The 111,327-nt window shown below is 45.2% G+C and overlaps 2 protein-coding genes across 3 annotated transcripts; both read left to right on the forward strand.

Annotated features, from left to right (window-relative positions):
- Positions 1 to 4,725: 4,725 nt before the first annotated feature.
- PIK3C2B (phosphatidylinositol-4-phosphate 3-kinase catalytic subunit type 2 beta) lies at positions 4,726 to 92,443 on the forward strand. 2 transcript variants are annotated; one of them, XM_083445438.1, is made up of 33 exons: positions 4,726 to 5,088; positions 29,783 to 30,806; positions 35,428 to 35,528; positions 37,470 to 37,624; positions 38,264 to 38,384; positions 47,162 to 47,273; positions 48,119 to 48,198; positions 48,858 to 48,921; positions 52,470 to 52,616; positions 53,599 to 53,632; positions 55,458 to 55,653; positions 59,015 to 59,137; positions 64,122 to 64,289; positions 65,203 to 65,314; positions 68,741 to 68,883; positions 73,537 to 73,725; positions 73,961 to 74,054; positions 75,277 to 75,371; positions 76,011 to 76,191; positions 77,897 to 78,004; positions 79,189 to 79,281; positions 80,024 to 80,153; positions 81,379 to 81,515; positions 82,351 to 82,520; positions 84,355 to 84,511; positions 85,654 to 85,763; positions 85,962 to 86,163; positions 86,341 to 86,465; positions 87,117 to 87,234; positions 88,022 to 88,103; positions 88,609 to 88,715; positions 88,832 to 88,960; positions 90,291 to 92,443. In XM_083445438.1, exons 2-33 carry the CDS (start codon positions 29,883 to 29,885, stop codon positions 90,477 to 90,479), a joined length of 4,896 nt encoding a protein of 1,631 aa, XP_083301564.1. In that variant the 5' UTR covers positions 4,726 to 5,088; positions 29,783 to 29,882; the 3' UTR covers positions 90,480 to 92,443. The 2 variants fall into 2 exon arrangements, with proteins under 2 accessions (XP_083301564.1, XP_083301565.1); XM_083445439.1 differs by having other exon boundaries at positions 4,757 to 5,165.
- A 3,743-nt stretch (positions 92,444 to 96,186) lies between these two features.
- PPP1R15B (protein phosphatase 1 regulatory subunit 15B) lies at positions 96,187 to 104,778 on the forward strand. The gene is made up of 2 exons (XM_083445567.1): positions 96,187 to 97,917; positions 101,981 to 104,778. Exons 1-2 carry the CDS (start codon positions 96,643 to 96,645, stop codon positions 102,170 to 102,172), a joined length of 1,467 nt encoding a protein of 488 aa, XP_083301693.1. The 5' UTR covers positions 96,187 to 96,642; the 3' UTR covers positions 102,173 to 104,778.
- The last annotated feature ends 6,549 nt before the right edge of the window (positions 104,779 to 111,327 follow it).

The following is a 111,327-nucleotide window of genomic DNA, read 5'->3' on the forward strand; positions in this document are numbered from 1 at the left end:
TATTATATTGTAGAGTTTTGATTTTTCCTTGCTGTAAACTGACACTAGGGATGTTAACTGCAGACAACCAGGTATAAATAAATTGGTTTTGTTGTTGTTAGGATTGTAGGAGGCTGCCTTATGTCGAATCACGCCATTGGTCCATTTAGCTCAGTATTACCTACACTGATTGGCTGCAGCTGTCCAGGGTTTGGGGCAAGGGTCTCTTCCAGCCCTACTTGGCCAGGAATTGAACAGAGGATGATGATAGTTGTTACACTGATAAAAAATCTAAGATGACTTCTTCATTATTCATTTTCCAGTGCCCTTAACATTCTTAGAGCAACTCCAGTCATTCATTACAAATTGTCGAAATGTGATATTTAAGCCATTAGTCAGAATAACCTTCACAATGTCCATATGCCGTTTACACTCTTCCATACTGGATTGGATCAGGAACGGCAACCAACCCCCATCATTTAGCCCAGACACCGAGGTCCAGGACCTTATGATGATTCCCTCACTGGGAGAAGTGAGGTTGCAGGGAACCAGACAGAGGGCCTTCTCGGTAGCTGCGCCCGCCCTGTAGAATGCCCCCCCATCAGATGTCAAGGAAATTAAAAACTATCTGACTTTTAGAAGACATCTGAAGGCAGCCCTGTTTAGGGAAGTTTTTAATATTTGAAGTTTTATTCTGTTTTTAGTCCTCTGTTGGGAGCCGCCCAATGGGCTCCCAGATTGGTGGGGTATAATAATAATAATAATAATAATATCAGTGATCCTCAAAGACCATCCCTACCCTACCACCCCAGAATGTATCTTGACTGTGACCCAGATCAAAGTACAAATTCCTCTCATGATGATCAAGGGTTAGATATTGATGGAACTATTCCTTTGCCCCATACGCCCCATACACACTCCAATCTTTTGCTCTGAGATTAATATTGTGGGGCTCAAAAATCCTGCTTTTTCATTTTCCTGACGATCTGCTTACCCTTAAGCTTTGGATGAGGATACAAGTGAAGACTGCAAATGTAATCCTCTCAGTCAGGCTTGTTGAGAAATACGTCTTACAGAGTTCAGCAGAGGTGACCTCCCTAGGAAATATCCATAGGATTGCAATCTTGGTAATTTTCCACACTAACCCTTTTTTCTGGTATCGACAGCATCATTTGCTCACACATGAACCAGAAACATCTATCCCAGTCCAATGCACTCCCGTGTTTCGCCCGTTCTTCTCCTGTTCTGGTGGTGGTGGTGTTTGGTGAAGGGTTTTCCTCCCTTCCAAGTGCTAGACCATCACCGTTTATCAAACAAACAACACAAGAACAGTACAAGGCTTTCAGGTGTGAACTGACTGATGCTGTTGACTCAGCTGGTTCACAGGCCTTACTTGTGATGCAGCTGGCGACAGTGTGGAACCCCGCCTGCCTCCCTTGTTTGGCAGCCTCACCACCAGAGCCATCTTTCCTATTGGTCTTAGTGGTTTGTTGCGCCAGGGTGCCGGCCTCTCAGGGGCGCCCTAGCAAGTGGGGGGGCTGTGTGGCTTTGCCGGCAGCCTCCCCTCTCCCTGCACGCCTGCCAGATGCGCCCAGCCAACTACAGTGGTACCTCGGGTTAAGTACTTAATTCGTTCTGGAGGTCCGTTCTTAACCTGAAACTGTTCTTAACCCGAAGCACCACTTTAGCTAATGGGGCCTCCCGCTGCCGCTGCGCCGCCAGAGCACGATTTCTGTTCTCATCCTGAAGCAAAGTTCTTAACCCGAGGTACTATTTCTGGGTTAGTGGAGTCTGTAACCTGAATGGTATGTAACCTGAAGCGTATGTAACCCGAGATACCAATGTATATGGCTGGCAGGTGTGCAGCTTCCTTCCCAAGCCTCCGCAGGAGGAGAGCGATCCCCACAGAGGCTTAGGATGGGAGCTTCCCTCTCAAGCCTCTGCATCTGCTAAAGACGGGGTCATTGTCCTCCTCCTGCTTCCTGGTGGGCAGCCTTCCTGGGCTGCCTTCTCAGGCGCCCCTGATGCCAGAGAACATGTCCGCCAGCACGTTTTCCTGCTTGATCGCCAAGGCGGGGATCGGGGCAGTAGGCAAGGCAGAGGACATTTCCCACCGCCCTCTCCCTTGTTTTGGAGTTGCCGTGGGGGGGGGGGGCGCCGGAGGGATCTTTGCACCATGGTGCTGGATATGCTTAAGACGGCCCTGCTCACCACTGTCCCTTCCTCTGCTCTTCAGTGACATTGACAGGATGGGGGTGTGACGTTACCATATGAGAGTGCTGGAGGTGAAATAGTTAAACAGGTTACCCTATCAGAACCCAGGGGGGTGGAGTCAGAGGGACTATAAAACCAGCTCTGGGAGGGGCAAAGGGGTGTGTTCGTTGGGGAGTTCGTTGGGTGGTTGGGTGGTTGGTTGGAGTGGGAGATATAGTTGAGATACAGTTTGTGGATAGGTTGAGTTAGTGTAGTGAAATAGGCTGAGTCAGGAACAGTTAGGGGCTAGGCAGACAAGTAAATATCTGAGAGGTGGTTTAGTGAGTGAGAGCAGGTAGCAAACGTTATAGGTCTGGATAGGCACCCCATGAATGTAATTGACTGATACTGTTTATGAAACCACACACTTGTTAAACTGTAATAAATAAACAAAAGTTTACGTTTCAATTTAATCCTGACTGGACTCAGTATTGCCCGAGGTAGGGCCTGGGTTGTGGCAGCGAGAAATAAAGTGGTGACACAGGGATCAATAGACAGTGAAACGTCCAGGAACCCTGTGTGATTGCCACAGGGCGGGGAGCCTTTCCTGTTCTTTACCTCAAAAAAAGAAAGAAAAAACTCTGATTGAGAACACACATGCACTTTGATGCAAATATAACCTAAAAGACCCCTATCCTTACAGCGATAAGGCAGGGAAAGGATGTGAATTATCAGAAAGGATGTGCCATGGGCAGAAGCAGGCAGAGATAGGCAAGTTAGTTCCCACCAAGGTTCTGCAAAGTAACGCCGCTCTCCGCTGCACTGCCTATCTGGGGTTGCAGCATTGCCTGCTTCTGTCCCTTTGCCCTTCCTTGACTTGAAAATATTCATTTTTGTTAATGCGTGGGGTTATGTTCTGCTGTTGTGCACAATCACCAAACAAAGTTAATGCTACTTTAGGGTTAGTTTCACATCAATAACCTTTCGTTAATGCAAAACTAGCACTAACTCTGTTCCGTTCAGCGTGGCAGCTGCTGTCCTCTGGATGCACCCCTAAATTTATCTGAAGGCCAGTTGCCAGAGAGCATGAGCTGGAGAGAGTGATGTTGCAGATGTGTCCTGATTGTGGGCTTCCCATGGGTATTTGGTTGGCCACCGCCAGAACAGAATGCTAGTTTAGATAGGCATTTGGACACATCCAGCAGAGCTCTTCACATTCTTACCTCTTGTTTTGAGGAGCCTTGGCCATTTCAGGACCAAAGGTCAACTCCTTTTATCCATTTAAAGCCTGTGATTGAAAGAAGAGAAGTCAATGAATCTCAGCAGCAATATTTTTATTTATTAAATTTGGCTGCTGAAATTAATAGGGTTATGGAACCAGAAGCAGATTTCTGTGTGTAATAGTAGGGCTTTTAAACTCGGGTACCAAAGAACATCATAAACCATTTGATGATGTCTGTTGCAGAGAGTAGGCTTATTATTGTATTATTTACTAGGTTTTGTTTGAAAATGTCAGTGTTGATAGTGCTCTAGCGCAAGTCACTCCCGTATCTGGGAAATGGCCAGCTTCATTCAACTCGGGTCTTGATGCAAACTAAAAAATCATCACCATTCTGATGAAGTGGGCTCAGGCCCACAAAAGCTTATGTCACAGTAAATATGTTTGTCTTCAGAGTACAATAGGGCTACCCCAACTACCTTCCAGAATTGTCATTTGGGGCCTCTCAATGTCTGTAAACATCTACCAGAAGCCTGTTTTGGAATCTTACTCTTCATACTATTATAGGAAAAGCAAAATCTTCCATCCAACTTCTCGTTAACTAGGACCAATCATGTAATTACGGTCAGCAAAAGGAAATACAACAGCCCAGTAATGAGAGGACTTGTTTAATGAGAATTGATTTGGATGTGTTGGCGAGGTTAGGCAACGCTGTGTTAAACAAATGTTACCTCTGACTTTCCAATCATTTTCCTTACTGCAAAATGTCCAAAGGTTTTTTGGTGGGTGGAGAAGTGGGTTTGTTGTGCAAGAGCACCAAATCGACTTAAACTGTGCAACCTGAATTGACTAGTATTATATGACTGAATCCCACCCCAAAACAGTGACATTTTGAAGAAATGAGATGAAGTTGCCGTTTCCTTTTTAAATATTTCGAACTGTTGCTGGTTTCTTAATTATTTCAAGGGGCCTTCCACAAAACTCCTTGAATCGTGTTCCCAGCAGGAAACAGAAACATCTTAACCGTAATTATTTTTGCATGCATGTATGCAAGAACTGCAGATATGGTGAGTCTTTGCGCCGCTGCCTGGGGCCTGGCACCTTCCTTGGACCCGGAGACAAGCAGAGGCGCAAAGAACTTTGTCGTGTGAAATGCAAGGGGGCCTGTCGGTTCCCCCGCGCGCAATGCAGCATCAAACTCCAGCGGATGAGCTTCTGCAGAAAGGCGGACACGATCATATGCCTTCGGCTCCTTCACAAAAGTCAAGAAAGCAGCCGGAGCCCTTTTTAAAGCGCCAGGGTTCACGGCGGCCGTGCGCGAGGTCTCCAGGAGATGGCGCGCGCCTTTGCGGCGCCTCTCGTCTCCATTGTCTCGCTCGCTCGCTCCCATCGCCCGCCTCGCTTGGCTGTGCTGGGAATCTGCAGCTCGCCGCTTTCGCTCGCCAGCTCCCCTCCGAAGAAGAGACCCGTTCCCGGAGCTGCTGCTTGGATTTTAATGCCAGATGCACGAGGATTAGCAGATCGCCCCGAGGAGCTATCCTGGAATTACCACAGGAGGAGGCGGAGGAGGAGGAGGAAAGGGGGGAAAGGAAAAGGCATTGTGGAAGAGAGAGAGGAGAGGGAGGGAGGCGCGCAGGGAAAAGACGATCGCTTGGAAACGGCAGCAACAGACCAGGAAATCGCTGGGCAGAGACCAGGTAAGCTGGGAGCAGGAGGGAGGCGTTTGCGAAATGGACTTAGGGAGGCACCGGCAGAGAAGATGTGCGAGACCCAGGTTTGGAAACCAACCAGTTCTCCCTTTCGCAACATGGAAATCGGGGAGGGAGCTTGTGCAGGGAAGCCGCTTCCACTGCAGTCCCAGCCTTGGATGCAGTGCAGCAGGCGCAGCAAGCCTTGGATATAGCAGGTTGCGCGCATGGAGGCTGAGCCTAGCTTGCAGAGGAATGCTTCGTGAGCGGGAATCCTGCTCAGTTCCTCCAATAATCTCTTCCCCAGTTGCAGCGATCTCTCTCTCTTAAAAGCTAAAGCTGGCTTTACTTTAATCTTTCCCTTGGGGTTGGCCTTTCTCTCCCCACCCGGATAGCTTGAACCACATGTGCTCGGATCTCCTTGCAAATGCCTGCTCGCTTTGCGTTCCTCCCTCTTAGAAAGCGACGAGCTTTGGGGGAGAACGGACCGCAAAAGGGGCGCGGTGCCGGAGGGTTGGTGGGGCGGGGGTCGCGTAAGAGGGATAAATCCAGTACCTCGGACATGGGCAGCAGAATCTCTCTTTCTGGGCAAACTTCCCCAAGCTGACGGGGCACGATGGATTTCTGACTTTTCTGAAAGTTGTAATACTACAATTCCTCTTCTTTCTCTTCCCCGCCCCCTAATAACTCTCCGAGGAATGGACAAGAATTGCCCAAGCTTGAGCGAGAATACAAGCTTGGGCCTCTGTTCCGTTTATGTTGGTTGGTTTCTGCAAAATTCCTGGGATCAATAATAATAATAATAGTAATAATAATAATATATCCCTTGGGATAATCGATTCCAGGAGCCAGCAGCAATGTTAGCACCATTATTCCTTTGTCTAGTATTATAATTATGACTACTATCTGTGTCATGAATATGTATTTTTAAAGCCTGGCTCTTGCATTTAGGAAAACGTAAGGAGCTTACGATTCCCATGTGTAGACTGCTTTATATGTAATTTATAGGGTTCTTACTATAATCCTTGTTAAAGTGATGAGTGGGGGAGCAGAATCCTTAATTAGAGGGTCATCCCTGTTTTTCTTTTCAGGAATGCATGGAGGGGGGAAGAGCCATTGACCTACTAAGAAAAATAGTGTTGTGGGGATTTTTTGTAATCAGGCTTTGGGTTGTTTTTCCTTTGTGCCAACTGTGCTGTCAATGTCCCTCCTCCGCCCAAGCAACATAAATGCTAAACATAAAATAAAAAGCAAATGATAAAACTGGATTTGGAAAAGTGGATGTGTTCAACTGGTTGGTGGGAAAGACCATAACCTTTCACTGAAATGGGCAATAGTAGAAAGCCATTTCCTTTACTTGCAATAAAAAGGAATCCACAAGTTATAAAATTGCACACCAGTTGTAACTTTAGAAACCTTGAACAGTGAGACATGCTGCCTTCTCAGGTGCCAAACTGGAGCAATGTTTACATATGTGCTTCTTAGACTCTCCCTCCTTGTAGTGGCGATAGACAGAGATATGATCCCTTCACAGCAAAACAAGTTTACTATGTGTTGATTTTATATTGGCTTAAAATGAATCAATGGCTATACCGTGATTGTGTTATAGTATGCCATATAGTTTCCTGCTTCGTAGGCCTTTTATGTCACAGGTATGCTTTCCTTTAAGCATAGATGTAATCCCACCAAATGCAATGAGTCTGTTCCTGACAGGGCTGTTGGAATAACTGGAAGCTTTGCTGTTGATTTTCAGCAACCTTTAGAGAAAGCCAGTAGCACTAGCATCCATGCGCACGCGCGCGCGCGCGCGCGCACACACACACACACACACATATATATATATATATACACACACACACACACATATTCCATTTTAATGCCCACCAGCGGAGATTTATCTGCACTGAAATCTGATTGGCAAGGGAGGATGTCTAGCCCAGCTAGCAAGGCTGTCCTGGTCAGGGCTCATTAGCTGCATTACCATGGATTTGTGTGAAACAAAATACAGAGTGTGGTTGGGATCAGGCTGAACGTTTGCATGCGTTGTTCCCAGGAGGAAAGCTGAAATGCATTCCAAGGCCAGGATAGCAATCATTAAAGCTCCATGCCTTTGCGGATTGAGGTGGAAAGACGTACAAAGTATACATTGCTAGCTCCCTAGAATAAAAACTGCTGCCAGTGCGTACAATAGTGAGCAAAAGGAACCAGTGGCCTGACGGTGATGGAAGTTAGTTTTCTAAGTTCTTAAGTTCTTAAGCAGATCCAGAGTGCAGGGGGGGGGGCACAGACCAGAGGAACAGACTCTTGCACCGGGGTGTTGTTTCAGGGGTTTTGTTGGGAGAGGGGTTGTTGTTGATATAAAAATAAAGATACAAAAAAATCAATATCTTTTTAGATTTCTGTGGAAAATGTTCAATTTGGTTGTTTACTTTTTGATGAGTTTTATTTATTGTTTATGACTACTTTCGTTATGTTTGTCATTATGCACATTTTTTTCATGTTGTAAGCTGCCTTGAGCATTTTAACTAGGGAAAGGTGGCATACGAATAAAATGATGAATTAATAGAATGTTGATAAACCACTTATATTCTGCATGGTGCACTGTAGGTAGCTGCTTTATATCAAGTAAGAATATTGATCCATCGCATGCAGTGTCGTCTGCACTAACTGGTAGCTGTTCGCCAGGGTTTCAGGTAGAAGTCCTTTTGTGGCGTAGCATGGGGGATGCAGGGGGGGCCAGCCGCACCGGGCGCAACATCTGGGGGCGCTCGCTCGCACTCGCAGTGCTAAAATCAGTGCTAAAATCCACGGGTTAGGGGGCTCAAATTACTTGCCTTGCCCCGGGTGCTGACAACCCATGCTACGCCACTGCCGGCAATTGAATCTGGGACCTCCTGCCTTCAAAGCTCTTCCACTGAGTTGTAGTTCTGCTCATATTGCATTCACGCTTTGTGTACTTTGAGCGAGGGTTGTACCTCGATGGTGGAGCACATGCAAAAGGTTCCAGGTTGAAACCCCATCCTCTCCTGATTGGGCTGGGAAAGCTTGTCTGGAGCCCATGGAGAACCCCTGCCAGTCAGCAGATAATACTGAGTTATACAGACTGGTGGTCTGTCTCTTTATGAGACAGATTCCCATGTGCTTAATCTGATGGCAGTGAAGGAGGTCCACAGCTGCTGCAGCTATAATTTGCCAAATAAGACCTACTTTAGATAATGTACGCAAGCAAATGCCATCCTTTCTTCCCCAGAGGAAAAGTGTCTGCTTGTGGTGTTTCTAGTACCTGCTCTAGCAGCCTGTGAATCAAAGTGGGGTGCTCAGCATGACACAAGGAATGGCAGAAATGGAACATGAGTGAAAGAATGAAGCTAAGGATTTCTTAGTAGGGTGGGGTGCGCTGGAACCTATGACCTAATTTTCCTAATGTAGGGTATTTCCTCAGAAATACAGTCATACCTCGTGTTACGTCTGTTTTATGTTACGTTCTTTCAGGTTACGTCCCGTGGCAACTCGGAAGTACCGGAAAGGGTTACTTCTGGGTTTTGCCACATGCGCAGAAGCGCAAAATGACATCACGCACATGCGCAGAAGTAGCGAATCGCAACCTGCGTATGCACAGACGTGCTGCTGCAGGTTGCGCTCCTTTCATGTTGCGAACAGGCCTCTGGAATGGATCCCGTTCGCAACCAGAGGTACCACTGTATTACCCAGAAATGAATCCGTCATTGGACTCTGGGAGGGACTGCCTGAGGGACGTTGCAAAGATTTACAATTCCCTCATTTATAAAAAGTCAGAGGGAAGAGAAGGCATATGAAAGAGTAAAGCCCTGCTTCTCATGTGATGGCTGATATTCCACCTACTCTCTCTCCCACCCCCCGGCCTTGGGTGTCCTTATTTTCACTAGGCCTTATTTCCTGCAGCCTGAAAGTATGTTTATGGCTGAATCAGGACCTGTGTATGCAAAACACAGGAGTGTGTCACTTTAGAGCAGGACATGACAACCCAGCCTTCTAGTGATTCAGAAAGTGAGTTGAGAGAGACTATGTGCAAGGTGAATAACCTCCTGTCGTCTTGCTGCATTACCTCTCAAGGAAACTTACTTCGGCTCCATCCTGCTGCCTGTTATGAATGCCATTCGTTTAGGTCAGCCTTTGCCCTAACCTGTGGTGTCTCCGGATGTTCCAGGCCACAACTCCCATAATCCCCAACCACTGACCAAGCTGGATGTGATTGATGGGAGCTGTAGTCCAAAACATCTAGAGGGCACCCGATTGGGGAAGGCAGGTTTAGGTGATGGTTGGAAGGATACGGCTGCGCTGATGCAGCCAAGGAAGGCTACGCCAAGGAATGATGGGCATTCCAGTTAGGATGTTGCCTTGGATTTGGAGCCAACTCACACAACTGTGACTTTGCACACAGGGACGCGGGTGGCGCTGTGGTCCAAACCACTGAGCCTCTTGGGCTTGCCGATCGGTAGGTCAGCAATTCGAAACTCCGCTACGGGGTGAGCTCCCGTTGCTCGGTCCCAGCTCCTGCCAACCTACCGGTTCAAAAGCACGCCAAAGTGCAAGTAGATAAGTAGGTACCGCTCCGGCGGGAAGGTAAACGGTGTTTCCGTGTGCTGCTCTGGTTTCGCCAGAAGCAGCTTAGTCATGCTGACCACATGACCCAGAAAAACTGTCTGCAGACAAACGTTGGCTCCCTTGGCCAGTAAAGCCACAACCCCAGAGTCGTTTGCGACTGGACTTAACTATCAGGGATCCTTTACCTTTGCCTTTTACTACAGCTCAGCACAATCTTAAACTTCCCATGAGGTCAGGGACAATCTGGTTAGATGCTGGCCATGATCATATACCGAAATCCAGTGACTCAGTATCCAGAGAGAGACTTGGGAATGGGAACCGTAACACTGAAGCACCGAAATCCCTTAATTTCTGCAGGAAGGTAATGTCTTAAATATCTGAAGTGTTTGAACATCTTAATGCAAAAGGCCTCCAGCAGTTATCAGAGAAACTGGGATACAGTGCTGCTGATAGCCATGCCCTGATACAGTCACACCTCCTCTAGGTTATAACAGGTAATATTTACATGTATTCAAATGCGCCTGTTCTTTTGCCTCCTGATAGTTAAAGAACCAGATTTTCAGGATTGCGCAGAAGGTGGAACATATGTACTCAGCTGGGGAAAATGCTTGTTATTTAAGTGTGTATAATTTTGTACAAAACCAGAGTTTGGTGGTCATTACCAAGCAGCTGGGTGCCTAATCTTGGACTCCTCTGCAAACCTGCCCCCTTTTCTGTCTTTGTCCCAGAGATGCAGCTGCATGCGTCTGCTGCGTGTGCATTGATATGCACAGCTGGTCAGTTCTGCAGAACTGAAACTTCTGCATCGGAAACAAAAGGTTGTGCTGAATTTGACTGTTAGGCGTGGCTTCAGGAAGTGCTGCACCAGGTAGCATAGTTGCAGAGAGATAGCTGTGCAGAGCAGCAAACCTTGCAGGGATATTTGCTTAGCTCAACACTACTGACATAGATGAGTCAACGTCCGTCACACCTCAGAACTTCCAGGCCTGGTGGCGATACTTGCCAGTTGCACAGAGCAAGCAGGTTTCAAAGCAAATGGAAACTGCACAGTATGTGGGAAATTATGCAGTAGATGCTGGCAAGATGTGTACCTTTGTTAGGTATCTGTTCTGTTTTTTTCTACAGGCATGTAAGACTGAAAGGGTGCAACGGAGGGGTGGGAGCGAGCTGTCTAGAGCCATCCCCGTCATGCTAATGAAACTGAGCATGAGGCTTAGCCAGGCCTCGCTCCTCAAATATAGTATAACTTTACCCTGATAGATGTGCAAAACCAACCTCGTCAGAATGACAGTTCTATCAATGACCCCTCACTTTCCCTTTTTAATGGTTCGGTGTGCTCACTTTGAAGCCCTTTCAAGGTAGAAATCAGGCATTCCGTTGATGTCACATAATAATAATAATAATAATAATAATAATAATTTCTACCCCGCCCATCTGGCTGGGTTTCCCCAGCCACTCTGGGCAGCTTCCAACAAAATATTAAAAATACATTAAAACATCAGTCATAAAAAATTTCCCTAAACATGGCTGCCTTCAGATGTCTTCTGAACATCAGATAGTTGTTTATTTCTTTGACATCTGATGGGCGGGCATTCCACAGGTTGGGCGCCACTACCGAGAAGGCCCTCTGCCTGGTTCCCTGAAACTTTGCTTCCCACAGTGAGGGAACCGCTAGAAGGCCCTCGGAGCTGGACCTCAGTGTCTGGGCTGAACGATGGGGGTGGAGATGCTCCTTCAGGTTTACTGGGCCGAGGCCGTTTAGGGCTTTAAAGGTCAGCACCAACACTTTGAATTGTGCTCGGAAACGTACTGGGAGCCAATGTAGGTCTTTCAAGACCGGTGTTACGTGGTCTCGGTGGCTGCTTCCCATCACCAGTCTAGTTGCCGCATTCGGGATTAGTTGCAGTTTCTGGTTCACCTTCAAAGTTAGCCCCACGTAGAGCGCATTGCAGTAGTTCAAGTGGGAGATAACTAGAGCATGCACAACTCTATCGAGACAGTCCACGGGCAGGTAGGGTCTCAGCCTGTGTACATGTAAACAGATGGCATAATATTTTGTTGGGACTGTGGCTGGGGCAACTCAGTCAGATGGGTGGCATATAAATATAAATAATAATAAAATTATGGAGTCAGACTGTAGGGCACCGCACCATAGTAAGAAAAGAAAACTATATATTTCACAACTATGACCAGTTCTGTTCAATTAAGGGAAAGATCACTGAATCACAGCACCAAGATGGGGTTGAAATGACATTTCTCCTCCTTTTAGTAAATGGCACCTGTTCATCTGACAGGTATATACTGGGGGATGACGTGTTCAGAGAATTCAGGCAGGACTGTGGGCTGCATAGGATCATCTGGTTATAAAGTGAAGAGGAAAGACCAGGGATATAAACCTCCATTTGTGCTATTAAACATGATCAATCTACTGCCTTAGTTACATGCCAGTTTTGGCCTTTGTGGAGATAAAGGAGCACAATAGTTCAGTTTAAGGACTAGCAAATCGGTGACCATATATGATGATGCCAATAGTTCATGATATCCTTCCTCCTGATTGCCTCCTGGCAATGCTGGTGATCCATTTATTTATTTATTGCATTTACATCCTACCTTTTCCTCCAAGGAGTTCAAAGTGGCATACGTGCTTCTCCCACTTCTCATTTGATCCCTACATCAACCTTGTCAGGTTGGTTGGGCTGAGAGGCCATGATTGGCCCAAGGTCACACAGTGAGTTTCATCATGGCTGAATGGAAATTTGAACCCTGTTCTCCCAGGTCCTAGCCTGACACTCTAGCCACTACACCATGCTGGTTCTCAAGGAGGAAAAGAAGAGCATATACTATACAACACACAAGCTCTACTTCTTTGGTTTGCATGCCATATTCACAGGGCCGTCTTAAGCATACCTGGTGCCGTGGTGCAAAGATCCCTCCACCCCCGCCCCGTTTCCCAGAGTTGTTGACCTTTTTTAAGGGGGGAACCCCCAAAGTTGTTAACCTTTTTTTTAGGGAGCCGACACCACGCTTACACATTATCTCTAACAAGTAAAATGAATAACAATAAAATGAAAAGGCAGAAGAAAATCTAATGAAGTCCTCAGTTCCAAAGCAAGACTCATTCAAGACTCAGCAGTTCTTCTAATTTTCATCCTCATGATTCAAATAACCACATATCAAAAAGTTAAAGCAATCACCAGTCTGTTCTTTCTTAATTAAATTGATAAAGACACAGAGAATGAAGTTCCTGGCTAATTTGTGTTTAAGTACAAAGCTGATGTTTTCAAATATTGTGGGTGGGTGGGTGTAAAGCAGTGACATCCTGAACCTAAAAAGGACCCAAAGCTTGGGCCACAAAGGCTGCAGCCCTAACTGCACTTACCTGAGAGTAAGCCCTGCTGAATCTAATAGGACCTTAAAACCAGCCCCTATCTTTAAAGGACTTTTTGTTGGTGTGTGTTTGTTTTTAACCACTAACTGCATGGAGAGCACACTCTCGAATCCATACTTACCTCTGAACTGAGTCCTAATGGTAGTGCGCCCCCCCCCCAGCTTTCCCCTCCCACGCCCGCAAATCTGAATGAATCCCTCCTCTACCTTTTTCCTCGACAGAAGGGGCGGGGTGGGTGATGTTCTTGGCGCTCCTCCTTCTCCTTCCCACCCCCTGATCTGGGCAGCTCGAGGCTCGCTTGCCACACTGGCTTCCTCAGCAGTCCCGCTACTGCCGCGGGGAGGACAGGAGGAAAAGGGGTGCCACGTAGCTTTGCGCACCACTGATGCTGCCTCCTCTTCCAGGCAGGAAGTGAGAGAGCGCGGCTGGCCCGTAGGAAGATCTGCTGCCACTGCCACCCAGCATGCCCTCGCAGCTGTTACTGGTCTGTCCCGGACCCCCGCTGCTAGGCGCCCCTCATTGGTGGGCGCCGTGGCGCAGGGCGCCACTAACCCTAATGGGTAAGACGGCCCTGCATATTCAGATACCCTGTGCATGCATATTCTTTCCTGGCAGCTTATTCCTTAGCATAGCAGCAAATGCTGCCCCTGGGAAGAATTCCTCATAACACCTACACACCCTCCAACTGTTGTTCTGGTACAAGTGAAAACACACACAATGTTTTACACAGTACCCAGAAGGGCAGCCATGGGGAGGCTTGCAGTAGCGAATGGGCAAACAGTGCCAATTCGTGCTGGAGACTTGCTGGTGCATTGTGGCAAGAGCAGATTTGGTGGGCAGCAGCCTGCATCAGGTCCATGAAGGAGATGTATTGTTTTACACAAATCTTAGTAATGGAGTAGAAAGCAAAAAAAGGTATGACCTAATCATGGAGGGGGGAACTCTTTGGGGATTGGATGTGGCCCAGATTGGATGTAGCTGAACATCTCTATCCAAACGGTAAAGTAATGATAGGTTGGCCACTTAGGCATTGCCCAAAAGGAGGAATTGCCTTACCAAAAACAGGGCAAAAGATGGCACAGAGTTGCACAGAATGCACTAAGGCAGTGTTCTCCAAACTTGGGTCTCCAAGCTGCTTTTGCACTACAATTCCCATCAGCCCTGACCACTGGTCCTGCTAGCTAGGGATGATGGGAGTTGTAGTGCAGAACAGCTGGAAACCCTGCACTGAGGTATGAGCATAGGCATGCATATTTATGCATGAAATAATTGCTATTATTTAAATATATCTTACCATAGTGAGGAGGAGGATGACCTGCAGGCCTGCTCAGTCAGCTGACTAGGTGCTCCCTGTTGATGGGCAACTGCTCTGCCTTCATATGGTACTTTTTATTTGAAGTGGATGTGAGCTAGATATCCCATCAAACAGAGGCAGGCTTTGAGTGGAGAATTGTTCTTTTTACAGTAGGACATGTGGCCACTCTGGGCTGAGAGCTAATACTCTTGATTAGCTTTATCCATGACTCACATATGGAAAACAGCAGGCAAGAGATGTTAAGTGGCCTTGTCCAAATCTATTGTGGAATAAGGGAACTCAAAGCTGCAGTGGAGCTTGAACCCAGGACCTGTGGAGTTCAGCCTGTGTGTTACTAGTGAGTCTCCTGTGCTGCCAGTAGACCAGAGAAAAGCTTGTGAAAAGGCTTGACCTTTATAAACACCAGGAAGAACTTGCTGATGGTAAGAGCTGTTTGACAGTGGACTCTCCTTCCTTGGAGGTTTTTAAGCAGAGGTTGGATGGCTATCTGTCATGTACGATCTAGTTCAGATTCCTGCATTTCAGGGGGTTGGACTAGATGACCCTAGGGTATCTTCCAGTTCTACAGTTCTGTGATTCTAGGAGCTTTTTTGAGAGAGGGTTTTGCCTCTTTGGCCTGAGCAGCAGAGGGACACGTCCCAGATCTGTGCAGCCTCATTTGCATATTATGTAAATTGCTTGCTAATTATGCAAATCAAGCATCTTAATTGGGTACGTTCTACCAATTGCTTTGTGTTTGCTCCTGGCTCGAAACTTCCACAAAATTTGGGGGGAAGAGATCGGGCCGCTTGCTCATGCCAGGAGAGAAGAGTGGCCTTTCTCATCTGTTCCGCCCGCCTTTCTTCTCTGAGTCTAAGAGTGCAGCAAAGGCAAATTCTTCTGAATGGGCCGCAGCTTAAAAGCTCTGCACATGCCAATGAGGACCAGAATAATGCGGTATTTCTGCAGTGAAACGCTGCACTGAAACTGCAGCAGGTACATCCGGAAGGGGCATGAAGTAACCGCCCCATTGGACGGTATGGCTGCTGGAAACAAATGCCCATGAGAAACAAGCCAAATTTATCAAGACAATTCAGCCGCCTCATTTCACTTCCTGGGCGGGAATGAACCTGACTTAGTTAAGCTCTTGATATAGTTGGAATTAAGTCATATCATGACTGACGCGTCCAATTGATTTCAACTTACTCAGCCTAGATGTAGTGTTTATCTGGAGCTGTGAGAGACTGGAAATTTACCCTCGCAAGGCGAGGAGCTAGGTTTTGCCTCACCAGGGTGGTCTGGGGAACCATGCCAACCCTGGTCTGAAATCAGTGAGTTATTTCAGAATCGGGCCAAACTGTAGGTCTCAGCTGCAGGTGAGCAAATTAACAAGAAAGCAGGGAAGGTCAGAGGTCAAAACTAGCCTATCTTGCAATTAATTCCAGGACTTTGGTAGGCCCAGAGCATTTTGGGGGCAGGGTTCTTGTGCCTGGAGCATGAGGAAGGGGTTGGTTCACAGATTGGTGAGCCAGGATTTTTGAGATGCTGCTTCTGACCTTGCTGTCTCACATCGTCATTTGAATCGGAAGCCCGATGGTGGTTTTGCCAAGGTGATGTGCTTTCATCTACAACAAGGGTGAGTTGTAGCCAGATCACAAGCGCCTGGTTGGACCTCTGACCTTGTTGGGCCAAGCCTGCCTGACTTTCTCATTGCTTAGCAAGTAGCTACCCTACAAGAGAAGGAGTGACATGTACTGTCTCCCAGTCTTGTTTCTGGACCCAGTTCAAGATGTCCAGATTAACCCACAAAGCCCTTAGCGACTTGAGGCCAGTATTGCTGAAAAATCAGTGTCTCTCTCTCCCCCCCCCCCCAATTGTACCTTTCCACATCTTGAGATATTCTTCAGGGGACCTCCTCTAAATGCCTCTGCCAAATAAAGTTAGGCAGATGTTTATCATAGGGTGGGTATTCTTGGTGGTAGCACCCCAGGGAAGCTGGCTGGGCACCTTCTTTAAGCTCGTTTTGGCCCCAGGTGAAAGCTTGACTTCATTCTCCCAAACTCTGTAAAATGGCAATTTTAATGTTTGGAAACACTTTATATGCTAGGTATATTCCTTTCCCTGCTTGAAAATATCTGTGCTGCAGAATGTTAATTTATGAGAGTCTGTTTTATCATTATATTTCTGACAATGCTAGTGAGTAGCCTTATAAATATGTAAGTGGAAATAAAATTGAATGGAGGACTGAAGTTGAACAATGGTAGGAATGGAGAAAGGGCTCCATTAGGGTTAAAAAAAAAAGGTGGGGGATGTAGGAATGAGAAGATTTCACAATTATGTTGAAGTTAGAAACAGCCATGGAGTTTTGATTGGAACAGTGCTTACCCACCAAATTTTTTTCCAATGAAAATAGGGACATTTATAATTATAATCATAATATAATAATTTTTACCTCGCCCATCTGACTGAGTTGCCCCACCTACTCTGGGTGGCTTCCAACATATATAAAAACATAATAAAACATTAAAAATTAAAAATGTCCCTATACAATGGGGAGAGAATTAATTCTTTCACCTGTGCCATTTCCCCCAAAGTAAATTGTGTTCTTGGCTCTACTTGGGGTTGGGGGAAGGTACCTGTTTCATACCTTACAAGGGACTCCTGTGTTCAGATGGGTGCTAAAAATGCATCACATTCTTTCCTTGGAACTTCTTAAGCAAAAGTTGGATGGTCATTTGTCATGGATACTTTAGTAGAGATTCCTGCATTGCAGGGGGTTGGACTGGATGACCCTCAGTCTCTTCCAGCTGAACAGTTTTATGATTCTATGATTCTGGCCAATTAGAAAAAAACGAACAAACCACACGATAGCTCTTCTTCATTTGCAGTTACACATTATTCTTAATAGTGAGTTCCCACCTTGGCAGGAATGCTGAAAAGTAAGAAGATGACTTATTCCCTATGAGTCGGGAAAAAGCATGCAGCCTGCGCGTTTCCCTTAACATCTCTGTCACTGTTTTCTTCTACTTTTTAAAAATGAAAATTAAGAATTGGGGCCAACCAGTGTCCTCAGTGAGTGGGACAGGCTTATTTAGGCACACGAGGTCTTCCCATTTGGCCCACAAAGCTGTTTCTGCCAAGCCACACCCACCTCCCCTACAGCTGACCTCTCATGATGTCGGGTGAGGATCAGGTAGCAGTGGGGCTTGCACAAAAGGGGCTTTGCAGCCCTTATAAACCATCTGATTGGTGGTGCCTGCAAAGCCCCTTGGAGGCTTTAAGCACAAGGCATTTTGCAGGCGCCTACAAGGCACGCTTAGAACCTGGGCAAAATCTGCCTATCAGCAGGGTAACTCTCTTTAACTTGCTTCTCCCCCAACCATTTCTTGCCTTTCTTCCCCATCCCACCAGACCTTCCTTTGCTCTGCTCAGCCTTTCTTCATCCCATGAACCATCAGCAGCCACTAAGACAGATCCTGAGTTCCCTGTAGAGGGGGGCTTTCGCCTGTGTGGTGATCTGGGAAGTGAGGGAAGAGTTAATGGAAGAATTGCATAGAAGCTGCAAAAGCTAGCGCTTTTTACCTTCCAATTCCCTCTTCTCCCCATTATTGGAGGAAGCAAAACTACAGCTGTCTCCTCTTTGCAGGCATAACCTTCATCTCTCCTGTTTGGATAACCTTGGGTGTGCTCTGTTTCGATGACCTTGGGAGCATGATGCCCTACCAGACAGGTCAAACATTAGCAACTGCCTCTGAATTACTGTTTTTCTGCACATCATACTGGGAACCTCAGTGCACCCCTCTCTTCAGGGCGAGGAATCTCTGCTACATCCCCCCACCCCGTCCCCCGCTCCCCAGCTCAGCTGCCAGCAAAGCCATCTTCACACACTGCAGTTCTTGCTGCCTAATTTGGGGGTGGGGGGTGGGGAGGGTGGCGGGCTCTGCTCTGAATTCCCACGGACTTTAGCACAATCTTTCTGCTTGACTTCCCTTGTCTGTCCCCAGAGCTGAGCAGGTGGTGCTCAGCTGCTGCAAACACAAGAGCACGGGCCGCAGGCTGTTCGCATTTGGGCTGGCGCGAGCCCTAAAGTGTGCAGACGCACATGTCCCTCATACCAGATGGGTTGCCTTCCCCACCCCTCCAGCTCTCCTTTCATGTTCCGCCTCTTTGCGCGAGGTTTCCTGCAGTTGTAAGCAGAAAACTGGGAGGGCAAGGTTAGCTGGGATGCTCCCCTTTCTGATTTTGCTGCATTTCTGGGTGTGCTAGTCCTTTTTCTGCACCTGTCCAGTACCCTCCTATAATCCAAAGCAAAATATGTGATTAATGCATTGCTTGTAACAGAGCAGATGGAGCGAGTAAGGTTTTTAATCAAGACCTGATGGAAAAGAGAAGGTGGCAAATCGACTGTTTTCTCTGTTGCGGGACTAACGCTCTATATAGCCTGGGGTTGAGGTTTTTCATATGAGGGCTGCATTCCTTTTTGTGTAACCTGCCAAGGGCAGTATGGTGCAAACGAGGGCAGAGCAGCAAATGCAAATTTTCCCTTTGGACAACAGTTCAGTTTCTGCACACCCACCCATACCCACCTCTCTGTGGCATATTTGAGAAATTTCTAAAAGAGAGTCTAGTACAGCGGTTGGTAATTTTCTTAAGCTGCGGGCCAGTCCACTGTCCCTCAGACCTTGTGGCTGTCTGGAGAAGCAGCACTGTGGGGGGGGGGGGCTGGAAGAAGAGGAGAGGGGGGCAAGTAGTCCTCCTCCCCACTCCCCAGCCCCAGCCGCTGTGCTTACCTTCCCAGGGGCTGCTGCCGCTGCTGCTTCTCATGGGTAGGCAGAGCAAGCTCATCCGCTTTTCTCTCTGACCCACAGGAGCACCAGGGCGGTGGAGGGAAGATAAGCGGCACAGAGGGGCAGGCTCCGGAGAGGGGCTGCTTAAAATGGCGCTCAGCCAGCTCAGCCCAGCCCTCTTCCTTCTCTAGGCAGGGCAGGGAGAAGCCAGAGGGAGGGAGGAGGCACCGCTTGTGTGTGAGGGAGGGGGGGAATGGAATGGCGCAGGGGGGGAAATGGCGCAGCCCGAATGAACAGAATCCCCACGCCAATCCACGGACCAGATCCTGAAGGCAATTGGACCTGATCCGGCTCGCAGGCTTTAGTTTGCCGACCCCTGATCTAGTACATCTGGAGGTGGCCTAAAAAACTTTTGAAATGGACGTGTAATCGAGAGGAAGGCGTGGCTTTTGATTTGGCAGTGTCTCCTGATTCAGGGGGCCTGGCATTTTGAACGGTACTAAGAATGTGGGCATCTGCATAATGCCAGGCCACAAATCTAGAGGTTTTCCTAAACTTTGAAAAAACGGTCAGCCACCTGCATGGAGGATGGCACACTGATGCACTGTCATAGGAAGTGGCCTTATATAGAGTCAGACCATTGGTCCACTCAACTTGGTATTGTGCATCTTGCTGGCAGGAGCTGGTGGGAATAGTTGAAAACAACTGGAGGGCAGCAGGTTGGCCAAAGGTGGTCTACTTGAACAGAGTCTCAGGTAGAAGTCTTTCCACTTACCTGCTACTGAATCCTTTAAACTGGCAATGCAGAATTGCATACAATTGATGTGTTGTACCACTGAGTTGCCATTGCTCCCTGAAAGTTTACAGGGGATAATCTACGGCCTTTGTTCATATAGGGATCTTGACATCTGCAGACTACTGTGCACAAGCTCTAAAGGGATTGCTTGTGTCTCATATCATTGACTGTCCACTGTATGGGCACCTTGAAGCAGTACAGCAAATGGCTTCCAACTTCCAGCTTTTGGCCATTGTCCCAGCCCACTTTCTTTCTTGTTTCCATTTTCCCCTGTTAGGTTGATTCTGTAACTCACTCATTACAGAGGGCAAATCCAGGTCTGCCAGCGACTCTGCCAAATCTGACTCCCCAACCAAGGCGTACAAGGCTTGCGTTTGTTGCTGCAACTGCCTGTGACACATAGAATTGTAGAGTTGGAAGGGACCCTGAGGATCATCTACTCCCATACAGAGATTGAACCTACAACCTTGGTGTTATCAGCACCATGCTAACCGACTGAGCTATCACATGATCTGCTATGGAGAGGCATATCTCAGCAATGAATTACCATTACTGTATGTGTATTTCAACTATACCAAGTGTGATTGGCAAATTGACAAACTCTACTCCAAGGTTTGTTTGTGTTTATTGTTCTTCTGCAGGAAAACCAATAAAACGCATTTCAAAACAACAGCAGCAGCAACTTGGGAGAATCCCTAAAAAGGTTTCCTGCAAAAGATCCGCAGTCACAAGGGCAGCAGCTCTAATTTGTTTTGCTTTGGAAGGACCTTCAAAGTCTTGTCTGTTCCTTTGTAGCTCTGTTCAACAGGCTGTAAACAAAGATACTAGCCCAAACCAGACACTGCGGTTGCTTGTAATATGCTTTCCCCCTCCATGAGAAGTGTTGTGTTGCACTTTGCTATCATACCACATTGACAGGTACCATAACTGGGAATCCAGTTAAGCATAAGTTGAAAGAATTTGAATAAGTTGTACTAATGCACACGCACATGCAGAAATACAAATTTCTTTGTTAACCTTTGGCATACTTCTTCCCAGCTTCAGCATCAAATAACTAGATTTTTATTCTAAGCAATGAAGCTGCTTAGTTACTGAGAGTGTGCTAAGGCATCAGTATTACCTACTCAGCTTGCCTCGTGCACTCTAGGTCAACAAACACTCTGAGATTTAAGATATGTTCCCGCCTGCCCAGTGATCAGTTGGAGCCCTGCTCAGTCTTTCCTAACTAAATTTTCTGATGTTTCCTGGCCATCTTCAATTTCACAACAACGTAGATTGGAAACATTTTTAGGTTGAAATTTGGATTCTCAGGAAACAAGTCTTCAGCATATTCTATATATAATATTGAGTGGAATGAGATCACTCAAATGTCAGGCAGTTTTAAAAGAAATAAAATACGAAGGTCTGGTAATCTTGTGCCCATTCTTTGGAGAATGGGGTCTTCTCAGAAAAGGGGCATTCCTTGCCTTTTTTGTGAAAGACAGATCTGTGAAATGCTGTAAAACAGAAGACCAGCCCAGTGCAATCCTTTAAAAGAAGCACATCACCAGTTCATTTCTTGGCACAAGGCAAGCAGGTCTAGAAGATGTTGGGGGGATAATAATACTGTTAATTTGTAAGGAAGCAAAACGTGTTTGTCTTGGCTCTTCATTTTTTAAGGATTGAATCTGCCTTCTTTATAAATAGTATCCTATGAGGGTTTCCAGCTGGAATATCCAGCAGGATCCGTATCTAACTCACTTCAATTGGAAGGGAAATGAGTCTTATTAGCGAGGGAAGAACAGACAACAACGAGAGAAGTCCTTAAAAAGAAAAGTCTTCTGAACTCTCCTCTTATTTACCAGCAAAGGCCTGTGGCTGGCTGTTCTCAGAGACTGTAGGTACAATTGTATATACTGTTTAATTTCAAACATTTCTAAGCTGTGTGCAATCATCTCTAGGTGGTGCAAGGTAAGAAAATACTTTAGTTTCTGGGTCGTTTCGCACGATGCTTGTAGAAGCTGCATCTCTTCCTATAGGGAGACCCACCACAGAGAACAGGAGTCAGTTGGCACCCAGGAGCAGCTGGCAACTTGCCACAGCTTTATCAAGCAGATAAGCACAAGAGTTAGAATGCTAGGCCTATGCAGGGAGAGTCATCAGATAAACCCATAATAAGAGGCTGCTGCAATTGAAGGCTGAAGGGCAGCCAAAAAGCCACCACACTGGCCTTTCATGTGGTTTCTCATTCGCCTTTGATCCTCCTCGATTGCTCCCCCACACACAATGCTTACTCCCTTCCTCAGGACTCAAATCTCTGTTCTCTTAAAGAGAGCAGATATTTCTCCCACCACATACTGTCAGATTGGGCTGCAGTTCTTGTCTTCCTTGTGTTTCTCAGGAGATGCATGAATGAGATTTGTTCCTTTCCACCTGGTCCCTGTACTGATTGGCAGTGGCCCTGTGAGGTCTCAGGCCTGAACCGGAGGTGCCCAAGGACTGAACTTGGGACTATGCTCATACAAACCATATGCTCTGCTACTTCAAAGGTGAAGATTTGGTACCGATTTGCATGTGCAGAAATTTAGAATCATAGAATTGTAGAGCTGGAAGGAACCCCAAGGGTCATCTAGTCATCTAGTCCAACCGCCTGCACAGGCAGGAAAAAAGGCAATTCTTCAGATATTCCAGCTTCAAGCCATAAAGGGCTTTAAAGGTCAAATACAGCACTAATAGTTGTTGTGGTTTGTTACTTTATTTATAGCCCATGCTGGGTGGCTTACAATGAGAGGTGGAGGCTCACTGCTAATATAGGCACAAGTAGCTTTGCTGATAACATGTCAGAAAGTGTGCTTTTTAGTGACATGGTAGCTCTATGCATGTTAGAAAATAACTGGGAATTATCCCTTTGGACATGCACCTATATAGGCCTGGGTTGAAGTGCTGCAGATACATCTATGGCTGTTCCAGATCCAGATGGTCACCTTACTTGAGTCGGTATTAATCTGCCTACTGAAAGTTTGCCTGGATCAGGGACAGGGAACCCTCCTTATCAATGGCACAGATGACATTCCAAGATGAGCCGGGAAGATGAGCAGCTATTGTTGCTGGCATTTGTCTGTCTCAGGAGACAATGGAGGAGTGCGACTTTGGGGGTGAAGTCAAACTGTTGGGAGGTTGCAGCCCTGGCTGTGTCTGTAGAGACATGTTTTGTTGCAGCTGGGGCAGATGAAGGTGTCCAGATATAATGCTGCAGATGCGCCATAGTATCTTCCATTTAGCATCTTCCATTTAGCATCTGCTCTGTAAGCTTCTGTTTATTTTAAGAAGAGTAGAAAAGGGTGAGTTAACTCATAGCAGACATGCTGTGTGTCATGCCTCTTCCTCGCTAGGAGCCATAGGAGCCGAAAGGGGACCCAATGCATAGAACACAATCATGTTGTGCGGATGCCTGATTATCATCTTCCAAAGCAACTACTCTATTCCGAACTTAAAAATGGAAAGCGTAATGCTGGTGGTCAACAGAGAGACTTGTCTCAAGGCAAATTTTTAAAAATGTAGTATAAACACCAACAATTGGGAAACACTTGCCTGTGAGCGCTCCAGTTGGAGAACAGCCTTTACCAAAGGTGTCACGGGCTTTGAAAACACTTGAACTCAGGACGCAAGGGAGAAATGTGCTAGGAGGAAGGCGCGCTTGGCAAATCCACACCGTGATCAACTCTCGCCTGGAAACCAATGTCCCCACTGTGAAAGTATGTGTGGATCCAGAATTGGCCTCCACAATCACTTACGGACTCAATTGTTAAAACTGTGTTTATGGAAGACAATCTTACTCGGCTACAAGTGATTGCCGAAGAAGAAGAAGAGGAGCCAATAAAACATTTGAGGGGGCTGGGACACACACACTCCCAAAGTTGACGAGCATTGCCATTCAAATGGTGTGCATGCACCATGTCTTGTGATCGATTATGTAGGGTGGTGCTTACCTGCCCCCCCCCCTTGTTAATCATGTTGGCATCCCTGCTAGGAACAAACAGAGCTGCCTTATACCACGTCAGACCATTGGTTTGTCTATCTCACTATTATCTTCCACTGACTGCCAGCAGCTCTCCATGCTTTCGGATGATGAGGTTTCCCCAGCCTTACCTGGAGATTCCAGGGATTGAACCTGGGACCTTTTGCCTGCAAAGGATGTGCCTTACCACTGGGCTACAGCCCCCACTCTGCTTCCACGCTCTGTTTGTTTCAGCATTCACATAAGTTCAGAACTCAGACACACCCAGTAACAGCTCTCTCTTCACATGCTCTGTTGGAGAGGGCAACCCGAGTGAGTGAAGCAGTCAGGGTCAGGCTCAGCAGACCCTCTGCAGCGACAAAAGCACAAGAGCAGAATGCTGCCGAATCATCAGGACAGAAGCCGTTAAGCAGGAAGTGCTGCGTCTTGCCTTCTTTTGTCTTTCCTTTTGCAGATGGTGCTCACATGCACATCATGGCTCACGGGATTTCTTCTCTCAGTCCTACTGATTACTGCAGTGACATTGATTAAGCCTCTTTCTGCTGTTCTAGTGACATCCAGTAGCTGTTAGGAGAAATGGCTGCAGCTTCATGGATGGATTTGAGCATGGGAAATAGCTGGAGTTAAGGGCTGATTTGTGTACAGCCTTAAAAAGGTGGTGGTGGGGGGACCTAATGCAAGCACAATAGCTTTCTGCATTGAAGGTGCAGCCCAGATGATCAGGACTGGGATAAGGATCTGTGTTCAAATCCCAGCTAAGTCATGGAGCTTCTGGGGTCACTGTGCTTGACCCAGTTGCTTTCTTTTAGCTTAACGTAACACAGGGTTGTGATGAAGGAAATGACCTTATTTCATTTCTCTCTTCAGCCCAATATTGTCTCTGCTGATTTCCAGGTCTTATTAAAACTGGGAGACAGTGGTTTACTACAGCCCAAAGTTGCAAATCATGGTTTGATTCTGGTTGCAAACTGCTAGGATTGTGGCCAGAGCTTAAATGTTTGGACACAACAGGTAAGTATGGCTTAGCAAGTCTTGGAAGTATTGCATTAAGTCAAGAGATTGGGGGTGAGGAGCCACGACCAATAACCATGGTTATTATGGAATGAAGGTTATTACATCCGAACTGATTCTAAAAGTACTATCTGCAGATATTTTAATGTCTTGTTCACTGGTTTTCACAGCAGAGTTGTAATAGTAGTAGCTATAAATTTTTACCCTCCAATCAAAATGTTTGATGAAGATGTGTGCAGCGAGGTTGATGATTATTAAGTATTCATAATACAGAGTTACAATGGTACCTAAACTTAAATGGTGCATGAACAATGGTACTTAAACCCAAGAGAGAGGGATGAAGGATTGAATGGGCCTCATATGCACAACTCCCTTTTTAAGTATCCGACACGGGGCTGGAACATAATGGACAGGATATGCCCTTATTGAAATCATTTCTTGCCTCTGCTGTGCCCATTTTCTACACAAACAACATTTTTGGTCCACAATGATTTGGCATCCCTCAGTAAAATCAGATTGTCCTGTGGGTGGAAGCAACCTGCCAAGAGTTGCTTGCAAGTTGCCACTATTGGGAGGGAAAATGCACTCAGGAAAACATCACCCTGTACTAATTTTTCTTCTTTGGTGCTTTTCACTTGAATACTTGCTGCTGCTGTTTATTTTCTTGCTGTTGCTGCTTATTTAACCCTAAGCAGGTTCTTAAAACCTATCAGTTTTACTGCTTTGAAATTGGCATGCGATTGCACAGCTTTGCTGTTAGTATCGTAATATTTGGAAGCAACATCTTAAATTTGGTGCCATATATTTCTATGGGCGTAGTGCTGCTGGTGTGACTACCTTAGGTCAGGCTGCAACACAGTCATGAGTTCTGAGTCCAGCCCACCAGCTGAAGACCAGTGGTTTAGAGCAGAGGGGAGGAAACCTGTCCAGAAGTTGCTGACTTACATCTCCCATAATCCTTGGCCAAGCTGAATGGGCAGATGGAGTCCCACAATATATGGAGGGCCACAGGTTCCCCACCTCTGGTCTAAAGCAACCCATTTGATAGTCTCTGAAGATGTGAGGTTTGGTATTGGTCGGACATTGAGAAACGAATCATTCCAAACCCATTGTATCATGGACTCCTGACTGACTTTTATAGAGAGAGGGTTCCTGATCTCACTCTTCCTTGCTGACCAGGCCATATAGTTTATTGAGGACGTAAAGACGCTTCGTATCTGGCTTTGCCATGTTTCCCACTAGTTTTATTATCTGTTGCTATTATTTTGCGCCACATTGCTTGTTGTGGTGAATCATGAGCTGCTAGTCTGCGGCCGTTTTGCTGCCTAAGAACAGTGTTCACATCATGTCGAGTGCTTCCATGCAAATTGCAGCAAGCTGCTTTGATCAGCCAGAGTATTATTAATTAAGGGCCTGGAGCGCCACAGATTGATGGGATGCAGTGAGGAGACGAAGGAGGTTGCTGTCTCACTGATGCCAGTAAAAATAGGGCACCTCTTCAGATCCCCTGCTGGGTTTCCAGTGAAGTGCTTTAAAGTTGTGCTTCAACATATTTGCCTTGGTGTAAAGTAGGAAGAATGCCAGCAGATCCTCATGGAATAATACTTTTCCTCACTTTCAGACACATTCATTTATGTATTCTTTATTGCAGTTTTAACATGCCTTTTCTCCAGAGACTTAACAATCCCCTCCACTTTGCCCTGATGACAGTCCTGTTTGCAGTGTGCAGGATTAGCCCAAGACAGCTTGCTGCCTGTTGTAAACGTTGTGTTGTGCCTCTCACTGTCCCATTTCACATTCAGAAGCCAGCTGAGCTGGCAGTTGCATCTTACTTCAGCTCTGGTGATGAGAGGTCAGCGCAGCTCTGTCCTCGCCACCACTTCCTGCTCTCCAGCTTCTGCTGCTGAGGCAGCTGCTCACTCTGTCTGACGGTAGGACTGGTCCTAGGTAACTGAAGTTAAGAGAAGCTGACTGGTCACTTTGTTTGATTTCTGCAAGGAAGCATTTGACATAAAGATCTTTATTTTATAATGGAAGTGATCTCTCTGATACATAGTTCTGATTATAGATGTTCAGAAGCAGGTTATGGAGTGGAGTGACTTTGAAAAAGTTGTGTTGACCTGCTTTGTTTGCTAGCAGCAAAATTCATAACCATACCCCTCTTTTTAGTGATGGAGCTAAATTAAACAGCAAAAAGCAGTTGCTAGGGGTTTTTTTTCTGAGCTCCTAGCAGATCCACAGGTGTTGGGTTAAAAATAATAATCCAGTCAAGGAATAGAATAGTGTGGTGAAGTGGTTAGAGTGGTGAATTGGGATCTGGGAGGTCTAGGTACAAATCCACATGCAGACATGAAGCTCACTGAGTATTCTTGGGAAGTCACTATCTCCTGGACAGGGGCAACCTTCTGAATGTTGCTGGACTACAGCTCCCTGACCACTGGTCATGTTGGCTAGGGCTGATGGGAGTTCAAGAGCATCTGGAGGCCAACACATTGGCTACACCTATCTGAGACTGACCTACTTCATAGGATTGTTGCGAAGATTAAAATGGTAGGATCTACTACTAAAATAGTAGGATCTTTGAATTTGTTCATCAGCCTGAGACCAGTTGTGCTGGTAGATGAGATTAAAGTTGCTAATGACCCACTCTTGTGGTCTATATAAACACAGAGCCAAGCATGCTCCATTGTACAGTGGTACCTCGAGTTACAAACACCGCAGGTTACAAATGCTTCAGGTTACAAACTCCGCTAACCTGGAAGAATTACCTCAAGCTGAGAACTTTGCCCCAGGATGAGAACCGAAATGGTGTGCTGGCGGCGCAGCAACAGCAAGAGGTCCCATTGGCGAAAGCATGCCTCTAGTTAAGAACCGTTTCAGGTTAAGAACGGACCTCCGGAACGAATTAAGTTTGTAACAAGAGGCACCACTGTATTGCAAAACTGTTGGGCAGGCCCCCTTTTATAGGAATGCAGAGCCTCTGCAGTGCTGCATGAACCTCCTGAGGCTGTTCTGCTCTTTGTGATCTTTTTCTGCACCCAAGACAGAGATTATTCTTCCTCTGAGCAGCCTTACGTGGCCTAGCCGGAGCAGATCTCAGGACCTCTACTTCAGGAAGTGGAATTCCAGGGTAGGTGATCAGCTGGCTGAGTGAGATCTGGCTGCCACTGAGAACTCTGTGGTCGCTGTGGTTTGCATGGTTTTGGGCTGGGGCCAGTAAGACAAGGGGTGTGTTTATTTGATTTTTCTCCTCTTCTTTCTACACTTGAGTCATGAGAGGAAGAGAATCGAAAGGACTATGTTGTGCATGTCCCAACAGCTCATTGTTTGATCTACTCTTTTCAGGTAGCAGGCTGCTTTGACCTCTGATAAAGGTTATGCGTAGTCCAGTCACTTGCATATTTACTTAGAAGTGATTAAAATTGAGTTCAGTAGGGCTAGGTGACAAAAGAGGACAAAAGTGGACATGGATTTGAATGAAATTTGCCTAGGGTAATTTATTTGTATGGATACAAATTCAGAAATAATTACTGTACTTTTAAATATCTCGCCATGGTGAGGAAGACTGTGACCAGGTGACCTCTGCATTTGCTCAGTCTTTGCTCTCTAGGTGCTAGCTGTTGATGGATAATAGTCTTCTGCTATCACTACTTTATCCTCCGTAAACCAGATTTGGATCTGTCTGAACTGTAGTGTCCTATGGGCTTTCACTGTCTGAGAACATCTTGCAACAACTATGGCCTAATTCAAGGAGGCATCAGGACAACAACTTCAGTTATCCTATTTACTGGTGCAAAATACTTCAACACTCAGCAGGGCAGCTAGGACTTGCTAGGCAGGTGAGACTAAGGTTCCCACTGAACTATGGAGGGAACCACATTGAGAAAGGGAAGGGGAGTTTCTAGGACAAGCCACACTCGCTATGCAGATGGCCCTTCAAGTGTAGGATGTCTTCAAATAGAAGACTGCCCTGTGCCCTCTGTGAGGTAGGACACATGGCCTACCTCGCAAGTAAGTATGTATAGGAGCACACCCTTAGCTTGTCTTTACTTACAGCATCCAAGTGTGTCAAGAATATAATGGAAAACTAATGGAGTGTAACAGCAGGCATACTGCATACTCATGAAGCCCTTTAAGATCCAAAATAATGGAGTTTTAGCTGATTTAAGCTCTGCAGATGTGGCATGGCATGCATCCCCTTTGCCATCGAGCTCTCCCCTTTTCCATCCTTCTGTCAATCTTTAACTTCTTCTCTTGCCTCCAAACAACGCTGCATTGTTCAATTACGGAAGAGGCGCTATACTTTTTGCATAGTATCTGGCTCTAAATGAGTCACATCTGCAGAATATGGTCTAAAGAAAATAAGGGTATTCTTGACAATATGAGGAAATTGATCAGAAGGCTTCTGGGCTTCCTTATCCTCGATAGAAAACAACTATCTTATTCTGGTCTCATCACCAATCCCACAGTTGGCTTCAAGAAAGTCACGTGAATGCTCTGAAGTAAATTTCAGCCGGAATTTTCTGGAACTCGGTTCCCGCACCTCTCAGGTGGGTGCCATTGTCATTATGAGAGAACGAGCGGGTGTTCATGGTGAGTTCAGGCACCTGTTTCTCTAGAAAATAGTAAATTTAGTTACTCTTATTGAGTGTACCTCATATACTTTTCATCAGAAACTGGCAGAAGACATGTCCTCCTGAGGGGCAGATAAGCACTAAGAGACCCAGCTTCACTTGAGGACTCCCGTCCCCCCAAAAGTGCATGTCAACCAAAACTCTCACTAAAGCTGATAATTGTTCATGAGAACTGGCCTGTTTACACTTCCTTTTGGTTTCTTCACTTGTAGGTGACTGGTGGCACAGCATGACTTTCTTCCTAAGCCCTGAACTGAGCACCCAATAGTCACTGGATTCAGTGGCTTCCCCCCTGCCCCCCCCTTACAAGAGATGTCTGGAACTAGAGGCAATGGAGAGCACTGGAAGTCCTTGGAGTCCGTGGGGATCAGCCACAAGGAGCTGGCTCTTGCGGAAGCCCTGCAGATGGAGTATGATGCTTTGTCCCGCCTGAGGCAGGATAAGGAGGAGAGCCAGGCGAAGCAGAATACTGACCAACCTCTCATTTCCTGGGATGATCCAATTCTGGATTACAACAAGCCTGCTGTAAGGAATGACTGCCACAATATCAAGGTCATGAGAGGCCTCTCTGGCTCTGACTCTACCCTGAACTACAATGCCCTCTCTGGCCAGGAGGTTTCGAGAGCTTTTGGGACCAACAACTCTACCTCATCCAGCCTGCTGCCTGAGCCAGAGAGCCAGCCTTGGTTGAAGGGACCTCTCTCCAGCGACTACTTGTACATCTTCGACAGCACGGGGGGTGACTTCCTCACTGACCCCCCCAATAGTACACCCCACCAGAACAGCAGTAGCGGCAGCTCCCCTAAGAAGCTTTCTCCTCCCCCGTTGCCCCCTCGCATTGCCATCTGGAATGCCTCTGAAGTGAACCAAGCTTCCTTGAAAGGCTCCCAACCCAATGATATTAACATGTTCTCCTCAACCCACGAGAGGGCTGATGGAAAATTGCTAGGCCGTAGAATCTCGGAAGAGGACCCGTACAGCACAGTGGACTACGATGGCATCAACGACGCCATCACCCGGCTCAACCTCAAGTCCACTTACGACACCGACCTTCTGAGGGATGCCCCGTGGAGCTGGAAGGAAGGCAGAAGCATTTTTGAGAAAGAAAGCAGCGGGAAGCCGGTTGCTCGCAGCAAGACTATGCCTCCTCAGGTACCTCCCAGGACCTATGTCTCCAGGTCTGGTGGAAGGAAGAATTCTGGACCCAACAAGAACCGGAGGATATCAGCAGATCCGGTAAGGCCATTTTTATGTAAGCGGAATGATGTATGCCTAAGGAGCCTAAGTCCCTCTGCTGTGGAGGGATGCACTTAATGTTCACTGCCTTTGTTTTCAGATGAAGTGTATATCATTACAGGAGTCAAATTATTTGGTACCTTTCCTAGCATTCACCAAAACCAGACTCTTAATCCTTAGTAGACGTTTTTTATTCCTCCAAAGATTATTTGTAGCTACATCTCAGAAAATGTGGCATCTCAATGGATGTTTTCTATGCTAAATTAAGCCATCAGAAAATGGTTAGGGAATGCCTGCCATAAGGCCAGCTACTCTGCTTTCCCCTCTCCTTTTTTCCACACATATTATGATACAATTGTTGAAGGATATCGTGGAAGCTTTTGTATATACAACTATAGGTGCAAAGGCCACCACCCAAGGATGTATGCGTTCTTCAGTGTGGACATTTGGGTGGAGGGTCAACTGAAATGTTGTTTAAGCCCAACTAAGTACAACCAAGTGTTATAAAAGGAATCAAAAAGGGACAGAGACAAAGTTTGCATGTTTTGAGTGACGGTTTGTGAACCTATCCATGGTACAGTGAAAATCAGCTTTTGATTTCTAGGCATTTGAATTTGACAGCATTAGAAATGTATGAATCCTTACTAAAATATCAAGGGTCTTTAATATTGCTGTGGGATGCTTAAAATGTTTCTGTCCACCAATAGCAGCTCTTTTCTGTGGGGGGCAAGGGGTTAATTCTTGCTCCTTGTGTGCTACACTTCCGATTCTGATCGCCCCCGACTGCTTCCTTTTTTAAAAGAGCAACAACCTCAAGCCCTCCCAAACATACTGAATAGATTTAACATAGTTTGGTTGCTTAGATTTCAAGTTCTCGTGCAGCTGTATCCTGTGTGGCTCATAGGCATGCAGTTTCACAGTAATCCAGTCCCACCAGTCCTCATACTCCTGGTTCTCTACCCTTAGTATCCTCTTAACATATGGAAACAACAGATCATTTCTCCATTTCCCCAGTTTATGAAGACAGGACCTTGGAGGACAGCTATTGCTTCATCAGCGAGGCAGCTCAGACTGGGAGCTTACATAGGCGCTGGAAGCTCCACCCCTTCCTGGCTCTCTGCCAGGCCCCGATTCAAGCAGTTGCTTCCATATGCTTCTGAGTCTTTCTGAGTAGCTTTAAGTATAGCGAGATGGACACTTCAGCAGCAGTTGGTACTGAAGGTCCTGCTTTTCTAAGCCATTTCTTCTGTTTATAGGAAGTAGGGGTGCTCTGGGAGACAGAAGGAGAGCTAGTCAGTTTGTGAGTTTTGTTTTTTCTCCATTTCTCAGTTTTCCAATCTTAAGTTCAGTTTGCATCAGTTTGCATTTTTTAAAGTCCTCGTGAAAAAATGTTGTTGTGTTGGTAGGCTCTTGACCTACCATGCAAACTTTTGCAAGCAATTTCCCCTAATATAATTCATTTTATACTATTTTCAGTAATATGTGTGCTTTTATGCATACACCCTCTAAAATACACTGACTTTTCAGGATCCCTGGCAGCATGGAGGTCTGCTGAAGGGCCCTGCTCCCCATTCTCCTCCTCTAGGAAGACCATGGGTTGCGCTCATCACCCAGTCCCACAACGTTAGGTCTCTTCTCTGTGGGAGACCCACTCTCCGTTGTCCATTTGACACGAAAATGCTGAACTGAAAGGCAAAGCTCTTGTGGAAGTGCACAGAAACAGCTGCCTAGGATGCTTCTGGAATAACAGATTCTGAACTTGTTTCCTGTTCCTCATCCTGACTTAAATGTCACCATGGGAATTCATTGTCCCACTTGTATGTTGCCTCTACTGAAGCTTGCTGGCACACACCAGCTGCCTTGAAAGGGTTGTCTACATCTGTTATGCTATTTATATGATCCACACAACAGCAGTCAAAGGGAAAGGCAGCGTCCAGTAAAAACTTTTTCCAAAAGACCTGAGTCCATCCTGGCTGTTAGAGCTCCTGTTTCCCAGAAGCTACAGCTTCTGAAATGTCACATGGTCCTCAGGCCAATTGTTTCCTGTTAGTAAACAAGGACTGGATGGAGTATTTGCATCTTCACTTACCTTCCCAATCCTTTTTTTAAGGATCCTAAGAAGAATTGCATAGCAATAATTTTATAGAAGAAATCCTTTGCTGTTAAAGATTCTTGGAAACGGGGGATATCCATGGGGATATCCTTTCCTCGCTGCTTCTGGGATTGTGAATGGGTCTAAGGCGTATTTTTAGACATAAGAGTAGATGACAAATACCTCTGGCATCTGAAGGATATAAATACAAGCAAGCTCTCCACCGTCACTAAACTTCATGGGACCAACTCTCCCCGTACGCTCAGTGAAAAATGTTGTCAGAAGCTGCTGGCAGAGGTTATGTAAGTCGTTCTCTGCTTTTGCTGTGCAAGAAACTAATTATAAAGGAGCATTAAAATTGTCTTTAGTGTCTGTTGTGTTCTGTCCTTTTCTCTCTCTTTTTTCTCCCTCTCTCTCCCGTTCCTCTAACTATTTGGTGGGTTAATTGCTCTGACAGTGGGAGCTTTGTTTGCTTTGAAGGAGTGAATTGAGGCTCTGAGACCATGCGTGCACTCTGGCCTGGCATTCAGAGTGTTTCTGTCCTTACTCCTTATCCTACTGTAACATTTGGGAAGGAGGCACTGGAAACAAAAAGACATGTTTTTGAGAATTCTCCCTCTTCTGAAAATAAAAACTTAACAACAACTATCTCGCCTGTGTGATGACAATGATGATTTTTTAAAAAAAAATTAAATGGCATCTGCTTCTGCCATGGCTGGCGCATAATAATATCAGCACCATCCCAGCAGAGCTACAGATCTTTGAGAGAGATTGCATAAGAAATAACCCAAATGCATATGCAGGGGGTATGAATCTATGTGCATGCAGTCTTCCACTAGTTTCTTTCCAGAGCAGAAACTTTAGCAAAGTTCAGTTTGGGAGGAGGATCCTTGGTATAAAAACTGAGTCTTTACAAACAAATACATTCCTATTTTTCTTGGAAAAGCCACTGATGAACGCACTGTTCTACAAAGACTTTCCTTTCTATGGGGTCATTGATTAAATTCTGGCCAGTTTTCTTTTAGGCTGTGGAATGCTATTTAGTTCCTTTTTGCCCTATGATAACTGTTTAATGTTTATGTTGCGTTTGTACCTCTCTCTGGATTTTTTTTTAGAAAAGTGATTTAGAAATATTTGAAATAAATCATATAACTATAAATATGGTGCAGATCAGGCTGTGGACCGGTGTAGGCTGCTGGATGTGTACCTACAGCTATCCTCAGAACTGCTAGGTTACAAATCTGCTTTATGGTATGTTCAAGCACTGAACTTAGATCATATCAGTTCATCTGGCATTCAAGATATGTTCTGCTTTCTTTTTCTTCATTTCTTTTTTTTTTTAAGGCAAGCAATAAATCCAAAGCTATTTGCAGCAGTTATGAGTTCTGCATTGGCTCAAAGGAGTGCAGCTGTTGTCCTCATATCAATAACTGATATCAATCATTGAATTAATAGCTGTAAACCAAAGCAAGAACCTCCTCAATACAGTGAGCTGGATAGATCTGCAGCATAAGCTCAATGCACAACTTAACCCACATTTATCAGAGCACTACAAAGCTGCCAAGGCTCTTAGGGTTAAGGTGGGTTGAATTGAAAGGACGTCATGTGGAGAAGAAACACTCTCTCACGCTTCTTCATCGTGTGCAGACATCTGTCTTTTCTACTCAACCATTTTTTTGGTATCCTAATTTTGTGGGTAGAGAAGATGAGAAAGAAATTTGATTCAGTTCACATTTAAAGGCAGACTTAAAAAATTCACACTTTTCAAAACAATATGCAAACTGAAACACAGCCATCCTTCAATACAAGTTTTCAGAATTTTGCAGTGCTGCTCTATAGCAAAGCAATGCATACAAAAATACATAATATTAGGCCAAAATATGCATATAAATGCATATATTCATGAAAGTTACATGTGCGTTGGGGAAAATTGTTTACAAAAAATGTATTTGTCAGAATAGTGTACAAAAATGTGTTGGTTGGAAGAAATTCGTATTAAAATGCTGATGAATTTTCAGGTTATGTTTTGTTTTTGCAAAAAATTGCAAAGTGCTGCATAAATGTGGAGAACTGAATTTAAGATTGGAAAAAATGAGAAACAGAGAATCAAAAACTGACAGATTTGCCCAGTTGACAGTGTAGATTGGTGTACCTTCTCCATGAATTGATCCTAAGCACAGATTATATGAACCGACAGCACTTCCTCTTCCACAAGATGAGCAGAGACTTTTCTCCAGCTGTAGGCCCCCACCTACCCCCAGGCGACATCCCTCATCATTCCTGAGGGTCGCTGACCCATCAGTCAGGAGTGGCTTGGTGAGATGAGGAATAAAGTCTGCAGCATGGAGGAAGAATGAAGACCCTGTTCCAAGAAGAAACTTCACTTGTGCTAATTAGGATATAATCCTGTATACTGAGTAATGGAAATAAAAGAAATCTGAGATTGGCCAGTGTACAGGTTGGGGGTGGATAGTAGAAACTATATTTCACTGAGTATTGTCTCTATTTCCATTTCTTGTTTGGTATCAGACCACTTCTCAACATTATCCTGTGGCCAATGGCTATGAGCTGTTTGAGGTTTCTGAGGAGAAGGATGAAGAGGTTGCTGCTTTCTGCCATATGCTGGATGTGTAAGTACAGGCAACTCCCCCTTTGTGTGGGGGTTGCTTTGTGGGTCTTTGTGTGCATTGGCATAATCCCACCCCGCTCCATTCTGCCCTCTTACATGGCGCATGTGTATTGAATAGGCACAAAATGGTCACCACCTGTAGCAGTCTAGGACTCATCAAAGCACCCTACTAAGGGGATTCCTTTGGCTGCAGTCCTCCTTGGAACCTAAGTATCTACAAGGGAGCCCTGCATCAAAATAGCAGAGTGCTGCTATTCAGAATTCCACCCGGTCCATTCCAGCACTGCCCCACAGTTGGTCAACGTTCTGTGCCCACTGAGCATGCTCAGTTTTCATTGGGTTGCCTTTGCTTCCCATCCCCTCCAAGGGGGCTCCATAAGGACCAAAACTTACAGAACTGTGGTTGTGGTCAGTATCCTTAAGTGGGACCTATGATAAAATGTTCTGTTGTCGAGTGCTTCTGTTATAGCCGGCCAGCCATACTCTACTTCATTCCATTCCCTCTTCCACCTAGTTTTCCATTATCCCCACCAAATAGTCAGCATTCCTTGGCCACTGAAAATACTCTGAACTCATTGGCTTGTTTTTTGAGGATCTTCCCCAATTTCCCAAACCTTGACATTTCTCTTGGAGCCTGCCAGTACCTCCCTCTTTTGCATGGATAGCATCTCCTTGGCTACCTCACCTCTGAACATCGGAAATAGAAGGAATTAAGATAAGCAATGGCCTAACTGCCTCAAGCAATTAATTACTGCTGTTGATTAATCCTCAGCGACTGGGGAAAAAATCCTCTTTGTCCCTAGAGTTTTTGTTGCACTTTGTTTAAGCAATGGCTCCAGTGGAAAGAGTCTAAGCCTGCAGTTGATTGGATGAGGACGAACCTATTTGAGATTATAATTCCTGGCATGGCTTGCGATAATGCAACAGCAACAGAAGGCAGAGGAGGCATTCCTCCCATGCTTTGGAAGTAAAGGTAGTGGGGAATGTCACAAGGCCAACAACATGGATTGCACACATAGCTCAAACCAGCACAGAGTTTCAGTCTGCTGGTCTGGCTAAGAGTTACCCTGTTTTTAGAGAAAACAGAAGTCAATTTTTTTGACATTTGGCCAGCGTGATCCTTTCTCTCTCTCCATTTTCTTTCTCCAAGTAGCACATCTCAAAAAGATTCCGTGTTCTTCAGATGTACATACATGATATTTTTCTCTCCCATTCATCCTTTTGTAGTCTACTTCAGCATGTCTAGAGTTAGATGAAGTCTAGGTTAGTGACAATCAACACATCAACTATCTGGGCTTCTGCACTACTTGAGATCATTAGCGGTCAGTGTGGTGGGGCAGCACTGGGAAGCTGCCCTTCCAACATGGGCATTGCTACAACTTACCTGGATGGGGCAGGGTGGCAGATAGGTAAGGGCTGTGTGGGTGCCCCTGCCAGTACATCTGTGCAGCACCAACCTCACTACCACCCTGCCCCATCCAGGTAAGTTGTAGCAATGTAAGCCCTATACAGCTACTGCTTGGGATATGTTATCATGCTGGAGGGCAAACAAACCTGAGTTTCATTCATTGTTGAAGCACAAATTAATCTCTACTCCATATGCTCTTTCATACTCACTCCATTTGATTGACCCCACAAGGTAGTTATGAAATTCAAGATCCTTTAAGGCAAGAATCTTAGATTTCGTGTTAGCTTAGCCAAATATTTCAGAAGATCAAATCAGTTATCTGAGTAAATGGGAAATTGAGAATCTCAGTAGCATAATACATTGGTATAAATTTTAACAGGGGTCAAAGATGAGGAGATCAAGTGCAAAGACCTTTGACAGCATCCCCTTATTTAAAAAAGAATAAGGGAAAAGAGGAGATCTTATCAGATGCCACAAGGAATGGGCATTTGGTGGTAATGGAAACTAATTGTACCCATCTCCTTTTGCCCACAGACTTAGATCTGGCTACAGCACCAAGGACTATTCCCTTACTGGTTTTGTCTGGAGTGCTGTCAACCTCAGTCGTGAACACCTTGGCCATGGAGTCAGCTTGAAAGTGACTGTGGTTTATGACAGCCTGCAGGAGCCTCTCACCTTTACTTGTGACTGTAAGTTTTGCTGGTTTGAACTGGGGTGCACTTTCCACTTGTATCAACAGAGCAAATGTTCCCAAACTGTGGTCTGTGGATCACTGGTGGCCCATAAGCTCCATTCATATAGTCCACAGAAAGATGCTGGAACAGGCCAGAATATATGTATTTGGTCTTACTCTTGATTTATTTATTTTTGGATGACAGAGACGAGGGCCAAATAGACCAGGGATATATTATCAAAGAGGCTAACAAGGGCTTGTCATCTTTTATTTTTAAGTAATCCAAGGAGAACCCCAGCAATTTTCAAGTGGTTCCTGGGGGCAGGAATTTTTGAGAACTGTTTCAGTGTTAGGTGTATTATATGCTCCTTTTCACGGCAATGTAATGAGCTGCGCTAGAAGTTAATACCACAGAAGTCTCTTCTAGACCTAGGTTGGGAGGGTCTGGATGGTTTTCTGGTGACATTTTGTATTGCTGTGAGGGGAACAGAAATATAATCAGGTTCTGGGAGAATTGTGGAATCTGTGATGCCAGAGGGAGTCTACTGGACTTGGGAGGGAAAGGCCCAGGATGGCAAATTCCAGGGAATGCTGTCTTGAGACTCATCATGCTGTGATTGTTCTCTCCCCCCGCCCCCCGCCCCAATCCTGGCAGGCTCCTCCACCGTGGACTTGCTCATCTATCAGACTTTATGCTACACTCATGATGACTTGTGTGATATCGATGTTGATGACTTCGTTCTCAAACTGTGTGGCCTTGAGGAATTCCTGCAAAAGTGAGTCAATGGGCAATGCTTGTCCAAAAAAGTTTAGGCTGACATCCTATACTCACTTACTTTGTAGTAAGCCCCATTAAACTCAGTTAACATCCGAGTAGACACATAGAGGCTTGTGCTGTTAAAGACTTCCTGCCTTGTTTTTCCTTTTTCTTTGCCTCCGTTGGTGCATTCTAAATCTTGTGCTCTCATGGTGTGCTGCAGAAATAGTTTAGAGACCCTGGTGTCTTGTGGGGTGTGGGATGCTACCTATGGAGTGCTGCCCTAACAATCACAATTCTTTACCTTTCGGGACCACACCGGTTTGCAAGCTTTGCACATATCTTGAATGGTAGTGGTCGCTAGTGCTATGTGGCAGTGCTTACCTGACTCCATCACTGGTGTCACTGCCAGATACCAGGTGGAGGAGGGATGAGGTGGCAGTGAGGTCAGCCTGGTGCAAATGTACTGGCTGAGCCAATCCAGTGCTACTGCTGGTGCATTTGCACCTCACAAACCTCATCCCTCTTCCTTCTGGTAAGCTGCAACACAGTCAATGACCTCATTGACTGTGTTGAAAATTGAGAGCCAGTGTTGTGTAGTGGTTAAGAGCAGTAGTCTCGTAATCTGGTGGACCGGGTTCGCTTCCCCGCTCCTCCACATGCAGCTGCTGGGTGACCTTGGGTTACTCACACTTCTCTGAAGTCTCTCAGCCTCACTCACCTCACAGAGTGTTTGTTGTGGGGCAGGAAGGGAAAGGAGAATGTTAGCCGCTTTGAGACTCCTTAAAGGGAGTGAAAGGCGGGATATCAAATCCAAACTCTTCAACAATGCTAGTGATGGGAGATCAGGTAAGTGCTGCTGCCCCATTGACCACTATTGTTCTTTAACCCTCTTACAAAGTGTGTTTTATAGATCCTCCCTCTGATCGTCAAAGATTCCCCCACCCCATCTCACAGAACGTTGTGTTAGGCCGTTCCATAGACTTTTCCCACCACTGAAGACTGAAGGGCCACTTTGGGATAGAAATCTCTTTAAATAAATAAGCAGAGAAATAGAAATCTGGGTTAGTTACTGCCATGTTTGTCAGGATGGCATCAGTCACAATTTCACAGCCTCCATTTGGGATACTGCTGTGACTTCACCCATTTGCTGCACACACAGTTTTCACTAGTTTAATCATCGCTTGGCATATAACATCCGCTTCTTCCCAAAGCAGGGTGATGTGAAGTCTGGATTATTTTAGCACCTGTTAGGAACATAGTTAGGGCTATGTGATGTATTTTACTTCCTTATTTTTTTAAATCATTGAGCGATTTCTGCCAAGACACCCCAGCGGAAGCCTTGGGCTGTGGAAAGATATTGCTAAACCTCATTGACTGTGTTGAAATTCATGTTCCATGGAAGAGTCACTTCATGAATTAGGAAGGTGCCAAGTATCCCTCTTTAGATGACTGTCATGCTTAGTAAGTTGATAGATGAGTCAAATAAGTTGCATTTCTTTAAGGTATTTGTCTTCAGCTTGTGCTATGAAGCTGTGTATGGTGATGGGCTGACTTAGTGCTTTTTAGACTGATTGGGCTCCTGTAGTGCTCTTCCAGTTCTAGCTGCCAAATGGAGGATGTGCATTCCTTTCTCCCTGAACCCCAGCACAACAGAAATCTTACGGAATGGTCATAAATGAAGCAGACTCACAGATAGAAGGTGCTGGAGACTGATGCATTCCTTGATGTCATCATCAAGCAGACATAGCTGGAAACTGGGCATTTAAAAGGCAAAGATGGTTTACTGCTATATTTCTGTCTCCAACTGCTTCCGCAAGACGGTGGACAATTGGTGCACTTTGTGATGCGGAACTGTAGACTGAGAACTGTTGTATCCCTTCCATACGTAGTTCTGCTTTGAGCAAGCTGGACAGTGGGGCACATATCTGCTTCCCACGTTTGCTGCCTTTGAAAAACAGTCCCATCTTGGGGGCTCTTTTTTGCTTCTCTTTGGTACTGAATGGTGTGGTTAAATGAAAGCTCCTCTGGGGGAATAATGATGATAGCATCTGCTTTCAGCAGAAAAATCAATAAACTTTGCCTATGGGTTGGCGGTCCTCCACCTGGGAGCTAGCATTCCAAGCTCTGGGCAGACGGTTTAGACCACCCGACCTGCCCTCCTTGACCATGGTGTGCTGCACTTCCACCAAACAAATTACTCATTTATGTACGGAGGCATTGAGAGTGGCTTTGTCGTTTTGATCTTAAGAGCTTGTGGTCCAGTTACAGCGACTGGGAATGCAAGTTGGCAAGTGCAAACTGATTATTACTGGGACTAGCTTGTTAGTGAACAGACTTAAAAACCACAGAGCCCTCTGTGGACAACCATTCTGTGTGTGTGTGTGTGTGTGTGTGTGTGTGTGTCTGTGCGCGAGGGGGGGTGTGAGCAAGGGAGAACTCAAGCACTGAAAGCCAGATCAAGGGAACAAATATCCCAGATTTCATTATTTATGTATGGAACACTATGAAAGTTTTTGTAAGTCTTGAGGCTATTTCATGCTCTTGTGGAGCCCTGGCAGTGAGCAAAGTGACCTAATCCATGGTTTAACTTTCTCTGCATTGATGAATGACAGTGAGAGAGAGAGAGAGAGAGAGAGAGTCTAAACGGCTCAGAGATCTAACTATATCACTTTTGGCACCACAAGATCTCTTAGCACTTTTGAGCATGCACTGTCTGCGTAGCAAATCTCTTGTGGCTGCAGTGGAGTCCAGGGATGGCTGCCTGTCGGAAGAACTCAGCCAACCACTGCAGGGGGGAGTTGGGAAACAATGTCCAAGGCTGAAGCCCATAGAACCAGTAGGAGCTATTGAAACATTTCTTATTAGTCCTTGCAGTGCTTTCTTATTTTTAAACGGCCACGTTGCCACCAGCAGAGAAATCTTTTTTCTTTTATGTAACATGCCTTAACTAAAAGCAGAAACAAGAAATTTATATCAGATGAGTACAAACTACACTGCCAACCTAGAACCCACAGGCGCCGTGAGTTTTTTCCCCTTTTAAGTTTCTTTCTTTCTTTTTTTTTCCTTGCAGAGGCATCTGGCACCGTATTTAAGGAAAGCAAAAGGCCTGTTCATGAATTACAGTCTATATCATAAGTGCAAGCTAGCAAGGCATCTGGTGGCTGCATAGGCTGCAGAGGGGTGGCCATCTCCTTGCTGTTCAAATAATGGTTTGGTGATTAATGAGCTGGACTGGGATTGTAGACAACTCTGTTTGAATTCAGCCACTAATTAAAATGGCTATTGGGTCCTGCACATAATGCTTCCTGGCCACTCCTCCCTCCCATAGTGACCTTGCTCATATTTGTGTACTCTCCTGCACATCTGGGTCCCTGATTTGTTCTCATGGGTTCCATCCTGCCTGGAGGCTGTTTTCTTAGTCCCAGGTGGCTGTAGCTTCCCAGCTTGTAAACAAGTGCAGTGGTACCTTGGGTTAAGAACTTAATTTGTTCTGGAGGTCTGTTCTTAACCTGAAACTGTTCTAAACCTGAAGCACCACTTTAGCTAATGGGACCTTCTGCTACCACTGCGCCGCCGCTGCACGATTTCTGTTCTCATCCTGAAGCAAAGTACTTAACCCGAGGTAATATTTCTGGGTTAGTGGAGTCTATAACCTGAAACGTATGTAAGCTGAAGTGTATGTAACCCGAGGTACCACTGTAATAGTGAGATGTAGCCACGGTGGTAGAAGCAACAAATTCTGGCTCCCAATCCCTGTGGAGAACCCTCCTGTTAGGGTTCAAATACCATGTACAAGAGGCAAACAAACTCTCCTAAGGTCCTTAAGACAGCTTTCTTCAACATGTGGGAGTTCAGGCTGCTTTTAAGACCTGGAGGGCTGAAATTCCCCTCAGGGCCGTGGTGCAAGGGCCATGCTGCCTGTAGCGCCTGAGTACAGGGCGAGTTTTGTTGGTGTGTAGTAGGCCCTGTTCAGTCCCCTTTCTCTCCTAGAAAGACAGCCTTGTAGAACTATATTCCATGTGCGCTGCCTCATGGCTCCTGTCAACGAAGAAGAAATGCCGCACCCTCTGGCTTTTAAAACTTACGCTTCGCAACATAGGGGCGCAATTTTATTGTATCCGTTTGGGAAGCTTAGCACAATAATCTTGACATGAATAAAACTGGTGGTTTTTACGGGCCTACAAAATCTCTGCCCGAGCTCAAAAATGCAGGCATTCCCTGTGCAAATTGGCACGCAGGCTATGCCCCCCCCCCCTTTTCCGCACGTAGATTGAAATGAAATGAGCTGACCCTTCTCTCCGCCTGTGTTGTACGCCTGCCTTCTTGGCAGGACACAAAGTGCCGGATGCAGACAGCAGAAATGCTCCTTGCTTGACCTTCCATCCGGATGGAAATCTCTCTAATGAGCTAGTGTGCAAATGCCCTGCTCTGTTGCAGCAGCGCCTTCAAAAGAACTTTGGAAACCTCCTCTTTTTTGCAGTCGAGCTTCCCGTCTTCCCCAAACAAGCCTCCCCAAACCCCTTCATTGTTTGCGCAGCAGGATTCTTCACTTCTTGAAGACAGAGAGGTTGTTGTTTTTTTGACAGGCCTACCTTCAGTTCTTTTCACGCCACCAGATAGAAACTGGAGGAGGATGAAATAAGGCTGTCATCTTTGGACAGCTGCCCTGCACCCCCTTTCCCAGCCCTTGTCTAGTGAGGGACAAGGTGGTTGGCCACCAGTGAAATTGTCCAGAAAAGCCCTGCAGCGACACTGCATCACAACAGTGCTATTTGAGCAGTTAAAAATGGTAGCCATTTGGCGCTTTCTGGAAGAGTGCAGCTACCGTCCTCCTCTAGCAATGGTGAGCCTGGCTTTCTTCCGCTGTGTTGGAGCCAAAATAAATAGCAAGGGAAGGAAAAGCTCCTGCTATGTGGTGGTTGGGGACTCACGCCAGCATGGAGGGACACCGGGGGGTCACAGGCAAAGTTCCTTCACACCTGGAGTTCATTTATTTAATTTATTTCATCAAATTTACCGTATGTACTGCTTGATTTTAAAACAAAAATCTCAGCAACATTCCTCTTCAACCAGGCCTTTGGCTGATTAATATTCTACAGCCTTTTAAATGTGTTTGGGAGGAGGGTATTTTTGGGGGTTTTAACTGTTTTGTGCTTCTATCCTGCATTTTTATCTTGCAAGCCGCCTGGAGATCTTCAAATGAAGGGTGGTATAGACAAAACAAAATTAAAAATATATAAAGGAAATGAAATCAAGAACAATTGATAACTGTACTTTGAAACATGCAAAAGCTGGCCGTGAGATCCTGTTTGGCAGTGCTAGGCAAGCTGTTAGCAACTAAAAGGCAAGCTATAAAGCAGAAAGGGACATAGCACAGGCTTTCCACATTCTGTCCATGTTGGTGCAAATGGCCAAATTATTTTATTCAGTGTGTGGCAGTCTCTGAAATAGACGAAGTGCTGTTACCAGTGTACAGTTGAAATGGTTTTAGTAACCAGTCCAATTGTTACATTGGGAATATATGGCAAAAAGAGCAAGGCTTTGTTTCCTGCAGTAATGTTGTAAACTGGCGGCCCCTCCTTCCAGGCAGCTTCCCCCTAGGACAACTTTGCTGCAGTTTCAGCTTGATGCACTGCAACAATTTTGTTGCTTCTTTTGCTGACTTGGCAGTTAGCTAGCAAATTGCTTTTATTCTCAAACCACATGCGCTTGGGGCTAGTACCATGTTTTTGGATTTGCTGAAAGCAGTCTTAAGAAATAAAAGCGAAAGAGCTCTGGTTATCTTTTGTATTTTTAAATGTGCTTATTTGGAATTCCATAATGATTTTATGAAGTTCAGAAAAATAGTACAGCACTAGAATGGGGGGGAATTTGTTAGGTTTTCGTCCAAGCCATATCACACGAACAAATCCCATCTCTGTAATAATAATTTTCCTGTGAACGTTTTAATTTGTTTGAGCGATAAAACCTTTTGAGCACTGCATTTCAATTCCAGTTCTAAAGGAGAGATTTTGAAGCATTGGATAGCATGTTAGAAAACTAGTGACAGCTTTTATTTAAACATTTTGTACATGTCAGCTAAAAGGCAGGACAGATGTGGAAATGGAGGACGTGTCTGCTCCCACAAATTGATTTAACGGTCATTTAAATCCTAGAATGCTGTCCAAATCCTATAGACTTCAATGGGATTTAGGGTTGAGATACACGTGTCTACTTCAAGAAGAGACTGTTGATTTCTCTTTGTTGTGAGTATGAGCTCTTAGGCTGTGTGTTGAGTTTGTTTGTTTTCTAAAAAAATCCTGGTATGTTTATCCGTTTAAATATATATTAATCCCCTCCCTGTCCCCGCATAGAAGGCAATATTAAAAATAAAGGAACTCAAAGCATGGATCAGGGTGAGTGGGAAGAATAGCTGTGGCTTGTGAATCAGCACTCAGCACAGTCCGGCAAGGAGGCAGGAAGGTGCCTAAATCTCACATAGACTAGCAGGCAGCATTCTGCCTAGCTGACGCCCCCTGGAAACAAACAAACAAACAAACAAAAAGTTGCTTCTGTTCAAGATTCTGTGCAGTAGTTTGTACATCTATCTCAGAATGTCTGTATGCGCCTCTGCCTTTAACTAAGCTCTGATCTGCACGATTGAAGGTGAGGGGTTTTCGCAAACTCCAGTCTCCTGCGCCGTTGGTTTCCCTCAGCTTTTGACACAAGTACCCTTCTGTAGACAAAAGCTAACATTTTATTTTTTTTTACATCTCACTGTATGCATTTGATACTGGCTCTCAGATATATAAAACAACCATTCCTGGTGCATGCCAAATACTTAAAGAAGTTCTGGAACTTCATGTAGCTCAGACTCGAGAGGTTGCCTGACATGCCCAGACTTGAGCCCAGATACCAGGCAGGGATGTTGAATGGGGTGGCTCGGGGGAGTCCACCTACAGGAGACACACGGAAATAAATCTTCATAAAATATACAGATCTTTCTTTTCATAGGTTTCAAAGTGCCCACACCCATTCAGGTTGCAGCCTTGAGAATAGAAACAGTGGGGATTTTATCTGCCAGCCAGGCAGGGAGGCTTCTTCTGTGGGACAAACACTTTAAATTGCGCAAGCACCAACAGTGATAGATGCTCCTTTTCATTGAACACATATACATATTTGCAAGCGCATAGGAACATAGACAGACCATTGGTCCACCTAGCTCTAGATCTTTTACACTGACCAGCAGCAGCTCTCCAGCATTTTGGACAAGGACCATTCCCAGCCCTACCTGGAATTGAACATGGGAGCTTCTGCACGCACGGCAGATGCTCTACCACTGAGCTGTGGCCCTTTTCCCAGAGTCTGAAGCAGGCCAGGCAGTCTATCTAGCCCAGTATTGTTTATTCTTACTGGCGGCAGCAGCTCTTCAGGGGTTTTGCCCCATCACCTGCTACCTGATTCTTTTCTAACTGCAGATGCCAGGGACTGGACTTGGGACCATCTGCAGGCAAATCCTGTGATGTAACACAAAGCTGTGGTCCCTCCCAAGGCCCCTTGCCTTTCTGTTAGCTCTTGTCACCTCCTTCTCACTCCCTGAGTTGATCAGGGAATATATGAGAAGCACACCCCACATTTGCCCACTAACTGCAATTACACTTTCTTTCCCCTTTTGCTAAAATGACAGAATAGCTGGGGGTGGGGATGTGTGGCAGGACAGGAGGGGCAGCAGAGCAAGCCACGGAGAGCAGCAGCAGGAGGCCCTCCAGGCCCGGTCCAAATTAAATGTTTTCAGGAATTCCCTATCTGCTTAGGGGCAGGTGTTACAAGCCAACCTGAATAAGAATGCCTTGCGGCACTTCCTGAAAATGAATGCAAAATCTTCCTTTTGTGACTGTACTGTGGGCGCTCCTGACTCTCTTTTTTTGGCTATCTCTTTTTTCCAGCTGTTGAGGTCTGAGCTGCTTCATTATTATTACTCTACTTTTCTTTCTTCCCTTTAAAAACACAGCACTCCCCCCCCCCTTCCCTCTCTCCTGCCTCTGCAAACTGGCTTTCTTGTGTGATGGCAGCTGTGCCTAGCCTAGGCCAGGATGCAGGCTCGACATAGATAAGAATTGACCCTTTCCTCTGGCAGGTGAAAGGACCAGACTTCCTTTCTGTCACTGCCCTTCCAGCATGGCTTTGCTGCTTCTGTGGGCATGTTTCATTAGAATCGCAGGCAATGGCTCAGAGGTTGGCTCCAGGGCTTTATGTTACAGATTTAGGTTTGCAAAGATGCATGTGGGTCTTAAGTAGACCGTGCTGAGAGGTCATGAGTTACAAGGAGGTTGCAGGGCAGTTACAAAAAGCCAGGTGTTCAAGTTGTGATTTGGCTAATCTGCCTCCTGAAAATTCTCTGCTTCAATACATTTTTATCATTGTTGCAGTTCAGGCTTAAACATATTTTAGAATTCACCTGATGTACATATTATATTTAATCTTTCATTCTTTGTCATTCCTGAAGCTTTTGAGTTTTCTTTTGGACATTCTTGAGTGTTGCAATTTTTTACACTGGGTGGGGGAAAGTATATACATTTAATTAAGCCTAGCTATGGAATTTGTAGATCTCTGATTCTCGGCGAGCAAAACTGAAGTATATAAAGATTACTTGACACACCCAGTGTCTTCAAGCCAAAGCAGTTGCAGAATTAGGATATTTTAGGTGCTGGAGGCTCCAAGTAATCTGCTCTTTCCTGCCTGGTTTATCCTCCATACAGCACAGGGGGGAAAGCCATTTAATTACAATTTATTGATGTGTTTGCATCCTTTCAGCAAACATCCACTGGGAAGTCATGAATACATCCAGCACTGCAGGAAGTTTGACATTGATATCCGGCTGCAGCTGATGAAGAGGAAGGCTGTGCGCACTGACTTGGCTAGGACGGTAAGTATTTGCTTGCCAGTGAGCAACAGAACTGTGTGATGTCTCTGCCATTACTAGTACAGATGGAACATGTGCTCCATCTTGCCTAAGGTTGCAGGTCCAATGGTGGCATCTAGAGCACTGTCTGTTCCATCCATACTGGATCTGTTTCGATTATTGCAGCTTAAGGATCTGGGCAGCCAACCATCTGCTTCCTTGACCCTTGCTCATCTTGGATTCTTGGAGGGGGTTGAGTGGGTGGGTTCCAGGAATGATTGATGCCTCACTGGAGAAGGGGGAAGTACCATCTGCCTTGAAGGAGGCAATGTTGCTCCTCCTCCTTAAAAGGACCTCCCTGTACCCAGAAGTGTTAAACCACTGAAAGGTCCTCTCCTTCCATGTAACTCTCGGATTTTAAAAGTGGGTGGAACCGGAAGGGGGCTGGTCTGGGAGAGGGGATTCTCTTTGGCAGCCCCTACGTTGCAAAACCCCCTCCCCACAGAGGGGCGTTAGGCATCTTCACTGTTCAGCTTTCAGCAAATACTGAAGAGGTACCTATTAACTCTGGTTTTTTACACCTAAATTGTATATTTTTATGACCTGCACTATTTTTGTGATTGTAAGTTGTTTTGAACTGTTTCCACCCTGAGATCCTAGGGTGAATGATGGGTAATAAATAAAAAATAATAGTAATGCTAAGCCAGCCCATGGCTTAGCTGCGGCAGGACCAGGGGAGGAGCTCAGTAACCATGATTTTGCTCCAGGAACCTGCACGTTTCCTCATTCACACTAAGCCATGGTTTGCCTTAGCGTTACGTGCAAACGGAGTCAAGATGCATGTGAGTAATTAACCTTCACTTATGCAGGTGAACGATGACCAGAGTCCTTCCACGCTCAACCACTATGTTCACCTCCAGGAAAGGCCAATCAAGCAGACCATCACCAGGTAAAGATGAATGGAGAATCTCAGGGTCACGGGTTCAAGCCCCACGTTGGGCAAAAGATTCCTGCATTGCAGGTGGTTGGACTAGATGATCCTCGTGGTCCCTTCCAGCTCTGTAATTCTAAGATTTTATGGAGTGGCAGCAGCAGCAGCATACTTAGGGTGGCCTATGTAAAGCCAGTGCCTTTTTTTAAGGTGGTACTCAAGGGTACACAGTACCGGCACCTCTTTTTGTTGTTGTTAAAAAGTGTGGCACTTACTGTAACAACTTCATGGTGAGTACTGGCACCTATTTTTCTAGGAAAAAAGCACTGTGCCCCCCCAAACCCCCCAAAAATAGACCAAGTGCTGGAGTTCTTAATTTAGGCCTTCCATATTGAAATTCCTCCAGCCTCTTGGGAGAGAGGGCCCTGGCTTAATGGTAGAGCATGGCTTACATGCAGAAGGTCCCAAATTGAAGCCAAGCGTCTTCAGGTAGGGATGGAAAAGTCTTCCGTCTGAGAATCTCGGGAGACACTGCCAGTTCTGAACTAGGTGGACCAATGGCTTTGGGCTGCTGCTTAAGAACTCGCCTTGACAGAAATCCGTTTCCTCCATACGTACCAGCCGTTACTTGCTTCCTTTTTCTGTGCCAAGCTGTCTCTTGTTGTTTCTTCCAATAGGCAGGCCTTGAGTCTCCTCTTCGATACCTTCCACAACGAGGTCGATGCATTCCTAGCCGTGGAGGTGAGAGGATAGCATTGGGGTTAATGTTGTGGTTGAACGTACGTTGAACTATGCATATGGCTTTGGTGTGCTGCAAACGCCTCTGTGTTGGTGAATATTATTAGATGTAACCATTACACCTTTGGCATCTTCAAGCTATGAAATCCATCCATAAGGAAGCTTGTGATGGGGAACCCAGTAACCCTCGACCACTTTCCCTGAGACACCCTGATCGGCAGTCTTCCCATCACTTTCCTCCTAGCTTGAACCATTGCCCCATGTTCTTTGAGCTACATCTCCAGTTCCTGGTCTTCTTTGGCAGCAGTGAGATAAGAAGCACATAGCTTTGCACTTGCTTTGTCTGTACCCACTTTGGTATAAAACCCACCTTATTGTTTGGCAGTGAACAGTAGTGGCTGGTGGGGCAGCATAGACCCAGCTGTGTTGCTGAGCTTTCCAAAGGCTCCTGCCACTGCTGGTTAGCAAGAGGGAGGCTTGGCATGGTGTGGGCGCAGCAGTGGAGCCAATCCGATGTTTCTAGCACTGTGCCCACACTTTGCCAAGCTCCCTGCCACCATACCCCTCTCCCTCTTGGTAAGTGGCAGGGACATATGGCATAGGGAAGCCAGATCAGAATTGCTGCCCTGCTGGTCACTACTGCAATATAGCACCTGGTATGGGCATCACAGGTACGTTTGAAGATGCCCAATATAACAGACCATTGTATGATAGAAAGTATTTGTGAAAACATAGGCTAGGGTTAAATGACAATGCAAGTATTTTTCGACGCTGCAGTTTCCTCCAGGCCCTTCCCATTTCACTATGTTGCTCACATTGTTTCATTTCCTGCTTCAAGCTGATAAGGTGCTAGTTGTTTTTTTTACTGTTTTCGCTAGAGTGACGTTTGCTTTATAAAATAAATGCCCTGAACCTTGCTTCTCCCATCTCATCTGACAGTCCACTGCTTGCTTCTCCTCTTCCTCATTCCAGTCTTGAATCCTTCATGAGAGTCAAATTTCCCAGCGTAAGGTGAGGGCTGCCAGACACAAGTGTGCTTGGGACTACAGCCAAGAGGCGGATCTGCATAGCAGCGTTTGCTATCAGAGCAGAAAACAAACAGGGTGTAGTGAAGTGATCCCCAGGTTCTAATCTTGAAATTGTCAGCAGCAGCTTTTAACAGCAAGTTCCTACCTACTGTTTGTTTCAGTTTCCCTTCCCTTGCGATAAATACAGCCAAAAACATACTTGTGAAGGTAGGCAAAAAAGAAACCCAAGACGTTGTGAAGGTTAAATTTCTCATGACAGTAAAGGGATTCATATAGAGTTGGGTTTTTTTTCCATTTTGAAACCTCTACGTTATCGAGCACTTAATGTAGAGATTAGAATGTGTGTTTTAGATCTTGGGAGTAGTGAATTTAGCGAAAGGAAAGGGGTAAGCAGGAGACTTTGACAACCTTCTAAATTGCCAACACTGAGGTTGCCAGCACTTTATAATTCCAAAAAAATTATCAGGAGTAGTGGATTCAAGTCCTAGCTTAGCTTTGTGAACTCTAGCTTAGAGTGCAGGAACGATAATATATTCAACTGAGCAGATAGAATTGCCTTTAGACATCTCTTTTGTGTGTGTGATTGTCTGGTCCTTGCTAGTGATGAAGGTGAAGGGCTTTTTAGCAAACTGATTGGAACAAGAACTAGTTTGGTCCCTATCTGTGAAAGCACCCTCTTGCAGTCAGATCGCCATGACTGGGGGCAGAAAGTATGTGTGAGAGAGAGTGAGTGTGAGAAAGAAACCATTCTCCTTTCAAGAGGTGAGTCATAACAAAGCTATCTAGGAAATCTCAGCTGAATGGAATGTAGTTCACTAGTATGTAATCTTGAGGTGTGTGATGGATCCTGAAAATAACACATTTGAGAAATGAACAAGTTACTTGATCCTGTGGTTTTTGAGCAGGGAAAAGGAAAAGCTTTCTAGGTTCCAGTAGCTAGATTACTACTCTCTGAAGATTTTGCTCCCCCTGCATGGTCCTACATTATTTCTCCCTTCCTGCACGTTTGTATGGAAATGTATGTCTGTGTATGTACTACCTGCAGTGGGGGTTGGCAAGGTTTATCTTGCCTGGGCTGGATTGGTCCCGTGGAGATCCCTTTGTAGGCTGGATTGTGCGTGCGCCTGTGATTTCTGGTGTCTGCGCATGCGCAGACGCGATTTCTGGTGCCGCGGAAGTGAGTCCTCGCACCGCAGTGTGCCGGTTTAGCGCAGTGCGTGAGTGGGCAGCTCAGTTCCAGGGCAGCTCGTGAGCCGGTCAAATGACCTCCGCGGGCTGCTTCTGGCCCATGGGCCTTAGGTTGGTGACCCCTGACCTACCGTGTCATAGGCTGAATACCAATTGCTGGGCATAACAAGGGAGAGCTGGTTGCTGCTGTCTCACATCCTGCTTGCGCGCTTTCCATTGGTATTTGTTTGGTCACTGTGACAACAGGATGCTGATCCTCTTTCTGGCCCTAACCCCCCCACTCTTCCACAAGCTTTTGCTAGAGCAATTGTCAGCATGGCATCCTTCCTTCCAAATGAAAAAAATAATAAAAAGTTAGCGGTATGTGCAGTGCAGCTGGAAAACTGTAGGTCCATTCTTCTACATCCTCTATAGTGCTGACTGTTGACTCTTTTGCCCCTGCAAACCATATACTGCAGAGTTTTATCAATCCAATGGATTATAGAGCTTCATGTGCAACAAGCAACAGTGCCCCTTAGTGGCACTTCTACCTATTTGTTCTGAGGTTCCCAGGCTGAAATTATATTGGTGGAAGGAGCTGGTAATATCAAATGGCTTCATGGGTTCCAGGAAACTTGGTGTTGACGTTAGGACAGTAGTTCCATCAAAGCAGGACTTTGGAACGGAAGTCCAAGGCCCTATTACTTGCACTAGTGCATCAGGACATGCCTGAACACAACAGAGTAGCTGCTTTATTTCTCCCAATCCTGTTATGTTGAAAGCCAATCTTAAGATGCAGAGCTGGTGGCCACGATATGGAAATGATGATGATAAAGACCCATTTGTCTTCCACTTTTATGACATTGGTTGAGTTTGGGGTAAAAGGAGTATGAACAAACTCTTTTGTGCTTTGTTGAGCAGCTCTCTAAGATCTGCTGGAGTTGATAGGCTCCTCTTTATGTTCTCTTTGGTCAGACTCACACAAGGTACTGGGATTTTACTGCAGAATAATCACCGAGTTTATGTCCAGGGAAGCCAGGTTTAGTGATAAGGCAGTTAAGGAAGAGGTAGATAAGTGAAGTAAATTTATGGCGGGGTTACTACTCTCATTCACCCTAGATCAGGGGTTGGGCACCTGTGCCCTCCAGATGTAGGGCTCCAACACCCATCACATCCAGCAAGCATGGCCAGTGGTCAGGGATGATGGAAGTTGTAGTCTAGCAACAGTTTGAGGGCTGCTGATTCCCACCCCATGCCCTAGATGCTGGCTATACGCACAACTCTTTGAGGTGGCACATTGTGTTTTGCTCTATGTGCTGTTACCTTGAGACATGAGACTTTCAATTCTTCATCCAGGGAGACGTCCAAGTGAAGGCAGAACGAGTGATCCAGTCTGTCATGGCCATTTGCAATGCTCTGGCTGCTGTGGAGTCCCAGGAGATCACTGCAGCCCTGAATCAACTGCCACCCTGTCCGTCTCGCATGCAGCCCAAAATCCAGAAGGTGAGAAGCAGAAGTTGGTGTCAGGAAGCAGCAATATTTAATCTGAGTGCCTAAGCTAAATATGAGAGAAAGAGGAGAGTAGAATTATTTTAGCAGACTCTTCCATTTGCTAAAAAGATGTAGCTAAGAAAGGACAAAAAGTGCCCTTGTGACAACTTAGTTTTTAGTGTCACACTTGACACTAAAAAGCACATTTGAGATTCTCTTTTTTGCCATATGTGAATACTGTTAAGGCAAGATAGCTGTGGACAAAAATTCAGGTGTGAATTCTAGCCAGTGTAAAGTTTTTGCATTCACACTGTGCACTGACTTTGAGCACACCTGATTTAAACCTTGCGTGTTAATTTGACCTTGGACAGTTTTGTTGCTGATAGCCTTGCTGCGTCCAATATGGAGTGCATATTTTAAAATGCCCTCTTCCAGTACATTCTCAGGAGCTGGATCTGCCTAAAGTGCCATTACATTGGCTGGTGCTTTCCGTTGCAGCAAAAAGTAGAGCCTTTTCAGCAGTGGATCAGCTATTTGGAACTCCCTAGGTCCTTTGTTCTTTGCACTCAGAGAACATTCAGAGACTTTTCCCCTTTTCAGAAAGCTTTTTAATTATGTGGATGGATTTTCAATCAAGTTTTATTTATTTATTTTTTAAAAAATAGTTCTTGAATTTCTCTTTGTTTTAATGGGCTTTGTGTGTATCTTCTGGAATTTTATTTTATTGGTGGCTTTTAAAATGTTTTTGGTCGTAAGTCTATTTTTTAGCTTCTGGACAGAAGCAAGGAACACACATTTTACAATAAAGCAATAAAGTAGTTAGAATTTTCTCCAAACCTGGGAAAATGTAGCTGCTATTCCCACAGTTGGATAGCTTGAACTCCTGGGAGTGGAAATATATTGACATATGTTATATAAAGTGTTGCTCAGAGTTGCTTGCCTTTCAGTCTGATTTTCATAAAATATTTCTCCTCTGGTTTCTCTTTCCTGGCAGGATCCAAAGGTTTTGGCCATGAGGGAAAACAGAGGTAATAATTTCTCTTCTCCTGTTGTTGCTATTGAATTTTGAAGGCTTTTTACTTTCCACTGTCTCCCAAGTGCACTTTTCCAGTTATTGCATACTGTTATTTATTGAACAAATTATCATCATCATCATCATCATTAGCCTTTTGAATCTTCAGCTTAGACATCTTGAGTCCCTAGAGTTGCTATTCCATTAACCAGACTTTTCAGAGCAGGGTGGTTTCCTAGTAATAATGAAAATTCAAACCTGATTTTCAAAAATATTGAAGCCCCAACTACACTAAAGACCTTGAGGGATTGCGCTTCAGGGTCAAAGTAAACATAATGTGGGAGATCCTTGAACAGGAACCTCTGCAATGATTTTTTTATATAAAAAACAGTTGAAAGGAGGTGTAGGACCCTTTAGACCATGAGAGACATCCTTCCAGGCCATTTTACCAATGGAAAGTGATCCTCACCCACCCACTGGCAAGCTACTTCTTGCAACACAAGGCAAAACCATATATTTGGCTATAACTTTTGATAGAATACAGATAATTGAACAACTTTTGTTGCATTGCATTCTTCATTAAATTATCTTTCCACTGGTATATAATTTTATGGCATTACTCCAAAGAAAGTGGTGTTACGAGCCATCAGACTTTGGAAATATACTTTTTCCAAAATGTTTCCACAATTTTGGCCGCTAGTGTAGAGACCTGTATGTTTTGGCCTGTGTGGCAAATGGTAGCTTTTGGTTTTTGTCCCGAGAAGTGGAAAGGGGCTTGTATCTGTAGATGACCCCCAAGATCTTTCCAAATCTGAAATTCTATTGTCTGTGCTTGTCTTCTGGTATCCCTATCTTAATGGAGACAAAGGAACTTCAGGAGTAAAGGAATAAACTTTAGGATAGAAGTGGGATTAAGTAACTTGTGTAGGAGCTACAAAGTGATGCATGCTGACTTCATCTGCAGCGCCTGTAGCCCTGCCAGTTGTACACCTTTATAAATGTTTGTTTGTAATCATTTATATATATGTATGTATAATTTATAGTATAATGTTTAGATTTGTACTTCAGTCTAAATGCATTATTAAGGTGGCATAAAGTAAAAAAATAAAATGTTATTAAATGAAATGCCACAAACACATATACACCAATATTTATTTGCTAAGTTAATTCAAATTCTGCTGCAAGAAAAACCAATTTCAGTAACCTGTATAAATTATGGTAATTAAGCAGCCTTTTTAAGAAAGCAAATCTCTTTCCACTGTAGCTGTAAAGGGAGTCATGTGTGAATGGATGCATGCAGAGTCATGTAGAGGCCTGTGGGTAGGCTGAGCAAGATTTTATGATGACCAGGAGGCAGGGCTTCAATGCTTTGCAATAATAATAATAATTTATTTATTTATTTTATTATTATTTATACCCCACCCATCTGGCTGGTTTTCCTCAGCCACTCTGGGCGGCTCCCAGCAGAACACTAAAAACAGAATAGAACTTCAAACATTAAAAACTTCCCTAATATCTGCTTGCTCACTTCAGATTAATAGAAGCAGAGTAAATTACGCAAAATAAGCAAATTTATGGAGCTATCTTAATATGTATAACGCACACAGGACTTTTCTTGGTGCCAAATGCTGGTTTCTTTTTGGAAAAGCTGCAGACTATCACAGCCCTGCAGAGAGGGACCTATAGGAGTCATAGGGAATTTCCAGAAAGGGTTAGCAACTTTGAAGGTTGGAACTTGGCAGGCCTTCCTGTTGTCAGAGTATCTGCCAAGCATATTTGCTCTGTGGGGGCATATTTGTGAGGTTTCAAAGTGCTTCTGTCAACTCCCACCCCCCTTACAGAGAAAGTTGTGGAAGCTTTGACGGCTTCCATCTTGGATCTGGTGGGGCTCTACTGCAACACGTTCAATGCCGACTTCCAGACCGCGATTCACGGGAACCGAAAACATTGCCTCTCCCAAGAGGCCCGGCTACTCTCCTGCCCCCTCTCCTTCACCGTCTATGCCACTCACCGCATACCCATAACCTGGGCGGCAAGGTAAGCAGCGACGTCTTTTCTCTGGCGCCAGGGAGGGATCATCTGACACTTCGCATTAGATCTTGGGATCAAGTGTGTGTACATACATAGCAGCCATAGTGGGGGCATTATACGTGTTTGGATCAGGACTGTGCAAAGGTGCAACTCCATTTTCCTGATTTATACACAGATATCCCTGAAGTTTCTGCTTCCACAGCACACAGATGGTTATTATGCGTTGGAGCACCTCTGAACTAGTTGTGTCACCCTGGTCAGAAACACATATTGACCTGGCAGGTTCACACATCACAGTAAGCCAAGCTATGATGGGACAGTGCAACTGTGTTGGCTCCTAGGCAGGAAATTTCAGCTGTTTTGCTCTTCCATAGTCCTTTTCACTCAGGACGGTGTGGCAGCTAAACCAAGGTTTGGCTTAGTGTGTCATTGGAACCTGAGATTGTGGTTAAGCTTTACAGCACATAGTTAAGGGGGAGAGAGCTTTAACTATGACAACACACTAAACCAAACCTTGGCTTAGCTGCTGAGCTAAAAAGACAAGCAAAGAGCAAAGCAACTGTCTCGTCCTCCATGGGAGCTCACACATTCATCCTAAGTCATGGCTTGGGCTCAGCATTACGTGTGAACACAGCCATGCTGTTTATCTTAACCATTTCATGACTTCCTGGTTATAGTTCAGATTCCGTTTGGCTGCCCGAGGTCACCATCAGTGGGGAGAAATTGTTTCAACCTTTACTGGCTAAATGAAGCCAATTTGCCATTTAAATCCAAGATCAGCTTCATGGATTCAGTGTCGCATATTCCCAGCCCCTTTGCTCCCCCAATTCTGACAAGTTCTTAGAAATCATGCTGGTAGGGATTTAAGCAAACACAACATTTTGTACTCTACGCATTTCCCCTCGGAAGAATGAGGCTGGCTAGCTGAGGTCAGACGACTAGAGGAAAGCTTGCCTATAAGGGAGTTGGCTGATCTTACTCTTGTTCAGGGCTGTTTTTGGAGGCTCCCTGGAATGCTCTGGGAGAATCCTTTGGTCTCGGCACCCCGCCTCCCTGGCTCGGTCCTACAGACAGTGACAGATGGCTGCTTCTCAGCCTGGGCTCTTGCCCCTTCAGCCAATGACTGAGTGGAAGGGAATCGCTTAATGGATATAGGGACAATAGGAAGTCTGGGCAGGGAGGAGACATTCCTTTGTAAGCAGCCTTTTGCTTGTGTGTTTGTGTTTCTCTAAAGGCACGGAGGCAGTGCCTGGGAGGTGCCCCTTGGTAATCCACATCCCCAGCAGCAGACACATGCAAGTGGGGTGGGGGGGGGGAGGGTCGGGGTTGGGGAAGTGATGGCAACATTAGCCGCCGCCCCTCCAGGGACCTCTTGCCTTTGTACCATCCTTAATGTATTCCAATGAGTGACTCTGAACAAAGGCAGTAGCCTGGGAAATCCAGGCCTGTCTTGACCTTCGTTGCCCCGCAGCCCTCCCTGCATCATCGCTTGGCACCTGTCACATGGCCGGTCCTTCTGACAAGAGCACCATGTGATGGCATTCTCCGTGGTGTATGTCAATCCAGCTGGCTGGGAAGGAAGTTGGGAGAGTGTCTCTGAAAAGAGCACAGCCTGAGGAAAAGACTCTAGGCTTGGCTTGTTGGGTGTGTGTGTGACAACTGCCACCTTCTAGCCCCCTCTCCCTCAGTCAACAGCTGGAAATGGATTGAGTTCTGCCATTGAGCAGACAAAAGGGTTTCTGCTCAAATTTGTGTCCAGTTTGTGGGAGTTAAGTCAGGGGTAAGAAACCGTCTGACTTGAAATTGCAACCTTGCCTTGGAGGATAGGCTGTTGATGGCTGCCAACCACAGTAGCTGTTTTCTATCTCTGCTGTCAGAGGCGGTGTGACTCTGAATACCAGATGCTGAAAATCATAGGTGGAGAGAGTGCTGCTGCAATTGGGTCCTGTTTGCAGACTTCCCTCTGGTTGACCCCTGTGAGAACAGGATGCTGAGCTAGGCAGACCTCTGGCCTGGTCCAGCAAGCTTTTCTTATGACCAGAGTTTTAAGAAGAACATGGTTGGCACAACCCTCTTTTCATAGCCCTATTGTTGCTTGTTGTCAGGGAGGAAGTGCCTAGAATCAGTCTGTGGATGCAGGGCATTGACTCTAAGCTTGTAAATGTATAGGTGTATAGAAATCTGATGATTTCTGCTGTGGCAAAAACATAGAAGAGGAAGTTATTAATTAGCCATTGTTTTATTTTAGTATTTTAACATTTAATGACTGTTATTTTTGAAGACCGCCCCAGAAGGGTGGAAAAACGCAATAAATAATTCAACCATTTCACTCAAGCATCTTAGTAAGCTATGTAAGTGAAGCTGACAGTATTTTGAACAGTGGGTTAAAATACCAGTATTTTTGCCTTATGTCTGTCTGCTGGGCATATTTTACATCTGCGCAATGCAGCAGGAGCAAGAATATTTCTGGCATGTGGGAAATAAGCATGACACTCGGTAACGTACATGTTGACTATTGTCTTATAACATGTGGTGTTATAAAAGGTCCTTGCCCCAAGTGGCATACAATCTAGAAAGCAATGCCAGAATAACAGCAGAGGAAGGAAAGGGGAGTAGAGGTAAACAGGGGAAAGAACATGTGAATATTGCAGTTGCAATACTGAATAGGGTATTGAGGATTCAAGGATTGCATCAAGGGGGTTCGTGGGAAAATGTATTCATGTTTTGAATATCCTCCAAGGCTCTTTCCAACCCCAAGGCTCAAAGGTGGTTAACTGTAGACTGTAATGCAAACATAAAATGTCCTGTAAAAATGCTGCTGAAACAAACAAAGCAGCACAGATTGTAACCCTGCCCCAGTCTCTCTATCTCCCCCCCCCCCCCAAAAAAAAACAAAAACTGAGCTGAAATAAAAGATCTAGCAAGGCTTCTGGCCTTGATGAGTCTCAAGGGGCGGACGAGAGGTTTCGTAGTTGGGGGTCATCTACCGAGTCAGGATGCCTCTAATCGAATGGACAAGATTTGTGCCTATCAACCAGACTTGAACCATCTGGGGTTTGCCTGCCATTCATTCATTCTCCTTTGTGTGAGGGCTGGGGGGAGCCGGGGAGTTCTAGGTGGGGCTGTTCCAAGCTTCAGATTAAAACAGATTCTCACCAATGACTCAGCTGCTGAGTTTGAAATAAATCAAGTCAAAGTATTTATTTCATGGGTTCCTCCTGTTTGCTATTTGACTGCAGCTAAGAACTGTAGCAGGCTGCTTCCTCCCAGCCCCTGCCTCCAGTCTTTCGGAGATCAAGAGCTTTTCTTTCTGCTCTGTGAGATAACAAAAATTTACCCATCTCTCCTCCCCTCCTTTTTTTTACAGCTATGAAGATTTCTATCTCTCCTGCTCACTCAGCCATGGTGGCAAAGAGCTCTGCAGCCCCTTGCAAACCCGAAAAGCACATGTGTACAAGTATCTCTTCCATCTCATCATCTGGGACCAGCAGTAAGGCACCTCCCCACCTGCCCTCCCCTGTCTGTGCCGAGAAGGGTATAAAGGAAAGGGTGGGAAAGCAGCTGGAGAAGGGCGATCTCATGTGTTTTTAATGCAAGTTGATAAAGGAGGTGGATGAGAATTAACTCTCCCCGGCTTGTAGCTACATAGCTTTGCAGGCAAAAAAGTCCCAGTTTTCAATCTACAGAGTGAAGAAGCTGTGTAGGGTGAAGGGGGTTCTTAATCTATTGCTACTTTTAATTTATCTGCTCTACATCAGCCTACCCTACCTCACAAGGCTTCAAGCCCTATGGTAAAGGTAAAGGGACCCCTGACCATTGGGTCCAGTCGTGATTGACTCTGGGGTTGTGGCGTTCTTCTCGCTTTATTAGCTGAGGAAGCCGGCGTACAGCTTCCGGGTCATGTGGCCAGCATGACTAAGCCGCTTCTGGCGAACCAGAGCAGCACACAGAAACGCCATTTACCTTCCCGCCGGAGCAGTACCTATTTATCTACTTGCACTTTGACGTGCTTTCAAACTGCTAGGTTGGCAGGAGCAGGGACCGAGCAACGGGAGCTCACCCTGTTGCGGGGATTCAAACTGCCGACCTTCTGATCAGCAAGTCCTAGGCTCTGTGGTTTAACCCATAGCACCACCCACGTCCCTCAAGCCCTATGAGGAAGACATAATATGTGTGTGTGTTTGAATGGAGTGAGGTATGGCCCACAGGTCCCCCATCCCTGCTGTAAAGCAACACGTGCATTATAAATTAGTAATGTAAACCAGTGATCCCTAAAAAGCATGCAGCAGCTATCAGCAGTAAAGCAGGGCTACCACTCTGTGTGGTTGTGTATGTGTAGTTTGGCCTTCCCGTCTTACAGTGCTGGTTTTGCAAGGTGCATCTCCTGGCAAACGCCGTAATGTCTGAAGAGGAGAGATGCAGGTCCGTAAGGCAGCAAAGGGACAAGCGAAAGGCACATGCCAGGGAACTAGGACTGCCTGTGGCTTTTGGCGCATGTCCACTGGGTCTCCTCTTCGATCTTCACTGGGGCTTCCTGGGGAGACAGATAGTGGGAAAGCAGCCAGCTCATCTGCTGTGTAAAGCGTGACTCGGTCCCTCACTTCTTTTGTGACTCCACAGAATCGGCCCCGCATGCCTGGACAATTCCCTCCCACAGGCAGAAGTTTGAATCTGAGAACCTGGCAAAATAACTTCCGATGGGTGTAGGATTGCAGAGGAGTGGGAGCGGGTGTCATCTCCCAAGACCTCGTTGCTTTACACTGTGCAGTTGCTGAAGGGGAAGGGAACTTGATCCTAAAATAGCCTGGGCAGCAGGAAGGCTGCTGGCCACCCCCCTCTCCACTGAGGTCCAGTAACATTTGACGTTTTTTCTAGGCCAGCAAGAGGAGATGGGGGTGGAGGTGGGAAATAGATAATTTTAGAAGCTGCCTGTCCTGCAGAAGGAGGCACAGTGAAGCTACATGGAGAGTGTTGCCTCAGCTCCGCTCAGTGTGAGTGCTTTATTCAGTGGATGAGCCCCAGGATGGGAACAACCCAAATGAGGAGCCCGCCATGTAGCAGTTTTCCTGCTGGCCCTTAGCTGCACAAAGGGCTTTCAGGCATGTGCAGCACGCCTCTGGGCGGGTATCAGACCGCGCTGATCTGGCACACTCCCCAGCTTTGCTAACACTACGGGATCGACTCAGGGGACTGGCTGGTGGTCCTTCCTGTTAAGATGTCTGAATAGGAAAGGGAAACTCCCTTGGACAAGGTTAGTGCTCATGTGCCTCCCCCAGCTCCTCCCAGGAAAGCTCCAGATGGAAATGGGCAATGCAGGGCGCTTGCACTCCCTCTTGCAACCGGAGACATCCTTGCACAGCTTCCTCTGAAGCCGGCCTCACTGTATCTCCAAAGCCTGCTTTTTAAAAAAGAAAAACCCCCACCGCACAACCCTGGAGCATATGAAATGTTTAATAAAGCATTTCTGAACACATGCAGTGTGTCATTTCCTCAGCATTTAGTAATGAGCATGTCAGTTATTTGAGGGGAAGCCTTTTGGAAAGAAGGTGTTTTCCTAATCTTTATACAGCACCGAGAAAATCTTGGGTATTTTATTAAGAGTAGTGGTAGTTGTGGGTGATTAATGTATGACTTCCAAACATGCTTGAGCCCCAATACCACTCATTCTAAGAGTGGCAAGCCTGTGTGGTTCACTAGCCAGATGCTTGGATTTTTTTAAGCTGGGTCACCTTGCTTCAACTCCCTGTTCAGTCATGGACTTGAGTAATCCTAATCAAGTTACTACCTGTAAAGCTAAAATAGTGATTTGTGAGGACAAATAAGGGGGCCTTCACTGTAAAGGCCCTGCCCTTTATGATGAGCTAGAACAACCTCCTTCAACCTGGTGTCTCTCTTCGAGGTGAGTCTGGTGGCATCAGGTTGGGGAAGGCTGAACTAGAATATCTGGGTGGAGGGGTGTGAAGGAAGATGAGCACATTTGTTTCAAGGACTCTTGGAAAGCAGCTTTTAATCTCTGTATACAGGCAGTGGCTTGAAGTTATGAATTTCAGGACTCTATAACAGATATCTGCCGACTCAGGTACCTACACTTGGTCATAAATATACATATCAGTATATTTAAGATGTGGCATCTCCTTCAATAGAGGCTTGGTGGCAACCTATCCAAGATGTGTAGGAGCTGATTTCCAGCATCAACAGTGGGTTGAAGTGGATCACCCTTTCAACTTTATGATTCTATGCAATGTCTAGGGAGGAAAGTCTGCACCCTAACACTGAACATGTTTGTAGCGTCATGGTGTGTCCTGGCGTGTTCTCGTCCAGTGGGATGCGGGTGGTGCTGTGGTCTAAACCACTGAGCCTCTTGGTCTTGCCAATCAGAAGATTGGCGGTTCAGATCCCCGTGAAAGGGTCAGCTCCCGTTGCTCTGTCCCAGCTCCTGCCAACCTAGCAGCTTGAAAGCATGCCAGTGCAAGTAGATAATTAGGTACCGCTCTGGCGGGAAGGTGAATGGCGTTTCCGTGTGCTCTGGCTTCCATAACAGTGTGTGGACAAATGCCGACTCCCTCGACCTGAAAGTGAGATGAGTATCACACCCCATAGTCACCTTTGACTGGATTTAAACGTCCAGGGGCCCTTTACCTTTTACCTTTTAGTTCCTGCCCTTTCACTGAACTGCTGCTTCTCAATGACCCCTGATCACCACTTTATAATTTTTCCTTCTGTATCTCTGATCTTCAAGAAGGGAGGTCCTCGGCTCTGCTTATCTTTCCCCTTTTCCCTTTGTTCCGATGAGAAGGACCAGCCTACTTCTTTCTCCTGCCAGGAGTGACTTGAGCCAGAAGCTTATGTGTCATGCAGTGCACTTTTTTAAAATTTCCATTGCTGCATAGCAGGGGTTCAGACGCTGAGCGTTAGAGCAGTGATAGTCTTTCAACATGACCTATTTCTCCTTTGGCTGCAGCTACAGTCTGAAGAGGAATAATAATAATATGAGCTTGGGTGGTGGTTGTGCTGTGTATGTCCTGGACGTGTATCCTACTTTCCTTCCTTTCTGCATTTTTGTGGGGAGAAATGAAATGCAGAAATACAACACATATAGGCTAAGCCACACAACTGGAGAAAAGTTAGAGATGGACGAGAAAAGAGCAGGAGGAGGATTTGTTACAGCCAAAGCCTGTAGGGCAAGTTGGGCCGTTTGAGCAGGTCCTCTGCAAAGTGGTGGTTCCCCTCCTATGCCACTGGGTGCCCTGGTGATTAAAAGGGGGCTTAGGGCACCAGTGGGCCCTTCTGAGGAACTGGGGTTTGCCCAACCAGATGAGGACCCCACATGCTGGTACTCAGCCTCCTATAGGACATGGAATCATAGAATTGCAGAGTTGGAAGGGACCCTAAGGGTCATCTAGTCCAACCCCCTGCAATGCAGGAATCTTTTGCCCAACGTGGGGCTCGAAGCCACGACCCTGAGATTAAGAGTCTCTTCTGACTGAGCTATACTGCAGATTTAAAGCAGGCTTAATAGTAATTTTCTTTCTCCAGGCAATCCTGGGATATTTCCGCACCCTCCCCAAACAATATCCCTTGAGATGCAGCTTGTTGGACATAACGTTCATTGAAATCCAGTTGTTTGGTGTCTTAAAACTGTGCTTCATTGTTCCCACGTTCCCACTCTTGACTGCCTCAGAGCCTTGAGGTGTTGCTTATCTTTGAAACCCAGACAGAGAAAACGAATGTTGATGGCGGCACACTAGGCCCGGTGTCCCTATAGCTGTAGGATTAAGGCAGTAGAAATAGGTTTCCTTGTGGAAAAGAGATAACAAAATGACACATTTACACAAGTCGCACTCTCTTTGTATCTTTCATTTATGTACGGTATGTGTGAGTCTGCATGCACACACACATGGATCCAATTCTGAGCAGTAATTTATTGTGTTTGTCATACATTTGGATGCTTTGCATTTTTATTTTTATTTTTTGCAATTGGGCCTTGAATGCAAATGCAAGCGAGGGAAAGGAGGAAAGAAGCACTGGCTCAAAACTGGCTGAAGTGCACAACCTTCCTACAGGGTGAAACAAGGTCTTATGTGGCCGAATCTTAGCAAGTGCTGGATTTATGCCAGAAATACACTGATTCAGCCACTGATGTTTGGCACTGTCTTTCAGTGTCTGCTCAGAACCAGTCAAATGGAAACCACCGTCACTTACCTCATAGCAAATGGCATAATTCCACCGCCCCCTCCTCAAAGACTTTGCGTACTAACCATGCAGCAGCACAGCCTTCTCCAGCCTGATGGCCTACAGATGTTTTGTCGCTGCAACTCCCAGTAGCCCCAGCAAGTACATGTGCAATACATCTGGAAGGTACCAAGTTGTTGAAGGCTGCGCTGTAGTGTAAGTTATTTTATTAGATAGTTGCTTCTTCGAGGGAAATGGATGTTAAGCTGTCGTTCTTGCTCATTGGCTTCTACTTCTTCCAGAATCTGCTTCCCGGTCCAAGTGAATCGCCTCCCGCGAGAGACTCTCCTGACAGCCACGCTCTATGCCATTCCAATCCCGCCTCCCGGGAGTTCTTCCGAGACCAACAAGCAGCGCCGGGTCCCAGAGGTTTTGGGCTGGGTCACCACACCGCTCTTCAACTTCCGGCAGTACGTGTGCCTGCTTCTGTGTGGGAGAGTTGCTCGGGAGAGAATAAGCAGTGTAGCTTTCCGGGACATCTGTTTGGGATGCGTTCCAAAGGGGCAGGCCGTGTCAGCCTGTTAGATCAAATGCAAAAGAAGAGTCTTTTGTCAACTAGCGGCCACTTCATCAGTTGCATGAAGCGTTGTCCTCAGCTGACAAGGGACATATGCACACATATCCAGATATGCTGGTGCAAGTGGGGGAAATGGCACATGGTGAGGCCAATATGGCGCAAAAGTCCCTGAACTGCAACAGGCACAGGTCTGCCGTTACTGAGCAAGGCATGAGTTGATCACAGTCGTCATCTAACAGCAGCAGTAGCTTCCTAGTCAGTCGTCCTAGTCAATTTCTGTTCTGTTCCAATTGCACATGTGTAGTGTAGTGGGAGAGGAAACCCTGGCCTTGATTAAGTCTTCAGTGAATAGAATCAGATTTGCAGACCATAAGTGACCCAGGGGATTGAATAGAGTTGTGGGCTATTACATGCTTGGTGCTTAAGGTCACTCTGTTCCTAATAGCCCCTTTTAAGAAAAAGGCAACTGCTCAGGAAAGCAGGCCAGCGAAAGGGTCTTGAGTGATCATGTGAGCAGGATCATATAGTGGCTAGAGAGAGAGAAATTCAGGAGCTGACCCTCCCTAATTTGTAGAGAGAGGTCCTAAGAGGAGCAATTCAGGGTTCGTCAGTCCAGCCATCTTCTTCCAGATAGCTAAGCAATGGAGTGTGGTAACAGAAAACAACCCCAATGTTCTGTGGGGTGATTTGCTTTGATAATTGTTTTTTTGTTGGCTCTGCTTTTGCTAACTGGGTCTTCTTAACTACTACTAGAGCCTGAATCTGGTGCTAATGTCTGTTTTTCTTCTGCGTGTGCATCCGTGCAGGGTCCTGACCTGTGGACGGAAGCTCCTGGGTTTGTGGCCAGCGACTCAAGACCCGTCTAGTGCCAGGTCAAGTGCTCCCAACTTCAACCAGCCTGACAGTGTTATTCTGCAGGTAAGTCTCTTCCTTGGGCTCTGTCACCACACATAGACAACCCTAATGTACTTTGTTTGTGGCTCTTATTGTTTGCCTCTTGAGAGTGGGGATCCAGCACTACTCACTGAAAGGTTTAGCTTAAGCTCTTATTCCACTATGTGCTGAACTTAGTATCAGGATAGGGCTGTATTGATTTATGGACTTATCCAAGCAATGGCAAAATAATTGGGGCTAGTAATAGTCCCAATTAGTATTAGTCCCAATCCACTGAGAGTGGCACAATATCGAGAGTGGCACATAAAAGATTGAGAAGGGGAATAGACTTTTCTGAACAGGGGGAGAGAGGCACTCCACTATTGGAAAGGGGGGGGGGGTGTTTAGTTGTTTTTAAGGTAATGGCATTGCAGGAGATTGCTATGGGGAGTCATAGCATATGTATAAGTTTTTAATGTTTGATATTTTATTGTGTTTTTAATATTCTATTGGGAGCCACCCAGAGTTGCTGGGGAAACCCAGCCAGATGGGTGGGGTATAAATATATTATTATTATTATTATTATTATTATTATTCATTCTCTGTTGAAGGGAGGGTTCATGTACTGAAGCACTACAGCAATGGCAACTCAGCCTTATATATTTAAAAGCACATATAATCCTTTGAAAAAATTCATAAAACGGTGCAAACAGGAAGGAAGAAGGCACATCTTATTAGCTGTGGTGTAATGGCCACTTCAAGTCACAGTCGTTAGTTGCTACGAGGGGGATAAATGACACTTTCTCACTAGCCAAGGCTGGTTGGTGGTGGAATAAATGGCATTTTCCTAACAGCTACTGTGAATGACATTGGATTCCTTGCTACAACTACTTATTTGTTGCGTATTCATTCATTGTACAAATATTTGAAGTAAATTATAAACTGTGCAATTCTGTGATAAGACGATTCTCTGAAAAGGCTTGGATTCCAGTTTTTGGTTGATCTGGTAAAAAATGGGATAGGGAGAACTTTTCTCCGAATAAGCCTAGTGCTTGGATGTATGAGATTGTCCTCTAGTAAATTCTAACCCCAAAATGATTATGCCAGTCTTTAAGGTGCTACAGGACTTTTTGTTGTAAAGGGGAAAGTGACTGAAAGGTGACTTATGGAGGCCTGATTTTGCATAGGCTGTAGTCCTAACAATGTCTACTCAGAAGTAAGTTCAATTGAATTCAGTGGGGCTTAAGATTGCAACCTGATACTGCCATTTTGGGAAGCTCTGTCTCTCTGGGCCTTGGCACCCTGAAAATCCTTGAGCTAAGGAGTTGCAGTAGATCTGTGACCCAAAGCACTTGCCTAGTCCCAACACAAGCATACCATTCTCTATTTTTCTTTCTTTCTTGGATTCATCTATTCTATCTGTCTCTCCTCTGGCTTCAATGTCTCCCCGCCCCCCTCCTTTTCGCTCATTTCGGTCTTCTTTTCCCCTCCCCTCCCCTGCACTTGCTAATATCCTTTTGGCTTTGAAGCTAGATGGCAGGACCCCAAGCCTGCTGCTTAGGGTGTGGACAGAAGGAATGGAGGGAGAGGCCAGTGCCGATGAAGTGGAGATTTGGCAGCGGGAGGGGGTGGGGAGCTGGATCCAGCTGGGCTGGGTCTGGAGAGGTTCTCCCCTGGGTCATATCGTGTGCACTATCCTCCTTCCCTGCTGATTTTAAGCGAGCAGAAGGATTATTACTAAGCATCCAAACCAGGCCCTGCTGGAGCTTCAATTACTTCCCTTCCCTAGCCTCCCTTCCCTTCTGTTGCAGTTCCCCGACCTGCTTGTATGGGACTGATTTCTTTGGCACGCAACCAAACGACTGGTTTTTCTTTTCCAAAGCCACTTACAAACCCATCGAGTTTTGTTTATTTATTCATTTTAAATTCAAGCTGTTGCCGGTAATCCCCTAAACGCTGCTGCTGCTGCTGCTAAGGACCATTGAGTAAATGATGCACATTGCCGGTGGCGCCATTGCATCCCATCCCATCGTGGCTTTTCCAGTCCAAAGCTGGGTGTGGTTGCGACTTTCTAAGGCTCAAGAAAGACTGAGCTCATTTTCCATCTTTCCTTTTGAAAGATTTCAAGGAAATGTCCTGTTAAACTCATCCATGGCTCCAAACCTTGATACACTATAGGCTTATATAGGGCTTCCCCAAGCAATATGGAGGTCAGCAAATTGCTGCCACTCTAAAGCATGGACAGTGAGTATCTAATTCAAGAAGGGGTCGGACTGCAACTCCTATCCTCCCTGGCTACACTTGGCTGGGTCTGATGGGAGTGGCAGTCCTGCACTACATGGAGAGTACAGGCTCCTCACTTCCAGTCTAATGCCTGTGCTGTCTGCCTAAAAGAAGCCAGGGATAGTGCATGCCTTGTGGTGGCTCTTGGTGTCTCATGGCATCCGAAAGAAGGAAGGTTAAACGAAAGGACCAGCTCTGTGCATTTGGGTGTTTAATCCAGAGCCAAACACATAATCTGATCATTCCACCCAGAGTCCAGATTGGTTTGGGCACACCGGTATTCAGCTGATTTTGGAAGTTTTGGGATGGTGTGGTGAGTCACAACCTGAGCACATGGTGTTTGGTGGAACAGCCAGATGATTCAGTATTTGCCACTTCCCCAGTGACCTAGATGTGGCCAGGCTAAAGGGCTGTGTGATTTGGCCTTAAACCCCGGTCAGTTCCGCTTCCTGATCTGTTCTTTGGCCTTCTTGCCCAGAAAGTATCCCCATGAAACTTAGTTTCACATCACCCTCGCAGCTTTTCTACAGCCCAATACACATTTGGACGTCTTTGTTGCAGGAACATTGTTTAGAGCTACGAGGAAAACCTGCTAAAGGAAAGCATGTGAGAATTGAAACCGCCAACAGGGTGGTCTGGAATTCAATATGGGCAGCAGCTGCCCAAGTGGCAATGCATATCAAGTAGTGCCCCAGAAGAAAAGGGCTCCAGTATTCAGTAGGTGGCAAGGTACGGTCAGTTGTACGGTGTACCCTGTGACTTGGGGGAATGTGCAGGTCTGCATACACATTACACCCTGCAAAAGGGTGAATGCACAGCCCCCCACAGTAGTTCTGAATGGTGTGGGCAGAAAAATGGAAAGAGAAGACATACTGCTTTCATTACAATAAAAATATGACTACACAAATGTCTTCATAATTTCTTGGCTGGTTGGTAGGTCTGTCCATTCCACAGATGCGATGGAGCTGGGACCGCAGTGTGACTCATTATTGTGTCTGCTTTTCCTACTTCTGTGCAATGTGTCATATTCTGTGTGATGAATAATAGGATGCTCAGGTGCAGGACTCCTTTTCAGGCTACTTCCATGTGCTGATAGTGGGATAAGGCATCCCCGGTATCAATCTGCCCTTTCAGGGTGGCAGTAAGTATGCGCTTAAAAGGCCGTTCTTGTCTCCCTACCTTTCGCAGATTGACTTCCCCAGTTCAGCATTTGAAGTCAAGTTTACCAGTCCACCGGCAGCCGATTTCAGTCCCCAGTACAACTTCAGCAGCCTCTTTGAGGGAGACCAGCGGAAGCTGAAGGAGGTGATGCAGAAGGAATCGCTTTATTGGTGAGAGGATGGAGAGTGTGCCTGGACGCATTGTTGTATCAGGGGAGAGATTCTTGGTCACTGACACTTTTTGATGGCCCTGAGTTGAACATCTCGGAGGGGTAATAGGCAGGGGTCCCTCCAGATATTTGCTGGACTATGATTCCCATCATCCCTGACCATTGGCCATGCTGGCTGGGGCTGATGGGAGTTGGAGTCCAACAACATCTAGAGGGCCAAAGCTCTTCCCCATCCTTGGTTTAAGGGGTGAAATGGTTCCTACCAGGCTGGTCCCCTCTGCTTCTACTCCCCCCCATTTAATATAATCGCTTTTGCTGCCACATACATTATGTTCCCTCCCTCTTTCTGTGGGATCTGCCTCGCATGTTGTCTAGGCTTCTAATCTCCAGCGCTTGCCCCTCTCTCTTTCCATCACTTTCTGAGGCGAGTGCTCAAAGTACTTTGTACATAGTCTGCTCTGTAATCATGCCCAGGCATCCAGTCTTCATCCAAACTTGTTCAGCATATGTTTCTCTGCTAGCAATGTACTTTCATGACTACTGACCGCCCTGCTGGGTACTGAGACTATCATCTAAATAAATCTGTTTCCTCCACAAATAGTCTCCAACTGGCAGAGGTGGTTTCGATCTAAACACAAATGAGAATAGAAGGGAATCTAACACTAATAGGCAATCACCTCAGAGTCTTCCTTGTTCCTATTAAACTTGATGAAAAGATTGTGGAGAAAGGTCTACGGATTAATGTTCAAGGAAATACTGTAGATAAGGAAGGGTTTCAAATACTTCCATTATAGCCTTGAACAAGTTATTTGGTTTTTCTAGTTTATAATCTGCTCAATGAGGGGCAGCCTGCCCCCACAGTTTATTCCATTTTTTAAAAGTTTTGTTTAATTGACCCTGAAAATGGCCCCATGAGACATTTAACGCACTATAAAATGTACAGTTAAAAACCAGGTAGCATTGAAACACAAGTAGAAAACAGCTATAAAACTGGAGGCTGGATCCACTGTAATGCTGTTCTCATCCTGGGAATCTCTATGGCTAAAACCTTAGATGACTTGGAATATGAGTGGCAAAACTCAAATGCCACAAGAGCCAGTAAGGACTGCTGTAACCGCTTGATATGTTATTAACAACATTAACACTGATTGCTTCCATAATTGATCCCTTTAGTGTTTCTTTCCTGTAATTAGCCTGAAGTAGAATTAAAGCAGAGATTCCATACAAGCACTTAATAAACTAGCACTATATAATCTAGCAATGCTGTTCTCTTTGGCCCAGGTTCTCCTATAATAGGCTGAGCCTGCATGCAGGGAGTTCTTAATTAAAGGCACATGGGCTTTAAGAGCCTCAATAGCACTTAGTCCACCCAGGACAGGCTGCTATGGTAATTGCATTTAAATTAGCCAAAATAGTCATAGGTCAGGTTTGCAAAACACTGAGGGACATTGAAATGCAGTAGATGGACAATTACATTGTCTGAACGTGCCATAAAAAGTGAACAGAGGAGGGCAATTTCAGAAAGAAGGTCTTAATATGAAAGCAGGTGCTGCTCTTAACTCTTAAAGTACAGTGGTACCTTGGTTGTCGAACTTAATCCATTCTGGGAGCCAAAACATCCGAGTACCAAGGCATTCGACATTAAAATAGGGGGAAGTTTTGATTTTCACCTTCTACCCGGTGCCTTCACTTGGCATCATTTGGGTGCCAGGTAAAGACCTACCTCTTTTCGCAGGCCTTTGATGGAGTTAATTGATTTTGTTGTTGGTGTGCGTCTAACACTTGCTGTTGTAGTGGGAGGGCTGTTTTCTGAATGAGAAATTGTTCATGTTTATATGATTCTTCTTTAAGTATGGTATAGCATATATGAGTGTAAATCTTAAGTACTTGATTAATTTATATACCACTTGGATGCAAAAGTGGCCAATATATTGTAAATTGCTTGGATAACTTTTTTGGTAACAAGCAGCTAATAAGCCCAGATAGAGCTGTAGTGTTTTTCTTTGAAGGGTTTTCTTCTGGGTGGTTGGGGTCATCGCCTTCAATTTATTGGCTACCTCCAATCCTGCTCTTTGTTCTGAACATATTAGTATATAAATAGGTCCAATGTGAGGCTGCCCTCACCCTTTCCCCTCCTAAGGCTGAAAGCAAGAAAGCTTTCTGCAGCATTTTCTCGGTGCTTGGTAGGGGCAGACCATCCCTTCCTGGCATTGTACAGTAGGTTGTGCCACTTCCCTTCCTGTCTGCTCTGGGTCACAGCTGCGGTGGGAAGTTCTCATGTGCTTTTCACTCTCCTTCATTTTTGTTCTGGCCTGAGTGAGTGAATGTATTTCCTGGAGGTGGCTTAAGGAAACCTGTGGGAATGGAGCTAGCCCTATTATGCGAGTGCCTTGGCCATATTGCTTTGCCAGCATCCGGACATTCAGCCCCTCCCTGTTATTCCTCTAGCACTGCGGCTGGGCTGATCTTGATGGCCCTGGATCCTAGCTCTGGCCTCTCACAAAACCAACCCTGGTCTCCCTCCAATTCTTCTGTGTGATTCAGTTTTCCTCTCACTGCCTTGCCAAGACAGCTCAGAGGCACTGTCAGTCCCTGGGAAATGGCTTTCAATGCAAAAGCTCAACACTGGAACACACCAAGTCATTAGTAACTGGCGCAATGGCTGCTCACCACTAAGCAGCCACTCCAACAGATTTGGGATTGGGCATGTGGCTTCCAGGCACCTTGTTTTACTCTACTCTTGTCTCTCCAAGCTATTCTGTTTTCTTTGGCCTTCTGTTCTTTCCCCCCTCCCCCCTATACTGCAACTCCTCCCTGTTCTATTCCAGTTCAGGACACCTCCAGTTGCTCCTCAAATCTTGGCCTTTTACCTTCCCTGAACACAACAGGCCTCCAAATCTCTCTCCTCTCCACCACTTACCCTTTTGCAGTCCTGAACTGCATGTACGAGTCCTGCTCAGTCCCCCCCCCCCGCCTCTCTTTAAGACTGACTGCCTTAAAAGATCTCTTTCATACCCCTCACTTTTGACCTTTTCCCCCTGAGCTGCCCCCATGAGCTGCATTGACCTTCAACATGGAAATACCCCTGAGGCACCGAACAAAATCAGTGCTAGCTAATTTTCTAGCTGGAGCCTGAGCCACAGAGGGGCAAGCATCATTTCCAGGGCTTAGCCGTAGAATCATAGAACTCTACAGTTGGAGGGAATCACAGCTAAAGAATCCCTGACATGCGGCCACCCAACTTCTGTTTCAAAACCTCCAATGAAGTAGAGTCCACCATCTTTGGTGGTAGACCATTCCACTGTCAAAACAGCTCTCACCATCAGAAAGTTCTTCCTAAAGTTTTGTCATAATCTTCTTCCTTGTAAGTTGAATCCATTGGTTCAAGTCCTACCCTCCAAAGCAGAAAACAAGCTTGCTCCATCATCCATGTGACAGATATTTGAAGATGGCTGCTGTATCAACTCTCAGTTTTCTCTTCTCCAGGCTAAGCATACCCAGCTTCCTCAGCCATTCCTCATAATGCTTGCTTTCCAGACCCTTTATCATCCTGGTCACCCTCGTCTGCACACATTCCTGTCCATAATCCCTGTTTTCAGTGCAGGGCTTCACTTTGAAACGTGTAAAGAAATAGTGTCTCATCGTTGTCTATTATTAGCTCATTGCCAATCATCTGTGGTTGGCCAGGGTTGGTTGGTAGGCAGAACATCTGGATCAGAGAATGTGCTTTCTGAGTCTCATTACCTCATTTTCTCGAAATTAAGCACTACTAAGTTCATTCTTTCCTTTAGCTATTGCCAGACTGTTGTGCTATCAAGTCTAGGGTTGTTTTTTTTTAAAGATAGCATCATAGTTTTTCAGGAATTTTTAACCCCCTCCTCCCTAAATTTCAGCTTCATGTTGAATCATCAGTGCTTTGGTGGGGAGAAAGGATGCAGGTGGAACCTCAAGCAAGAGCAGAGGTCTTTCACTGCGTCTGGATGACACAGTTCTCCTCTTCCTGAGGGCTTTTGCGTTCATCACGGGCCGCAACTTCCTTTCCTCCTTTAGCTCTTGCGGCAGGAGAACCTTTGACCCCATTAGACTGGGGATGGAATTGCTTCAAGTCACCCCATTAGCCACCTGATCCCATCTTCCCCATGGAGAGAAATGGGTTGACTGGTAATTGAAGCACGCAGCCTTGCTCTGTTTGAGATGAAGCAGTGTGCGGTTCTCTTTCTGTGGTTTTGCTGCTCTCTGGTGGAGTCCCAAAGCAACATCAATTTGGTGGTGGTGAGGAGACACAGAACAGTCAAGGTTCAGTCTGTGTTCCTGTGAACAAACAGTATATGATCAAATGGCACGAGGCTCTTCTCTGGCAGTCCTGCACGAGAATGGGCTGTTCTCTCCCTCTCTCATGCAAACAAACTGCACAGAAATATATTTCCAATGGCCTCCCCATTCTTCTTGTGCCTTTATTCTGCGTCAAATGTGCATAAGGTCCCCTTAAAAGCACAAGTGCCTTTCTAGATCAGGTCAAAGAAAGGCTCATAGTGTCTGTTCCAGCATCGGGTTTCCAGAATCAGCCAGTTTGGGTGCTTCTGGAAATTTTGCAAGTGCCATAGCTAATAGCCCTTGTGTCCCCAGACTGATCTTAAGAATTCTCTTGTCCCAGGCTAACAGATGCCGACCGGAAGCGGCTGTGGGAGAAGCGTTATTACTGCCACTCTCAGCCGGGCTCCCTCCCTCTGCTGCTGGCCAGTGCCCCGAGCTGGGAGTGGGCCTGCTTGCCTGACATCTATGCCCTGCTGAAGCAATGGACTCACATGAATCACCAAGATGCTCTTGGGCTGCTGCATGCAGCGTAAGTCCTCTTCCTAGTTTTGGGTTTTTTTAATTGTATTTTGTGAAGGTGGTTTTATGCATTTGGGGGAGGTTCGTTTTATTGTCCATGTGTCTTACTGTTGTCTGTTGCTTTTGAAGGTTATTTTTGGGTAGAGAAAGAGGGGAACTGTTAAGTTTTATGCATAATGAAAGGTGGCTATCAACATGGAGGTGGAGTTGTCCTCTAGTGAAAATCTCCTGATATGTCGCTGCAGGTTCCCAGATCAGGAGGTGAGGAGGACAGCTGTGCAGTGGATTGATTCCATATCTGATGCTGAGCTACTGGATTATTTGCCCCAGCTGGTACAGGTAAGTCACATGTGCTGACCAGGCGAGCAGCCATAGCATTGTCATGTTACCTGAAAAATATTTACATTCCATTTGCGAGCACACATGCCAGTAGCTTGTGTGCTTAGACAGCATTGTATCTCGGGAGGCAGCTGCCGTGGCAGAGGGCTTAGTTCTTTGGAAGCTCAGAACCTGAGCAGCAAAACCCTAAAGCAGTTTTTCTCCAAATGGTTGGAGTTTCAGAAGCCTTTGTAAAATGGCCAGTTTCTGATACCCTAAGGATAGGTTGCTAGGCCTCACTTCACCTGTACTAAAGATAGTGGAGCATTCAGAATTAAAGCAGGATGATACTGAGGAAGAACTCTTAAAGCGCAAATCCTTCCAGTAGGATTTCTGACTGCTGTCATAAGTCACGTTCCTCAGTTCGTTCTCTTGTATTCTACAGTTAATTAGAAATAGTTTTTGTTCTCACAATGAGCAGTGTTTAGATTTGTCTTGGGAGGACTGTTTCAAAATCTTAACATTTTGCCTTGATGAATTCCTACTAGAAAACAAAACAAAACTCCAGTGTAATAATTTTGTTTCTCGTCTTTGCTGCCTGCAATGTAGAGAAATATTTTTTTTCTGTCTTTTGGTGAATGCTTGTACTGAGGTTGTCAAGGTTTGCCTATATTTTCTAGGCTAATTTACCTCAGGTGTTCTCACAATTGCAGTGCTGAGCGGAAGTATCACTACTATTCTTTTTAAGGCAGGGGCAACATTTTACTCTTCTACCATACTTTAAACGTCCCAATTTGTGTTCTCATAAAAATGGTTACGTTTTCAACACCCTGTGTGAGAAAACAAACAAACAAACAAACAAACAAATAAAGTCTCACAATGTAAGAGGTAACATAGTAATAGTACTACATTAATTGATTTTTGGGTGATTTCTCGGGTGCTTTTGAAGCTTTAGAGCCAAAAGGAAAAAAGCACATGTTTTTCCTCAGACAGGATACACAAAAGGGATGGTGGTGGAAGCTGTTTCTCCACCCTGGGACAGGGCCTTTTCTGTGGTAGTGCATTGGTAGGGGGTCCTCCTTCCTACAGAACAAAAGGCCAACAAAATTCTGAAATCTTTACGTTTTTTTATGACTCACATGCATCCTGATTGAGTCTCCCTTAGTTGTATACCAGCTTGCGAGAGCTATGCTCCCAAAGACAGACTATTAAAGAATAACCAATTTGTTCTTTTCTCTCCCAGGCTCTGAAATATGAATGCTACCTGGACAGTCCCTTGGTGCGGTTTCTTATGAAGCGAGCCGTCTGTGACCTGAGGATAACTCACTATTTTTTCTGGTAATGTTGGTGGATGTGCTGTTGGCATAGTGAATGATTTAGAAACAAGGGTGTGTGTTTTTTTAAAAAAGAAAAAGAGAGAATCTGAAGAAGTTATGATCATCAAGCTTGAATCTTTCTAGCAGATACTAGAAAATGTTCAGAACATTATGCTTCCATTCACTGTTACCAGCCTTTGAATAAATGATTTCTTTCCTAAGAATTGCTTAGCATTACACCCATAAATACCTTTGTTCAGAACTGGATTTCTACGCTTTCATTTCTCTCTCTCTCTCTCTCTCTCTCTTTCTTTCTTTCTTTCAATTAAATCAAGCCCTTTTAAAAATTAAATCAAGTTTCTAGTCCTCATGAGGAGCAGTTTCAGGAGTCCGAGAACCTTAGCCCCCTCTGTTTTATGTTGCATTATTCTGGCTATCTTTAACTTATATTTTCAATTTTTGTAGATCCAGGGGGGTTCCCCCTTTTTAAAAAACAAGAAATTTGGTTTTAATCAGGAAAACTTGGTCTGTCTCCTAAGTTGACTTGGTCTGTCTAGGAGACAGGAAAAGGACTTTGCTTAGCTGTGCTTGTGTTGGTGTGGATGGATGGGCCCTTCACATGAACCCACTGCTTCTGGTGACAGTGTCTCCATGTCTCTAGGCTGTTGAAAGATGGTCTTAAGGATTCTCAATTCAGCATCCGTTACCAGTATCTGCTGGCAGCTCTGCTGTGCTGCTGTGGCAAGGGCCTGAGAGAGGAGTTTGACCGCCAGTGCTGGCTAGTGAACACCCTGGCTAAGCTGGCTCAGCAGGTTCGTGAAGCTGCTCCTTCATCGCGACAGGTATGTGTGCTTGCAAGCACCTCATGTCTCCCATGAATGTGTGATGGGGAAGTAAGAATGAAGCAGTAAAGCTCTAGGAGACTATTCACCAACCTGGTTCCCTCCCAAATGTTCTGAACCACAGCTCCCATCAGCCAGTGCGGACTGGAACTGATGAGCTTTGGGCTACAATACATCTGGAGGGTACCTGGTTAGTGAGGCCTGCTGTAGGAACCGTCTAAAGTCTGTTTTGTTTGGGAATGCAAAGGCTGATGTGAGAACTAAATAAATAATTGCCAGCCTCTCTTAGCAAGAAGCAAGGGCCTGGGCTAAATTCAGCCATTACAGTTTTCAGCTTCTTCCATAAGTGGCTTTTGAGTTTCACCTTAAGACTGCCCTGTTCTGTAGCCAGACTCTATGGCACGTGAACTAACACCTAAGGTTGTGTCAGCAATAATCAAACTCAAAGTAGACCCACTGAATTTAAGGGACATGGTTAATTTAGGTCCACTAATCTCAATGAATGGGACGCGGGTGGCGCTGTTCAAATCCCCGCGACGGAGTGAGCTCCCGTTGTTCGGTCTCAGCTCCTGTCCACCTAGCAGTTCAAAAGCATGTCAAAGTGCAAGTAGATAAATAGGTACCGCTCTGGTGGGAAGGTAAATGGCGTTTCCGTGTGCTGCTCTGGTTCACCAGAAGTGGCTTAGTCATGCTGGCCACATGACCCGGAAGCTGCCTGCAGACAAACGCCGGCTTCCTCGGCCTATAGAGCGAGATGAGCGCACAACCCCAGAGTCATCCGCAACCGGACCTAACAGTCAGGGGTACCTTTACCTTTTTTAAATCTCAGTGAGTCTACTCTGAGTTGGATACAACCTTTAGCGCCCAAGCTCTTCCCCTCCCACCTCCAATGTCATGCTTCGTGCCAGATTAAGCTGCAAATTCTATTATTATTATTATTATTATTATTATTTATTATTATTATTATTATTTTATTTATACCCTGCCCACCTGGCTGGGTTTCTCCAGCCACTCTGGACAGCTTACAGAAAATATAGAACATAATAAGGTATCAAACATTAAAAACTTCCCAATTCAGATGTCTTCTAAAAGTTGTATAGTTCTTCATCTCCTTGACATCTGAAGGGAGGGTGTTCCACAGGGTGGGCGCCACCACCAAGAAGGCCGTCTGCCTGGTTCACTGTAACTTCGCTTCTCGAAGTGAGGGAGCCAGCAGAAGGCCCTCGGTGCTGGACCTCAGTGTCCAGGCAGAACGATGGGGGTGGAGACGCTCCTTCAGGTATACTCGGCCAAGGCCATTTAGGGCTTTAAAGGTCAGCACCAACACTTCGCATTGTGCTTGGAAATGCTCTGGGAGTGTTTACAAACCTAAATCCTGGAAGCAGAAGGTACTCCTTGAACCTGGAAAAAGTAGTTGCGTATTTGAAGATGGCACCTCATTTGCAAACTTTTAGGCAAAATTTGCTTTAGTTGCCCAATTGAATGTGGAATTTGGGTGGCTCTTGGTTCAGCATTGGTGGAGGGGGGGTTGGAACAGCATATAAACATTATGCCAAGAATGGGCTCGTGCAGCAACCTGTTTTGGGATGGGTTCCAAACCCAGACCTGCTTCATAAGATGTTGGACAGGTGCCTGGGGCAGACAGCAGATCAAATAGCCTGGTACTCTCTGCTGAGCAACTTTGTGCTTGTGTTTTTTCCTTCAGGCCATCCTTCGTGAGGGGCTGGAGGATGTAAAGCAGTTCTTCAACGTTAATGGCTCCTGTCGCCTCCCGCTCAGCCCCAGCCTGCTGGTGAAGGGGATTGTGCCCAGGGTATGTCTCTGACTGTGGGTACCACTGTTTCTGGTGTGCTGTAGCTTCCTTCCTCTAAGTTCAGGCATCTTGGATACTTTGAGCTTCCTGAAGATGCCCAGGCTTGGCTGCACTGCTTGCATTGGCAAGATTTGAAAGTAGCTGCTTCCTCTCTGTTGCAAATCAAGCTGCTCCTAAGGATAGGAATGATTGGCTTCCAGCCATTAGCATCCTTACCACTTAACCTTTCAGTTTCAAATAATTTCTGTCAAATCCTCTTTTAAAGCCATCTAAGTTGGTGTTCATCACCGCCCCTTGTGGGAGTGAGTTCCATAGTTTAACTAATACACCACATGAATAAGCACTTTCTTTTATCTCTCCTGAGTCTGTACATTAATACTGCACATTAATTAGGGCATCATCAAAAGGCCAAGAGGAAGAAAACCCTGGTACAGTGGTGCCTTGATTTACAACCATAATCCATTCCAGAGGTCCGTTTGTAAACCAAGGCGCTCTTTCGCCAATGGGGCCTCTAAAAAAAGTTTGCAAACCGGGACACACATTTCTGGGTTTGACGTGTTTGTAATTCAAAATGTATGCAAACCAGACTGTTTGCAAACCAAGGTACCACTGTATCTGGGATGAGCTGGAATCCTTATCTTGGGGGAGAGAAAACATTGTATTTCTGGCATGATCGTAGGCCAGGGGTCCCCAAACTAAGGCCCACGGGCCGGATAAGGCCCAAGGGACTCGTTTATCCGGCCCACGGCGACCTCTGCTGCCACCCCCCGCTCTTACCGGCGCTGTGCTGTGTGGCTGCCCACTTCTGGGTCAGAGGAGCACCAGAAATAGCTTGTGTGCATGCTCAAACATTATTTGCACATGTGCAAGCGTTATTTCCAGTGCACATCCGGGTCGCAGGAGGCCCGTGCACAAGCTATTTCCTGTGCTCCTCCGACCCGGAAGTGCGCCGGAAATAGCGCGTGCGCACGCATATGGGCACACGCTCTCCTGCCCACCGCACGATCCGTGCTGGAGACACCGGCCCGAGGCGTGGTAAGTTTGCTGACCCCTGTCCTAGGCCTATGTTCTCCGAGAGTCCTTCTGTTGATGCTAGGGGACACCCACTTCTCAAGCAGTTAGGGTGAGAAAAGCATTGGCCATTCTGACCACTTTCTCCCCCATCTCACTCTCTTTGACTGCAGGACTGTTCCTATTTCAACTCCAATGCGGTTCCCCTGAAGCTCTCCTTCCTGAATGTTGACCCTCTTGGGGAGAATATCCGTGTCATTTTTAAGGTGAGCCGTGATGTTTCTTACTTGGTTATGGCTACAGTTGTTCTTTGCCCAGATGCTTCTGAACAAATCCCTGATCTAGGGATTCTAGTGTTGCTTGATCTGGTGTTCAAGCAATATATTGTAAGTTCTTCTTGTGCCTTCTAAGATCCATCGGATTTTTTTTATTTTTTAAAAACGTGATTAGAGGTTTTTAGTCTGTGGCAAGCAGGCTTGAAAAATAAGCTATGCACCCATAAATAAAAGCATTAATGGGCTCCATTGTCACTGGCTAGGAATTTCAGTGTACGTTTCTGCTTGTGTATTTGCAAGGTTAAGCAGGCTTCAGCTCTACTACCCACAGCAGGTGGGCAGTAAAGCCATAGCCTCAGGCAAAGGACATTTTATAAGGCCTGCATGCATGTTGCTGACTTTGGGACTTCAAAGTGAATAATCACCTAACATCAGGTGATTGACAGGTGGTTCAAATTTGGCCTGCAGGCCTAGGACCTGACCCCAGGAGCCGGAAAGATTCCCCATGCTTCATCAAGCTGTTCTCTTCACCTCTAGCCTCCTTTCCCCATTCCCCCTGAACCTGCCTGCCAAAGAGTAGTCCTCCAGGGTCTGGAGTATCAGGAACCAACTCTTTCCAAATAGCTTCAGAACCTCCACATCATTGCTTCTCCACACTTAAATAAAAGGTTTTGGAAGCAGGGATTTGATTTCCAGTACTGCCTCTTGCCTTGCGCTGTTTCTCTCTCCACAGTGCGGAGATGACCTCCGGCAGGACATGCTAACTTTGCAGATGATCCGCATAATGAACAAGATCTGGGTGCAAGAAGATCTGGACATGCGCATGGTCATATTCCGCTGTTTTTCTACTGGTCGAGGTCGAGGTAAGTTTTCATCCAAGTACAAAATGAAACTTTTTCGGTTCCTCTTCCTCAGCTGCACTCACGTTGTTTTTAGGTTGGTGTGAAGTTCTTGGAGAAATCTGTTGGAGCAGTGCTTTCAGGACTGGGATGGATACCCAAGGTTCTACATCACTTCTCTGAATGAAGGCCAAGAACTTTTTTTAAAAGCCTCTAATTTGTCTTCCTACAGTAAATAGCCGGAAAACCTGCTTTCCCTCTGGTAATCAAAGTCAAGTGCCCTTGAAAGAAGGCTTTGAAACATATGGACCTCCAGTTGTTGGACTACAATTCCCATCACCCTGACTGTTGGCTGTGTGCCCCAGAGCTGATGGGAGTTGCAGTCCAGCAACCCTTTGAGGGACAGAAGTTCCTCTGCCCTGCTCTAAAATATAGCCTATATTTAGTCGTCGCAGCCACTACCATACATTTGGCATGGACATATCAAAAATCAAGTATGTAAATAGCCCCCCCAACATTCTCTAGTAAAAGAATTCACTAAGTTGCCGATGACAGAAACATTGTTTATCCATAATTGCATCCTTTTAGGCTTGCTGTGCAAGTGTCTCTAACATTCTAGAGAGATAATGGGTAGGTAGTCCAACCTGGACCTTGGAAGAGCCGTAGAGTTCCCTTCTTGGCCATTGAAGGTAGTGGTTGCTTCTCTGAGCATCAGAATCCAGGATGGAGAACCAGGAGCCCTCCAGATAATGTTGGACATCAGCTTTGTCAGCTCGAGAGCCAGTGTGGTGTAGTGGTTAAGAGCGGTAGTCTCGTAATCTGGGGAACCGGGTTTGATTCCCCGCTCCTCCACATGCAGCTGCTGGGTGACCTTGGGCCAGTCACACTTCTTTGAAGTCTCTCAGCCCCACTTACCTCACAGAGTGTTTGTTGTGGGGGAGGAAGGGAAAGGAGAATGTTAGCCGCTTTGAGACTCCTTAAAGGGAGTGAAAGGCGGGATATCAAATCCAAACTCTTCTTCTTCTCTTCTTCTCCAGCCAGCATTGGTCGGGGTGATGGGAATTTCCCATATGCATTCTAAATGCAGACTTCATTTTACATGCAAGAGGAAGATGATTCAACATTTTACAGTAAAAAAAAAAAAAAAAAGACCAGTCCAAGTTGGGTTCTTTGTTGGTTATGTGTGTTAGATGGGGGAAGGAAAGAGGCCCTTGTTGCGCATCTTGTAGTCATTTGCTGTGTTTCACAGGGATGGTAGAGATGATTCCTAACGCAGAGACTCTACGAAAGATCCAGGTGGAGCATGGAGTGACAGGCTCCTTCAAGGATCGTCCCCTGGCAGACTGGCTGCAGAAGCACAACCCCAAAGAGGATGAATATGAGAAGGTGAAGATAGCGAGAATAACATTATTTGGTTTAAGTTAAAAAGCCAGGCAGCTCCAAGTCACGATCAAAGATTGTGCTAACGTCAAACCCATGGTGCCCTCTTTTGAGTCCAGTGGTTTTAATAATTCCATTGCAGCTTGACCTCACCCCCCAAAGGCACACTCCTCCTTTGTCTCCCAAGACAGACAAATGTCAACCCCAATAAGCAGAGTGGAGCATTGCAATGTGGACTTGTGGGTGTGCACCTGACTTTTCTTGCAGGTCCACATTTTTCTTTGTTTCCGTAGCAAAACGTTGGATTGGAGAGATGCCACCTTGGTTTTATTTATTTAAAATTTGAGCAGTTTTAAACATCTGGACACAAGGGAGATCACAAACACAACACCAGGAAGCTAAACTACACTGTAAATAAGCAGCAAGCAAGCATTTTAATCTTAAAATCTTGTGTAAACATAAATGTTTTCACTTGTTATTCAGAATTATATGAAATATGGCTTGGGGGCTGGGAGCTTTTCCATTGTACGGAAAAAGCCTGGCTACAAGTTCTGACTTCAAACAAAGACAGCACAGTAGAAGGCTAGCTGTAAATACAACTAAGGGTAGGTTACCTCAAGGTAGATTTAGGTGCTTTTCTGACATCTCAAGTTCCCAGAGTGTTCTGGAAAACAGGCTAGTATATATTAAATATATAGGCAAGTAATATAATATTCCCAGATGACCCTAAATGCAGGAACCTTTTTCAAAAAAATTCCCTCCAGCATTTTGTCTGGCGTTACTGCTTTCCTGTGCAGCTCTTCACATTACTGTGTTAATAACATCCATCTTCATCTGACAGGCAGTAGAGAACTTCATCTACTCATGCGCTGGCTGCTGTGTAGCTACTTACGTGCTGGGAATCTGTGATCGGCACAACGACAACATCATGCTCAAGACCACAGGGCACATGTTCCACATTGACTTTGGCAGATTTCTGGGCCATGCTCAGATGTTTGGCAACATCAAGAGGTGAGCACTCTAACTAGAGAGGCTGTGTGTGCGTGGCCGACTGAATTATTGGTGCTGGGGGCGGGCATGTATGTCATTTTTGGAAACGAAGGTGGAGCTAAACTAGTACATAGATGAGCTTCACCATGAAACTAATGGTTTCGCATAGAAATGTTTTTGCAAATTGATATATTTCTGGAACTCCTGTGTGCAAGGCTGGAAGGAAAGGATGAACTGAGAGATCTGTGAAACTGTGAAAGACATGCAAGCTCTGAACAAAGGAAACATTAATTCAGTGGCTGCAACAATCATATGGGGCTTCTTTGTCCAATCTGCCTGAAAACTGGCAGTTCTGATGCCCTGGAATGGTAGTAGAAGCCATGCACTTTCCACAACATTTGCATGGAAAACAGAATTTGTTACAAGGAGGAGAAATGCACCTGTTTCTCTCATTTAAACCAATGGGAAGCTTTGTAGGATACGTCTTTTTAAAAATTGCTTATAAAATGTAGTTCCTGTTTAGTGCAGCACCTGAAAATGCCATGCCCTTTGGATGGAAAATGTCACGGTTATTAGCAGCAAGCTGGGTCTCCGCTGCACTCAGTGCAAAAACTCAAATGAAACCCAAATGAATGTGAAGCAAAATTGATGCAAATGAAAAGAAAGTGAAACTAAATACTTAAGACATTTCAAGTGCATGCTTCTGGCCGGTGTTCAGGAATGAGCCCTGGAGTTGCAGGACTCGCAGAAGTGGGCTAAGCTGAGGAAGGCACATGTCTTGATAGTTAACTCTTTGTTGACAAGAAAAGCACGTACAGCAAGCTTCCACAGTGTTCCGGATACACACACAGAGACACATGCTTCTAGCCTCTAGGCAGCTGCCCACAGGTCTAGGCCCTGTGGAGCAGTTACAGCCACAGGGAGACCCCGCCTGCCCCTGCTGGCTTATATACCCTCTCATGACAGCTTGCATGCCCACAATATGAGACTTCTCTTGTCTGGAAATTGTCACTGCTCTTCCCTTTTCAAGACCCACCTGGGTCTAGGAGGCAGTGGGGCAGGGCAAGGTGGGGAGTCTATTCACCTGTTTGTCAGCTGAACAGCCTCTTCTTCTTCCGCCTCACCCTGCGTATGTTCCTCCATCGTGGACTGCCCTGACTGTCCCTTCTCCCCTGGCTCCTGCCTTGGGGGCAGCGTGAAACCCCATATATCACTGGTCCCCTCTCCTGGGTCACTCTCCTGGTCCCTTGCCTCCACCCCACAACCTTTGGAGTCTTGCCAGCTTCCTGTTTGCATGGATAAACTAAAGTCTACATTGTAGCAGTAGCTAATTAATAATGATGTGGGTGGGTGTACCCAATACAAGTTGTTACCTGCCATGCATATTTTGCGGGGCGCCATATTACGTGCTTTACCTGGAAAGGGAATCTGACAATTTGGCTTACAAATGTTGGACTTGAAGTTCCAAACTTTTTACTAAAGATTTTTTTTTTATATAAAAAAAGCTTCTATTTGCCACCCCTTAAGCACCATATTTTCCAGCCTGTTTCAAAATGTTCTTGGTGGAGCAGGTTGCCGGTGGAATGTGGCTTATCGGTTTCCACATTGTGATGCCCTTGTTCAGTGAATGCAAAACCCATTATCTGTCAAATGCGTTCAAGCTTTTTCCTGCTGTTGATACCAAGCATGTGGCTTTTGTTCCAAAGTCCTTCAGAATAATGTGTTGTGTGTGGATCTAATGGGATCTAGCACTCTCTGGGTCAACTAAGGTATGTTCGGAAATGAAAGCATAGTGACTCTTTTGTCCCTGGGATTAGCCACATCACTGTGGCATTTGCACATTTCTTCCGTACAGGGACCGAGCTCCATTTGTCTTCACATCAGACATGGCTTATGTCATCAACGGCGGTGACAAGCCCTCCAGCCGCTTCCATGACTTTGTAGATCTCTGCTGCCAGGCCTACAACCTGATCCGCAAACATACCCATCTCTTCCTCAACCTTTTGGGCCTGGTGAGACACCCAGTTTCTACTTTCCTGCTGCCTCTGCTCTCCAGTAGCAGTGCATTTATCCAGACAGTGATCATGGTTATTACTGAAAAGACTTTCAGCTGTTCTTTGCAGGAGCTTGAAAGGTTTGCATAGGGAGACAGAGACAATGGTGACCATCAGACTTGACCTGAGGAGTAAAGAACTGCCTTCTCTCTTCCAAGCCTGAAGTTCCCCCATGACAGAATCTTCTCAGTCTATATCCAGATCTTCTTTATAGCCAAACCAGGGAAAGGGTATAAGTTTTTTTTGTTTTTTGTTTTGGATTTGATATCCCGCTTTATCACTACCCTAAGGAGTCTCAAAGCGGCTAACAATCTCCTTTTGCCTTCCTCCCCCACAACAAACACTCTGTGAGGTGAGTGGGGCTGAGAGACTTCAGAGAAGTGTGACTAGCCCAAGGTCACCCAGCAAGTACTTGTCTGTGTAAGAGCAAAAATCACTTGGCAGATGCAGCACACAAACGTGTAGGCTCTCGGATAGGAACTTGTTGCTGCTTCACTGCTCCTTGGATGAGGAGCCACATGTTTCTACAGTCAAGCTGAGCTAAGGTTTGACTTGGTATGTTGTATGAACCAGACCAATGTCTGGATTCACACATAAAAGTAAACCCATAGTTAAGATCAGCAAGCTAACAACAAACTCCGGGTTACTTTCACTAACAAGTCATTGTTTATTTGCCGCTCTCACTGCCCTGCATATGTGGCTTTGTCAGCTTATAGTGAAATAAAAAAAGTCCACTTTTTTTACATCAAAAGCAACCAGTTATAGTAAAAAATAAGTAATAATTGTAGTGCTTCCGCCTCCCCTGCAACTGCTGGGATAAGGACACAAGCCAAGACTTGATGAGCATCAACCACGAAAGCCTGTCTCCAACTATTGCATTGCCAAAGGCCCCTTTTTGTTCCTGAGACTGCAGCAGACATTGCTTGCAGATATGCGCCATAACTAAAAGGGTTGGGAACTTGCCTTTCCTGTGTTTTGAAAGAAAGCTGAGGGTTTGGGGAAATCCAGTTAGCATGTGGCACATTCCAGAATCCAGAACCTCTGGAGTGTTTGCATTTCTTTCTTTTCTGGTGCTAATCCGTGCCCTCTTTGGTGCCCAGATGCTGTCGTGTGGGATCCCTGAGCTTTCTGACCTTGAAGACCTAAAGTATGTTTATGATGCATTGAGACCACAGGACTCTGAGGCAGATGCCACCACCTATTTCACCAGGTAAGGGGAATCCTGATGGCTGGGAGAGGTGGAAAGGGAAGCCAGGAGCCACCTTTGTGTGCCAAGCTACTCCCACAGAGAAATCTTCGTTCTCAGTGTCCTCTTTGAAAGGTCTGTTGTTAGACTTTGAAAATGCAGGGGGTAGACCAGTCAATTCTATGTCAACCCACAAACCAGATGTTTTATCCTTTTGTGCAGGTTGATAGAGTCCAGCCTTGGCAGTGTTGCCACAAAGCTCAACTTCTTCATTCACAATCTGGCGCAGATGAAGTTTGCGGGCTCCGACTCCCGACCGGTGCTCTCCTTTGCCCCCCGTGTTCACACGATCAAGACGTCCAGCCGGATCCTTGATGTCTTCCTCTGCCGTCACGAAAAAGTCTTCAATCCCAGCAAGGGCTTTGTGAGTCCCTTCCACAGGCATTTTGGTGCAGCAGGTGGTCAGTGTGGTGGAGGCAGTGTTAGGGAAGCTAGCATGCGGCTGCGCCAGAGCGCAAGAGCAAGTTGTGCTGCATGCTGGAGCAGCATCTCCAGAAGGTGCTGCTGAACCATAAGGGCTGCTTCCCTCTCTGCTTTGCAGATATACATTGTGAAGGTGAAGCGAGAGAACCCCTCCGAAGTCACCTACATCCAGCGGACCTTTGAAGAGTTCCAGGAACTGCACAATAAGATGCGCCTCATCTTCCCCTCTTCGCATCTCCCCAGGTTAGCCCTATTTGGTTTACAAACTCCTTTTTTCTTTTGACACTGTGTGTGTGTGTGTGAGTGAGAGAGAGAGAGAGAGAGAGAGATAGAGACAGACAGACAGACAGACAGACAGACAGTCTGGTGACGACAAGGCTGCACACCCTCTGTAAGAATCACAAACCTTTGAAGACTAGTTTTGTATTCATTTTCCCGGAAACTTGCATATGCCCACCTGATTTTGTGCATTGAAATTACATTTTCTCCTTGGGAAGTCTCAGCGCTTGGATTTTGTTCACATTTAGGATCTAACCGAAAGAATCTCTCATCCCTTTCACCAGATTGGCTAGTGATCCAGTGGGTATGATACAGCAGACTACCCTCTCAAAATTATAAGTGTGCTTAATTGAATTGTTTGTGTGTGAATGGTCCTCATCACATGACGTTAACCGAAAGTTTCGTTTCTGAAACACTCCAAATGGATCCGTCTGACAGCCGTTATCCGTGTGACATGAAGAAATCCTTTAAAAAATAATTTGTGTGTACTGTTGCAGCCGGGAGCAAAGAAATTTGGCAGACCACCTTCTTCAGTTGAGATTTTGCTTTTCATTGATAAATGGGGCCCAACACCTAACTGTTTCTTTACCCTCCCACCCTCCCCAAATTGTCCAGCTTTCCTAGCAGGTTTGTGATTGGACGCTCACGAGGAGAAGCAGTGGCTGAGAGGAGGAGAGAAGAACTGAATGGCTACATCTGGCATCTGATCCATGCAGCTCCTGAGGTGGCCGAGGTAAATAGGCAGGAACGAGGTAGTATTAGCCAAGACCTTTAGGATGAACTGCAGGCAGACACAGCAGTGTAGAATAGTTTAATCTAAGTGCTTCTGCAGAAGCCTGACCCTGGAATTATTCCACACTTTTTGCCATTCCTCTTTAGCAAGCTTTGTTAATACATATGGAAGCTTTGGATAGCATTCCCTGTCCTTGCCTACATGTAAATCAAGGGATCTTCTTTAACCACTGCTGGAGAACAGTCAGCACATAGGAGGCAAGAGAACTTGCTTGGTAAGTATAGTATCAAAAACTGAGCTGAGAGTAAGGAATATCAAGGGTGTGTTCTGATGACCTCTGGGTGCCTGGGTGTGCAAACTGGATTGCCTGTTATGCATTCTGGTTCTACCATCTATATAACTGACGTTATGTGCTACTGTAGTATTAAGATTCATAACTAGGCATAGGCAAACTCAGCCCTCCAGATGTTTTTTTGGCCTACAACTCCCATGATCCCTAGCTAACAGGACCAGTGGCCAGGGATGATGGGAATTGTAGTCCCAAATCGTCTGGAGGGCTGAGTTTGCCTATGCCTGCTCATAACCATTCTAAGCAAGTAAGGAACTGCAGGAGTCTTCATAGCTGAAGGCCTAAGAAATAATTAGCTTATTTATGAAAGTAAGTTATTATGTGAATTGAAGCAACATGCCCAACCAAGCTTCTCTTTTCATGTCAGAGGGCATATCAAAAGGAGGTGACTTGCTACTGTGAGTAAAACTGTGGCTTGATGGTGTGCTTCTCTTGCAGTGTGACCTGGTGTACACATTTTTCCACCCCCTCCCAAGGGACGAAGTTGCTGCAGGCACCAATCCAGCACCCAAACTGCCTGGTAAATATCTGTAGGACACAAGCAGCAGGACTTACCTGCTTCAACACTCTGGCTCTGCATGCTCTCATGCAGCTGCCTTGGAGTGAAATCGATCATAGCCACAGCTTCATTCTTTGGCACATAAAATGAAAGTGCTGGGCACATGGAAGGGATCTGCCTATTCAATGGAGGCTGGAAGTTTGTGTCAGGACCTGACAGGAGATTCAGAATGGTGCTGTAAGACTGGTCATTAAACTATGTTATGCTGGTATAGGGTAGTGCAGAGGAGAGATGTTGTATTTGTTAAAACAGGATAAAGCGCAACAGGAGCATAATATAGTACTGATTTTGATTTTATTGTTTTTGTTTGTATTTTTTTATTTTAAAAAAATAATACTAAAGTTTTCCAGAGGATGGAAAGGCGCTTACGCCTGTTTACTGTGGGTGTCGTGCCTTTCCTCTCTTTTTTTGCCAGTAGACATGGTAGTTTTCCATGCCAACACTGCTCCCTGTTCCTTATTCTTAGATGCATCATGGTCCCAGCCTGTTGGAAAACTGGGTGGGGAGGTGAAGCTGTCTGTTTCCTACAAGAACAACAAGCTGTTTATCATGGTGATGCATATCCGAGGCCTGGTAAGTGCTGAACTGTAGCTATGTCCCAGTGGCGGCCACTGGCCAAACTTTTCAAATCTCTGCAGCCTGATGTGTCGCAAACAACTGACGACTGGGCTTGACTTTCTCTTTTCCAGCAGCCTATTCAAGACGGCAGTGATCCCGACCCGTATGTTAAGATCTACCTTCTGCCTGATCCCCAGAAAACCACCAAGAGGAAAACGAAAGTCGCTAGAAAAACATGCAACCCTACTTACAACGAAATGGTATGCTGCCGCACACCTTGTCTTTACAGGCTAAAGCAGGGGTGGGTGGGAAACCTCCGACCCACAGTTGCTATCAAACAATTAATTAGCTATGAAAACCAACATTCTTTCATGAAAGATCCAGCTGCTTAAAAAAAAAAAAAAGTCCAGACATATTTTGAGTTAATGTATTGCAGGGTAGGGGACAGTATGAACTGGTTCTCCATTATACATCTCCATTATACACCTCGTTATACATCTATTAATGTTACTATGGAGTGGCAGCATGGACAATTTATTAATAATAATAATAAAAAAAATTATTTATACCCCGCCCTCCCTAGCCAAAGCTGGGATCAGGGCGGCTAACAACAGTCAAAATAATCCAACATTCTAAAAACCTTTCATTATAAAAATTAATTAAAATCAAATTGATGGCAACCATTAAGCAAGATTCTGTGCAGATTGCCAGAGGAGGAGGTCAGGCTGCGCCCTGACCAAAGGCCTGGTGGAACAGCTCTGTCTTACAGGCCCTGCGGAAAGATGTCAGGTCCCGCAGGGCCCTAGTCTCTTGTGACAGAGCGTTCCACCAGATTGGAGCTGCGGCCGAGAAGGCCCTGGCTCTAGTTGAGGCCAGCCTAACCTCTCTGAGGCCTGGGATCTTCAGGATATTCAGGCCTGGGATATTCAGGATTATTACAATATAGCCTTACAATAGAAGGCGGGGGGGGGGGGGTTGGCTTGAGAGCCACCTTCACCCTTTGCCAATCCTCTGACGGAAGCATGCCAGAGGGGGATGTGGACATCCCATACACGCAGTTGTGTAAATTCACACATGCAGGTTAGGGAGGGGGTGGTTTGCTTCCCCATCAGGGCATTGGGGTGGGCAGAGAGATTTAAACCACCTACATTAGCACTGCCTGCTTTTAATTCCACCCTTTCTCATTGCTGTCAAATTTGGGAGTCTTGGGGAGGTCAGAATTTACTTGGGGCCAGGCCATGCTCCTGGGCCAGGAGTTAAACACCCCTCCTATCTAGACTGCTGTCATAGTTGAATTAGTTCAAGTTTAAAGACTCGGTATTATACATGTGTGCGTGTGTGCATTTATCATTTTCCGTTTTCTCTGACAGATTTCTACCCTAGGTCTAAATGCCAGAAAAAAAATATATACTAGATGGGTGTCTGCATTAAAATGCATAAGTATTACTGAAGAATACGCAGAATTACTATAGTCTGGCCTTCTGCTATAGAGGCCAGAGACTGCTGTTCTAGGCAACTACTTCTTCCACCTTTCTAAGGAGAGTGTGAGTGAGTTTTAGCTCATGTCCTGAAACTTCCTGTATCTTTCAGCTTGTCTATGATGGGATTCCTAAAGGAGACCTCCACCAGCGGGAACTGCATCTGAGTGTCCTGAGTGAAGAGGGCTTTTGGGAGAACATCCTCCTTGGGGAGGTCATTATCCGACTGCGGGACCTGGATCTGACACAAGAGAAGATGGGCTGGTTTGAACTGGGCTCTAGGAGTCACGGGACCATGTGAAGAGGAGCAGCAAGGCAGTCGCTGTGTCTTTGGAACCACTCTGGCCCCATGGGAGTCCCTGGGAATTGGTGCATGTTCCAGGAGTTCTATCCTGGTGTATCTGACAGGATTTAGTTTCCTGCAAATAAGGACGGACGGATGTAAAGTTTCTCTGCAAATGAAGGGTTAATTTCCTGTGGAGAGTGAGCATTTTGGGGTGGAGTCATGATAGGAAATTCATTTATGACTTAAAATGGCTGCCATAGACTTTCCTTTTTATACATTTTCCTTGTGTCAAGGGAGCAATGACTTACGGGGGGCGAAATAATAGGGGGCACCCCCCTCTTTGGGATATTTTAATTTTTTAAGAAAATTAACAAATGATTTCAGTCCAGATGGGACATAGGAGCACATGCTGAGAAGGAGCTTTTCTAGGCAGGATATATCATCAGTGAGATTCTTGCTGGACTTTCTCAAAAGTTGTTGTTGTTGTTTGTTGTTGTTTTAAGTAAATAAAGGAATGTGTGCATAAGAACTTGGGCGGGAGGGGAAATGTTTGGGGTGGATATAAATGGTAGATGAAATCCTTATCTCTAGGACAGGAGCTGGTGTGGTCCAACTCAAGCCATCTTGGAGAATTTGCTTCCAAAGGAGAGCTATGTAATGTATATATGTGAAGAGCTTACAGTTCTCGATTTCCTGCTTGGAGATGTAACCTAAAAGGCATGCTCTCTTGGACTAACATTTAGACTTGTCTTAGGAGGCAAAAGGCAACCATATTCCTCTTGATTCTAAACACCTACTAAGGCCTTGGGCATAGCAGCTATCTGAAGAGCTGTGTGATATTTCCACCTTACTTCCTTGCTTGACTGAACTGAATTGCCTTTTGCACATGTTCATCTGGCCAGTCTAAGGAGCTGGAACAGATTAGATACGGTTACGCTGCATCTTGGAATCGGAGCAATTTTCCTGGTCTCGCTTCTCCCAAGCTCTGACTTTGGAAAATGGGTTCCTTGAATTAGCCAAACCGCCTCTGTGACAGTTTCCTGTGTATGGCCATTTCTTTCCTGTTGCCTAAAACCAGATTACATTAGCAAATACTTAAAGCCTTTTCAGGATTCTCATCTTCAGTGTCACCGCAGGCTCTTCTTCTGAGCTAGTGGGTGGGAGGCAAAGAAAAAGGCAAACTCGCTGGAAACCCGGTTAAAAGGTTACCTGGCATTTTGCCACTGAGCACCCATGACTTACTGAAACCTTTGCATACACCCACTGCCCTGCAATGCCTTTTGTAGGCCAGGTGGCCATGAGCTGTTCCTTTGTAGCCTTTTCTTTGAGAAGTAAACCTGTGTAAAATAAAAAAGTAAAAATAGGAAGGTGGGGAGGGGGAATAGCCAGCTTTTAAACCTTTGTCTCTTTGCAATTATATAAAGACCAGAATGTGTGTTGTTGGATCGTTTTTCTCTCTCTTTTAAGAATCATTCTTAAAGGATGTCCTGTTCGCGGGTTGCCATTTGCCTCCTTGAATGAAAAAGAGAGCACTTCAAAATGGAGGGGAAGATGTTTCCCATCTCAGACAGGAGCCTTGCACCATTGGGCCTAGCCCTCTCCCTCAGAGCTTGTCATCTTCTAGCTAGCCTGAGCTGTTTGTTTACAGCAGGGACTCCTGTACAGATGAAACGTTTCTCAGGTTCAAGAACAAAAAAATAAAATATTGTATCTGAGAGGTATAAGCCAAGTTTTTTTAACCGTTCCCTAGATCAAGGTTTGCCTGAAACTTGGATTTTTAAAAATCTGCATAAGAGGTGCAGGTGGATTTCAGAGTCAGATAAGCAGCTACGTGAGACAACCTTGGCCTGGTCATGTCACCTGTTCTGTAGGAAATGAGGGAGAGACAGCGTCTCGCAGATCCCTGGATCCTTCCTCTGTTGTAAAATGGTGGCATTATTTGAAGTAAATAAATAAAAGGAAATGGAATTCAGTAGAAACTGTGTCGTCTCATCCTTTGCAGCGTTAGGGTTATAAAGCAAGCATGGACTTTTTCAAAGAGATGCAGCATCATTAACCCCAAATAGATTTTGGCCAAAGAGGACACAGGATGCTGCATTTGAACTGGCTAGAAAAGTAATGACTGAGCAGCTCAGAGAAGTCATTTGACCTTTAGTTTCCCATACTCAATGTTTGAAAACAAGTTACCATTAGCCACAGCCAGTATGGCCACTGGTCAAGGAAAATGGGAGTTGCAGTCCTATAATCTGGAAGGCACCAGGTCGATCACTTGGTCTGCCTTTGTCCATAAGCCTGTTCACAGTGCATTTTGGGGGAGAGGAGATAATATGCAGGATATGCAAGAACAGGTTGGCTTCTGCATCTTTGCTCTCTTAATTCAACCATATGTTTGGATTCAAAACATTTGCAGGCTTCAACACCAACCTGAAATGTGGTCGCATTGTCCGGCTTACCCGGGAAACAGTATCTCTGTGTGCCTAAATATTGACAGGATGGCCAATGACTCTTCTTCCCCTGGACAGTGAGAAGCCTGTCAAAAGAGGGCCAAACTATCAGTATTTGTACATGTTGCAGTATCAAATCAAATTATGTAGGAGGCTTAAAGAGAAGGGAGACTATAAAGACTAACAGGAATAGATAGCTCTTCAGGCTGATTGCATCCTATGTAATATAGTGCAGAGGAAAGACACTGGAAGCATCCATAGTTACCACTGCTTGCACATTCATGCCACGAAGCTGTTGCAATAGCCGTGCAATCTGTTACCGATGCTATGTTACTAGGTAGTTAAGATAATACATACTTTAATAGGCTTGGGTATTGAATCAGTCATAATCACCGCAGCACATTCCTACAATGCCTAATTAGCAAAAGTGCATACATTGCCACAGTGACACGTCAGCCATAGGTACAAAGGGCAGGTGCTGAGAAGTGACTGAGCTTGATGGAATCTGGAGAAACATAGCCATAGACAGTGGCTGTTAGAAACCACGCCACTTGGATGTTGTTAGAAAATAATACACAGAGATTTCATGCTGGGAAGAGGGGGCCAGAATCACTTGGGTTTCCAGATTCCAAATGGAAGGAAACCTGTGCCGAGAGTGGTTGTGTAGTGAGGATGCAGTTTCATCTATTCCCCCTTCTGTGCAGTTATAAAAGGCACAAGAACAGGCAGGCCACAACAAAATGCCCCTCAACGCAATTTTTATTTATGCATTTATCCAAATGTTCATGCTGTCTTTTTGTAGCCTGGGCAGCTTACGAAGAAAAGGTTAATGGAAAAGCCCCAGAATCGCATCTCCAAAAGCAAAAATTCATGGGTAAGCAGAAAATAAAAAGATTGCCCAGCATTAATCAAAAGCCAATTGCTCTCCACAATAAAAATAAATTGCATTCTTTTTTGAATTAGATAAGAATTAGATTGGAAGAGCTCTGCATCTTCTATTGGGAGGATATTCCAGAGTTTGAGGGAAACTGCTAAAGGTCCTATAATCTGTATGTTCTTTTGATGAAAGTACTTGAGGTAGGACCCCACCCAGTGACTGCGAATGTCATAGGAATGTAGGCAGCTGTCTTATACCAAGTCAGACCTTGGGTGCATCTCGTTCAATATTGTCTATGCTGACTGAAAGTATATACTGCAAGTATATCTTCCCAATGGAAACACAATCCTGGGTGAGCGCCTGGAACCCCTGGAATCTTGCACTGCTTGTGGAGATTGGGTTTGCGTGTAACAGAATCTTATGAATTAACTTCCAAGGGAGGGCAGAGCTGGAGGTAAAAGTAGGTGTGGCGAGAGGTAAAAAGCAGGCAAAGCAATGGATGTGACCCTTATCTTTATACAGTAGGCTGCAGCCCATATATGCAAATATCAGATTTCTACACACACACCTTCATCGAAGCAAGGAAGGGATACTATGTATGGCAGGGGTTGGCAAGGTTCTACCTGCCTGGGCCGGTCAAGTCCAGCGGAGATCTCTCCGTGGGCTGGATCGTGCATGGTGTGATTTCCGGCATCTGGGCATGTGCAGGCGCGGTTTCCGGCATCTGCGCATGCGCAGATGCGATTTTTGGTGCCGCGGGAACGAGTCCCCATGCTGCGCTGGTTAGCACAGTGCATGGGGACTTGCCAAGCAGGCCGCTCGGTTTGTGGGCAGCTTGTGGGCTGGTTAAACTGCCCCTGTGGGCCGCTTGCGGCCCATGGACCACAGGTTGCCAACCCCTGGCGTATGGTTATGTGGAAGTATGTCTGATTTGCACAGATGACAGCCTTAAAAGGCTTTTACCCTTCTTAAACCAATGACCTGCTGCAGCTGACCTCAACACACCTCCCGAGAACCAGTTACAGTGGTACCTCGGGTTAAGTACTTAATTCATTCCAGAGGTCTGTTCTCAACCTGAAACTGTTCTTAACCTGAACCACCACTTTAGCTAATGGGGCCTCCTGCTGCTGCCGCACCGCCAGAGCATGATTTCTGTTCTCATCCTGAAGCAAAGTTCTTAACCCGAGGTACTATATCCGGGTTAGCGGAGTCTGTAACCTGAAGCGTATGTAACCTGAAGAGTATGTAACCCAAGGTACCACTGTATTAGCAATAGGCACCAAGGGAAGGCTGTTTCCTTCACCTCCTGCTTGTGAGCTTTTCAAATGCAAACTAGTGGAAACAGAATGCTGTATTGGAAGGACCTTTAGTCTGATGCATCATAGTATTTATGCTCCTTAGCACTGCGACAAGGTCATCTTATCTCTATTAGCTCCTCTTGCGTAACTGACCTTTGGCGGGGTAGCTACCCGTATGTTATCATTGTTTGCAGAGCAGCCTTATATTTGTGCTGCCCTTAAGTGTACTTTTCTACATTTTTTTGTTTCGCTTTGACTTCTTTCTGCTGTTCATACAGAGAGGGGGGAAGCCTGGCTAGACACAGGCAGTTCACCACCAGTTATTAGCAGACAGTGCTTCCTAAGTAAGATGTTTTGAAATCTTGGGAACAAGTTGGACATAAACCAAACATTGCAGTTAGCGGGACCAAATGCAAAAGAGGACAGAGGCTTTGCAGCTGTGACAACTGTGTAGAAGGAATTTTAGCAGGGGCAGCTTGTCTTCTGTATCTGGCCACACTTGCAGTGTGGGGTGCTCCTATTACCCACCAGCCAAGATACTCTACAACATCATCCCACCTCATATTTTCTATCCCAGTCCCAGCATTGCATTGGGCTGGTTTTATGTACTTCTGAAAACCTTGGGGTTTTGAGGTCTGCTGTTACCTTGGACCTTGTGTGTGGATGGTACCGTTTTTGGCTACAGAAGGCACCATCCCTGGAGAATAAGTTTGCTATGAACATATGAGGGAGCCTCCCACGAGCTGTTGCCCTCCAGATATTTTGGACTACAACTTCTATCAGCCCCGGCCAGCATGGCTGACGTTTAGGGAATGACATGGTCTGTAGTGCAGAAACATCTGGAGGGTGGAGAGTTGGAGAGTTGGAGAAGGCTGCTAAATAGTATGATTTCTGAGGTAAGTAACTGGGAGATGTTTCCTCTTCCTCCTTGATCTTCATTTCTTTTGAATGGAACTTGGCTAATAAGCTGCACCTCAACAGGTATGAAGCGCCTTTAAAAAACAAAACGTTGCTGAATGTTTCTATAACCCTCTAATAATTTAGAAGAGCAACCGGCTGATGCAATCGCCCGCCTGCGCCAGTGTTCAGTCACCAAAGTGCGCTCTCTCGCTCTCCCTCGAGGGAGGCGGGGCCGCGAGTGTGCAGGGAACCAATCGCGAGCAGCCGACTGCTATCTAGCTTCCCCGGATGTTACTCGAAGCGCCACCCGGCCTTTAATCTTCCCTTTTCAGGTGACAAGAAGAGACGCTTCTTTCGCTTCCGCGCTTGCTGAGGGGGGCTGCGTGTGCGCCTGCGCTCGGTAAAGGAGGGGTCTTCCCGCCCAGCGGCCTAACTGCTGCGCCCTTCTCTCGCCGCCATCTTGTTCCTCTCGCTTCAAACCAGCGACTCCCATCCAGCCCGAAAGCGGCCGCCGGTCTCCGCCGGGACGGAACATGGCGTGGCCCAAGCCGGGGAGAAGCCACCGCCGCGTCCTCAGCCATCCCCGAAAGGCCTCCGGAGCGGCCGGGCGACGCGGGGCTGAAGCGCTGAGGTGAGCAGCCCTGGGCGCACCCGTCACCATGGAGCCGAGCAGGGAGCGGGAGCAGGCGGCCCCTCGCCTCGGCACTCGCCCGACCGCCTTGCCGCCGCAACCGGAGGCCGACGCCCCGTTCTCGCTGCTGCGGCTCTTCTCGCAGCTGCTGCAGCGCCTCGTGCCGGGCCAGGCCGCTCCGCTCTTCTGGCTCCAGTCCGAGGCCCACGCCACAGGGCTGCCGCCGCTGATCGCAGTCCAGCACCAGCTGCGCCTGGTCGCCTCCTCCTCCTCCACCTACGTGCTCGGCGCTGCAGACAAGGGCTCGCTGCCGGGCCCTCTCAGCGCTGCTTGGGAAGAGCTGCCCGAGCCCCGCTCCGCGCTCTCCAAGCTCCCCGAGATCCTCCAGCAGGTGCATCTGCGTGGGAGCAAGGCCGGGCTCGGCGCGCAGGACCCCGACGGCGGCTACTATAGCTTGGAGGTAGAGGAGCAGCAGCAGCAGCGGGACTCCTGGGCCCCGAAAGACTCGTTGCCTGCGGATGGCCGTGAGGAGGAAGCTCAGGAGCACCCAGGCTCCGGGGATGCCTGCGGGCGTCCTGGTGCGGGGGATCCGTGCGGGGAGGACGGTCTTTCCGAGGCCCCGTCCGACTCGGACTCGGACTCGGACATAGAGCAAGATATCCCTGCGGTGACTAGGCCTGCGTGTCCTAACAAATTGATCGATTACATCCTAGGGGGTGCTTGCAGTGGGGAGGAGAGCGATGGGGAGGAAGAAGGCTCGGGCGGTGAAGAGGATGAAGACGACGACGATGACGGGTTTGACAGCGAAGGCTCCCTTTCCGAATCCGATGCCGCCAGCCAGGATGGGGAAAACATTCACTTGTGGAACTCCTTTTGTAGCCTGGATCCTTACGATCCTCGGAATTTCACAGCAGCTGTTCGAACTGCTGGGAACACACCCGAGGAAGCGCCTCCTGTTGAGTCAGAGGAGGTGGAGGATACTTCCTCGTGGACTGAAAGTTCCTGGGAGGAAGATGAGTGGGAGTCCAGCAGCGTGGATGAATCGGAAAACTTGAAATTGTGGAACTCTTTCTGTAACGCTGAGGATCCTTACAACCCTTTCAACTTCAAGGCACAGTTTCAGACTGCAGAAAAGAAAGGGAAAAGTGGCTTGAAAGGACCGACAGGGACAGGCCTTGGACCCTCTCAATGTAGCATCTTACTTAGCTGTCAAGTGCACCTGATCGATAACAGAGACACTGAGGTTACGGAAAATGTGAAGCATGGTGTCCTTTCTAGAGGAAAGTGTAAGAAGAAGAAAAAGGTATGTTTTACATTGGTTTATTATGCAAGCAGGAGGTGCCATTTAAATATATATGTGTATCCTTCCCGATTGACCTGTAGAGTGGCTTACCACAGAGCTAAACATATGGCTGTAGGGGGTTGTACTAGATAACCCTCAGGGTCCCTTCCAGCCCTACAATACTATGATTCTATACCAAAGTAAGTTCTGGGAGGCCTACAAGGGTAATAGAGAAACTGGCCTTCCATATGTTTTGGACTACAACTCTCATCAGCCCCAACCAGCTTGGCTAGAAGTCAGGGATGATGGAGTGGTAGTTGAATGATATCTGTAGAGGCGCAAGTTCCCCATTACTGAACTATGACCTAAATTACTAAAGTTATGGTGTCACACTGTGGTAATTCCTGGCATAGCTGACTTGTTCTTTCTACTTTTTTGAAATTACTGTTCCTAAAATAGTACACTCTTTTTTTTGCCCAGGACTGAGCTTAAAATAGAGTATCAAGTTGGGTATCACAAATTGGCTATCATGGGGCCAGGATAAATTTCCATAGAACTGCTTTGTAGATTAATTAATCCTGTGGCTGGAATAAGAATGTAAGATGCCTTGCAAGAATTTGTCTTTCCCTTCCACTTGCAGCACACATTGTGAAATCACATTTGGGAGCACTGTATGTATTGGGGCATGTGATACACGTTATACCATGTTTCTTAGAAGAATGGAGATTTCCTCCAAAGCTAGCATTACACCAACAATGCAAGTTAGTACTAAAATTACAAAGCTGCACATGAAGGGGTTAAATTTGTTTCAAAGTGATTTATGCTTACTTGTCTTACTATTTCCACTTCTGTACTTGCCTTGCATTTCAGAACTTCCCTTCCCTTCATTGCATTGTATCATATTGTAGATTCTGTAAGAATGGGGAGTTGACTCATGGGTGACAGGCTCCATGTGACTGGCAGGAGTTGTGCACCCTCTACTTTCAGTCACAATTCAGCCACTCTGTTTTATCCTAGACTCCATTCTCTCCCCGCCTTCCCTTGATAAACCCCATTGATTTATGTGAAACAAAGCTAGAAATGCTTTGAAGTAGTGCAAGTGTGGGCCTCCTTGTGCACCAATCTGTTCTTTCAAGCCTCCAGTCTGTTTGGGCTAACAATGATTAGCTGCCATGGCTTTCTGAGGAATTTAATACAATTACTTGACTCATGCTTTGTTTGTTTAATGTTGTTCTGTCACACCTAGCTTTCCTAGGAGAATGCTGTAGTGCAAAATTATTGTTAATCCTCTTAAACTTAGCACTGTTCAATGTAGAAACCTCAGAAAGGAGAACTCTTCCATGACACATTAGAATGCAGTATCCATCTGTGTAGTCATGTTTGAAACGGTCTGTTTTGCTGTAGTTATTTGTGCTGCTCAGCAAAATAACTAGCAGGTGCATGTAATTGCAGCAGAATAAACACTTTCAGGGTCTTCAGAACTGACAAATACATTGTGTGTTTTTAAATCAGGAAACTTACTCTATTTAGGAATAGGGCAAGTGGCCTTAAGCTAGGACAAGCTGGAACTTTCCATTCATTTAGTTGTGTTGCTATTTGTTTATGCATTCCCCATGATGTTTTACCTTAAAATTCATTGTACAGTTACAACAAAATCAAGATAATTATCACAAAACTTCTGTTGTTTTCTTTATTTAAAAGGGAGTATTTATAATTAGATCAAAATTCTATTCTAGGCAATGGCTATAACTTTTAGTTTTTAATCCTTCTTTTTCTCCAAGTAGCTCCAGTGCATGGTTCCTCCTAATTTATATTATATTTCATTTATATTATCCTGTATGATAGGTTACACACAGAGAGAGTGATCAACCCAGTCTTCCCAGGCCTAGTTTTGCAGCCTACACTTGTTTTTTCTGACTCCTGTTATAAAGCGAGGGGGTTGGACTAGATGACCTCCTCGTCCCTTCCAACTTTACAAATCTACGATTCTTTGAAAATATAGGTAGACTATGCAATAACATGAGAATGATAAAGTGGTTAATAAGCCATTTCTAAAATCTGCACAATTTAAGTAAAACTCTATGACCCTGATGTGCTACTTGAGCTTTGGTTTGCATTAATGTCAGTGTCCTGAGAGATTTATGTTGTGGGTGTCATAGGCTGCAATCCAAGCCCCCTTTGTGGCTGGCTTGGGTGGGTGGAGGATGTTGGACTGGGTGGAGACATCTCTTCAGCTAACCCTCCTGGCATGGCACTCCTTGTTTCACCCACCTTCAGCATCTCTGCCAGTGGTGACATTCAGAAAGCCCCAAAATGGCATTCTGGCTACAGAGAGGGGTTGAAGGGCTGTCACATGACAGCATTTGACTGATTTAGGCATGAATGCAACACCAGCTTGTCATAACAGCTTGTCTGTCCCTTCCACTTCTGTTCTGAGCCAAGGTTGGGATTGCCTTGCCCAGCTGAACTTTGATATTAAGGATTGCAGTACAGTTAGGAACTAAGGGATGTTTAACAAAAAATATGCATAATAATTCATGGTGTCTAGATATACATGGATTACCTTTCTGTTAACCAAACATAGAATTTCAGAAATCCCTGGAGTGGTGAAATTACACATTTTAACTCAACCTTCCCTGTAAATCGCTCACAGTGACTTCTCTCAAAACAAATTCAACCCCCTTGTGTATTTCTTTCTAGTGATACAGTAGATCTGTGTGCAATATATACCTTAATGTTACATGACCTGGTAATGGTGCCCTGGAGGATACCTTGGAATGATGTAAATGGCAAGAAAGCATAAAGCAGAGGCAGAAGCTGATGTAACTATCTAGGATTCTTGTGTCTCACTTTTTGAATGAAGATTATTATAAACTTTAAGGGACCTGATATTATAAAATATGTATGGGTGTGTATTACATGCTCTAATCTTGACAGATTAAGGAATTCAAGTATTACATTCATGATTTCTAGCTGTAAAATTGCCTAAGTAATAGTTGATTAAGACTGCTTAACAAGCAATGTTTGCAGTGCTGTTTAAAGAGAAAGGGGAAAGGGCAAGCAGCCATGTTAGTCCTTAGAGAGAAATCCACAATAACACTAGGGTAATAATGTTATTAGGTCTAGTTAAATGGTCACAGTAAAGTAAAAACCTTTCAGATTAATAAAAAATATTTATCAGAATGGGAAGAAAAAGACATTGCTTAGCAAGATGAAAAAGCCCTAGTCTGCACAGCAGTTCATAATAATAGACTGATCCCTTTGATGTATCTTGGACAGCCATACACAGTAGTACCTCTGTTTAAAAACAGCCCTGTTTACAAACTATTTGGTATACAAACTACACAAAACTGGAAGTAGTGTTCCCATTAGTGCACTTTACCTTGGTTTACGAACAGAAGCCGAACAGTGGAAGGGCACCAGCGACGGGAGGCCTCACTAGGGAAAGCGGCCTTGGTTTAAGAATGGCCTTGGTTTAAGAATGGACTTCTGAAACGGATAAGTTCATAAACCGAGGTACCACTGTAGTCGTAAATGTTTTTAATAAATGGTCTCTTCTGACACAGTTGATTCATACTGGCCTTGGAAGGAGACCGACATTCGAGATTGCTTCTGTGTGTTCATCTATAGTACTGTGAGTGCATTTTTGTCAAGCTGGGGAAAGATTTCATAACACATCAGAATTTAAATGTGAGCTTTGCTGACTTCCATCATATGACGTCTGGAAACTTCCTTCATAACTATCTGCAAGTTGGGTAGGTGTGGCTTGGCCAAAATGGCCTTGTGGATCAAATGGAAAGGCCCGGCAAGCCTAATTAAAACAGCAGGCCAGCGGTTCAGTATTGTTCATGGCTGCTATCCATTGTGCCCCTTAACCCACAAGCACTGATTTCTTTAATACACATGAAAATGAATAAAATGTATTGCACAAATGTCACAGTTTAGTCCTCTCACCTAGGTGATAAATACTTGGTAACTGCGTATTTATGTTTTTCCTTTACTGTGCTTTAAAAACAAATGTAGAATTAAAATAGATGCTATTTAAATGCAAGTTGATTATTTGATCTAACTTTGTCTCATGTAGGTGACCTTCCTTGAAGAAGTTACTGAGTATTATGTGAGCAATGAGGAAGATCGGAAAGGACCCTGGGAAGAATTTGCACGTGATGGGTGCCGGTTCCATAAACGAATTCAAGAAACCGAGGCTGCTATTGGATATTGCTTAACAATGGAGCACAGGCAGCGAATATTTAATAGACTCCAGGAAATGTTGTGAAATTATGTTTTCTAGCACCTTAATAAAGTATAAAAATAAAAGGGTAATGCATTTTAATGACACATGAGCTTCTTATTAAAATGGCAGCTGCCTACATGATGTAAAAGTTGGGGGGCAGTAGTAATTTAATGCTGCATCTCAGTACTCTGCAACAGATAATGCTGTATGTGTATGGATGCAGGCTCCATTTGGTATCATCAGGCATGATTAGTGCATAACTGTTCCCTTCTAAAGCCAAGTGTATCTGCTTTGGCAGAAGCCAATCCAGAGATGCTTCTCTCTGCATGTGCAAAGAGTGCTCTCTCACATATAAAACAGACAAATGTATGAGTGTGGATTTTTTGCACTTTTTAAAAGGGAAAATATTTTGAAGTATATTTATTGGGTTCGGAACCCATCAATGCAGTTCTGATTTAAAGTTTGCATATTTCAGTCTATTCTTTTTTATTTAGAGCTTGTGTATAATAGAAATTGCAAATCTTATAATAGTACAGTGGTACCTCGGGTTGCAGACGCTTCAGGTTACGTGAATTCGGTTTGCGCACCGCGCCAAACCCGGAAGTACCGGAGCGGGTTACTTCCGGGTTTCGGCACTCACGAATGCACAAAAGCACTGAATCGCAACCCATGTGTGCGCAGACGCGGCGCTGTGGGTTGCGAACGTGCCTCCCATACGGATCCCGTTCGCAACCCGAGGTTCCACTGTATATCATTCTTGAATCAAACATTACCCATCCTATATGTATGTATTTCTCATACAGTCTCTAATGTTCAAAAAGACAAGAATGATACATGTTTGTTACATCTTTAGTTTTAAAGTATTTGCTTGTTCCAAGTCATTTGCAATAATCTGCCTCTCAAACTGTACCATACTTGTCTCTTATGATCAACAACCTGAATTTAGGCTGCTGAAAGAAGGTAACTGTAGTGTCACTCTTAAGAATGGATTGCTTAAATTCTAAGACAGTTCTGCTTATACTTCTTGGACAGTGCCCAGCTAACACATCCTGTTAGTGCAAGGAATTCTACTTATATAATAGGATTTCCCCCCCCCTCCTCCCCCACCTGCACCTAATTCCATCCCCAAGGGTTGGAAGAACACCTACAACAGATTTAGGGGGCAGTATCATTGGCACAAGTGGAAATTCTTACACTGATGGGACTGTGACATAGCATTCCTTTGGCTACAACCCCAATTCATACAGGCACCTATAATCAGCTGAGCACTGTGAAAAGAATAAAGCAAGATGTTAATTTGATTAGTCTCTGCTCTAGTACACAGATATATCTACACTCATAGTAAATAGGATTTAGTCATTAACAATTTGTAATTCCCATCAGCTATGATGTTTACAAAAAATCAGTATTAATGCAATTGTTCACAATAGCATCATAACTGGTTGTAAGTCTAATTCAGCAGCTAATTCTTAATGCATTCATGTGATTTGGGATGCATCACGTTATGTAGCTATTGGTCAAAAATTCTGTTTGCGTTACCAAGAGTTGGATGCATGTTTGTATTACAAACAATGACTTCATGGCCTAGATAAAATAGTTCAGAGTCCAGAGATTTTGTAGTAAAGCTTGGTATGCTACTCTTAATAGTACAACTAAAAATAGTGCTCTCTTCCTTCTAATTTAAAGCCACACAAACATTAATTGGAACCATTTTGCCCTATTTATACCCTGAACTTTTTCAGTTGTAAATTCTAATTGGATAAGCAGTTCTCTTTACAAAAATAAATCAATACAATACACATGGAGGGAGGTGTTTCTGATTTTTGATAGCTTTCATTCACAGTATGCTTTATTTTAGACAATGCTTATTTTGAAGTGGTATTTTTTAAGCAGGTTGAGTTGTCAGCAATGGCCTGCTGTAGAATTTCATTAATCAATCTGGATCTGTGCTATGACTGCAATCCTGTATACATTTCCCTGGGACTAAGTAAAATCTGAACTCTGGATTAGGCTAAATAAGGAGGGGCAAGGGAATCTTTCTCTTTTAAGGGCTGCATTCATTTGGAGGTAATATGAGAATAGATGCTAGCAATATGTGTAGCCTCCCCCTTTTCTCTAGCAAAGTGGATCTCCCATCTCCCTGTGTTCAGCTCATTACAAAGTGGCAGGATCATCTTTCTATAGATTAATGATTACACTGAAAATAGAAAATCTTCCCAATTTGATACTATTTTAATTACTGTTTTTTACTAGTCACCTGCAGAATACTGGGTAGAAAGGAGATTCTAGTTCTCAATTTGAAGCCATAAAAACAGGACAGCAGACTTCCTGAAATAGAATTAGTCCATTCTCTTTCTTTAGAAACATTTAATGGTGCTAAATGTGGCAATGAAGTATGTCTTTCAGCTCGTTTTTTTCATGAAAACCCACTACTTCTAAAACTTTAAATCAAAACCGTAATTGATCAGAATTTTATTTTTATATTGTTTTAGGAAGGCAAAGTTAAGAGCCAGATAACCTTTCACTTTATACAGATTTAAGTGAATTTGATTGTATCTCATTGGGATTTTATATTTAAAGTTATATTTCTGTATATAATAAAACAATTTCCAACTAATCTGTAAAAGTAATAAATACTTTGCAAGCTACCTTCCTGTTGTCTGGACTATTGATATATATAGCGCCTGTAATGGAAGAATGGGGGCAACTGGTGGTTTCAGAGCTGTGCAGTGTTACTGTGCATTGCCTGTAGAAAAACACTTAAATACTATACAATATACTATATAAAAACTAGTATTTGGGAATCGGTGCAACAGCTTATTTAGTATTAAACAAAGGCTGGTTCATAATGAGTGTGTTATTAAGATTGGTTCCATTTGTTCCTTCCCTCCCACCAATTGATTGGTTGTGTAGGACCTTCAGCTAGGCCTTGCTTTCCCTGTGCATATATCCCAACTGCCCAGATGGCTTTAACATGGATAAGTGGGATAAAAATGTGTCCTGTCCTCTATGACTCTCTTCCTAGGCATGCCACTTCCAATACCATGTTGTTCACTTTTCTCCTCTCCACTAACCTGCCCATCTCTGATCATATCAAAGAAGAAGCAGTTCAGTCTCCTTGTGGCAGTCATGTTGTGAGCACTGCCTCTGAAGAGGTGGGGAAAACAATGAATCTGCTAGTTAAGCCAAATGAAATGCTACAAAATGTGCCAATAACTCTTAAGTCCTCTTGAAGGCATGTTAAACTTAGAACCAGTTTGGTACAGTGGTCCAAGTGTCAAGACTAGGAGCTGGGAGAGCAGGGTTCTAATCCCCACTCGGTCAGGAAGCTCACTGGGCGACCTTGAGCTAGTCACTGCCTCTCCGCCTAACCTACCTCACTGGGATTGTTGTGAGGATAAAAGGAGAGGGGGGTGGGTGGGAGATGCATGTATGCCTTCTTGAGCTACTTAGAGGAAAGGTTGAGACAAGATAACCCTTGGGGTCCCTTCCAACTGGACAGTTCTATGATTCTATAATATAGAAGGAGCTTTAAATTGACCAAAGTAGCAGAACTGAGATCAGCAAAAAGTCTGAGGTTTAGGAAATTGTTTCTATGTAGGAATGGGCTGATTTAGGAGTTTCTTCACACTGTGTGTGTGCATGTGTGTGTAATGTGTGACTTACACACTTGGATTTGTAGGAGCATATTTGTCATGATATCCAGAATAGGTTGGCACTTCCTGCTGAGTGTACACTGATGGTAGACTCAGGTTTGCTATGATGTAATAATAATAATAGTAATAATAATTTATACCCAGCCACTCTGGGCAGCTTCCAACAAAATATTAAAATACAATAGTGCATCAAACATTAAAAGCTTCCCTAAGCAGAACTGCCTTCTGATGTCTTATAATGGTAGTTGTTTTTGACATCTGGTGGCAGGGTGTTCTACAGGGCAGGTGCCACTACTGAGAAGGCCCTCTGCCTGGTTCCCTGTAACTTGGCTTCTCTCAGTGAGAGAACCGCCAGAAGGCCCTCGACGCTGGACCTCAGTGTCCGGGTGGAACAATGGGAATGGAGACGCTCCTTCAGGTGTACTGGGCCGAGGCCGTTTAGGGCTTTAAAAGTCAACACCAGCACTTTGAATTGTGCTCGGAAACATACTGGGAGCCAATGTAGGTCTTTCAAGACTGGTGTTATGCGGTCTCGGCGGCCGCTCCCAGTCACCAGTCTAGCTGCTGCATTCTGGATTAGTTGTAGTTGTAATGTGTGATTAGTTGTAGTTGTAATGTGTGAAATGGCCCAAGATAGTGAAAAACTGGAATGGCAGGATATGGGGACCAAGGAAGGGAAAGGGTTAATCCAATCTATGTTCATCACAAGCCTTCATAAAGCATGATCTCAAGGGAATAAAAACACCATGCACACACAGAGCATTGCAAGGCTGAAAGCTAGATTCGGTGAAGTTTGTGTATCTAAGGGTGAAAATGACTATGTCCACAAGGTGGCAATAGCCACCTTTTAGTTACAAAATCCAGTGCTGATGCTCTTGCTAGAGAGGTTCACCTGGCGCCTTTAGGCATCAGGTGAAAATGTTCCTCTTCAAGAAGGCCTTTAGCTGATTACCATCCAATACCCTTTTAAATGTGTTGTGGGAGTGGGGAATTCTTGATTTGTTTTTGTTCTTATTTTTATTATTTATGCCATGTTTTTTATATTGTATTTTTTATGTTGTGAGCCACCCTGAAATGTACAGATGAAGAACAGTATGCAAATTTAGTAAAAAAAATAAATAAATCTTAAAAGCAACCAAGTAGGTTTGAGATCCTAGGAGGGTATTGTCAAACACTAAATATATATGAAAATACGAGTGCTCTAAAACTATCATCTTGCAATTCCTATGATGTTGCTGAGAAAGGCAGAAGCCAAAATATTTAACTAAACAATTGCAAATCTGTCTCCATGTGGTCATTCACATATAAATATTCATGCCTTTTTAAAAACAAGCTGATTTTTATTGTTTTCCAATAAACATTAACATCAAATTTAGTTAACAACAGCAACATCAAACACTAAGAAGAGGAATGTTCAGTTCATTCATGAGCTGCAGAAATATTCTGACAACCATGGACGTAGCTTTGTGCATCAACATTTCCACACAGTGGTGGACTTTAAGTCATTAGGAACCATAATTCTGATGATGCCACAACATGTCTTGCTGGAAGCAGTAACTAAGTACTATGTATACCTTACCTACCAGCCAGAACACACAACATTAACCCATTGTCTCCTATGCTAACTTGGAGGTGGACTTTTTCACTGGTAGTACCAGGGTGGTGGAATGGTCTCACTGCTGAAATATGAGAAGTCCCATCAGAATTGGCATTCTGCTGGCTCTGGAAGACACACCTGTTTAGACAAGCATTCCTCTGATTGCGACTCGAACCTCCTGTTTTAATTGCTGTTTTAACCTTTTTAATTGTTGTGTTCTTTAAACGGGTTGTTATATTGCATATTGTAGTCGTGCATGGCTATTTTTATGTTTTGATGAAATTGCTTCATTTGGCATTTTAAATTTTGTGTGCTCGTATTTTTTTGTAACTGGCTTTATGCTTGTAAACTGCTTAGAAGCCTCCTTGACAGTTAAGTGATATATTAATTAACAAATAGCAACAGCACAGTTGGGCCCTGCAATATGACTGCATTTGCTCCAGTCCTTCAGAAGAATTGCCTTGTACAGAACTGGTGCAGCAGAGAAAGTAACAGAATCAATAGGTAACGCTTGTCACCTACTTACCTCAAAGCTCTCCAGCTGCTGCATCAAAGCCCTACAGCTGTACTCTTAAAGGACCCTTCCTTTCACAGGTTTTGCTTAAAGACAAGCCCCTCCCTCCCCCATTTACTTGCACATGGGTCACTAACTGGAAATGCAAAACCAGGAACAAGCCCTGCAAATAACTACACTCCCTGCCTTTACTTGAAAAGTACTACCACGGGACCTGCAGCATCAATGGCTCCTTAACTTGAACATCTTCTAGCATGTAAATTATGGTCTGTCTGCTCTGTACTTAAAAAAAAAGGTTCATAAGGAGACTCTTGCTTGAAGCTACTGAGTTGGAAATCATCTGCTAATTTGACACTGAGGAACTTGGAACCCAAGAAAATGATCCTCTTTCTTCAACTTGCTATGTCTGTTCATCACCAGCAGAGGGTGAGTCATACCTATGTTGAATGGCTCTTCTCTCCATTCATTCTCTGTTTAGTAACATGGAATGCTTCTTGCCATCACAAATGAATGGTTGAGTCCAGTTAGCAGATTTTCCTCCTTCTCTTGGCATGGTGTGTGTGTATATGCATAAGATTAGAGCTTTCGGTTTATTCTCTTTGTCACCTATTCCGGAAGCACCCATTCAGTGGTTGACAGTGGTTGACAAACGAGTCCAGTTAGCCACTTGCTGTCATCATCTTCCAATTCAATCTGGTCCAGTCTCTTCTTCCTTCTAAGTGCTGGGCAGCACCAATCTTCTTGTTAAGAGAAACCTCACCCTGACACTTGCTCATTCTTGAGAACTCGCTCATTCTTCCTCACACCCTTGCCACAACCTAACCCTTTAAATAATGAAGAGCTTGCTCATAACCCACATGCCATGAAAGTGAATAGGCCAGATACGAAAATGCCTTGCGCTCATGAGGAACTGAGCAACATTTCAAGAAGGCCTTGCCTTGCATTGAATCAGATAGGCTTGCCATATTTCAAAAAAGTAAAATTCCTGATGCCCACAAAGTTGTTGAGCTTCTTTAAGGAAATTAGTGATTTTAAGCATTTTGAGGTGTTTCCAATACTTTTTCCATTGTGGTGCCATACATCCAGGTTTTCCCTGGCATTTTGCCAATTCGGCAAAATTCCCTTTGATGCCATTTTTACACCCCAAAATCAGGACACGTCAGGAATTTTCCTGACATATGGCAAGCCTAGAGTCACAGCTGATGTCAAATTACTAGAATCACTGATTTGGCATTCCACAGCACTGGCTCATTTGGCTCACTGATTTGGCATTCCACAGCACTGGTACAAGCAATGAAAAAGTCCACCTCCATGTTAGCATAGGAGCAGCGGTGGATTTGGAGCTTTCAAATTTCAGCAGCGCCCTGTAGAATGCCAAAATTCGGGGCCCCAGCCTCTCGCCTTCCATTTTAAGTCATTGTTGCAGCCCCTCCCCCCGTGGCGCCCTCTCCTTTCAGTGCCCAGTGCAGGTGAACCAGTTGTGCTCCCGTAAATCCACTTCTGATAGGAGACAATGGATTATGCTATATATTGTGGATGGGTGTAACCGCCACTGATATGAGAAGGTGGACTGATATGAACCACATAGTTGCACAGTTCTCCTGCTCCGTGAAGTGGTCCAGATTCAGGTTGATAGTAAGCTTTCCAGGTATTGCATTTAGGTTACTATTAATTACATTGATATCCAATCTGTTCTCTGAGTTACTCAAGATAATGTACATTTTTATCTCCCCCCTGTTTTACACTCACAGCAACCCTGTTAGGTAGGTCAAGCGGAGGGCTTGTAACAGGCCCAAGGATACCCAGTGAGCTTCATGACTGGGTCAGGGTTTGAACCCGGATCTCCCCAGTCCTAGTCTAACAGTCTAACCACTTTGCCTCATGGCCTCTCTGGACCTCTCCACATCAGTGCGACTAAACTGCTCAAACAAGTGAAATGAGATTTTTTAAAACCAAAAGCAACAAAATAGATATGTTTTTGTCCTTGCATTTCTATATGAGTTGAAATATAACAGCACACACACCAAGAATGTGTCAAAGTCCTTCACCATCCAATGTGTTGTTTACTCAGTACCGCCTCTTTAGTGTTGATATTGGATTAGATTAGGACACAGCTTCAGGGTGCATAATAAACATTAACCCTCCCCACTGATTCATCCTTGCTAATGCCCCTCTAGTTCCCCCCACTTTCAGCCAGGTTTCAGTGGTAAACTCAAGAGGACTTGGGGGCAGAGGTCCAAGACCCCACTCAAGAGAGGGTACTTAACCACACAGCAGGGCTGGCTTGTCATGTTTTGAAGTATGTGAAGTATTATGTGTTACAATGTAAAGAGCCCACCTGCAAGACCACAAAGTTCAGTGGCTACCTACTGCACCACTACTATGGCTCGCCTGGTTTATAAGCTTATATGTTGGAAACCTCCTTCCTTAGAGGTTTTTAAGCAGAGGTTGGATGGCCGTCTGCCATGGATACTTTAGCTGAGATTCCTGCATCACAGGGGGTTGGACTACATTACTGGGTTTTGTTCTCTGTTTCTTGTATCTTTAAAAACATCACAGCAATTTAATTTGGCAAATGTCATGAAAATTCATTCTTAAACCAGAATCACAAACCAACAGTTTTGCTCTTATGGAGAAATGGTGCTAATATTGCCCCCCCCCCCCCGCAACCTGGTATGCTAGGCTGAGAGTGTGGGGTGATTGTGTTCTAATTTATAGTTATTCTAGAAGCAACAGTTGGACACCCAGATTTTGACAGCAGTCATTAGCTGCTAATGATCTAGAATGTGTAATGTGTGCGTGTTAGTTAATTGTATGTCTAGCATGTCTTAAGCAGAAATATCCATAAGGCAGTTTGGAAAGGAAAAAAACCCCATACACAACCTTGTTAGAGTTAGTAATTAAAGAGAATTGTAGAGCAGATCAAATTGCAAAAACTGGTTTGTGAACAGGCATCTAGCCAATTTTAAACAAACCCATCCAAAAGTGACAGTGTATGCCCAGTGTTAGAGGGATATTGGGGAGTCCTGAAATTTAAAGTCTACCACTCATACAGGAAGGGACATGCTTCCCCTCTGATTAAAATTAAGGATGTGCTAAAGAGGGGGAAGGGTTAGCATATAATAGTAGAACTGGAAGGGACCACAAGGGTCATCTAGTTCAACCCCCTGTAATGCAGGAATCTTTTGCCCAATATGGGGTTCAAACCCAGGACCCTGAGATTAAGAGTCTCATGTTTTACCAACTGAGCTATCCCAGCTAAAGGAATCCATGGACCTAATATCCTTAATATACTTAAAAAAATAATAAAGCTATTATGTACTCATCCATTAATCCTGACAATCACTCAGAACCTGTAGCAACTGGACATTTGAGTTCCCATTGGACAGGAGTTGAACCTAAAGCTCCACTGGTACAAACTAAGCCTTGT

The sequence above is a fragment of the Podarcis tiliguerta genome, assembly GCF_965153285.1.
Source record: "Podarcis tiliguerta genome assembly, chromosome: 6".
In the NCBI taxonomy this organism is placed as follows: Eukaryota; Metazoa; Chordata; class Lepidosauria; order Squamata; family Lacertidae; genus Podarcis; species Podarcis tiliguerta.

Bases quoted from the DNA above. Each gene is read 5' to 3' on its own strand.
- PPP1R15B (XM_083445567.1), top strand. From the start codon at position 96,643: ATGGAGCCGAGCAGGGAGCGGGAGCAGGCGGCCCCTCGCCTCGGCACT. The intron at 97,918-101,980 runs GTATGTTTTACA...TGTCTCATGTAG, and splicing joins AGTGTAAGAAGAAGAAAAAG to GTGACCTTCCTTGAAGAAGT.
- PIK3C2B (XM_083445438.1), top strand. From the start codon at position 29,883: ATGTCTGGAACTAGAGGCAATGGAGAGCACTGGAAGTCCTTGGAGTCC. The intron at 47,274-48,118 runs GTAAGTATTTGC...TCACTTATGCAG, and splicing joins GCACTGACTTGGCTAGGACG to GTGAACGATGACCAGAGTCC. The intron at 82,521-84,354 runs GTGAGCACTCTA...TCTTCCGTACAG, and splicing joins ATGTTTGGCAACATCAAGAG to GGACCGAGCTCCATTTGTCT.